The sequence below is a fragment of the Hemiscyllium ocellatum genome, chromosome 19 (genome assembly GCF_020745735.1).
Source record: "Hemiscyllium ocellatum isolate sHemOce1 chromosome 19, sHemOce1.pat.X.cur, whole genome shotgun sequence".
NCBI lineage: Eukaryota > Metazoa > Chordata > Chondrichthyes > Orectolobiformes > Hemiscylliidae > Hemiscyllium > Hemiscyllium ocellatum.
This window is the reverse complement of record NC_083419.1, coordinates 50,118,841-50,234,501: the sequence shown is the minus strand read 5'-3', so window position 1 is coordinate 50,234,501 and position 115,661 is coordinate 50,118,841. Positions and strand designations below refer to the sequence as shown.

General features: G+C 39.9%; 1 protein-coding gene across 3 annotated transcripts; it reads left to right on the top strand.

Moving 5' to 3' along the window:
• The first annotated feature begins 42,687 nt into the window (after nt 1-42,687).
• nup50 (nucleoporin 50) lies at nt 42,688-104,114 on the top strand. Of its 3 annotated transcripts, none has more exons than XM_060839454.1 (9): nt 42,688-42,878; nt 56,938-57,016; nt 59,816-59,866; nt 62,469-62,552; nt 78,937-79,120; nt 83,652-84,281; nt 91,522-91,603; nt 98,083-98,201; nt 103,053-104,114. In XM_060839454.1, exons 2-9 carry the CDS (start codon nt 56,948-56,950, stop codon nt 103,262-103,264), a joined length of 1,431 nt encoding a protein of 476 aa, XP_060695437.1. In that variant the 5' UTR covers nt 42,688-42,878; nt 56,938-56,947; the 3' UTR covers nt 103,265-104,114. The 3 variants fall into 3 exon arrangements, with proteins under 3 accessions (XP_060695437.1, XP_060695439.1, XP_060695438.1); XM_060839455.1 differs by lacking the exon at nt 42,688-42,878 and adding an exon at nt 52,970-53,053; XM_060839456.1 differs by lacking the exon at nt 59,816-59,866.
• The last annotated feature ends 11,547 nt before the right edge of the window (nt 104,115-115,661 follow it).

Here is a 115,661-nt window from a genome sequence, read left to right as displayed (position 1 = left end):
CAAGTTGTTGGAGGGAATCCTGAGGGACAGGATGTACATGTATTTGGAAAGGCAAGGACTGATTAGGGATAGTCAACATGACTTTGTGCGTGGGAAATCATGTCTCACAAACTTGATTGAGTTTTTTGATGAAGAAACAAAGAAGATTGATGAGGGCAGAGCAGTAGATATGATCTATATGGATTTCAGTAAGGCGTTCGACAAGGTTCCCCATGGGAGACTGATTAGCAAGGCTAGATCTCATGGAATACAGGGAGAACTAGCCACTTAGATACGGAACTGGCTCAAAGGTAGAAGACAGAGGGTGGTGGTGGAGGGTTGTTTTTCAGACTGGAGGCCTGTGACCAGTGGAGTGCACAAGGATCGGTGCTGGGCCCTCTACTTTTTGTCATTTATATAAATGATTTGGATGCGAGCATAAGAGGTACAGTTAGTAAGTTTGCAGATGACACCAAAATTGGAGGTGTAATGGACAGCGAAGAGGGTTACCTCAGATTACAACAGGATCTTGACCATATGGGCCAATGGGCTGAGAAGTGGCAGATGGAGTTTAATTCAGATAAATGCGAGGTGCTGCATTTAGGGAAAGCAAATCTTAGCAGGACTTATACACTTAATGGTAAGGTCCTAAGGAGTGTTGCTGAACAAAGAGACCTTGGAGTGCAGGTTCACAGCTCCTTGAAAGTGGAGTCGCAGGTAGATAGGCTAGTGAAGAAGGTGTTTAGTATGCTTTCCTTTATTGGTCAGAGTATTGAGTACAGGAGTTGGGAGGTCATGTTGCGGCTGTACAGGACATTGGTTAGGCCACTGTTGGAATATTGCGTGCAATTCTGGTCTCCTTCTTATTGGAAAGATGTTATGAAACTTGAAAGGGTTCAGAAAAGATTTACAAGGATGTTGCCAGGGTTGGAGGATTTGAGCTACAGGGATAGGCTGAACAGGCTGGGGCTGTTTTACCTTGAGCATCGGAGGCTGAGGGGTGACCTTATAGAGATTTACAAAATTATGAGGGGCATGGATAGGATAAATAGGCAAAGTCTTTTCCCTGGGGTCGGGGAGTCCAGATCTAGAGGGCATAGGTTTAGGGTGAGAGGGGAAATATATAAAAGAGACCTATGGGGCAACTCTTTCATGCAGAGGGTGGTACGTTTATGGAATGAGCTGCCAGAGGAAGTGGTGGAGGCTGGTACAATTGCAACATTTAAGAGGCATTTGGATGGGTATATGAATAGGAAGAGTTTGGAGGGATATGGGCCGGGTGCTGGCAGGTGGGACTAGGTTGGGTTGGGATATCTGGTCGGCATGGACGGGTTGGACCGAAGGGTCTGTTTCCATGCTGTACATGTCTATGACTCTATTATAATCTCTTACTTCTCAAAATGCTCCAAACTATAGAATAATTTTTTTTTTATAAATTTACCAATGTGCCAATGATGTTTCCTTGGGATTAATCAGTTACAGGTGAAATAATTAAATCTGTGATATCAATGAGCGTGGGAAATCTTATGTCCCACTGGAATGATTTATGAGAGAAATGCCTTATTTAAATTATTCTTTGTAGGATATCTTACAGTAATTGTTCCAAGGCTTGAGTTAAGTTGCCAGCTGACCATTATTAATCGGAAATCAAAGCACCAAAGGATTCATTTCAGTGTCCAGATTCTGTATAAATACCCTGATCACTTAACTGATTCTGACCAGTTTGACTGGTATTAAGTAAACTTGCAAGTAACAATTATAAACGCAAACAAAAGTTTGTTGCAAACTATGTGTAGAACCGCTGGGGATGGGGGACGTATTAAATGAGTTTTTCCATCAGTGTTTACTTTGCAAAAGGAGATGGAAGACATAGAACATGGGGAAATAGATAGCAACATCTTGAAAAATGTCCATATTACAGAAGAGGAGGTGCTAGTTGGCTTAAAATGCATAAAGGTGAATACATCTCCGGAACCTGGTCAGGTGTACCTTAAACCTCTGTGGTAAGCTAGGAAATGATTACTGAGCTATTTGTATCATTGATAGCCACAGGTAAATTACAGAAGATTAGAGGTTGGCTAACATGGTGCCACTATTTAAGAAAGGTGCTAAGGAAAAGCCAGGGAACTATCAACTGGTGAGCCTGACATCGGTATTGGATAAGTTGTTGAAGGGGTCCTGAGGGACAGGATTTATGTGTATTTGGAAAGGCAGGGACTGATTAGGGATAAGATTAGAATAGTGCTGGAAAAGCACAGCGGGTCAGGCAGCATCCAATGAGCAGGAAAATCGACATTTCGGGCAAAAGCCCTTCATCAGGAATCATGATTAGGGATAGTCAACATGGCCTTTTGCATGGGAAATCGTGTCTCACTGACTTGATTGAGTTTTTTGAAGACGTAATGAAGAGGATTGATGAGAGCAGAGCGGTGGACATGGTCTGTATAGACTTCAGGTGAAAGTGAGGACTGCAAATGCTGGAAGTTAGAGTCAAGAGTATGGTGCTGGAAAAGCACAGCAGATCAGGCTGCATCCGAGGAGCAGGAAAATCGATGTTTTGGGCAAAAGCCTGAAATGTCGATTTTCCTGCTCCTCACGTGCTGCTTGACCTGCCATGCTTTTCCAGCGCCCTACACTCGACTCTTTTTAGACTTCAGTAAGGTGTTCAGCAAGGTTACTCATGGTAGACTAGGTTAGCAAAGTTAGATCACATGGAATATAGTGAGAACTAGCCATTTGGATACAGAACTGGCTCAAAGGTAGAAGGCAGAAGGGTGGTGTGAATCCTAGTCCAGCTTTCTCTAAAGGTAAACTTGCAGGTTGGGTCAGTAATTAGGAAGGCAAATACAATGTTGTTATTCACCTTGAAAGTTCTAAAATATAAAAGCAGGGATGTACCTATGCGGCTTTAAAAGGCTCTAATCAGACCACATTTAAAGTATTTTGAGCAATTTTGGACCCCATACTGCACAGAGGATGTATTGCACCTAGAGGGGGTCCATAGGAGATTCACAAGAATGATCCCATGAATGAAAGACTTAATATATGAGGAACATTTGAGAACTCTGGGATTATACTCAATGGAGTTTAGAAGGATGAGGGGGGATCTAATTGAAATTAACAGAATATTGAATGGCCCGGACAGAGTGGATGTTGGAAAGATGTTTCCATTGGTAGGAGAGACGAAGGGTACAGCTTTCAAGTAACGGGAAGACCCTTCAGAATGGAGATAAGGAGAAACTTCTTCAGCCAGAGAGTGGTAAATCTGGAGAATTCATTGCCACAGAAGACTGTGGAGGCAAGGTCATTGAGTATATTTAAAAGAGAAATAGATAGGGTCTTGATTGTCAAGGGGATCAAAGGTTATGGGCGAAAGCAGGAAAATAAGGTTGAAAAACCTATCAGCCATGATTGAATGGCAGTGCAGACTCAATGGACTGAATGGCTAATTTCTGCTCCTACGTTTTATGATCTTATGGTGGTGGAGGGTTGTTTTTTAGACTGGAGGCCTGCGAACAGAGGTGTGCCACAAGGATCGAGGAATGAGCTGCCAGAGGAAATAGTAGACACTGGTACAATTACAACATTTAAAAGGCATCTGGATAGGTATATGAATAGGAAGGGGTTTAGAGGGAGATGGGCCAAGTGCTGGCAAATGAGACTAGTTTAGATTAGAATATGTTTGGCATGGACTAGTTGGACCAAAGGGTTTGTTTCCGTGCTGTACATCTCTCTGACTGTAAAAGATGATGATGACTTACAGGTTTTCACTTCTTTCTTTTCTACCTGTCTCCAAGTTTCTCCCTTCTGTGGGTGTGCTGGTTCATACTAGTGTAAGAGTGAAAATGCTTTTGGTAACTTAAGCCAAATTTCTTTTTTTTCACATCTAGGCTGAGAATTAAACTTTACTGGACAAAAGGAGGGTACCATTGTTGAATTTGATCCTGTCCTCATTCAACAAAAAGTAGTAGAAATATTCCCTCAAAATGCATGATTTAATGTTAAGGCACATGATATTAAAATTACAATCACAATACAATATGAAGTTATTTAAAGGAACAGTATACAATAATGAGTGTTTGCCCTTCTTAAAATCACCATATTTAAGATACCACAGATTAGGAAGTTTTGTTAACTATTAGGTGTATAGTGACTGCAGGATGACTGACAGACTTGTAAATTTTCCAGGTGGATTCAAATGATTATCATGTCAAGGAATGTGAGATGATACGTTTTTAAAAAACAGAACAGGAAGAGGACAAATTCATGGAAATTATAAAACTAAAAAGAGAAGGAAGACATGGAGATCATAAGTACAATTCTTTTAGGAGTGGAAGGACATGTTTGTAAAGATGATATAAATTGGGGTCTAAAGCCCAAAGGCAAATGAATACCTTAAAATTATAGATATTAATGTTTGACTTTATTTACAATATTCAAAATAATGAAGAAGACGCAGAAAAGAACTTCCAGAAATCATAAAAGTTTTAATTATGTGAAAAGTATGGTGAATGTTAAAATACAAAAAGCAGGGAGGTCTGAAGTGCTTTGATACATTAGCTGAGTGGTAATATCTCATTGGTGCTGAGTCAATGATGAGAGAGTACACATTTTAGAGTGCCCAAGATATGGAGACAGAGGAGGAAACTCAGTCATTAGAACAGTTTAAAACTGTTGAGATGGCTTTGGACAAACTGTCAGTGCTTAAAGTTGATAAGGTTTTATATGAGATCTTACTGAATGAGATATGTCCAAGGATGTTGAAAGAAAGGACAGTGGAAATGGCAGAGTTACTGACAATCATCTTTCAATCTTCCTTTGATTTAAGGTGGTGCAAACATTATACACTCATTCAACATAGAGTTAAAAAATAGGCCCAGTAATTACATCTGAGTAAGTTTAACTTTAACGTTGGGGAAACTTCTAGAAAATAATTATTTGGGATAGAATTAATAATCACACAGAAAACTGTGGGTTAACTTGGAAGAGTCACCATGGATTTATTAAGATAAGATCATGTCAATCTAATTTGCTTACATTTTTTAAATAAGTAAAAGAGAGGATTGAGGAAGGTAATGATGTTGATGTGATATACATGATTAGATTAGATTTGATTAGATTCCCTACAGTGTGGAAACAGGCCCTTCGGCCCAACCAGTCCACACCGACCCTCTGAAGACCCATTTCCCTCTGAATGATGCACCTAACACTATGGGCAACTTAGCATGGCCAATTCACCTGACCTACACATCTTTGGACTGTAGGAGGAAACTGGAGCACGTGGAGGGACCCACCCATACATGAGGAGAATGCGCAAATTCCACCCAGACAGTTGCCTGAGAGTGGAATCAAACCTCGGACGCTGGTGCTAACCACTAAGCCACCGTGCCATCCATGGATTTCTAAAAGGTGTTCAATACAGTGCCACATGACAAAGTTGTGAAGCCAGTGATAGATCACAGAATAAAAGGGACAGTAGCAACATAGATGCAAAGTTGGCTGGGATAGGAAACAAAGAGCAAGAGGGTTTTTCTAGGGAAAGATGCTACCCAAGGAGAGGTATTAGGATGTTGGCATTTCCTGATACATAGTTAATGTAGGCTTAAGTGTACAGAGCAGAATTTCAAAATTTTGGAAGGATTGTAAACTGTGAGAAGGACTCCAGAAAGATGATAATGGAGAGAGCAGATGAGTGGCAGTTGACTTTTAATAGGGGGAAGTGTGAGGTGATAATCTTTGGAATAAAGAACATGGAGACATAGTATAAAAGACTAGGTACCATTCTAAGGGGTATGCCGAAGCAAGGAGACCTGTCTGTGCACATATCTCATTACTGTGGCAGGACAGTTAGAAAGTGCCGTTAATAAAGCATACTGATTTCCGAGTTTCATTACAAGAGCAGGGAAGTTGTAAGATACTGCTTAGATTTCAGCTGGACTATTCTGTACAGTTCAGGGCATCATACTTCTGGAAAGATGTGAAGACATTGGAGATAATGGTTTACAAGAATGGTTTCAGGGATGAGAAATTTAGTTATGAGGATAGATTGGAGAAGTTATGACAGTTCTCCTTGGGTAGAAGGTGGCTAAGGTGAGATTTTACATAAGTTTTCAAAACCACGAGGAGTTTGAACAGGGAGAAACTGTTCCTATATACAAAAGGATCAAGAAGCAGATATAAAAGAAGCTAATGTGAGCTGAGTGAGTGGACTGGGTTTGGAATACACTGCCTCATGTGTGGTGGAGTCAGGTCCAATTGAGGTATTCAAGAGGGCATTGAATGATTATTTACATCAAAACAATGCATAGCATTATGGAGAAAGGGCTGGAGTTTAGCACTTAGCCAAAATGCTCAGAGAGCCAATGTACCGTAACAATTCTGTGATCGCTTTTTAAAATTATAGAAGGTGAAATTTAATGCCTATGATGGAAGCTGTTCCATTCTACAGTAAGGATTTGAGCTGCCTTGACTATGCCAATATTGATAAATGGAATGAGGAGAATCGGTAGTCTTTGGGGTTGGCAGCAATGTGGAAGATCCAGGTTTCTGGAAAGACTGAGCCGGGGGCTTCAAGGCATTTTGCACAATGGACTGACAAAATTTACCTGAGGAAAATGTGCCTCACCTACTTCTGTTCTAATGTACCATTCTAGTTTGTTCATGACCATTAGGGCTTTCTTGACTTTAAAATAGATATCAAGGTTAAAAAGTGTTACTTGCAGACATCCCACCCTTCTAGTGACAAAAACTGGTATGAATGATAGGTGGCACATCCTGTGTTTCGGGAGATGTGATCTGACTGACTGTTCAGGAGGAGTGATGCTGTGATGGGTTTGCCAACAGTTGGAGATCGTAAGTGAGAAAGTAAGCCAAGAACCACTGCACTCATCTTCCTCGTGCCTCCAAATCCCACTTCACCCACAGTCCTGAACAATTCTTCATCTTTCAGGCCTGCCCAAGATCTGAAGCTGGAACTGGCAACCTTTTGGAAAGTTCTCAGGATGATCACAGAAAGATTAAACTGTACTTTCATGCATGAGAGCAAATGCAAGTACACTTTTACATTTCAATGAAACCTGGGGAAAGAAGGTGGAAGCATTAAAACAAGTGGGGCAAATTAAGACAAAACTCTAACAGAGGTTGGACATCAGATTACATTTAAAATGATTTTCAATAGAAATTGGGCAATTTCGCCGATCCTAAAATACATGATTGCAAATCTTTTACATGTCTATATGTTATATATTTGCAACATTTAGATATATTTATAGCAAGCTGAAAAGAAAAAAATAGAGACACTGGGAGAAATCCACTGATGCTGTTGCTCACTGAGAAATGATACAAATCATAATACTCAGAATTCACAGATGTGGTTGAGAGGCTTTAATAAGGGAAACACTTTCACTGATTGGTGAGTTGGTAACTAGAGGCCATCAATTAGGAACAAAGCAAGAGGTTAGGAGAGTATTTTTCTTTATATAGACAGCTGTTAGGAAATGGAATATTTACCAGCAAGGTTTGTGAAAGCAATAGCCAAATTACCTTTTGAAAGGAACATGTTGAAAAATGCAGAAAGAAACAGGGCAGGAAAATGAGGCTAAGTACACAGCTCTTTCAGAGAGCAGGCATTGTTGCAATGAGCTGGAAAATTCAATCACTCTATAACTACTATGATACAAGGGGGAAAATAATCTAGTTAATGTCTCAGCCTCAGACAGGCTTAAATTTTAAAGTGAAACTTCTTAATTAAGGTATTTGAAGGCAGAAAAGACAATTTAATGGATAAATCTAATGATATTATTAAATATGTAATGGATGACCTCGGACCCCAGATTGAACTCCATCTGCCAGTTTTGCCCAATTTTTTAACTTATCAATGTCTTTGTGAAAGATTCTGCTCCCTTTCAGACAATTTACTGTGCCACTTTGTAGTCAGTTCCAACATTCCTGTAAACTGCACCAGGGAGAAACCTGAAAGTCTCTGCACGGGCTAGGCACAGGTTCACATGAATCTGCAGCTGTGAAGCATACTACAGTTGCTAAGGAGAACAACAGTAACTGGAAGATCAGGGGAACAATTCCAGTAAAACACAGCTGGGAAGGGGGTTGCCTATGGGCAGGAGCACCCTGATTTCAGAGTGGGGAGTGGCATGCGTGGGCAGTGAATGATGGATTTTAGAGAGTTTTGAGAAGATTTGTAGCTCAGATTGAGAATCTGAATGTAGGTTTGCTCGCTGAGCTGGAAGGTTCATTTTCAGACATTTCGTCACCATACTGTCATTTACGAAATACCTTGCAAGAACTGTAATAAACACTACATTGGACAAACAGCAGAAAACTAGCCACCAGATGCATAAACATCAACTACTCACAAAACTACATGACTCACTCTCACTAGTATCCTCACATATGGATGAGGAAGGACACCACTTCGACTGGGACAACACATCCATCCTAGGACAATCCAAACAGAGACACACACAAGAATTCCTAGAAGCATGGCATTCCAACCAGATCTCTATCAACAAACACATTGACTTATATCCCATTTACCACCCCCGAGAAAAAGAACAGGAAATGACACCACTATAGGAAATGACGTCACCACAGAAAATGACATCACCAACCCAAGGAAACTCAAACATATAAATAGAAAGTGGGCTACATCACTAGTGCTTCATTCGAAGGCTCACTGAAGATGTTACCTAGTATGGTGACCAAACGTCTGAAAATGAACTTTCCAGCTCAGCAAGCAAACCTACATCCAGTGAATGATGGAATCTGGCATTATCCCATTGATGGCTAAGTGGATGAAGTGTGCAGCTGTTGGCATGTGGTACTAAGAAGGGGATGTGGATGTTTAGGACCTCCCAGACATGTTCAGGCAGTGGCTGAGGAGTCTTCACCGTTGCCTTTCATCACACTGGAAATTAAAAGTGAGCAATGGTGAAGAAAATGGTTGTGACCACACTTCGAGTTAGAGAGACTTCACTTTGAGTGGAGGGGGGTGAGCTGTAGCACCCACTGATGTTCGGGCTTTAGGTAAGGGCATTGTACACAGACCCACAAACTGATTATGATGAACTGCAGGATCTCTATTCCACCCAACCCTCGTGTTGCACCTCATTGCCATATTGCTTAGAAAACTCATTTTGGTACATGCTTGATACAGAGGCTGTTCAGGAGGGGAGCCAAAGGTGTCACCATGACCCGATGCTATTGTTACCTAGTATTTGGTCCAGCTATTCACAATATATACTAATGATTTAAATTAGTTACAAGTTTGCAGATGACACAAAGCTGAGTGGAAGCTGAATTTTGAGGAGATTACAAAGATGCTTCAGTTTGATTAGGACAAGTTGAATGAGTAGGCAAATGCATAGCAGATGGAGTAAAATGTGGATAAATGTGAGCTTATCTACTTCAGTAGTAAAAACAGGAAGGCATATTATTTTCTAAGTGGCGATAGTTTGAAAAAGAGGAATGTTCAATGAGACCTGGGTGTCCTTGTGCACCATTCGTTAAAAGTAATCATGCAGGAGCAGGAGGAGGTAAAGAAGGTAGGTGGTATGTTTACCTTTAGTGAGACAATTGAAATACAGGAGCAGGGATGACTTTCGGCAATTGTACAAGGCCTTCATAAGAACCACACCTGGAATATTTTGTGCAGTTTTAGTCTCCTTATCTGAGAAAGGATGTTCTGGCTATGAACAGAGTACAACAAAGGTTTAACAGACTGATTCCTGGGATGGCAGGACTGATGTATGAAGAGAGATTGAATCTGTAGGACTATATTCTCAACAGTTTAGAAGAATGAGGGGTGTTTCATAGGAATCTATAAAATTATAACAAGATTAGGCAGAGTAATCACACGATGAATGTTCCCAATGACCAGGAATCCAGAGGCAAAGGCCACATTTTTAAAGGGATATGGTAGGTCATTTAATGTTGTGATGAGGGGACATTTCTTCACCCAGAGGGTGGTGAAGAGCCAAATTTTCAATGTTTCAATGTTTTCCATTTGCTTCCTTATAATACAGCAGGCTCTCAGCACAGACCTCCATCCATGAAAATTAAATGATTCCAGCTAGTGTAACAATGCATTTGGTTCTACATAGTGAGCTTTCAGAGCAACGCTCCTTCATTGCTGCACCTGATGAAGGAGCACCCCTCTGAAAGCTTGTGATTTCAAATAAATCTGTTGGACTACAACCTGGTGTCTTGTGATTTTTGACTTTGTCCACCCCAGTCCAACACCAGCACCTCCACATCATGCCACCAAAGTGATGTCAAATTTCCTTCTTCCTTGACTCCCTGTCACTACATCTTAGTGTTCTCCCTGATTTTACAGCTAGGGTGGAGGGAGCCTGCTTGATAGTGGAGCCTGTCAGTCCCAGAGGTTTGATCAGGCAATCCTGGGATCAACATTTCAAGGATGGGCTTCACCATGAATATTCAAGAGTCAGAGGGGACAGGCAGGGTGGAAGAGGACCTAGTCACCTCTGCAATGTCCTGACTGCAAACATCTGAGGGGGGCCATATGTGGTTCTGTATCTGTCTGTGTGCATCTTGGCACCACTCTGTCTCCTTGTGAGGACAGGGTATCTGCATCCTTTGAATCAATGGCTGGGGAAATGGGGTCCAGATGTTTGTGCCTTTCCAGGACTCTGAGGGTGCTGGGCTTGGCTCTCCATTCCAGCTGCCAACCTGGCACAGTAGCATGATATAGTTGCTGAACAATGAGGGTCATTGCATTCCAGATAACTGTCTGACATTACTGTTCCACCCTGTGCATGTGGATGAAGCCCCTGTTTTTTGACTCCACAGGGTCCTTTCCTGCCTGAGACTGAGCAGGTGCCTGATCTCCAGTATTCTTCCAAGTGCCAGCAGACTAAGGATTTTCTTCCTCAGCCTCTGCAGAGATGCCAAAGTGAGGTGCTCTCCAGGTTGTGGTCCCACACCCTGAAAGACAAATGTTTCCACCAATGTGACTGTATCTAGGTTGGTGATTGTGATTGAGACAGCCTTGCCAATGCTTCCTCTGAGGCCTTGGTACTCTCTTCTTCAGAGATATGTCTTCTGGGACTGTCAGGCATTTCTTTAGAGGTCTTGGAGATGTTGGCTATACCTGCTAAATATGCAGACTAAAAGCATCCATGCCATGGAAAACGTTTGCACACTTTCTCCTGAATCGGCTATTCCTTCAAGCTAAAGAAATCCAACCAAAGACATGGTGTGAGGTTAGACCTTCAATCTTTGTAGCCAATCAAAGAAAAATGTTGAAAACAATACCAGAAACTCTTCATTGCATTCGGCCATCACATCACAGCATTTGATTTAGTAAATTGCGGGACTCCAAGGATTGGTCTGCGAGATTTGGATGTCTAAGTGACTACATCTCAATCACACATGTGGTTCATGATGATCTGTCTGCAATTGAGAATATCTTGAGAATGTAATTTAAAAGAAGTTCTGGGATTTACATATCAAAGAACAGAAACCAGCATATCCAATTTTAAAAGATGAAAGATTTAATCTAAAATTGTTTCATGTATCACATCTCCATGACACTGGATCCTTTGGCTAGAAATTCTGTGACCATGACCTTATCCTCCACAACCACCTGATGAAGAAGCGGCACCCTGAAAGCTCGTACTTCCAAATAAACCTGTTGGACTATAACCTGGTGTTGTGTGTTTTTTTAACTTTGACCAGCATAGACATACATGCCCTAAAGTATGCTAACTACTATGATTTCATTGTCAAGTCAACACTAGTTTTGAGAGTCATTCTCGGTTTCTTCAATTCTATATCCCATGAAATCTGGCCTTGAGTGTTACCAAAATAAAACTCCTGTTCTCAACCTCGAACTGGTTCATCAAATATTCCTTATTCCACTTATGTTAAAGGAGAGACTCTGGAATATGTTGAGCACGTCTTGGCACCCAATCCTTCTTCAATATTGAGGAGATCCAACACTAGATCAGCTGCACAAAAGAATGGAACTGAGTGTTTCACAACACAAATCTCCACAGGTCAATAGAAGTCCTAGTGTTCAGAGCAGTGGTCATCATCATACTCCTGTACAGCAATATAATCTGAACTGTGCATCCGTTACACTTAACAGCATTAAAGAAATTCCACAAGTAATACTTCTGGCACATTCTCTAGATTCAATGGGAGGTAATTGAACAAACACCAGTCTTTCTTGGAGCCAGCTCAACAAGCTTTCAAATCTGAATTCAAATATAATACACTGGACACTGCTTCTCAATGACTGAAAAGAATCTCCTCAATGGGTCCTTTTCTCTCCACTCTCAAATGACCAGCACTCACAAAGCACATCAGCACTGACCTAAACAAATGAGAGGAGGATGCAACTAATTGTTCAAAATGGCAACAGCCAGTCTATCAAGTAGTATCATGTTTTGAATTCAATCATCTTAATGATGATGAAGAGTGATAGCAGAGAGGTAAGGAAAATAAGTAAATCTGCCAAACTGGATCAATCATACTACCTCTTGGAACATACTATGTGCCCAGTAATTTGTGTGTCTGGATCTGTTGAGGTCAGGTGAGGACCCATGTCAGAAACCTGAGATGTTAAGTAGATGTCATCCTTGAATGAAGGGCAGCTGACAGCAATAGATTTTAAATAGGAAAACCACAGTGTTGAAACTTGCATCATTCCACTAATTACAGTCTGCCAACTTACAAGTTTCCTATTTATGTCCATTCCCTACTTCCTGCCCTTTAGTAAATCCTATATGCATGCTAATATATTACCCAACTCCATGAGTCCTTATCATGGCTATTAACTATTTGTGAAGGACCTCATCAAATGATTTCTGGAAATCCAGGTGTAAGACATCAGTTTCTCTTCAGCTAACCTATTCAAAACGAAATAAGTTTGTTAAACATGATTTCCTTTTTGTGAAACCATGTTGCCTGTTCTAGCCATAAAACATTAAGGCTTTCTTAATAATAGGTGTCAGCATTTTCCCAATAATTAATATTAGAGTAACTGACCTGTTCTCTTTCTCCCCCTTTTTAAAAAAAGTATTGTTACATTTGCCAACTTCCAATGTGATAGGATTTTCTGAATCTAAGGAATTTTGGAAAACCACAGTGAGGACATTACCATCTCTGCAGTTATCTAAAACCCAAGGGTTTAGGCCATTAGATCCTGGAGACTTGTCTGATTTTAGTGCCTTCAGTTTTTCAAATAACCTTTCCCTGCTGATATTAATTACCATAATTTCCTCACTCTTTTTGGCACCGAGCTCAATTCACTCAATTTGTTCTGGATAGTATCAAGTTTCTTCAGTATTGTAGGACATACATTCACCCAAGCAAGCAGAGATTATTCCCTCACATTTTTTTACCTCAGAATTCCCAGATTCTAACCACCATATTTACAAGGCTCATACAGCTCTGATTTGGTCAGTGGTAATCCCAGGATGTTGACAGTTACCATTAACAAAAAACAAAATTGACCAATGTATATGATGTTTACATTTGCATATCCAAATTTGTAATAGAATTATCTATGTAAACTCATGATTTTGTAATTGCACATTCTGATCACTAGGTTGTGCTATGTACTTTTGCTCATAATTTACTGAATGCTTTCTGAAAAACTTCCATTGTCTTTTTATCTCAATGACATTTCTATATCCTAAAAAGAGTAATGATAAAATTTAATCATTATTTGCAAATTTTTGTCTGCTTTTATTTTGACATAACAATGTGTTAGTTTTTTTGCTTCATAATTTTATTTACAGAGTAGCTGAGAAAAGGGTAGGAAAGTAGAAGTAGCAAGCCATTTATTACATATAAAGTAGTAAATGAAATGCATATGAAACTTTTCCTAACCTAATATTGATACTGTGCCACTGCATGGTCTAGGAATACAATATGGAACTTTCTCAGTCATTGTAAATATATTCTAATTTGACTATGTTCCAGCCACTACAGATGATATTGAGTATTCATTCACCAATAGAAGGTTGATTTATTCTGAGATCACAAGTCATCTTTTCTGAAAAGTAACATGAGTTGAAAAGAGGAGAGAGTGATGGGAGCAGAAGGTCAGAAAAGGATTGGTAGGTTGAAGCAGAGAGAAGGGAGAGGAAAGTAAAAGGAACAGAAGGGAGGAAATGAAGGTCAGGGAAGGATGCGAAAGAACCAACTGAGGTGGAATACAGAAGGAGAAGATGAAAGGAGGGACAAAAAAGGGAAAAGAGTGACAGAGACAGGGATGATAGATAAAAGTAAAAAACAATGGGGTAAATGTATAGAGTTGGTGTCGAGAATGAGCTGGAGGTAAGGTGAAAAGAAGAAATTTTTACTAACAGATGTTTTGATGGGATAGAGAGCATATCAAGAAGATTTTTTTTATAATGGTGATAAAGTAGTAAGATTCCAAGCAATTAAAACTGCTGGTAGAGACATGATGGTGACAGAGATACAGTCCAGCAACATCACCTAACAGAATAATTTGTGAGGGCGGCATTTGGCAGACAAATTGATTTTTCTTTTGGTAGTGCAGGGCTCAAAAAGCTAGAAAAGGGCACTCAGATATCCAGGCACAGCCTCCTCTTCTGGTGCAGTGATGGTAACTTTAAACCAGGTATGACAATGAAAAGCTTGGCTGGATAATCACAAAGGAACAATCAAACTTAATCTGATGGACAAAGGTCATTTGCTGAGAGAAAAAAAATGTTGATTTCTAAAGGGAAATGTAAGATTAAAATCTAGAAGGACTAAAAAAACTTAAGTACAGCATTAGAAGTCAATTAAGGTAGTGATTTAGACCACAAAAGAAGACACTACTAATCAAAAGTATAATCCAATAATCTGAACATTAAATTGTAGGTAGATGGAAATCAAGATTTTTAATGAAAGATAGACAGTTAGCCTTTGACCTAATGCTACCAAATTCTTTATATTAAATCCTTATCACAACATCTGCAAATATAATAGGTGCTACTTAAAATGTTGAAATCCAACAAAGTACAGTAGTTTAAAATATAAAAGATTATAATTTTTGGTTTCCCCTCATCAGTAGCTATTTTTGGTTCATTTGTACCTTTGCCTATCTGAGTTACTGCTGAGAACCAACATTTCTTTTCATTTGTCATTAATTTTTTGTCCTTCCAGTGGATAATTGATGGAAGGCAATGGCCTAGTGGTTTTATTGCTATTAATCCAGAAACTCAGCTAACGTTCTGAGGACCAGGTTCAAATCCCACTATAGTAAATGGTGGAATTTGAATTCAATAAAGAATCTATATTTAAGGTTCTAATGATGACGATGAATTCACTGTCGATTGTCAGCCAGACCGATGTGGTTCACTAATGTCCTTTGGTGAAGGAAATCTATCATCCTTACCTGGTCTGGCCTACATGTGGCTCCAGATCCACAGTAATGTGGTCTTTACTGCCATTTGGACAATTAGGGAATAAATGTTGGCCAAGCCAGAGACCCCACATCCTGTGAGTGCATAGCTAAAGCAGTGCTATTATTCAACAGTTTCACATGTCTCTAAATGACAAAGCTCTGATGGGACAGAATAGGATGGGAACGTAAGGAAGATCAGATGCAAGTTAAACAAGTATTGAATTATGGCTGTATGGGTGATTAAAAATTCCAAAACAAGGTGGAAATCAGAAAGAATGCCAAAAAAGCACAAAATTTGAAGATGCCAGGAAAACTAAAAATTGAAGTAAGTATCAAAAGATGGTTGGATGGACGAAGGATTGAAAGCAAGTTTGTGCATAGTGATCACAGGCCAAGTAGATTATATGATGAAACAAGCTTGTTGAATAAAAATTATGTTGACTGAAAATTTTTAGCTTCTATCTAGGATTATAAAGGCCTTGAGAACAAAGAATTAATTATAACAGAATGATTTCATTGTATTTACAGTGCAGAATTGGTCCATGGCACAATTTATGCTCTGCACCACATCCCCCAACCCTATTTCATCTCAGTCCGTCATTAAATCCTCTTATTTCTTTCTGCTTTCATGTGCTTAACTACCTTAAAATCTTTTTAAAATGCATCCATGCCTTTTGCTCAACTACTCTCCATGATAGACATTTCCACATTTTCAATACTTTCTGGGTAAATGACGCTTTTACGTGAACTCCTGGTCTAGTCTTGCCACAATGGAAACATCTGCTCTATAAGTAGTTTATCAACCTTTTTAATAAACTTTCATAAATAGATAACCTCTTTAGTCTTTCATGACCACTTTAGTTTCCCAATTATTATTTCATTCTAATAAATCATTTGTGCACCTTCTCTAGTGACCCTTAATCTATTATAATATGGAGACCAGAACTGTCCCTAGTAGTCCAATGTGGGCTAATCAAAATGCAACTTTCGTTCTATTTCCCACACTCATTTGTTCCTGGCATTGCTGCATTAATTGTACAAATGGAGTTGGGTTCACTACGCCATCTTGGAGTGCATCATCAATAGAATCACATGTTATTTCCTTACTGATTCAATGCTACTTTGGAACAGATAATAGTGTAAACTAAGTAAGAGATCAGCTCAAAAAGTGCATTGAAATGTTGATATCTGACCAATATAGTATACGTCTTGAATGAATTCAAGGAAATATCACATTAATAAACAAATTTGAAAAGGAGCAGAAAAAACAAATGAGGACAGAAACCAATTTTATTTTCCTGGGAAATAAGATGCGAGTGGAAAATCCACAATGAAATCAACAATATATCTATTTCCCAAAAAGATAACAAATTGTACAGCTAAAACAAAACAGAAAAACATGAGATGGTGAGAAGCTTGTAAATGATCAACAAATATTGAAGGTAATACTTGAATCCCTAGTAAAATGAGGATGAAAACTAAAGTAAATCCCAAATTTGTATGGAGACAGTTATGCTGCTGGTGTGCCCAAGCCAGGACTTCTACCTGCCAATATTGCCCATCATTGTCTCATCATCAGGTGATACCAGAGTCAAAGAATGTGGTGCTGGAAAAGCACAGCAGTCAGGCAGCATCCGAGGAGCAGGAGAATCGACGTTTCGAGCATTAGCCCTTCATCAGGAATGCCCTTTCCTGATGAAGGGCTTATGCCCAAAATGTCGATTTTCCTGCTCCTCGGATGCTGCCTGACTACAATGCTTTTCCAGCACCACACTCTTCGACTGTGATCTCTAGCAATGCAGTCCTCACTTTTTCCCTTTAGGTGATATAAGCAGATCTAGGGGAGACATTCCAGAAATGCTAGCCTTAATCTAATTCAAAAGTTCCATCCAGAAGAATCGTGCGCAATGCAGGTCCAGGTATAAATGTTGATTCATTCACATATACTAGCTCTCATCATGTCTATTCACAACCCTGTCTCCATATCCTTGGCGAAAAGCAACCTCCACTCCATTCCCACAGAAGTCTTCCTGCCCAGAACCATCCAGCCACTCAATCACGTTCCTTTCTGTTTTGCCACTCCAAAACTTTATCCCCCCCTTAAATAACTGCCAGATCTTAATAACCTGCATGGCACACATTTTCCTGCATGCTGATCAGCAAGCGTCTGCATGTCTTTACAGTTTAGTTACTAAATGCAAGTGGGAGGAGATAAAGAAAATGGGAAGAAAAAGCCACTGATGTCATCAGCTAACCATTCCTATTGCCTCACCTTCTCCACCTTACCAGTTTTATATGGAAGAAACAACATCAGCTACATTATGTAGAACTGAACTTTCTATTATTTATTAGCTTTAAGAAGCTATATTTCCACTTGTAAGATTCTAGATTATTTTCTTTTGTAACTTGAGACATAAGTGTTATAAAATACAGGTGGATATATGCTTGAAAATTCCATAAAAATCTTGTGTGGGGAAAATATTTCACTTTGAATATGACATAAACACACAATAGTCAATCTGAGACATCACAATCAGTGATAAAAGGATGATAGGTGCAGCATATTAAATAGGGTCAATGGTGTACAGGATGTAGAATATAGAACAGTACAGCACAGGAACAGGTTCTTTGGCCCACCATGTCCATGCTAGCCATGGTGCCATTCTAAACTAATCTCATCTGTCTGCACATTATCCATATCCCTCTATTCTCTGCCTGTTCATGTCAGTCTAAATGCTTCTTAAATGTTGCTATTATATATGCTTCCATCACCTTCACTGGCAATATGTTTCAGGCACCTATGATCCTCTGCGTAAAACAACCTGCCTCACATGTCTCCTTTTAACTTTCCCCTTTGCATCTTAAACCTATGCCCTCTATTATTTGATGTTGTCATCCTATGTACATCTCTCAATTTTATATACTTTATATATTTTATATCAGATCATTCCTTAGATTCCAAAGTTGTAGCAAAAGCAATCCAAGTTTATCCAGTTTCAACTTACAGCTAATACAGTCCTAACCAGATAACATCCTGGTTTGCAGCTCCACCCCCCCCAAAGTCTCCACAGATTTCCTACAGGAGAAAGTGAGGACTGAAAATGCTGGAGATCAGAGTTGAGACTGTGGTGCTGAAAAAGCACAGCATATCAGGCAGCATCTGAGGAGCAGGAGAATTGACATTTCGGGCATAAGCCCTTCATCATTCCTGAATGTTGCCCGAAATGTTAATTCTCCTGTTCCTTGGATGCTGCCTGACCTGTTGTGTTTTTCCAGTGCCATACTTTTGGACATCTTACCTATATTGTGGAAATCAGAGCTGCATGCGTTACTTCAAATATGGCCTAACTAAAGTTTTTTTTCAGCTGCAACATGACTTGCAACTTTTATACTCAATGGCCTGACTGATGAAAGCAAGCATGCCATATGCCTTCTCTACCACCTACCCACTCTTTGTGCCACTTTCAGGGAGCTATGGACCTGCACCCTAAAATTCCTCTGTATATCAACACTCCTCAAGGTCCTGCCATTTATTGTATACTTTTCATTTACATTTGATCTCCAAAAACGCATCAGCTCATGCTTGTACTATTTCTCTGCCCAATTTCCAACTAATCTATATCATGCTGTATTCTTTGAAATCTTTCCTCACTTTCTACAACTCCACCAATTTTGGTGTTGTCTGCAAGCTTACTAATCAGCCTAGCAACAGATGAACAATAAATGCTGAAAATGCCCACATCCCACTCGTGAAATTAAAAAAGCCAGACCACATATATTTTCATCTAAATCATTTATGTATATATATATTATAACCAACAGAGGTCCCAGCACTGATCCTTAGAAACTCTACTATTTATAGATCTCCAGTCAGAAAAACACCCCTCCACAATTACCCTTTGTCTTTTATGACCAAGTCAATTCCGTATCCAATCTACCAACTCACAGTGGATTCCATATTACTTAATCTTCTGGACCTGTCTACTCTGTGGGACCTTGTCAACTATTTTAATAAAGAAACAATATTGGCTATTTTCCAATCTACTGGAACTTCACCTGTGGCTAAAGAGTATACAATCTAATTCCTCCCCTTCCTGACAAATACTATTGTAATTAGCTTCCCCCCAATTTAGCACTTTCACCTGAGCACAGTCAAACCCTTTACCATAACTGTCTTAAAACGTATGGAATTTTGATCTTTGCAAACAGCCAGTAATAGAAATACAACAACACTACACCCATATTAATATTAAAGAGATAACAAAACACAGAAAAAAATGCATAAATATATTTGAAACAAAATTTAAAATGATTATCATGCACAGATGTAGAATTTATAACAAAACATATGAATCACACCTCAAATAATATTGCAACAGTCCTAGACCAAGATACAATTAGTCCATTTAATTATTATATGACTATAAACAATATTGTATCCACACATACAAAAATATAGAGTCAGTTATATCCCAAGTGTTAACTGAACAAATAATGTGAAAAACTGATCATTCAATATTTTTTTGTAAATAGATGTAAAGTATGAAAGTCAATGGAGGTGGAACCAATCATTTGGCAAAAGTTACCAAGGAAAGAGGTAATGGTAAAGATTGGTGAAGGCATTTTATTTATTTATTTATTCATTTTGTAGGATGTGGGCATGACTGGCTGGCCAGCCTTTATTGCCCATCCCTGGATGCCCTTGAGAAGGTGGTGGTGAGCTGCCTTTTTGAACCACTGTAGTCTGCCTGCTGTAGGTTGACCCACAATAGCAGTTCAATTTCATCATCATCTTCCTGTCGCAGTACAGCTCTAACTCCAATATTGCGAGCATCGATTGCACCTTTGAAGGATTTCAAAAGATTTGGTGTAGCTAAAACTGGTGCCGTGGTTAATACTGCTTTTAAATTCTCAAATGCCTCTTGGCATTGTTCTGTCCACTAAAATGTTGTGTTCTTCTTTAGTAAATCTGTTAGCAGTGCCATCATGATGCTGAAGTTTGGAACAAACTTCCAGCAGAATCTGCTTAGTTCCAAAAATCAAAGCACCTCTTTCTTTGAGGATATTTGTGGAAATTCCCCAATGGCCTTCGTCTTGGCGTTCCTAGGGGTCAACCTTCCATGACCGATGTTATATCCCAAGAACATCACCTCTGCCTTCACAAATTCTGTTTCCTTTAAGTTTATTACCAGTTTTGCTTCTCGTAATCGTTCAAATGTGATCTTTCCATGACTCACTAAATATCACTAAATCATCCAGATAAACTGCACAATTTGTTAACCCGGCCACAACTCTGTTCACGAGTCTTTGGAATGTTACATTCTTCATTCCAAAGGGCATCACTTTGAATTGATATCACCCACGCAGAAACATCTTTCGCTTTCTCTGATAAAGGTACCTGTAGTACCTGATAAAGCCACGCAGTAAGTCCAACTTTGTGATGTAAGTGGCTTGACCAACTTTCTCTATACAGTCCTCCAATCTTGGTATTGGATAGGAGTCCAGTTTTGTTATGGTGTTGATCTTCCGATAGTCTACATGAAATCGTTGGGTCCCATCAGGTTTGGGAACTAAGACAATCGGCTAACTCCACTCACTCTGACTCGATTCGATAATATCTTCATTGACTTCATCCACTTCCTTCTGGACCTGTGTGGCTTTGAGAGGATTAGTCCGGAGGGTTGTTGTTTTATCAGAACAGCATTCCCTACTTCCACCTCATGCACAATGGTATTAGTCCTCCCCATCTTATTCTTGTGTATGTCCTCATATTGCTGCAACAAAGCTTTCAAGTTGGGTTCTTTGCTCCTGAGACAGATAGCTCACTAACCTATCCCACTCCTCATGGATTTCCTGATTATTTAACATATTTTGAGGCACATCAAACTCCATGATATCTGGATTTGATACCTCACGCTGCAGGGCAGTAACTAACACCTATTTCTACAGCTCTCAGTCTCTATCATAGTAGTTTTTCAACATATTCACATGACATACACAATACAGTTTTTTCCTATCTGGCATCTTTACCAGATAAACTACCTGACTCAACTTTTTCTCAATTTGATAGGGACCATTAAACCTGGCTTTGAAGGGATCTCCTACCATTGGCAACAATACTAATGCGTCATCCCCACAGGCAAACATCTGAATTTTAGAGTTTTTATCTTCCACCTGCTTCATTCTATGGTGTGCCCTCCTCAAGTGCTATTTAACTAATTCACACACTCGATTTAATCTCTCCCTCACCTCCGATACATAATCCAAATGTGAGATCTCCTATCAATTTTTCTTTAATTAATTTCAAAGGTCCTCTCTCTTCATGTCTGAAAATTAACTCATAGGGAGTAAACTGAGTCGACTCGTTTGGGGCATCTCTAATGGTAAACAATACGAATGGGATACCTTCATCCCAATCATTCGGGTAATCCTGACAGTATGTTCTTAATGTTTAGTGATGGAGAGGGATAATCGTGTGCCGCAGGGCAAGAGCTATAGCTGGGGGCAGGGAAATTATGATGCAGTGAGGCATGACTTAGGATGTGTGGATTGGAAAAACAGGCTTCAAGAGAAGAACACTAATGAGATGTGGGGAGTGTTCAAGGAGCAGCTACTGCGTGTCCTCGATAGGTATGTACCAGTCAGGCATGGTGTAAAGGGCCTTGTGAGGCAGCCGTGGTTTAGTAAGGAATTGGAGTCCCTTGTGAAAGGGAAGAAGGCGGCATATGTAAAGATGAGGCGTGAAGGTTCAGTAGGGGCGATTGAGAGTTATAAGGTAGCCAGGAAGGAGCTAAAGAGGGAGTTAAGAAAAGCGAGAAGGGGACATGAAAAGTCTTTAGCTGGTAGGATTAGGGAAAACCCAAAGGCTTTCTATAGGTATGTCAAGAATAAAAGGATGACTAGGGTAGGTATCGGTCCAGTCAAGGATAGTAGTGGGAAGTTGTGTGTGGAGGCGGAGGAGATTGGAGAGACATTAAATCAGTACTTTTCATCAGTATTCACTCAGGAACAGGACACTGTTGCTGATGTGAATATGGAATCACAAATAATTAGAATGGATGCCCTGGAAATATGCAGGGAAGAGGTTTTGGGAATATTGGAAAGGATGAATATAGATAAGTCTCCTGGGCCTGATGGCATTTACCCCAGGATCCTATGGGAAGCTAGGGAGGAGATAGCAGAGCCATTGGCCTGGATTTTTATGTCATCGTTGTCAACAGGAATAGTACCAGAGGACTGGAGGATAGCCAATGTGGTCCCATTGTTCAAGAAAGGGAGTAGGGATAGCCCTAGCAACTATAGGCCAGTGAGTCTGACTTCAGTGGTGGGCAAAGTCTTGGAGAGAATGGTAAGGGATAAGATTTATGAACATCTGGGTAGGAATAACGTGATCAGGGATAGCCAGCATGGTTTTGTGAAGGGCAGGTCGTGCCTCACAAACCTTATTGAGTTCTTTGAGAAGGTGACCAAGGAAGTGGATGAGGGTAAAGCAGTAGATGTTGTGTATATGGATTTTAGTAAGGCGTTCGATAAGGTTCCCCATGGTAGGCTAATGCTAAAACTTCGGAGGTATGGCATTGAGGATACATTAGAGGTTTGGATTAGGAATTGGCTGGCTGGAAGGAGACAGAGGGTAGTAGTTGATGGATTATGTTCATCTTGGAGCGCAGTTACTAGCGGTGTACCACAAGGATCTGTTTTGGGACCATTGCTTTTTGTTATCTTTATAAATGATCTAGAGGAAGGACTTGAAAGCTGGGTAAGCAAGTTTGCGGATGACACAAAAGTCGGTGGAGTTGTGGATAGTGAGGAAGGAAGTGGTAGGTTACAGCGGGATATAGATAAGTTGCAGAGCTGGGCGGAAATGTGGCAAATGGAATTCAATGTAGCTAAGTGCGAAGTCGTTCACTTTGGTAGGAATAACAAGATGATGGATTACTGGGCTAATGGTAGGCTACTTGGTAGTGTGGATGAGCAGAGGGATCTTGGTGTCCATGTACACAGATCTCTGAAAGTTGCCACCCAGGTAAATAGTGCTGTGAGGAAGGCATATGGTGTACTGGGCTTTATTGGCAGAGGAATTGAGTTCCGGAGTCCTGAGGTCATGTTGCAGTTGTATAAGACTCTGGTGCGGCCTCATCTGGAGTATTGTGTGCAGTTCTGGTCGCCATACTATAGGAAGGATGTGGAAGCTTTAGAACGAGTGCAGAGGAGGTTTACCAGGATGTTGCCTGGAATGGTAGGAAAATCTTATGAGGAAAGGCTGAGGCACTTGGGGCTGTTCTCATTGGAGAAGAGAAGGTTTAGGGGAGATCTGATAGAAGTGTATAAGATGATTAGGGGTTTAGATAGGGTAGATACTAAGAACCTTTTACCGCTAATGGAGTCAGGTGTTACTAGGGGACATAGCTTTAAATTAAGGGGTGGTAGGTATAGGACAGATGTTAGGGGTAGATTCTTCACACAGCGGGTTGTGAGTTCATGGAATGCCCTGCCCGTATCAGTGGTGAACTCTCCTTCTTTATGGTCATTTAAGCGGGCATTGGATAGGCATTTGGAAGTTATTGGGCTAGTATAGGTTAGGTAGGATTCGGTCGGCGCAACATCGAGGGCCGAAGGGCCTGTACTGCGCTGTATCCTTCTATGTTCTATGTTCTATGTTCTATGTGGTCTTCAAGGTCTGATGCTACCTTTCTAAAGCTCCCTGGGATTCAAGATGATATGCACTTTACTTAAAGTGCTGTATACCTAAGCTATCCATGACTTTCTTAAACAGCCTAGCAGTAAAATTATAATCTTGGTCTGACTGAATCTCTCTGAGTAGCCCATCCCATGTAAAAAAAGCAACCAACTCCTTCACCACCTTTTTGCTTTGATACTCCGTAATGGAATAGCCTCCGGAAATCTGGTAGACATATCCATTATGGTTAGCAAATACTAGTTCCAACTTTTAGATTTAGGGAGGGGAATCTGCACAATCAATCATAACCTGTGTGAAGGTTCTTTGAATGCAAGAATTAGCAACAAAGGTACTGGTTTTATTACTGCCTATGGCTTACCTACCATTTGGCATATATGACATGTATGGCAAAATTTAACCACATCCTTGTGCAGTCCAGGGCAATAGAAATGCTTTTGTACCTTAGCCTGATTTTTCCTCACACCTAGGTGACCTCCTACTGGTAGTTCATGTGCTACCCATTATACTTCCTGTCTGTATGCTACTGGCACCACAATCTGGTGCACTTCTGCCCATTTCCCCTCTACCGTGGTCTCCATTTTTGTCTTACAATTCTATCTTTAAGATAATAACCCTCAGGAATATATTCTAATTCCTTTCTGAGTATGCATCAATATACATATCATTTATTTCTCATCTTTCTCATTTATTTCTCATTAGCCTTTGTGCATTTTGGGAAAACAAATCTTAGCAGGACTTATACACTTAATGGTAAGGTCCTAGGGAGTGTTGCTAATCAAAGAGACCTTGGAGTACAGGTTCATAGTTCCTTGAAAGTGGAGTTGCAGGTAGATAGGATAGTGAAGAAGGCATTTGGTATGCTTTCCTTTATTGGTCAGAGTATTGAGTATAAGAGTTGGGAGGTCATGTGCGGCTGAACAGGACATTGGTTAGGCCACTGTTGGAATATTGCGTGCAGTTATGGTCTCCTTCCTATCGGAAAGATGTTGTGAAACTTGAAAGGGTTCAGAAAAGATTTACAAGATTGTGCCAGGGTTGGAGGATTTGAGCTATAGGGAGAGGCTGAACAGGCTGGGGCTGTTTTCCCTGGAGAGTCGGAGGCTGAGGGGTGACCTTATAGAGGTTTACAAAATTATGAGGGACATAGATAGGATAAATAGGCAAAGTTTTTTCCCTGGGGTCGGGGAGTCCAGAACCAGAGGGCATAGGTTTAGGTTGAGAGAGGAAAGATATAAAAGAGTCCTACAGGGCAATTTTTTCACTCAGAGGGTGGTACATGTATGGAATGAGCTGCCAGAGGAAGTGGTGGAGGCTGGTACAATTGCAACATTTAAGAGGCATTTGGATGGGTATATGAATAGGAAGGGTTTGGAGGGATATTGGCCAGGTGCTGGCAGGTAGGACTGGATTGGGTTGGGATATCTGGTCAGCATTGTCGGGTTGGACAGAAGGGTCTGTTTCCATGCTGTACATCTCTGACTCTATGACTAAACACTTCTGACTGACCCTCTGCCTGTGCAGGTTTTTCCTGCACCATTACATTTAACAGGGTGTCTGCTAAATGAACTTCAACCCTTTGTCTTTCTTTTTAGTGTTTGCTTCTTGCTGTGACTCATGATAGTGGCACCTTTTTACTAGACAGCCTGGAAAAATTCCAGGGTATTTTTTCTTTTAACTCCTCAACTCCCTGATCTTCCTTTGATTGCCCACACCAAGGTGAGTCACTCCCACCTTGGATCCTGCTAAATCATTCCCAAGAAGAAACTGTATTCCTGGAACTGACACTCTGTCAATCACCCACACTGTTACTTCCCCAGTCTTGATTTGGCTCTCCAACCTGATTTTACACAGGGAAACACTTAACTTCTGTCCATCTATTTCACAAATTACCACTCTCTCGGGCAACATGTCAGGAAGAGTGCAAATATGTTCATCTCTTACTATGAGATCCAGTATCTCTCAAAATTATACCATGTTTCCCTTCTCCCCCATTCTTCCTGAGTAAACTTTACCCGCAGAGGTGAAGTCTTGAAAGAGATCGGGCATTAACTAAATGCCCAGCCCCTGCCTAAGCTTTGCAATCTCCTGCAACTCCTTGACTTTTGTTGGGATTTCCTTTACAACTTTCGTTAATCCCACTATCTTAGCCTCTTTTATCACATTTTTTTCCCACAGTGCCTTTCTCTAACGAACAGCATTGTGACTTTACATGTCCCACCTTAGCACAGTGGAAAAACCTGAAGCCTTTCACCTCCTTTACACCCTCTTGGGCTTCTTTTTTCACCTGTGGTAAACTATTACCAGTGTGCTCTACTCTTTGGTTTGTAATGAAGGATCTCTCCTTCTCCCAATTTCTATCCCTCTTTGCCTTATGCTCCAATGATATTCCTCTGCCATCTCTGCCACTCTTCTGAATTCTTGAACTTTCTGTATCAACTCTGGAAGTGAGTTTTTAAACCCCTCCAGCAGAATAATCTCTCTTAAAGCCTCAAAAGTCTTAAATATTTTTAAGGCCCACACCCATCTATCAAAATTACTGTGTTTAATTCTTTTGAACTCAACATAAGTCTGACCTGATTCCTTCTTTGTGTTTCTGGACTGCTGTATATATGCTTCTGGTACCAATTTATAGGCACTCAAAAAAGCTTTTTTGGCATCTGCATAATCTCTTGACCCCAAGTGACAGTGCTGCAAATATGTCACTCGCTCTGCTTACCAGCTTAGTCTGAAATAGCATTACGCACAAGTTCTCTGGACATTCCATCTGCCAAGCCAATTTTTCAAATGAAATAAAGAAGGCTTTGACATCTTTCTCATCAAAATGCGGCAATGTTTTAACATAGTTGTATAGATCACTATCTTCTCTCTTCATCTCGATCTGTTAACTTGACTTTCCTGTCTAAGTTGCAACTTCTGAAGTTCAAATTCTCTCTCTCTTTCTTTTCCTTCTCTCTCTCTCTTTCTCTCTCTCTCTCTCTCTCTGTTTCTCTCTCTTCTAACATGGCTCTTTTTTCCCTTTCTTTCTCTTCTAACTCCATTTGCCTCAATTGCATTATAGGTTTTTCTAACTCTACTGCACTTGTCTGTTTCTCTGATATACCTAGGTGCTTGATCAACTCCATTACAATTTCAGCTTTCCTTTTGTCCCTAGTTAAACCCAATTCTAACTTATTTGTGAACTCTAGAAGTATGTCCTTCCTCTGTCTTTATAAACTTTCTTGGCAAATATGGGAAGCATCTTCAAACCACAGAACCTCTTTTGCAACATTAAGAGCCATTTCTCTCACTTTTAATTTAACCAACCACAAGCAACTAAAGTTAAACAATTTTTTTTCAGCTAGTTTTATTTAAAGATCTAATTATTTATTTAAGGACACTAATTGGTAAGTTTAAATCTGCTGGGATCTTTCATACCCCAAATCTGTTCAAATCTGTCCAAATCTCAAACTGAATCTGTCTAAATCTGTCCAAATTCTGGATAATCCCTCAAATTGTTACGACACAGTGGTGAACCCTTCTGTAATTAAAGCAAACACCTAGAAAAGCTCACCTCGCCTCATAATTTGTTAAAATATGAGTGACAGAGAACTCCCAAATTCCATTGTTTAAAGAAAATAATATCAATTTATTTTTTAACTCTAAAAGTGAATCTTAAACAACAACTCTAAGCCCCCCCTTTCCCTTAATTGCTTATTACCTGCTCCAACTCTACAACAATATGCTGTTCCAATAAGACATTTATTAAAATTACATCAACTTAATTTCAAAACCACACAACCGCTGTTGTCTTCTATGACTTCACTCTTCCGACTACTGAATTCCCTGGGTCGTCTTCTTCCTTTTTTCCTGCAAGTATGTTTCATATCAAAAGGTACCGTTGTTAGAGAGTGATTCATAATTTCTTGGATTGGTAGATTTAGCCTCCCTACAGTCTGGAAACAGACTATTTGGCCCAACAAGTCCACACCAACCTTCCGAAGAGTATCGCACCCAGACCCATTCCCCTACCCTGTTACTTTTACACTTCTCCTGACTAATGCACCAAATGGAAACATCCTTGAACACTATGGGCAATATGGCATGGCCAAATCATCTAACCTGCACATCTTTGGATGGTGAGAGGAAACCAGAACACCCGGAGGAAATTCACACAGGCACAGGGAGAATGTGCAAACTCCACACAGACAGTCACCCGAGGCTGGAATTGAACCCAGATTCCCAGCACTGTGAGACAGCAGTGCAAACCACTGAGCCACCATGCCACCCCTTAATGGTCTTGATGGCAGTTGCTTTCTCTCCAATTTTCAAAATGCCTGCATTTTTATATCACCACCATGGAATCATCTCATTGGTTCGATGTTGGCAAAGCAATAAACTCAAACTTGATTGGATTTTCATATCCTAGCCACAATTTAAACTCATTGGTTAAATTCAAATTGTTGTCAAAACAGCAACCAAAACTCAGGTATCAATTTCATAGCCAAATGTTACATATTTTGAGTACACTCTGAGACTGCCACCTAATAATATACACAGGGGCTTGTAATTTCTCAGTTCAGAACTGCATTCACTCTGTCTTAAAGGTTCAGTACATGCCTTCAACTTCATTACACTATAACAGTTTCCCATAGCGCAGTTTTCTCTTGCACAAGGTCACAGAGGAACACAACAGTTGCATTATAGCATAACCTGTATTATTCATCAATGTCCTGTGATGTTATGCTTAGGAGCTCAAGACTAAGTACAGTTTTGAGATGTGGGATAGTTAGTGGATAGGCAAGAACCGAGAAGAGGCTGCGGAAGGACAAAGGGAATCAAGCAGGAAGTGAGTTAGCTAAAGAACAAGGTTAAAGATAGGGAGAGTGATGAAATTGGGAGAGGAAAAGAACAATGAGAAAAGAAGGACATGGAAGGCATAGATAATGAGGATGATACATTATGGTTTAGGAAGTGGGAAGGCTAGGAAAGGAGACATAGAGAGCAAGGAAAGAAATAGCTAGGAAACATGTTTAACAGGTAGATGGGTAGACAACGGGAAAACTCTGATTTATTTGGAAATTATGTATCTCAGAGTGGTGATGTGCATAGTCATAGAGTCATTCAGCACAGAAACAGACCCTTCAGTCCAACCAGTCTATGCCAAATATAATACCAAACTAAATTAGTCGCACCTGCCTGCTCCTAGCCCATATCCCTCCAAACATTTCCTAATTATTTATCTATCCAAATGTCTTAAACACTGTAATTGTATCTGCATCCGTCACTTCCTCAGGAAGTTCATTCCATACGTGAACCAGCCTCTATGTAAAAGATTTGCCTCATGTCTTTTTAAACATTTCTCTCCTATCCCCTTAAACATATGCCCCCTAGTCTTGAAAGTCCCCATCTTAGGAAAAAGACAACTATCATCAACTCTATCTATACCTCATTATTTTATAAATTTCTATCATCTATTAACTGTCATATTTAAATGATCAAAGTATTGCTTAAGGAGGGAGAGGATAGAGTGTTGGGGGATGGTGGAGACAGGTAAAAGTTGGCAAAGGACTGGCCTAGATTTGTAAATTAATGTTCATTGGAGGGGAAGGGAAATTGACATAAAATTGATTCAAAGATGATCAATGAACTCTCATTGGCACTCCTCCCAAGTTGAATCAAATGGTTAAAATGATGGGAAAAATTTGTTTTTCCTTCTTTGTCTCAATTCTTCTGTTGACGTAATGCTAATCCATGACTTTATTACTTCTAGGTGATTATGAACTTTATAGTTTCAAAGTTTGACATATTTTCTTTTGAGGCAGAACCAAACAAACAGAAATTGAAACAGGAAACTACGGAAGGGAAAGACTCTCTGTGTTTCTAAGGAAACAAAAATTGAAACTGAGATTTGAAAATCCAAAATTCTGAGGAGACTGAAACTGATGGAGTCCTTACAAAGGGATGCAAAGCCAATTGAGCTTATAAGCTCAAGTAGCAGCTGATGAGTCCAAAGGCACAGTACATACATGCTGAAGAAGACAGGCCAGATCCAAAAGCTGAGGATAAGTTGCTGCCACTGTTTCTGTTACTGGTGGATATGTAGGTGTTTAAAGAGGTTTTGTTGCTGTGTACCATTTTGACGAAGACTGTGTCTATAAAACATTTTTTCCTTATGAACTGCTGGTGTCTGGTAATCAGTTTACATCCTGGAAGAAGTTGATTTTTTTTCATAAGGAAGAAAGATTTTTGAAGAACTTTGATTTTTAAGAGATATATATATTGTTTGCATTGCAGAGCCAATTTGAAAAAGCTGTGTTAGTTGAATCTGCAAGGGGGAATATATAAATTATGGTTTATAATTGAATACAATGTACCTGTCAATTCAAGTTTGACTTATGGTGATTCTGGATTGTAAGTTTTGTTGATAAGGATGGAAGTGAGGACTGCAGATGTTGGAGATTAGAGTCGAGAGTGTGGTGCTGGAAAAGCACAGCAGGTCAGGCAGCATCAAGGAACAGGAAAATCGATGTTTCGGGCCAAAGCCCTTCATCAGGAAGGACTGAAACGTCGATTTTCCTGCTCCTTGGGTATTGTTGATAAGTTTAGGTAATATTTAGCATTTGATCTGTATCGTCAGAAGTCTTACATATTTAAATTAGTCATAGAGTCCTCGAGTCCTATAGCACAGAGATAGGTCTTTTTGCCCAAACTAGTCCATGCTGACCAAAATGTCTATCAACGTGAACCCCATTTCCCTGCACTTGGTCCATATCCTTCTCAACCTTTCCTATCCATGTATTTGTCCAATTGTCTTTTAAATGTTGTTAATGTACCCGCACCAACCACATCCGCTGGCAGCTCATTCCATATGCATGCCATGCTCTGTGTAAAAGGATTGCCCCTCAGGTTCCCTTTTATTCTCTCCCCTCTAATCTTAACCTGATGACCTCTAGTCCTTAATTCCCCAACACTGGGAAAAAGACTGTGTGCATTCACCCTATGCATGCCTCTCATGAGGTTCCCCCCTACACTATAAAGAAAAAGGTCCTAGTTTGTCCAACCTCTCCCTATAGCTCAGACTATTGAGTCCAGGCAACATCCTTGCAAATTTCTACTACAATGTTTTCAGTTTAATAACATTCTTCCTATAACAAGGTGACCAAAACTGAACACTATACTCCAAGTGTTGCCTCACCAAAGTCCTGCACAACTGCAACATAACTTCCCAACGTCTATAATCAATGCCCTGACTGATGAAGGCCAGTATGCTAAAAGCCTTCTTCACTACCCTGTCTAGTTCAGAGAACTGTGAACCTGAACTCCAAGATCCCTCTGTTCTACTACACTCCTTAAATGTTTACCGTTCACCATGAAACTCCGACCTTGATTTGACTTTCCAAATTGTGGAGTCTTATGGCTTTATTATTTCAATAAATATTTGGGATTTTGCATTTTAACAAAATTACTGTTCTTTATTGAGATCTTAGTAAAGTTCACTTTTCTTTGGATTCAGACTGATACAGACCATAAGACATAGGAGCAGAAATTAGGCCATCCAGTTTGCTCTACTATTCAAGCATGGCTGATAAGTTTCTCAACCACATTCTACTGCTTTCTCCGTAATCCCTCATCTCCTTGATACTCAAGAACCTATCTATCTCAGTCTTAAATATACTCAATGACCTGGTCTCCACAGCCTTCTGTGGCAATGAATTTCATAGATTCACCACTCTCTGGCTGAAGATGTTTCTCCTTATCTCCATTTACTAAAAATCTTCACTTTAGTCTAAGGCTTTGCCCTAGGGTCCTAGTTTCTACAGGTACTCGGATTTGCTAAAATTAAGGCTAAAAAGATTTCACAGCAGATTTACAGTACTTACTAAGAAGTAGGTTGATTTTGTAATTGCTAAAACTTTTCTGGAGATAGAATACTTGTCCTCGGGTGATTTGCAACAGCTTGCAAAGTTTGGGTTATTAGCAGAAAGTTCAGAGTTATGGGTTAGAAGCAACAACTAAAATGGCAGAAATGTCCAAAGGAATAACATAAAGACAATAGCATTTTGTATTAGAAGGAAAGCTTGACACAAGTAGAATTCAGACAGAAGATAGCTTGCAAATGAAACAGATTCAAATAGAAAAAACAAAGGCAGTTACTTGAGTCAGAAAGAATAAAGAAAAGAAAAGCATGAGCTTGAAAGAAAAAATTGCAATAACTTGAACGCACAAAAAGAGGAATGCAAAGGCTTGAAGTTGAACTCCAGAAAGAGAGGTTATCAAACAAAGAAATAGACAGAGAGAAAGAAGCAATACAGTATGAACTGTCTAAAGAAAAGCTTAGGTTCTGTGTTGAAGGGGGAGTCGTAGTTCAGATGATGAGTCAAGTTCTATAACAAAATAAGGAAATAAATTAATAGAAATTGCTGGAAAAGTCCAGCAGGTCTGGTAACATCTGCTCAGGATGCTGAGGAAGGGTCACTTGACCCGAAACATTAACTCTGATTTCTCTCCACAGATGCTGCCAGACCTGTTGAGCTTATCCAGCAATTTCTGTTTTTGTTTCTGATTTGCAGCATCGGCAGTTTTCGGTTTTGAAACAAATTAGTATTTAGAGAGATGCTGGAACAGTTCAATTATTGATGGTGGCTAATGATATAATGTGACTTTTAAATGGTTTGGTGAAAGAACGGGTAATAATGTGAGATTCATGACAGCTATAAACCTGTTTCATTGTATTAAACTAATTGATGAAGTATCTAAGTAAATTGAGTTATTCTTCTAGGGAGTATTTTTAGCTTATTTACTGAAGGGATAGAATTTATACGAGATAATGATTTGGCAGATTTTAGAACATTAACATCTCTGAGTGTGTCAGTTGAGTTGAGAGAAACTGAGATTTTGAAGGAGTAGAATCTGTTGATAGGAGGATAATTCAGCTATGTGCCATATATGTACACTGAAACAGGAGGCTAGTCAACCAATCAGTATTCTCCAAGCAGTAAAAAAAAGGAATGAATACACTTAACAATGATGACTCAGAGACTGAACGTGCTCACATAGAACCCCCAGATTAGGATTACATGAGTGTCTGTGCATTTTTGTACTATAGACAGCACACAGTTCAACATTATTGGAATGAAAGCTTTTGGAAAATTTTCCTGGATAGTGTTCAGTAAATTACATCATGATTATGAGAGTTGGATAAGGAACATGCCACCAGACTTCCTTAGATTGAGATTAACACAGAAAGAAAAAATAAGCAGAATGTGAAGGTTTTTTAAATGAATTTGTGCAAGTTGAGTGTTACTGGCAAGAGTTGTTTGAATAGCTATTTTTCATTTCCTCATGGGATGTGGGTATCGCTGGCTGGCCAGCATTAACTTACCGTCCCCATCTGCCCTTCTTGTTTGGTACAGAGTATAAACACCTTTACATTTTCCAAGATGTCCATGTCCAACAAATGTATCAGTGCACTGCTACCCCATGGAATGTATTAGACGTTACATTGTGTTGGGATCCATTATTAAGGTTAGGTAGTGTAAGAAACTTTATTGTTAGGTAGTGCTCACGTAAGGTAGTATTAGCAAGTCTGGAACTTGTTAGCTTCACTAGACAACAGTAAGCCATTATGTTACACTAAGAACAGACTGAAAAGCTGATGGCATAGCCTGAAGAGGCCCCAGGGAGGGTGAGAGATAACAGGACATTGGAGCCGTGTCTAAATGCACGTAGCTCAAACTGAGGTAATAGAATGTTATCAGGTGAGAACCAATGACATACTAAAATTCTGCATTTTACCAAATAAGGATGTAACTCTGGAATGTGAGAGAACAAAAGGATAGACAAATTAAAAAATAGTCAGAACGCGCCTTCTCCAGTGAGCTAGACACCTCACTGTACTGTGTACGATTCTCTCTCATTAAACCTGTTTATACTTTTAATCAGACCCGGTGTCTCTCTCCTCCAAACGAACACGGGGACAGAAGATCTGTTTCAACAATTGGTAGTTCAGATTTTTCTTTGGAGTTCATATGTCAGGTGAAATCCAGGCCTACTCAACCAGTTAGATAACATGACATGATGATTACAGCCTTACTACAGTATATTAATGTCAACACTTACATTAACCTTAAACTTTGCAAAATAAAAAAAAAATCAGGTTTAATTTCTATGGATGAGTTTTTTTTTAACCTGTTACTGCCAGCTTAATACTAAGCATGAGATAGACCACTGCATTATAATTCAACATGTGGGGCTCATGTGATGTACTGATAGTGACACTAACCTTGGGCCATGAGACCAATGTTTAAGTTGCACATGCTCCACAACTGTACCATAATGTCCCCGAACAGATTGTTTAGAATATATATCAGTATTTACTGTGGAAAAGGACATGGAATATATAGAATGTAGGGAAATAGATGGTGACATTTTGAAAAATGTCCATATTACAGAGGAGGAAGTGCTGGATGTCTTGAAACGCATAAAGATAGATAAATACCCAGGACCTGATCAGGTGTACCCTAGAACTCTGTGGAAAGCTAGGGAAGTGATTTCTGGGCCCCTTGCTGAGATAGTTGTATCATCGATAGTCACAGGTGAGGTGCTGGAATACTGGAGGTTGGCTAACATGGTGCCACTGTTTAAGAAAGGTGGTAAGGACAAGCCAGGGAATTATAGACCAGTGAGCCTGATATTGGTGGTGGGCAAATTGTTGGAAGGAATCCTGAGGGACAGGATGTACACGTATTTGGAAAGGCATAGCTTTGTGCGTGGGAAATCATGTCTCACAAACTTGATTGAGATTTTCAAAGAAGTAACAAAGAATTAATGAGGGCAGAGCAGTGGATGTGATCTATATGGACTTCAGTAAGACATTCGACAAAGTTCCCCATGGGAGACTGATTAGCAAGGTTAGATCTCACAGAATACAGGGAGAACTAGCTATTTGGATACAGAACTGGCTCAAAGATAGAAGACAGAAGGTGGTTGTGGAGGGTTGTTTTTCAGAATGGAGGCCTGTGACCAGTGGAGTGCCACAAGGATCGATGCTGGGTCTTCTACTTTTCGTTATTTATGATTTGGATGCGAGCATAAGAGGTACAGTTAGTATGTTTGCAGATGACACCAAATTGGAGGTGTAGTGGACAGCGAAGAAGGTTACCTCAGATTACAACGGGATCTTGACCAGATGGGCCTATGGGCCGAGAAGTGGCAGATGGAGTTTAACTCAGATAAATGTGAGGTGCTGCATTTTGGGAAAGCAAATCTTAGCAGGACTTATACACTTAATGTTAAGGTCCTAGGGAGTGTTGCTGAACAAAGAGATCTTGGAGTGCAGGTTCATAGCTCCTTGAAAGTGGAATCACAGGTAGATAGGATAGTGAAGAAGGCGGCTGGTATGCTTTCCTTTATTGGTCAGAGTATTGAGTACAGGAGTTGGGAGGTCATGTTGCGGCTGTACAGGACATTGGTTAGAGTGGTGCTAGAAAAGCACAGCAGGTCAGGTAGCATCTGAGGAGCAGGAAAATTGATGTTTTGGGCAAAAGCCCTTCATCAGGAATAGAGGCAGGAAGCCTCCAGGGTGGAGAGATAAATGGCAGGGGTGGGAGGCGGGGGGGCAGGGGGAGCTGGGGCAAAGGTAGCAGGGAGTACAATAGGTGAATGGGGGTGGGGATGGAGGTGATAAGTCAGAGGGGAGGGTGGAGCAGATAGGTGGGAAGGGAGATTGGCAGGTAGGACAGGTCATGGGGGCAGTGCTGAGCTGGAAGGTTGGAACTGGGGTAAGTTGGGGGGAGGGGAAATGAAGTAACCGATGAAGTCCACATTGATGCCCTAGAGTTGAAGTGTTCCAAGGCGGAAGATGAGGCATTCTTCCTCCAGGCGTTGGGTGGTGAGGGAGTGGCGGTGAAGAAGGCCCAGGACTTGCATGACATTGGCAGAGTGGGAGGGGGAGTTGAAATGTTCGGCCACGGGGCGGTGTGGTTGATTGGTGCAGGTGTCCCAGAGACGTTCCCTGAAGTGCTCTGCGAGTAGGCGTCCATCTCCCCAATGTAGAGGAGACTGCATCGGGAGCAATGGATACAATAAATGACATTGGTGGATGTGTAGATGAAACTTTGATGGATGTGGAAGGCTCCTTTGGGGCCTTGGATGGTGGTGACAGAGGAAGTGTGGGAACAGGTTTTGTAATTCCTGCAGTGGCAGGGAAGGTGCCAGGACAGGAGGGTGGTTTGTTGGGGTCGTGGACCTGACCAGATAGTCATGGAGGAACGGTCTTTGCGGAAAGCAGAAAGGGGCGGGGTGGGAAATATATCTCTGGTGGTGGGATCCATTTGGAGGTGACGGAAATGTCAGCAGATGATATGGTTAATGCGAAGGTTGGCAGGGTGGACCCCTATTCTTGATGAAGGGCTTTTGCCCGAAACGTTGATTTTCCTGCTCCTCGGATGCTGCCTGACCTGCTGTGCTTTTCCAGCACCACTCTAATCTAGCAGCTGCAGTCTTCACTTTTGCCCAGGACATTGGTTAGGCCACTGTTGGAATATAGCATGCAATTCTGGTCTCCTTCCTAACAGAAAGATGTTGTGAAACTTGAAAAAGTTCAGAAAAGATTTACAAGGATGTTGCCAGAGTTGGAGGATTTGAGCTATAGGAAGAGGCTGAACAGGCTGGGGCTGTTTTCCCTGGAGCGTCAGAGGCTGAGGGGTGACCTTATAGAGGTTTATAAAATTATGAAGGGCACGGATATGATAAAGAGACAAAGTACGATGGTCTCTGTTTCTGATATTGTCATGGACAGACACATCTACAGCAGGCAGATTGCTGAGCATTACATCAAATATGCTTTTCCTCTTGTGGAGTGTGTCTCTACCTGCTGTAGACCAAGTTAGCAGATGTGACCTTTATGGCTTGACCAGCTTCATCAGCAGTTGTGTTCCTAAACCTGATTTGTGATAGACATTGAAATTCCCTACCCAGAGTACATCCTGCAACCTTGCCACCCTCAGTGCTTCCCCCAAGTGGTGTTCAACATTAAGAAGCACTGATTCGTCATCTGAAAAAGGCAAAGGAATGTGTTACTGGTGGTCAGCAGGAGATCCCTTGCCCATATCTTACCTACACCCTGAGATTTTATGGGATCCAGATTCAATGATGTAAACTTTGAGAGTAACTCCCTCCCAACTCTATACTACAGTGTTACCACTTCCACTGATTCGAGTATGTAATGCAAATGGCAGCTAAGTAAGATATTCCAGCAGGAACTCCTCTGCTCCGCCTGTTCTTTTTCTGCTTTCCTCCCTCTGTTTTGCCCACGAATGGAGGAGCGAGCAAATCCCAGAGGTGAATCCTAGAGCAGCAGACAGCAGATGGAAACAGTCCTAGAGCGATAGCTGGAGCAGAAGAAGCAGACCAGGAGCAGCTGCTGGTGGGATGATGCAGTCCTGGACAAGTAGCCGGTGAGGGGAAGCAATCCCAGAACAGTAGCTGGTGGGGAGAAACTGTCCCAGATCAGCATGAGGAAGTAGTCCCACCCAAAGGCTGGCGAGGGGAAGTAGTCCTGGAGAAAAGGGTAAGCTGAGAACCAGTGCAGACTGGACTGAAGGCTTGGAATGGAGCAGAGACCATTGTTGGACTGGAGGTTGGGGTCAGGCACAGGAAGTCAACCACATATGGAAGCCCCATGCTCAGCTACTGTAATGTAATGTTTATTTGAATTTTTTTATCTGACTGTAATTTCAATCCCTTAACTATGTCTTATTTCTAACTTATTCTTTAATTGCTGCAATTACTTTTCTTTGTACCTAAGATGGTGTCATACGAGGCACATTGTAAAAGTTCTCAGTGTACTCCTGTACATCTGTACTTTAGTACATGTGACAATAAAGGATATTCTATTTTATTTTATTCTATTCTATCTGTTCTGCCACTGGGATAGGATATATCAAATGAGAAACATTACTGTGATCTAATAAATCTTTTTGAGTGGTGTAAGATCATGGAATACTGATATGGATACCATACTTCTAGACTGTGTCTTTAGTTTGACAAACTGGTAACAATCATTATTGTTTCTCATTTGGCAGAGATCATACAAAGCACAGGAAAACTGACTGAGAAAACCTCACACAACTTAAATTCAAACTTGTTTTGCTCTTGTTCTATTTCTCCCTTGATTTGTTGGTTTGGTCTTGTTCCTTCAAGTTGCATCAATATGATTTCACACTTGATTTTTGTTGTATACTAGAAGTTAAATGATCTTAAACAAAGTACAGATATACAATTTCTTATTAAAGTTTTATTTCCACCAACCATACACCACAAAATCTTCCAAACTTCGAGCTGACTTATTTGTATACATGTGAATATATATTGAATACATATTTTTTAAACAGCCTATTTAGACAAGTTATGACACACCCATCTTAAAGCCAGAACTTCTAGCCCAAAGGTAAGGACACTTCCAGTCCACCACAAGAGCCACTATATCCATTCAAATACTTATTTGCAAAAGCAATACTAACTAAGTAAAAATCAAATGCCCTTTGGTTACTGAACCTGAAAAAGAAAACTGGAGGATCAAATGAAAATGTAGTTGGTGAGGGAACTAATGCACCATAGCCCCACATGGCCCCTAAAAGCTGCGAACGTGCGATGTGCTCCCTCTGTAAGATCACCTGGGTGTGCAGGTAACTACACAACACACAGGCAGTCAGGAATTATGACCCCCTTCATGGTCTGGACCTATTAATGTTTATTTTAGTCAGGCTAAGGAGCAAACCCATGAGAAGATCCTCTGATTTGCATCCCACCCCAACCCTGGCATGGGTATCCAAATACCAGGAGCATGGGGCTGAAGTGCAACTGGAAATTCGACAGAGACACTTAAAAAACCACAACCAACCTACTCATTGCCTATAGGCTCCACAGCTTCACAAAAAAACACAGCTAACATGAGCCTATAGTTCCATGAGCGATGTGCAACACCCTCCACACCAGTTCACTAATGGAAAGTTGGGCAACTGTGACATAGAGAGCTCCACAACAAAGACTTCCGCTATTGTTGGAAAGAATGTCAAGGCACATTGGGACAGATGTAAGTGAAGAAGTGAAGGGGTGTGCAGCAGCAGCAGTAGCCCATAGAAAAACCCTTTCTATGCCAAGCACAGAGGGAATTTCTGTGAGGTGGCTCAGGTTATGGAGTGGGGGACCCCAGTTGAACTCCTGAAATTCAAGGCCAATGTGAAATTCCCTCCACTCAGAGGTATGCTCAAATGAAATCCTTGCATACAACTTTGTCTCCTCAAGACTGCTCATGCTGTTGGGGCCAAGCACCACTGTTTTAAGGCTGCAGATGTCATTGACCACAAGCAGGATGTTCACCATCCACTTTGTTCTTATTTAAAGATCAGTTCAATGACAAAATTGGAGTTACAGGAAATGTGAAAATTCAGAGTTATGTCTATTTTAAAGTTGTAATTTATCTCTATTGACACATACATGGACTTTATGTGTATAAATACTAAATATGTAATCCACAATGGAATCTTGACAGTCTGCCAAGTATTTGGTTTAGAATATAGACCAGGAAAAGGTCATTCAGCCCATTGAGCATCCTTTGTAATTTAACTGGATCATGGCTGATCATCTAGCTCAATGCCACATTCCTTGATATCTGAAAATCCTTTGATGTAATTCACATCCAGAAATATATCTATTTCTGTCTTGAGCAAATATTTACCAACCCCTGAGTGAGCAAATTCCTCCCCATCGCAGTCTTAAGTGACCTTGTAAGACTTTTTGAAAGTTTCAGTGAGACTACTTATTTAGATTAGATTAGATTACTTACAGTGTGAAAACAAGCCCTTCGGCCAACAAGTCCACACCGATTCACCGAAACGCAACCCACCCAGATCCATTCCCCTACATTTACCCCTGCCCCTAACACTACGGGCAATTTAGCATGGCCAATTCACCTAATCTGCACGTTTTTAGACTGTGGGAGGAAACACACGTAGACACAGGGAGAATGTGCAAACTCCACACAATCAGTCGCCTGAGGCGGGAATTGAACCCAGGTCTCTGGCGCGTGAGGCAGCAGTGCTAACCACTGTACCACCGTGTCACCCACAATTGTTATTCTTATTGTTCAAAACTTTATAGAATACATGCCTCGATTCCTCAATCTCTCCTCATTAGAAAGCCCCATCATCCCTGTGATTAGACTGGTGAAAACCCCTTTAAACTCACTCTATGGTATGTTTATCCTTCCTTAGGGAGAGTTGTTGTGCAGTGGTAGCATCTCAACTTCTTAGTCTGAAGGCCTGGGTTCAGTTCCCACATGTTCCAGAGTTGTGTCATAACAGGTCACAACACATGGACAAAATAAAACTAAAAGAACTGTGGATACTGTGAATCAGAAACGAAAAACAGAAAAAGCTCAGTAGGTCTGGCAGCATCTGTGGAGATAAATCAGAGCAAACGGTTCAGGTCGAGTGACCCTTCCACATCGATTTAAGTTAAAAATCACACAACACCAGGTTATAGTCCAACAGGTTTATTTGAAAGCACTAACTTTTGGAGCACTTCTCCTTCATCAGGTGATTGTGGAGTATAACATCATAAGGCAGAATTTAAAGCAAAAGTTTACAGTGTAATGTAACTGAAATTATATATTGTAAAATACCTGGATTGCTTGTTAAGTCTCTCATCTTTTAGAATGAACATGCTGGTTTCAGTTCTTTCATATGTAAATTACAGAACTTTTTAAAAGTTACATTCTCAAGGGAACTTTAACAATTGGTGTCTTGAGAGCCCAGATAAGGTATGAGGTGCCCTGTGTCAGACTGTCTGTGCCACAATGTTCAGATTGATTCTAATCTAAAAAATGGATTTACAAAATCTTACATGGATTCATGCAGTTATTGAGCAAAATAAAATGTAATCCTGCAAGTACAAATTCACCAAACAAACTTATGTGTGTGTGTGTGTGTGTGTGCGCGCAAATGGGTATGTGTGTGTGAGAGGGGTGTTATGAGTGCCTGTGAGAGAGTGTGTATGTGTGTGAGTGTGAGTGTAAAGGGGTATAAGTCTATGAGAGGGTGCATGTGTGCGTGAGAGTGTATATGCGAGCGTATGAGAGAGCTTGTATATGAGAGAGGGGCTGTGTGAGTGTATGGGTTTGCAGGAGTGTGTGTAGGAGTATCTATGTGTCTGTCTGTCTGTGAGTGTGCATGTGTGCATGTAGTGCAGTGGGGTCACCTGAAATGTGACATGAACCCAAGGTCCCGGTTGAGGCCATCCCCATGGGTACTGAACTTGGCTATCAGCCTCTACTCGACCACTTTGCGTTGTTGCCTGTCCAAAATCTGCCTTGGAGGACGATTACCCAAAGGTCCGAGGTCAAATGTCCCGGACCACTGAAGTGTTCTCCCACTGGGAGTGGCCAAGCAGAGCTTGATAGCCAAGTTCGGTGCCCATGGAGATTGCCTTAACCGGGCCTTGACTTCATGTCACACTAGAGGTGACCCCACTGCACTACACACACTCACAGATACTCTGACACACATACAGACACACACACACATTCCTACAGATCCATACATTCATGCACACCCTCTCTCACACACAAGCTCTCTCTCACACGCTCACATGTACCCTCTCACAGATTTATACCCCATTACACTTACACTCACACACATACCCTATATTCTCTCAGACACTCATAACCCCTCCACTCACCCACACATGCGCACAAACTCACACACACATATAAGCTTGTAGGGGTGAATTTATACTTGCAGAATTACATTACATTTTGCTCAAAAACTGCCTGAACCCATGCAATATTCTGTAAATCTGTTTTTTAGATTAGAATCAATCTGAACATAGTGGCACAGACAGTCTCACACAGGGCACCGCACACCTTAAGTGCATTATCTGAGCTGACATGACACCAATTGTTAAAGTTCACTTGAGAATGTAACATTAAAAAAACTCTGCAATTTACATATGAAAGAACTGAAACCAACATGTTCATTCTAAAAGATGAGACACTTAAACAATCTAGGTCTTTTACAATATATAATTTCAGTTACATCACACTGTAAATCTTTGCTATAAATTTATATACTCTGATCTTATACTCCCCAACCACCTGACGAAGGAGCAGCGCTCCGAAAGCTAGTCTTTCCAAATAAACCTGTTGGACTATAACCTGGTGTTGCGTGATTTTTTAACTTTGTACACCCCAGTCCAACACCGACGTCCCAAATCAGATTGATTAAAATAGCTATTTTTCCTTAGGAAATTAAACTATACGCAACACTCCAGGTGTAGTCTCACCAAGGTTCTATAGAATTGCAGCAAGAATTACATGTGCCAGTTTCTATAAAACTTGGTTAAGAGATTCTGTCCATTAAACTGAGCACAATTGAACATTCCCAGTGTTCACCAGTAGACTTCTAGTGGAGAGGTAAAAACAACGACTGCAGATGCTGGAAACCAGATTCTGGATTAGTGGTGCTGGAAGAGCACAGCAGTTCAGGGAGCATCCAAGGAGCTGTTCCAGTGCAGAGGGTTGCCCTGAGTCCTGGTGTCACTGGTCCTGTGGAGGGAGCATGCGCACGGCCCACCCTCCGGCACAAAATGGCGGAACGGGAGCACAACTGAAAGCGCGAGAAGGGGCTGAGGGAAAGGAGTGTGGAGCCACACAATACAAGCATCCGGCATTTAATAGGGAAAATCAGCTTCTAACCTCCAAAAGGGCCTTACCGGGACAGAGTGATCGCTAAGGGCAACATCACCTATCGCAGCCAGGTGAGCCGAGCTTCTCCTGCATGCTCGCACTGAGATTCAAATGGGAGCCGTTGGTTTGCGCCGCTCCAGGGGCGAAAGGAAAATGTGGCGGGTATGTTGGATGAAATGCAGTCATGTAAGGGCGGCAGTACGCTTATATTTTGGAGCTTGGCTTCTTTTGTGGATGCACATGCTGACGGGCATATTTTTGAATTAAAAAGGTAACCGACATTTGATCGCGGCCTGGCCTCGCTCTGCGGGGTTGATGGTTTGGTCTCCCCTTGGTTTTTTTTCCCCCCCATGATCAGAGCCATTTTCCACGCCCGTTTCCTCAGGGCCGTGAACCCGAGGAGGGTGCTGGACGGTTTGAATTAGGTGGCCGCCGGTGGTGATTGAGCGGTGGTAGCCGCTCGGTTTTTAAAACGCACATTCATCTTGTGGCAGCAGCGAGTGGAACAAACTTGCTTGATGGCAGTCCCGCCTTCAGCGCCGGCCGCCTGCTGATTGGTCAGTCCCTTGTCAATCAAAGCCGGCTGCCCGATGTCATGTTAGGTTGCGCGTCTTGCCCTGGCCTCATCCCTGTTCACCCAGGTTGAGGGCGTCTGTTACACAACCCCCCCCCCCCAATGCGGGAGGCATTAAAATTATTGTTCAAACCCTTTTTTCTTTTAATGCAGACAGACTGTTATTTTTTCTTAAAATCAAAATGTTTTAAGTTAAATACCCTGCAGTCAATAAGGAAGTGATCTCCCGCCCGTCGGTATGTCCCAGGGAGTTCTCCAGGTTCCCAGTGGTGGGGACAGAAAAACGTAACCTTGTTTGGCGATACAGAGAGGAGAGGCCCATTGTGCAATTTGGTAAATTTACATCCGAATACACGAGTTTTTAGAGAATTTCACAGTGCCTGAGTTTATACATTGTCCAACACACCAAACCCGGAAGTTCGCAGATTTGATCTTTTGAGTTATCAGAAAAGTATGGAGAGAGAGCAAGCTAATGCTTCGAATCTAATGATTCTTGTTTCGAGTCCTGATGATTCTTCATCAGACTCTAATTGTTAGCTTGCTCTCCTTTCATGGATGCTGCCCGATCTGCTGTGATCTCCAGCCTTTTTTTTTCGTTTTCAGTACAAATTCCAGCATCTGCAGTAATGCCCTCGTATCAGAGTAGTATCTTCAAATCATCATGGAGTAAAATCGTCCATGATGTGACTTTTGTGCTGCACACGTATCCTAAATTATCTTCTTTCTCACTTCTGTTATTTAGCTGTGAAGTAATTTGGCGAGTTATTTTTGTGGGAGGTTATGACATTCTTTTCTAAGAACTTTCTTTACTGATATTTGAGCATTGCTAGTAGACAGGCAGGAGGCTGGAAGAACACAGCAAGCCGGGCAGCGTCAGGAGTTGGAGAAGTCAATGTTTTAGGTATAACCTTTCTTCAGATTACACCTTCTGATGCTGCCTGGCTTGCTGTGTTCTTCTGGCCTGCTGTGTTCTTCTGGCCTATTGCTTTTGTACTTTAGGTTCCAGAACCTACAGTTTTTTTTTGTCTCACAATGTTCAAGTGCAGACTAATGAGTGACAATGCTAAAAATGTGTTGCTGGAAAAGCGCAGCAGGTCAGGCAGCATCCAAGGAACAGGAAATTCGACGTTTCGGGCATAAGCCCTTCATCAGGAATGACAATGCATCCATCCTAGGACAGTAATGACAACAATAATGAGTGACAATGGCAACCTCATGTTTTTTGTGTGTAGAACAAGTGTGGACAATTTTTCAGGTAAATGTTATCTGTAGCTGCCAGATATTTAGTATGCAGCTGTTCAGGTATAAAGATGTACAGCACGGAAACAGACCCTTTGGTCCAACTCGTCCATGCCGACCAGATATCCTAACCTAATCTAGTCCCACTTGCCAGCACTTGGCCCATATCCCTCTGAACTCTTCCTATTCCTATACCCATCCAGATGCCTTTTTAAATGCTGTAATTTTACCAGCCTCCACTATCCCTCTGGCAGCTCATTCCATATATGCACCACCCTCTGCATGAAAACGTTGCCCCTGAGGTCCCTTCTAGGTTGTTCTCCTATGCCCTCTAGTTCTGGACTTCCCCGCCCTAGGGAAAATGCTTTGTCTATTTATCCTATCCATGCCCTCCTAGTTTTATAAGCCTCTCTAAGTCATCCCTTGGCCTCTGATGCTCCAGGGAAAATGGCCCCAGCCTATCCAAACTCTCCCTATAGCTCAAATCCTCACTGGTGGTATGGCTCACTTTTTAAAAATTTGTTTAGGTTTCCTTGGGTTGGTAATTTCCTGTGGTGATGCCATATCCTGTTCTTTTTCTCAGAGAGTGGTAAATGGGATCCAAGTCAATATGTTTGTGATAGAGTTCCAGTTGGGATGCCATGCTTCTAGGAATTCTCACACATGTCTTTATTTGGCCTGTCCTAGGATGGATGCATTGTCCCAGTTGAAGTGGTGTACTTCCTCATCTGTATGTAAAGATATTGGTGAGAGTGGGTCATGTCTTTTTGTGGCTAGTTGATGTTCATATATCTTGGTTGCTAGTTTTCTGCCTGTTTGTCCAATGCAGTGTTTGTTACAGTTCTTGCAAGGTATTTTGTAAATGACATTAGTTTTACTTGTTGTCTGTATTGGTCATTCAATCTAAACACATAAATAAAAAGCAGACCATCCGGAGTGCTTCGTCCGGAGGCTAACTGATGATGTTACCTGTTGCGGTGATAAAATGTCTGAAAACGAACCTTCCAGCTCAGCGAGCAAACCTACATCCAGAACCTCCACCTGAGCTACAAATTTTCTCAAAACGTGCTCCGCCAACCCTGGCAACATCCTTAGTAAATCTTTTTTCGGACCCTTTCAAGTTTTTCAACATTCCAGTCGGAAGGAGACCAGAATTGCATGCAACTTTCTAAAAGTGGTCTAACTAATGTCCTGTACAGCCTCCACATGACCTCCCAACACCTAAACTCAATGTTCAGACCAAGAAAGGAAAGCATACTTAATGCCTTTTTCACTATCCCATCTATTTATGACTCTACTTTCAAGGAATTATGAACCTGCACACCAAGGTCTCTTTTTGTTCAGCAGCACTCCCCAAGACCTTACCATTAAGTGTATAAGTCCTGCTCTGATTTGCTTTTCCAAAATGCAGTTCCTCTCATTTTATCTAAATTAACTTCTATCTGCCACTCCTTAGCCCATTGGCCCATCTAATCAAGATTCTGTTGTACTCCTGAGGTAATCTTCTTTGTTGACCACTGAAAAGTAGTGGACACAGCACCGATCCTTGCAGCACTCCACTGGTCAAAGGCCTCCAAGTCTGAAAAGCAACCCTCCATACCACCCTTTTGTCTTCTACCTTCTAGCCAGTTCTGTATCCCGATGGCTAGTTCTACTTTTATTCCATGAGATCTAATTTTGCTAGCCAGTCTCCCAGTAGGAACCTTGTCAAATGTCTTACTGAAGTCCATGTGGATCATGTTCACTGCTCTGCCCTCATCAATTCTCTTTTGAGGTTTGTGAAGAAACCTCAATCAATATTCTTGTGTGTGATGTTGGAAATGCAGAAGCTTTTTGATGGTTTCCTTCCTGCTGTAGTTTGTTTATTTAATTTATTGAGGTATAATATTTGCAAGGTCAGGGTGAATTGCATTGGAGAGCAGTGTAAGCTTATTTGCTTATCTTTGCAATCTAGGTGGTTTTAGTTCAGCGGTTTATGTAGTTGAATGTTCTGACGTAGTTATTAAAGTCAAATCATACTACTTGGCTCTGAATGATTCCCAGTTTGTTTACAAGGTGGGCTTAATAGGGGTCCCAGACTGTTGCTGTTAGCCAGTTTGGAACATACTAAGCCTTGTATGTAGCAATGTAGTGTCTTTATTGTCTTTTGTCTTTTGGTTAGATTTCTCTTTAAAAAATTCCAAGGATTTTGTTTGTGTTACTCACAGCACTTGGTTCATTTGGTATATTGGCCTCACTGAGGGAGGACAGAAAGGCGCACGTTTATTTGATGGATGCAAGGTTGACAACCCATTGTTGTCTGCACCTTTTTATTGCATGTTTGTGGCATTTTGAGATACCTGTAAGTTGTTTATTTAATATCTAAGTCATTCTGCAGCTATATTTGGTCTTCCAGTCCACACTGGGATGGTGCATGAAGCAGTCATCTGTACACAGCCTGACGTTTGGAGTTGAGATGAATGTTCTATCCTATGCTCTTTGTTTAGACCAGAGCGACAGTTCCCACGGTGCTATGCAGTGTAATTGATATTGAATTTAATGCTTTCCCATCAGCACGCTGAATTTTCTTCATTAACCAAATTTCTATCCACTCGAGATGTTCACTTATTCTGTAACTGGTTGGCTTTGACTGGTAGGATATTACATGAAGCCATTAAGAACTCCCTGATGTACCAGTTTTTGGTTGGCTTATTGTTCACTATCATTTCCAAGTGTTCTCTGGTAGAACTGTGTTCGATTTAAGAAAAATGGTGATCAATTGGCCTCCTTCTGAATTTGATTTTTGTGTTTACATCAATCTTATTTTAATTTAGGCTATATTTAACGTTTTGGCAAATGAATTTGAAAAGGCATTATTGTACATCGACTGTTATGGATACAGGTGGTTGTCATTTGGAATAATTGAACAACGCAAGTAATGTTACTGCCTTCAGTCACCTCCTCCTTAAAGTTCACATTTTTAATAGTTGATTTTCAGAGTGAAGGATAATATACGGCAGTATTCCCCAGATGTATTTCTTCACGTAGTTAAATAATGAAACCAGGCACAATTTTATTTTCACAGTACTTTGAGATTTTGTGTAGAAATGTCATAGACAAGGACATTCACAGGCTTGTGAAAAGGGCAGACAGGTAGCAAATGGAAATTTTAATGTAAAGAAATATGAAGTGATGCATTCTGGTAGGAAGGATAAGGAGGCAATGGATGAAAGAGCCATGGGTTTGGGTGACAAATGTACAGAAATTATTGATGCTGACAGGGCTAGTTGAGACAATGCCAAATAAAGCATGCAGAATCCTGGATTTTGTGTAGAGGCATAGAGTAGGAAAACAAGTTATAATGAATTTGTATAATACACTGGCTTTACTTCACCAGGATTACTAAGTAATTCTAGTGCACACCTTTTGGAAAAGTTAGTAGAGTATTTAGGAAGATGCAAGAAAGATTTAAAGTACTGTTTCTTGAGATGAGGGATATAGTTATTTGTTGAAGGAGAAGTTGTTCTGTTTTGAGAATAACTAACATTTTAGAGCAGCTCAGGATCATGAGCTGTCACCCAAAGCAGGTCGAAGGAAATAGTTCCCTTTGCAGGAAGGGCTGAAAATTTTGACAATAAATTTGAGGTGTTTGGTAAAAGACAGCTTGAAAGAATATTTATTTCCTCTTCATACAACAATTTAGTAGGATCTGAAATGCATTGCTGAGGGGGTGGTGGCAGCAGATTACATCATAATTTTCAAAAGTGAATGAGAAAAGCACCTGAGGATGAAAAAATATGCAAGGTTACCAGGAATTGATAGTTGAGTGGGACCAGCTGTCTCATTGTTACAGTGAGAGAACATGACAGATGAGGCAAATAGCTGCCCTCTATCCTGTAAATGCTTCATGATTTGATGAAGTAACACTCTTCCTTGCTGACAGTTACAGCTAAACAGTCACATAAAGCAGGAAAGACCATGCAACATAAAACAATTAGAGCCTTGTGGCTTGAATTGCTACCATGTGTTGTAAATACATTTATGTGCAATATTCACAAATTGAGTTTATAAAGAGGGGTTAGCATGGATAAGCAAGAGCTGCTTCCCTTGGTAGAGAAGTCTGTAACCATAGCAAATTGATTTAATTGATCGAAGGATTACAGGAAAGTTGAGGAAATATTTGTGGGTCTGGAACTCAGTGCCTGAAAGGGGTTGACAAAAACCTTTATTTAATAGCAATATATACATGGAACATTGCAGTGCAGTACAGGTCCTTTGCTCTATATGTTTCACTGCCCTGTGAAACCAATCCGAACTCCATCTAACCATTCCATTCTCGTCCGTATGCCTATCCAATGACCACCTAAATGCCCATAAGATTGGCAAGTCTACAACTGTTGCAGGTAGGGCGTTCCATGCTCCTACTACTCTCTGAAAATGATATCTGTCCTCAATTTGAAGCTATGCCCCCTCATGTTAGCCATCACCATCCTAGAAAAAAAGCTCTCGCTGTCCACCTGATCTAACCTTCTGATTATCTTGTGTGTCTCAATCTTCTTCTCTCTCTCGAAAACCACCTTCAGTCCCTCGACCGTTCCTCGTAAGACCTTCCTTCCCTCCATACCCAGGCAACATCCTAGTAAATCTCCTCTGAACCCTTTCCAAAGCTTCCACATCCTTCCTATAATGCGGTGACCAGAACTGCACACAATAGTCCAAGTGCAGCCACCCAGCATGACCGCATTGTTCCAAAAATCGATCCCTCTACCAATAAAAGCCAACACACTGTATGCCTTCTTAACAGCTCTATCGACCTGGGTGGCAACATTGAGGGATCTATATACATGGGCACCGAGATCTCTCTGCTCATCTACACTGCCAAGAATCTTACCATTTGCTCAGTACTCTGCATTTCTGTTACTCCTTCCAAAGTGAATCACCTCACACTTTTCTGCATTAAACTCTCATTTGCCACCTCTCAGCCCAGCTCTGCAGTTTATATGTATTAGAATTAGAATCAGTTTGGAAACAGGCCCTTTGGCCCAAAAGTCCACACCGACCCGCTGAAGAGTATCTTACCCAGACCGATTCCCTATCCTACATATTTATCCTGACTAATGCACCTAACCTATACGTTCTTGAATACTATGGGCAATTTAGCATAGCCAATTCACCTAACCTACACATCTTTTGAATTGTGTGAGGAAACTGGAAGAAACCCATGCAGACATGGGGAGAATGTGCAAATTCCATACAGACAGTTGTCCGAGGCTGGAATCGAACATGGATCCTGGGGGCTGTGTGGCAGCAGTGCTCACCACTGAGCCACCGAGCCACCTCCCATCTCTGTCCCTTTGTAACCTATAACCTCCTTTGTCAGTAACCACAACTGTACTGACCTTAAGCGTCAGCCACAAATTTACTAACCCATCCTTCTTAACCTCATCCAAAACAGATCCTTGCAGTACCCTGCTAGTAACTGAAGGCCAGGATAAACATTTTCCATCAACCACCACCCTCGTGTCGTCTTTCAGCTCACCAATTTCTGATCCAAACTGCTAAATCACCCTCCATCCCATGCCTCTGTATTTTGTGAAGTAGTCTACCATGGGGAATCTTATCAAACGCCTTACTGAAATCCATATATGCCACATCAACTGCTTTACCCTCATCCACCTGTTTGGTCACCTTCTCAAAGAACTCAATAAGGTTTGTGAGGCATGTCTACCTTTCACAAAACTGTGCTGACTATCCCTAATCAATGTATTCCTATCGAGGTGATTATAAATGTTATTGCTTATAACCTTTTCAAACACTTTACCCACGACTGGTCTATAATTACCAGGGCTGTCTCTACTCCGTTTCTTAAACTAGAGAACACCATTTGCTGTCCTCCAGTCTTCTGGCATTTGTGTTGTAGACAATGATGACACAAAGATTAAAGCCAAAAGCTTGGCAATCTCCTCCCTGGCTTCCCAGAGAATTCTAAGATAAGTCCCATCCGGCCCAGAGGATTTATCTATTTTCACTCTTTCCAGAATTTCTAACACCACCTCCTTATGAATCTCAACCCTATCTACTCGACAACATTATCATTTTCTAGTGTGAATACAGATGAAAAATATTCATTACATGCTTCCCCTATCTCCTGAGTCCATGCACAACTTTCCACTACTGTCCTTGCTTGGCCCTATCTTACTCTAGCCATATTCTATTCCTTGTATACCTATAGAAAGCTTGAGGGTTTTCCCAATCCTATCCACCAACAACCTTTCATGTCCACTCCTCGGTCATGTTAGCTCTTTCTTTAGGTCTTTCATGGCAACCTTGTAATTCACAATTGCCCTAACTGAGCCTTTACATCCCATACTAACATAAGTCTTCTTCCTCCTCTTGACAAGAGATTCAACTTCCTCAGTAAACCATGGCTCCTGCACTTAACAACTTCCTCCCTGTCTGACAGGTGCATACTTATCAAGGACATGCAGTAGCTGTTCGTTGAATAAGTTCCACATTTCTATTGTGCCCACCCCCTGCAGTTTTCTTTCCCATCCTAAATCTTGTCTAATCACATTGTAGTTGTCTTTTCCCCAGCTGTAGCTCTTCCCCTCCAGTGTATACCTATCCCTTTCGTTTGTTAAAGTAAACATAATCATATTGTGGTCACTATCACCAAAGTGCTCACCTACCTCCAATCTAACACCTGGCTGGGTTCATTACCCGGTATCAAATCTAATGTGGCCTTGCCCCTTGTTGGCCTGTCTGCATACTATGTCAGAAAACCCTCCTGCACACAGTGGACAAAAACTGACCCATCTAAAGTACTTGAACGATGGTATTCCCAGTCAATATTGAAGACCCCCATAACAGCTACCCTGTCGCTCTCGCTCCTACAGAGAATCATCTTTGCTATCCTTTTCCTCTAAATCTCTGGATGTATTCGGAGGCCAATAAAAACCTCCCAACAGGGTGACCTCTCCTTTCGTGTTTCTAATGTCAGCCTGTTACTATCTCAGTTGACAAGTCCTCAAATGTCCTTTCTGCAGCCATAATGCTGTCTTTGACTAACAATACCACCTTCTTCTCCTCTTCTTCTTTGCCCCCCCACCCCCCCAGAAAAAAAAACACCATCTTCTCTGTTCTTACTGAAAAATCTAAATCCTGAAACATGTAACAACCATTCCTGTCCCTGCTCTACCCATGTCTCTGAAAGGGCCACAACACTGCATTCCCAGGTACAGATCAAAGGGGGACTAACTTGTCTGTGACAGTCAAATGTGCTCCGAGATTGCTGTTTCTTTCATTTCATTATTGAAATAAAATTTTTGCATGGGATGTGTCCTTTGTTGGCCCGTCCACCATTTATCACCTAATCCCTAATTGCTCATGCGGTAGTTCAGAGTCAGCCACATGGCTGTGGGTCTCGAGCTGCATGTTGGATACAGGTAGGTAAGGGTGCCAGATGCCCTTCCCTACAGGGCAGTTGTGAACCAGGTAGATTTTAATGATAGTCAGTGGTTACATTGTTACCGTGAGGCTCACTTTTAATTTTGGATTTCTTGAATTCAGATTTCACTATTTGCTATGGTGGGATTTGAACCTAATTTCCCCAGAAAATGTCCTTTTAGTTTTTTTCATAAGTTTAAAAGTTGAATGCTTGTAAACTTTCTTTCCCTTGACAAGTTTATGATGCACTTTAGAATAAGTAAATAGGATAGAATGAATTTAATCCGCTCCACTGTCTTGCATTGTAACTAAAGCACATGCAGTTGTTATGTCAAATAATGTTCATTCTTTGTGCAGCAATTGTAAACTAAAAGTACCCAATTATGGCAGGGTATGCAAGCAATGCTTGTGTTGTTCACCGGCAATCTGATTCCATAATTAAATAATTTGCGTGAAGCATACTTAAAATAGTGCCGTTCTTTGTAAAAGATAGTAATTTATGGTTTCTAAACAAAATATAGAGAGGTCTTTCAGAATTTATATTGATGTATTCTAGCTTTTGAATTATTGCAGCGCCAGTATGTAAAGAATAATGCTCGTCAAATGATTGTGAGGCAACAATCTATTTTTAAGAATGATGTCATAAACTGCAAGAACAAATCCTGTGTGGTTAATAAAGTTACCTGAACTCAAGATTTAACTGGGCTCGTGTTTTTTTTTTCAAGCTTGCTTCTTTCTCCAAGCTGGTTCAAAGCACTAATTGCCATATAAATGAGAATCATTGGAACAACTTCTTCCATAATGAACACTCTTGGCAAATCTCTGGGTGAAAGATAAGAACCAAACTGATGGAATGGGATCCCCTTTGAGAGGCACTCATCTATAAAACGAAGGTTATTCATTGAATTTAATTTCTCACAATTAAATTCATTCTTCCATATGTGTAAATCAGGAGAACTGAATCATATGCCTGGAAGGCCCATCTTTTGTGTAAGGGGATTTATAAAGGTAAGTATTATTTTTATCCTCTGAACTGGATTCCCCACATTTTATTAGTTCTCTCTGTTCAAATTGTGTTGGCTTAAAGTATGCTGAGTCCTATTTCTAATGACTTTATATAGTAATGCGCATTACAAGGTCACATTAGCTTGTGGAATACTATTCTTTTATGATTCTGCATTTAGCCTTATGGATGAATTGGTTGACGCATTGTTGAAACATTTTTGTGTTTGTAATCAAAGGTAAAATCCAGCAAATTTTGACCTGATGAAAATCATCTTTTGATGTAAGCAACTTGCAAAACTTTTATTTGGTAATGTATCTTTAAATGGTTTATAGTCCAGCTCTTCCCTAACTGCACATATTGCCTCCCTTAGGAGAATGGGGTCAGGTTTCCTTGAGTGCATGGAATTGACGGTCTCAGCAACTGTGTTTTTACATAATCTGTTGAATGTAATGATGTACCTTTTTTTGAGAAGCTTTATTTGGGATGGTGGGGAGAAAACAAAACATTAAGCCCCAAGGGTCACAGGTAGGTTTTGAGGAACATCTAGGCAAACGTGAGTACTGCAAATGCTGGAGATTAGAGCCAGGAGTGTGATGCTGGAAAAGCACAGCCAGTCAGACAATATCCGAGGAGCAGGAAAATCGGCATTTTGGGCAAAAGCCCTTCATCTGGAACATCTGTGGTTCACTTTTCAATCTATAGAAGGTGGATAGGGAATTCCAGGCTGAAGGCCATGGCTGACAATGATGGTAGCAGGCATTTGGTTGGGGGAGGTGGGTGCACACAACAAAATCCGTGAGAGCAAAAGACAAACATTTTCAAATGTTTGAACTCTGGGAAGGTTCTATCTTTTTCCCACCATAAACTCTATCAAATCAGTTCTTCTCACAACCAATACCATAGTAAACTGATCATTTGGCCATTCATTGTTGGCGTTGTGTGCAAGCATTACCATTTTGCGGTCTTAGTATGAGAGCAGTGTGTGATGGGTGCCAGGCGTAGTGCAAGAATGAGCTCAAGTTAATTATTAGTGAAGAAATCTCTATATTAACATGAGGTTCACTGTTAAAATAAATACTAATTTTGTTAATTGTTGCCATCTCAGCTCTTCCATTGAAAGTGCTATCATTTAAAAATTGATGTGTTTGAAAGTCCCTGGACTTCAATTTAAAATCTCAGCTAGCCTTTGTGTAAAATATTAAAGCGTATTGTCTTGTTGGAGATGCTATCTTTAGAATATCTGCCCTGTTTGCCATGTGACTGTCTGAAAGATCTGTTTGACACTGGTAGGATAACAGTGCATTCTCCAGTGCCCTGATCAATATTCTTCTCACAACTAATACCATAGTAAACTGATCATTTGGCCATTCATTGTTGGCCTTGTGTGGGAATAAATTAGCTGCTTTTTGCTTAGATAAGCATTTACAGTTCAAAGGTATTACATTAGCTATATAATATTTATTACATAGATGCATTGCTATCCTACCCTTTCCCAATTTTTTTTTGTGCTGCTGTCACTCCCAACTTTTACTGTTCTTGTCCACATTAACACTAGCATGTGATGCCACAAGCTGCATCACATCTTACATCTTTGACCTGTTGTATGAAACCCTCATTCTTCTTGATCATTTTCAGGTTCTATCTTTTCCCACCATAAACTCTATCAAATCACAGTTCTTTAGACTCCAGCCAATCCCAGAAATACTGATAGCAAATGAGCAAGTTTTGGTTTTGAAATTATAATTTTGTTCATGGAGGTGAACATATCAACTTAATTTACACATCATAATGTTCCAGAATCAGAAGGAAATTTTTTTTTAATAACTTCAATTGAGAAAACACCCATTTCTATTAGTACTTATAATACTTCTGGAGTAGAAATGAACTTGTAACTTTCTGACATAAATCAAAGTTTAATTTATTGTTTTCTGAGGTAGATCCTAATTAAAACTCCATGGAGTAAAAGGGAGCAATTGACAAAACTCAAAAGATAATTGACCCTTGCAGTTTCCAAGAAACTGTAAACAAATTGTGAGATTGAGATTTGGAAATCAAAACACTGGAAAACTGAGCCTGTTAAAAGATATAAAGGGTAATAGAGTCGTAGAGATATTCAGCATGGATGTGGACCCTTCGTTCCAACGCGTCTATATCGACCAGCTATTCTAAATTTATCTAATCCCGTTTGCCAGCATTTGGCCCATATCCCTCCTAAACCCTTCCTATTCATATCCCCGTCCAATTGCCTTTTAAATGTTGTTGTAATTCTACCAGCCTCCCATACTTCCTCTGGCAGCTCATTCCATACACACACCATCCTTTGTGTGGAAAAAGTTACCTCTTGGGTCCTCTTCACATCTTTTCCCCTCTCTCGCTAAACCTATGCCCTCTAGTTTTGGACTCCCTGATACTGGGAAGAAGACCTTTGTCTATTTACTCTATCCATTCCCTTCATGATTTTGTATGAACCTCTGTAAAGTTCAGCCCCTCCCAAGAGCCCAAACCTTCCAATCCTGGCAGTATACTTGTAGCTCTGGATGTAGGTTTGATCACTGAGCTGGAGGGTTCATTTTCAGATGTTTCATCACCCTACTAGGTGACATCTTCAGTGAGCCTCTGGACGAAGCCACTTAAATCTTTCCTGAACCCTTTTCAAGCTTCACAACGTCCTTCCTATAGCAGGGAGACCAGAATTGCACACTGGTTAGGCCACTTTTGGAATACGATGTACTATACAGCTGCAACATGACCTCTCAACTTCTCGATGCACTGACCAATAAAGACAAGCATACCAAACCCCACCTTCACTATCCTATCAACCTGTGACTCTGCTTTCAAGGAACTATGAACCTGCACTCCGAGGTCCCTTTGTTCAGCAACACTCCCTAGGACCTTACCATTAAGTGTATAAGTATGCTCTGATTTGCCTTTCCAAAATGCAGCACCTCACATTTATTTAAATTAAACTGCATCTGGCACTCCTTAGCCCATTGACCCATCTGATCAAGATCTCATTGTACCCTGAAGTAACCTTCTTCACTGTCCACTGCACCTCCAATTTTGGTGTCATCTGCAAACTTGCCATACTTCCTATGTTCATATCTGAATTGTTTATATAAATGACAAAGAAGTGGTTCCAGCACTGATCCTTGTGGTAACTGATGTTCACAGGCCTCCAGTTTGAAAAGCAACCCTCCACCACCATCCTGTCTCCTACCTTCAAGCCAGTTGTTTATCCAAATAGTTAATTCGTCCTCTATTCCATGTACTCTAATCATGTGTCTATTCAAGCTGTGCAGTAGCAGTTGATGAATTCAGTGCAGTGCAAGCAAGCTCAATAAGATGATAATGACAAGAGGTTAAATTCAGAAGCTAAGAATAAGTTGGAGCAGCCTTTTGTGTTTCTCAAACATTAATAGGTCTACATCATCCAAGACTGAGTTAACTGTTTTCTACAGATGTACTGTTTGTGATTGTTTCAGTGGAACTCTGGTTAGGATTAGCTTCTGGAAAAATACGTGCTGAAATTCCTTGAGGAAGACAGATAGCAGACACACAAAGTCACAAACTAAGTTGCAATTTATAGTTTATATTGAGCTATAATTTACCTGTTTATCCTAATACAGTAACATGCAGAATTAATATTCTGTGTTGATTTTGTTGATTCCTGCATATTTCTGTTTTAAATAATGGAACCTTGTGACTTCATTCTTTTACTAAAGAACTGGAATCTTGTATTTTAAAAGTTGCTGGACTGTAACAATATGAACTGTATTTTTCTTGTCTCAGCTTTTGTCAATGACATAATGAATAACTTTATTTTTGTTGAATTTAGACTAGTAATCCAACTAAATGGTAAGGTTATTCTTTTCAATTTTTTTTTCAGTAACACCAAAATGGCAAAGAGGACCGCAGACAAGGAACTAACTGACCGAAATTGGGATCAGGAAGAAGAATCTGAAGAGGTTTGTACCATTTCTGTGAATGATGAATGCTGCCAAATTGGCATATTAGTGTATATGGTTTTCTGGATTAGGGGATGGGTTGAAGACAATTTTACATGTTGTTTAAGGAATTAATCTATTCAATTTGATTTAGGGCAAGCATCAACTATCAGAAAGCTACTTGGACAGAGAGAATGAAAGTGAATGGGGATGTTTTAATCGTGCAAATAAACACCTCATATTATATACTCCAATGTTGAATAAGTATGTCAAATGAATACTTTTTATTTTCACTTTGATGTTGGGATAGAGTAGAATCCCTACAGTATAGAAAAAGGCCAAATGAGTCTGCACCGATCTGCCAAGGAATATCCCACCCATACCCAGTACTGCAGCTGTGCAAGAAGGCAGCTCCACCACCAACTTCTCAAGGCTAACTAGGGACTGAATAAATATGAAGTCCCTATCCCCCAAGTGAAGTTTTAGTGAACTTTTGAAAATTTTTTAAAAAAAAATCTTTTATCAGAGATATTTGGTGGAAGTTTAGAGCAGAGACACTTTTAACTATAGGTTGCATACCATTTCAAAATATCATGTTAAAGTAGTGGTATTGTTGGAACGTACTAGCTGCAAGTAACAACATATTTCATGAGACCATAACAGTAGAGGCTGCTTTTAAGCTTATGTGAAGTAGAAGTCTGAAGTTGAACAGTACCAGACTGTACTTTAATGTTAGGTTTGATACTTGAGCGAAACATTGGAACTATGCAGCAGGTCAGAAAGTATCTGTAGAGAGAGAAACTTAGCTAATGTTTGAAGTTGGTGTTTTGATGAAATGGCAGGTGACAATGTCTAATTTAAAAAGTAATTAACTCAATCTTGGCTCAGTTTCTCTTTTTATTGATGCCATCTGTGCTACTGAGTAGTTTCAGCATTGTTTTGTGGGGCTTCTTTGTCAAGATGTGTACAGAATTGAGGGACATAGGTTAGATTGGAATACAGGTCATTCCACTATAACTTGCATTTCCTTAATGCAAATTCGTTGTAGTGCGATTGACACATTGAGGACATTGTTTCTAAAGTGTGAACTTTTGTTGGCTGTAATGTAATTACATCGTCAACACTTTAAGCACTGTTTCTAAAGAACAATTTTTTTATAATGTAAGGTTGCACAAGAAGGCAACCAGTGTTATGGAACAACTATCTGTAATCTCTTCCCTTGGTAGAAGGATCAATAACCTGGTGGCATAGATTTAAGATAAAAGGGAGGTGATTTAGAGGGGATTTGAGGAAGATATATTTATCATTCAGAAGGTGGTAGATATCTGGAACTTGCTGCCTGAGTGTGCTAGAAGTAAGAATCATTACAACATTTTTAAGTATTTTTCAATTATCACTTGAAATGACACAGCATACATAGCTATGTGCTGGAAGATGGGCCTAGGGTAAATAGGTGCTTGAAGACTGGTATGGTCACAGTAGCTTGAAGAACTTCTCTCAATGCTGTGAGACCCTGTGGTAAGCCCAATTTTACGATTCCTACTACTACAGTAAATATAACATTGTAGAAACTCCTCATTATTCACTTTTTTAAAAATAAAGCTGTGCTTGACTGGAATGCTCCATTTTTATTCTGCATTGTTGCTTGATTTGCTTTTCATGCTGTTCCATTTGATAACTTAAGTTTTTCACTGGGCTAAAATGATTCAGGTCCAGTAGGTTCTTCAGGCTATTAAACTGAAATACTGCACTAATTTCATATCCAAGGTGGATCCATTTATCCCTCCTCCATGCAGCCTTAATTCATTCTCTCAGCCATATTCAGTTCTCCGAGGAAGTTCTAGAGTGCAACTAAAGTACAATAGTCTCAGCTCAGGTTGGGCAAAGCTGTATAGCTACAATGTTGCACAACATCCAGAAGAGAGAAATCCAGAACTAACCTATAAATATCCTGGTTCCTTTTTTTTTAACGAGTTGGTGGCAGATCATGCTGTGGTTATTGTATTATGATGGTGTTTTCCTTTCATTTTAGTGTTTATTTGCAAGGCTAAGGCAGGGTAAAGGCTGGAATATGGGAGAGCTTGCATTAAATCAGCAGGACCCACTAATTTGTGTTGCGCTCTCTCTGCTGTATCTGTTTTTGGTGGTGATTTAAGCACATGCACACCAAAACCATTGAAACAAAATGGTATGTTACATACTTTCCTGCCAGTATCCTGGACTACATTTGGCAAAAAGAAGGTACCACTGACCCCATTTGGACATCCCCCAACTTTTTTAAAACCTACTTTCCTTCTGATTTGAATAATTCAGTGTTTTTGGCTTATAATACAGGCAATAACACATCCAATCTCCTTGCAGCACGATCTCAAGGCAACAATATATTCATGACCTAATCTAATTAAAGCTTAGAATCATAGAATCTCTACATTGCAGAAGTGGGTCATTTGGCTTATTGAATCCATACTAACCTTTTGAAGAGCATCCCACCCAGACTAACACTCCTGCTTCCACCTCCTATCACAACCTTGTATTTCCCATGCCTATCCACCTAACCTACACATCTTTGGACTGTGGGAGGAAACTGGAGCACCCACAAACCCATGCAGACACTGAGAGAATGTGCAAAGTCCACACAGTCACCCAAGGCTGGAATTAAACATGGATCCCTGGTGCGGTGAGGTAGCAATGCTGACACTGACTCACTGTGCCACCCCCAACTTGAGATAAATATTTGGTCAGGTTAAAAGTGATATGAATAAGAAATTAGCTAAAGGATAGCAAACAGTTGCAGTGAATAACTTTTTTTTTGTTTTGAAGGGAAACAGGAGGGTTCTTCAGAGGTCAATTATGAAGAACACTGCCTTGCATGTAAGTTGAACTTTTGAGGTTGTGCCTTACACATCCAGAGTTTGCAGGGGACGACAACCAGGAAGTAGTATAAATAAATAACTTGGGGACTTTGTTCATTTAGATCCCCAAGTTTGCAGGGTACATTTGAAGCCTGTGATTAATTTGGGCGTACAGATTTGAGCTTCAAAAGGCAAAGTATGGAATGCAAAAACAAGAAAGCTATGATGGACTTCTATTAAACCCTGGGCTAGCCTCAGCGGGAGCATTTTTACTTTCTTTTTCCATACGCTCTGAGTATTGCCTAACCTTGAGAAGGAAATAGCAAGTCATTATCTAGAACTGCTGCAGACAACCTGTGTAGGTACACTCATGCTGCTATGAAAGGAAAGTCTTTGATAGCAGCTTAATTCTATGCATAGTCAGTATAGTGTGGCTTGAAGGGAAACTTGCAGGTGGTGACATTTCTAAGTGTCTCTTGTCTTCTGCTTTTGTTAGGTAATGGAAATCAGGGATATGAAAAGTGCTGTCAAAGGAGGCTTGGTCGGTTGCTGCGAAGCATCTTAAAAATGGTTAACATTGCTGCCATTGTTTCCTAGTAGTGGGAAAATGAAAGCTTAAGGTGGTTGAAGGGATAACATTAAGCAGGTGTCTTTTTCTCCTAGATGATGTTGACTGACTTGTGGTGTTGTAGCTGTACTCCTCCAAGCCCATGTGCATGTGTCCTTTCACAGTCCAACCATGAGATGTTTCTTCATTGTGTAAATATTTTAATATTCTCCACGGAGTAGAAAGGTGAAAAGGAGTTATTTATTGAAGTGTTCAAAATAACGAGCATGGCAGAAAGTAATAAAAATCAAGTGAAAACAAAATATTCTGGATGATAGAAATCTAAAATAAAAACAAATTGCTGGGGAAGCTCAGAAGGTCTGGCAGCATCTGTTCAAGCAGAAACAGCATGTTTTGAGTCAGATCACTCATCAGAACTTAGCTGAAGTCATGCTGGATTCAAAACATTAATATGTTTCTTGCAGCATAGATGCTGCCAGATGTGCTGAGTTTCTCCAGCTTTTTCTGGGGATAAAGCCTTTCACCACTGGGAGCAATTTATCTTTTTAAAATCTAAAAGAGACCATAGGAAAAGTAAGTGTGGGCATTCTGAAGAATGTAGCCTGAAAGAATAGTGGAGGCAGATCAGGTGGGACTTTTCAAAAGGAATTGCATAAATTGTTGAGGGGAAGAACTTTTTTTGACAATAAGTAAAAGAGGGGCCTCAATTATTTTTTCCCATCTTCCAGAAGAAATAGTTTTAATTGAAAGACGACAATTTTGGGGGTGGCACAGTGGCTCAGTGGTGAGCACAGCACCAGGGTCCCCGGTTCAATTCCAGCCTTGGGCGACTTTGGAGTTTGCACATCCTCCCCATGTCTGTGTGGGTTTCCTCCCACAGTCAAAGATGTGTAAGTCAGCTGAATTGGCCATGCTAAATTGTCTATGGTGTTGGGTGCATTAGTCAGAATGGGTCTGGGTGGGCTACTCTTCGGAGGGTCGGTGTGGACTTGTTGGGCCGAAGGGCCTGTTTCCACGCTGTAGAGAGTCTAGAATCTAATCAAAACTTCATTTTGACACTAGAATGTCAGCCTAATAAGATATGTTGGTTGAAGGCAAGGCAAATTCAGGTCTTGATAACTATCATCCTGACAGAAATGGGACTTGCGTCTTGATGGGCACATTTCTGATGAGCAATGGTGGGGCAAAGGTCTGTTGGAACTACATTGTGCCACTCTTGATTGTCATTGTGGGTGTCCTTATACCAAGGACTCAAGTGTGTTGAGCATAGCAGGTCAGGCAGCATCCAAGGGGCAGGAGAATTGACATTTTGGGCAGATGCCCTTCATCAGGAATTATTCTTGATGAAGGCTTACGCCCAAACTGTTGTTTCTCCTGCACTCGGATGCTGCCTGACCTGTGCTTTTCCAGCAGCGCACACTCAACTCTGATCTCCAGCATCTGCAGTCCTCACTTTCTCCGAGTTGGTCTAAGGCAAAATCAATGACTACAGTAGTTGAAGAAGGCAGCAAGCTATCATCTTCTCCAGGGCAATTAGGGATGGCAATAAATGGCTGGCTAGCAGTGCCATGAACAAATAAACACTTGGGTGTTGTTTTAATCTGCTTAGAATCTTGTTCTTAGAGAGCTATAAATACCACTTTCCAATACTTTTCAGTGTGATGTGAGCACCGAACAGCTGAAGAACTTTTTTTTTACAGCATTATATTATCCTTCCAGTATTTTGAATGAACACTTGTAAAGTGCCTTTATTATTATTGTGTAGAATAGCTTTGGCCAAGTAGATAATAGCAATATCCCACACATTGAGGGATGAGAATTGCCAATTTTGGTGTTGCTCATGAAAGATTATGTTGGAAAAGCCCAGAGAATTCCTTATTCTTCTTGGGGGTCAAAAATCTTTTTGAACCCAGAATCTCAAGATACCAGGTGAGGATGCAGCTGCGTCGTTCTGATATTTTATTGCATTTCAATTCTTTCTCTTACTGTGGGCAATACACTGAGATTATTGGTTAACATCTACTTGTAGCAGGTGCATCTTTTTGCTTTCTAGGCAGGTACTTTCTCGGTTGCAAGTGAAGATGTGCTGAAAAACAGAGCTATCAAAAAAGCAAAACGCAGAAATGTTCTTACTGAGGTAAGTCACTTAATTACTTTTTAAATATTAAAGTGCATTATGTGAAGTTTTTCACTTCTTCCAGACAAAATATAATTGAAGCACTCTCCCAGCTTGGCTTTCTTCCTGTTCGGGATTTGAAGATATTGAGCCAGTCCCCATCTCTGTGGATCAGGCACACAGCAAGTTAAAATTCAATGCCAAAATATATCAATGTGAGCAGGGTATTCCCAAATGAAAATATCCTTGAGTTCTGTCATAGAGTCATAGAGATGTACAGCATGGCAACAGACCCTTCAGTCCAACCAGTCCATGCCGACCAGATATCCCAACCCAATCTAGTCCCATCTGCCAGCACCCGGCCCATATCCCTCCAAACCCTTCCTATTCATAAACCCATCAAAATGCTTCTTAAATGGTGCAATTGTACCATCCTCCACCACATCTTCTGGCAGCTCATTCCATACACGTACCACCCTTTGTGTGAAAAAGTTGCCCCTTAGGTCTCTTATATCTTTCCCCTCTCACCCTAAACCTATGCCCTCTAGTTCTGGACTCCCCGAACCCAGGGAAAAGACTTTGCCTATTTACTCTATCCATGCCCCTTATAATTTTGTAAACCTCTATAAGGTCACCCCTCAGCCTCCAACATTCCAGGGAAAACAGCCCCAGCCTGTTCAGCCTCTCCCTATAGCTCAGATCCTCTAATCCTGGCAACATCCTTGTAAATCTTTTCTGAACCCTTTCAAGTTTCACAACATCTTTCCGATAGGAAGGAGACCAGAATTGCATGCAATATTCCAACAGTGGCCTAACCAGTGTCCTGTACAGCCGCAACGTGACCTCCCAACTCCTGTACTCAATACTCTGACCAATAAAGGAAAGCATATCAAATGCCTTCTTCTCTATCCTACCTACCTGCAACTCCACTTTCAAGCATCTATGAACCTGCACTCCAAGATCTCTTTGTTCAGCAACACTCCTGAGGACCTTACCATTAAATGTATAAGTCCTGCTAAGATTTGCTTTCCCAAAATGCAGCACCTCGCATTTATCTGAATTAAACTCCATCTGCCACTTCTCAGCCCATTGGTCCATCTGGTCCAGATCCTGTTGTAATATGAGGTAACCCTCTTCGCTGTCCACTACACCTTCAATTTTGGTGTCATCTGCAAACTTACTAACTGTACCTCTTATGCTCGCATCCAAGTCATTTATGTAAATGACAAAAACTAGAGGACCCAGCACTGATCCTTGTGGCACTCCACTGGTCACAGGCCTCCAGTCTGAAAAACAACCCTCCACCACCACCCTCTGTCTTCTACCTTTTGAGCCAGTTCTATATCCAAATGGTCAGTACTCCCTGTATTCCATGAGACCTAACCTTGCTAATCAGTCTCCCATGGGGAACATTGTCAAATGCCTTACTGAAGTCCATATAGATCACATTTAGATTAGATTAGATTACTTACAGTGTGGAAACAGGCCCTTCGGCCCAACAAGTCCACACCGACCCACCGAAGCGCAACCCACCCATACCCCTACATTTACTCCTTACCTAACACTACGGGCAATTTAGCATGGCCAATTCACCTGACTCGCACATCTTTGGACTGTGGGAGGAAACCAGAGCACCTGGAGGAAACCCACGCAGACACGGGGAGAACGTGCAAACTCCACACAGTCAGTTGCCTGAGTGGGAATTGAACCCGGGTCTCAGGCGCTGTGAGGCAGCAGTGCTAACCACTGCATCTACTGCTTGTCCTCATCAATCTTTGTTACTACTTCAAAAAACTCAATCAAGTTTGTGAGACATGACTTCCCACGCACAAAGCCATGTTGACTATCCCTAATCAGTCCTTACCTTTCCAAATACATGTACATCCTGTCCCTCAGGATTCCCTCCAACAACTTGCCCACCACTGAGGTCAGGCTCACCAGTCTATAGTTCCCTGGCTTGTCTTTACAGCCCTTCTTTAAAAGTGGCACCACGTTTGCCAACCTCCAGTCTTCCACCACCTCACCTGTGACTATCGCTGATACAAATATCTTAGCAAGAGGCCCAGCAATTGCTTCCCACAGAGTTGTCAGGTACACCTGATCAGGTCCTGGGGATTTATCCACTTTTAACCATTTCAAGACATCCAGCACTTCCTCCTCTGTAATCTGAACATTTTGCAAGATGTCACCATCTATTTTCCTACAGTCTATATCTTCTATATCCTTTTCCACAGTAAATACTGATGCAAAATATTCATTTAGTATCTCCCCCATTTTCTGAGGCTCCACACAAAGGCTGCCTTGCTGATCTTTGAGGGGCGCTATTCTCTCCCTAGTTACCCATTTGTCCTTTAATATATTTGTAAAAACCCTTTGGAATCTCCTTACTTATAGTTGCCAAAGCTATCTCATGTCCCCATTTTGCCCTCCTGATTTTCCCTCTTAAGTATACTCCTACTTTCTTTATACTCCTCTAAGGACTCACTCGATCTATCCTGTCTATACCTGACATATGCTTCCTTCCTGTCCTTAACCAAACCCTCAATTTCTTTAGTCATCCAGCATTCCCTATACCTACCAGCTTTACCTTTCACTCTTACAAGAATATACTTTCTCTGGATTCTTATCTCATTTCTGAAGGCTTCCCATTTTCCAGCCGTCCCTTTACCTGTGAACATCTGCCTCCAATCAGCTTTCAAAAGTTCTTGCCTAATACTGTCAAAATTGGCCAAACTCCAATTTAGAACTTCAGCTTTTAGATCTGGTCTTTCCTTTTCCATCACTATTTTAAAACGCATAGAATTATGGTCTCTGGCCCCAAAGTGCTCCCCCATTGACACCTCGGTCACCTGCCCTGCCTTATTTCCCCAAGAGTAGGTCAAGTTTTGCACCTTCTCTGGTAGATACATCCACATACTGAATCAGAAGATTGTCTTGTACACACTTAAGAAATTCCTTGCCATCTAAACCTTTAACACTATATGGCAGTCTCAGTTGATGTTTGGAAAGTTAAAATCCCCTACCATGACTACCCTATTATTCTTACAGATAACTGAGTTCTCCTTACAAGTTTGTTTCTCAATTTCCCTCCAATTATTGGGGGGTCTATAATACAATCCCAATAATGTGATCAGCCCTTTCTCATTTCTCAGTTCCACCCAAATAACTTCCCTGGATGTATTTCCAGGAATACTCTCCCTCAGCACAGCTGTAATGCTATTCCTTATCAAAAATGCCACTCCCCCTCCTCTCTTGCCTCCCTTTATATCCTTCCTGTAGCATTTGTATCCTGGAACATTAAGCTGCCAGTCCCTGAGCCCATCCCTGAGTCATGTTTCTTTAATTGCTATGATATCCCAGTCCAATGTTCCTTTCCATGCCCTGAGTTCATCTACTTTCCCTATTTGGCCCCTTGCATTGAAATAAATGCAGTTTAATTTATTAGTCCTACCTTCTCCCTGCCTATCCTGACTGCGTTTGTTTGACTCACACTTCTTCTGTTCTCAGCTGTACCCGTCTCCGATCGATCTCTTTGCTCACTATCTCCCTGGGTCCCACCCCCAACCTTACTAGTTTAAATCCTCCCAAGCAGTTCTAGCAAATTTCCCTGCCAGTATATTAGTCTCCTTCCAATTTAGGTGCAATCCGTCCTTCTTGTACAGGTCACTTCTACCCCAAAAGAGATTTCAATCATCCAAAAATGTGAATTCTTCTCCCATACACCAGCTCCTCAGCCATGCATTCATCTGGTCTATCCTCCTATTCCTGCCCTCAATAGCTCGTAGCACTGGGAATAATCCAGATATTACTACCCTTGAGGATCTTTTTAAAATTCTACCTAACTCTCTGCAATCTCCCTTCAGAATCTCAACCTTTTCCCTTCCAATGTCATTGGTTCCAATGTGGACAATGACCTCCTGCTGGCCCCTCTTCCCCCATGAGAACATTCTGCACCCTTTCTGAGACATCCTTGATCCTGGCACCAGGGAAACAACACACCATTCTGCTTTTTCTCTGCTGGCCACAGAAACATCTGTCTGTACCTCTGACGACAGAATCCCCTAACACAATTGATCTTTTGGAAGCCGACGTACCCCTCTGTTGCAATAGAGCCAGTCTCAACACCAGAATCTTGGCTGTTCGGGCTCCATTCCCCTGAGAATCCATCACCCCCTACATTTTCCAAAACAGCATACCTGTTTGGAATGGGTATATCCACAAAGACTCCTGCACTAGCTGCCTACCTCTCTCACTCTTCCTGGAGTTAACCCATCTATGTGACTATATCTGAGACTTTTCCCCCCTTCCTGTAACTGCCATCCATCGCATACTGTTGCTATTGCAAATTCCTCATCGCTTCTATCTGTCTCTCCAACCGATCTGATCAGATTCTCATCCAACAGCATTCATGGCAGATATATTCCACAGTAACCCTTAAACTCTCTTTAAACTCCCACATCTGACAAGAAGTACATATAACTGCAAAGGCCATTTTTGCTCTTTCACAATCTACAGACCCAGAAAATAACACCATCTTATTCCTCTTAAAAATACTGCCCCAGGTTAAATTAATAGCTATGGCTTATATTTTAAGTTTTAATCAAGAGACTGATCTCCAAAAACACACAATTGAGAAAGAATCCACTATACTGACTACTCCAGCCTTTCTCTTGGACAGACTTAAAACAACAGTTAACTTACCTGATTCTGTGCTGTGAACTTCGCCCAACAGTTGTCAATTTAATAGCGTCATAGTTCCAGTGATGTGATGTTTTCACTTTTTGCAACATGGATTTTCTCAATAGACAATCAATTTATTATCCAAAGTTGTAATGGAGAGTCTACAGTGAAGTACTCCTTCTATCCATACCTTCCAAAAGCCAATGAAAATTGTCGTGTTTGTCTAATAGTGACTTTCAAAAACTGAAGTACTATTATTTTTATCTTTGCTTCACATTTAAATCAATATTGTTGTCTGCTCATTTTCATGGTAATGAATCCTTTTAGCCAGTAGTTAGTATGGTTAAGGAATGTTGCCGACTTGCTTTTTATAAGTTTGATGTGTGAAAATGAAAACTTCCTCCATTTTTGAGTCCTGGAGAGAACTAAATCCGAACTAGGGAAGAGTTTTCATAACAGATACTTACTTGCGTTTATTTTGAGACATGTATATTTCCATCGGATGATTATCAAAAATGTAATTTTAGAAAGGGCAAGAATGGTTGTTATATTTTAAGGTATTAAAGCTCAAGTTAGATTATGAAACTACAATGAAGATTTTCTATTGATTTAACTTGAGGCTTATATTTTTGTTACCCATCCTACTTTGATTGTAATTCTATGTAGTTCGGGAATATTTGTTTTAAATTGGCTTGCTTCTTTTCTCTGGTTTGATTTAGTGTAAGATTTTTGTTAAGGACTTTTTTTTCGCTCATATCTGTTGCCCTTTGAAACATTGGCTTTATTTTGGCATTGTATGTTGATGGAATCAAATTAAGTATAGAAGGGACCCAACAGGTAGCTTTTGTGTTTCTGTGCTGGCAGGCCCCTGTTGTTCACTTCTGCACCAGAACCTGTCTGTGACAAAATAATTAAGCCATTAGTCCTGATTTCCAACGGGGACAGCTAGTGGTAAAAGAGATGTTTGACTGAATGCCACTGGCAAAGTTTGGCCACGCACGCACACACCCGAGCTGACAAGTCAACATTGTAGGGACCCTGTGTAACATGGCAAAATCCAAAAAAGATCAACTTTACTAGAGGAATGTTGGCAAAGATCACATGATTCTTTGTGACAATCTCAAAGCATGCAAAGATAATCTGTTGTCTTTCTTAGCTGTTCTGCATTACAGTTCAAGGGATTGCCATGTAGAATGCCCTAGACTGTCTTTGTCTTTCAGTTATTTCTAACCTGGGTGTCTGAGCAAATAACATGGGGAAATTGTAGCAGTGCAACAAAGATTCCTTGCAGCCTTGTATTGCAGATGTGGGTGGCTATATCGTGCACATTGGGAGCAAACCTGGGAATCTTAGGGTGATTTGAAAATGTGGATTGCTGCTGCCTCTTCTCTTTGAGATTTGTCTCCCTGTGCATTATGCAATGTTATTCCCAGGAAAAATAGATTTTAATTCAGCCGGCATGTTCTGTGTAGTTGAGGGAAAACACAGCAAGCAGCAGTGAGGACATTATCAAAACAAAGTATCTAAGTATCAAATAGTGAGAAAATAATAATGTTGGAAGGGCAAAGGTCTATCAAATTAATGAGGTATTAGTTTTAGAGGGTCTATTTGCCAGCCATGAAAACTTATTTAGTATTCCTTTTATCAACCACTGGCAGTTCCAAGTTTGTTCACAGCAATATAATTTAGGTTTATAAATCAGAGTTCTAAAGCACGCGTATTAAACCTTGAAAAAGTAATGTAGTCTTATTTAAATTTTTAAGAATTATTTAGACTTTAAAACATTACATTAAGCTGTTAACACTATGAAAAAAAAATGTAGGTGCCTCAAGGGAAAGTTGTTAAACGTCTTTGATCCATCCTCTGTAATTATCCCAGGAGATTTGTATAGGTTAAAAAAAAGTACCATGCTTTCCCATGAGACTTGGGGTGTTTTATGATATTCAAAGAAATTAAATTTCAATTTGTTGTGAACCTATCTCTTGTTGCACTTGCCCTTTCAAAAATTTAATGGTTTGAATCTTGATGTTAGCATTCTTGTGATTAAAGCAGTACAGGCCATTCCTTATGAAAAACTACTGCATACTATCTTGGTCCATTCTGAATTGATTTATTTAGCATTGGAATAACTAGCATTTGAAGCTTCTTTTAAATACCTGTGGGACATGTGATGTAGCTGCTACTTTAATAAGAGCTTTTCTCTGGTTTGATTTGAGTAGGTAGTGTAAAGAAAGGCAGCTGGACAAACAGAAGCAAGTCCATGCTGGTTCTCTGTCTCTGTCTTTCTCTCTCTCTCTCTCTCTCTTTTTTTTTCCTTTTTTTTCTTTTTTTTTCTCTCTCTCTTTCTCTCTCTCTTTCTCTCTCTCTTTCTCTCTCTCTCTCTCTTTCTCTCTCTCTCTTTCTCTCTCTCTTTCTCTCTCTCTTTCTCTCTTCTCTTTTTTTCATCCTTCCTTCCTTTCTATCCTTCCTTCCCTTCTATCCTGTGTTTGCTTTTACCTTTTTGTGCCAAGGGGTGTTTATGGGGATTGTAGCAAGTATTTGGAACAGCATCATTGAGTTGGGATAGCCTGGGTTTTTGGATAGGATAAGTTGTTTGGTTTTCTGCTCTGTGTTTCATTCAGTGATCTTGTAAATAAATTCTGCTTTTAAAACTAATGTCATAGTGTTAAGTGGAGAGGAATTTGTGTGCACAAGAAAACTTTCTGTTTCCGTATGTGGATGTACCTACTGCAGAAGGTACAAAATGTATACTTGGGAAATAAGTGATGTGCATGTTGATGTGCATCTATCCTGGTAGCTAGTTTTCTGCCTGTTTGTCCAATGTAGTGTGTTGTTACAATTCTTGCAAGGTATTTTGTAAATGACATTTTAGTTTTGTTTTTCATCACAGGAAGTGATGTCACCAACCCAAGGTAACCTAACCACATAAAGGAAAAATGGGCCTTCCCACCAGTGCTTCACTGGAGGCTCACTGATGTTGCCTAGTATGGTGATGAACTGTCTGAAAATAAACTTTCCACTTCAGTGAGCAAATTTACATCTAGTGATGGCAAATGATAGACCATATCTAAAAGTTGAAGTTCTAAATTGGAGAAAGACTAATTTTGACAGTATTAGGCAAGAACTTTCAAAAGCTGATTGGGCGCAGATGTTCACAAGTAAAGGGATGGCTGGAAATTGGAAAGCCTTCAGAAATGAGATAACGAGAGTCTAGAGGGCAGTATATTGCCGTTAGGGTGAAAGGAAAGGCTGGTAGGTGTAGGGCATGCTGAATGACTAGAGAAATTGACAGCAGAGTCGACGTTTTTGGCATAAGCCCTTCTTCAGGAATGAGGAAAGTGTGTCCAGCAGGCTAAGATAAAAGGTAGGGAGGAGGGACTAGGGGGAGGGGCGTTGGAAATGCGATAGGTGGAAGAGGGTCAAGGTGAGGGTGGAGAGGTCAGGAAGAAGATAGCAGGTTAGGAAGGCGGTGCTGAGTTCGAGGGTTTCCCCCCACCTCGTCTCAGTCAAATCCCTCGAACTCAGACCTGCCTTCCTAACCTGCAATCTTCTTCCTGACCTCTCCGCCCCCACCCCCACTCCGGCCTATCACCCTCACCTTAACCTCCTTCCACCTATCGCATTTCCAACGCCCCTCCCCCAAGTTCCTCCTCCCTACCTTTTTATCTTAGCCTGCTGGACGCACTTTCCTCATTCCTGAAGAAGGGCTCATGCCCGAAACGTCGACACTCCTGCTCCTTGGATGCTGCCTGACCTGCTGCACTTTTCCAGCAACACACTTTCAGCTCTGATCTCCAGCATCTGCAGTCCTCACTTTCTCCTAGAGAAATTGACATTTTTATTTAAAGAAAAGAAGACAGCGTATGTCACACATAAACAAGAGAGATCGAGTGAATCCTTAGAGTATAAAGGCTGTAAATCTATCTTGGAGGGAAGATTCTCGATTACCCTATCTACTTTGGCAGATAGGGTTAACGAGAATCCAAAGGGTTTTTATAAATACATTTTAAGGACAAAAAGGTAACTGAGGGGCCCTGTTCTCTCCCTCAAGATCAGCAAAGCAGCCTATGTGTGGAGCCACTGGAAGTGGGGAGATCCTAAATGAGTATTTTGCATTAGTGCGAACTGTGGAGAAGGACATGGCAGATATCGAATGTTTGAAATAGATGGTGACATCTTGAAAAATGTCCATATTACAGACAAGGTGGTGCTGGATGTCTTGAAACATATATAAACAAGGATAAATCTCCAGGACCTGATCAGGTATACACTAGCACTCTGTGCGAAGCTAGAGAAGTGATTGCTGAGCCCCTTGCTGAGATAATTGTCATCAGTAGTCACCGGTAAGGTGCTGGAAGACTGGAGGATGGCTAACATGGCACCATTATTTAAGAAAGGTGGTACAGAAAAGCCAGGGAACTGTAGACCACTCAGCTTGACATCAGTGGTGGTCAAGTTGTTGGAGGGAATCCTGAGGGACAGGGTGTACATCTATTTGGAAAGGCAAGAGCTGATAGTCAACATGGCTTTGTGTGTGGGAAATCATATCTCTCAAACCTGATTGGATGTTTTGAGGAAGTAACAAAGAGGATTGATGAGGGCAGAACGTAGATGTGATCGATATGGACTTCAGTAAGGCATTTGACAAGGTTCCTCATGGGAGCCTGATGAGCAAGGTTAGATCTCATGGAATACAGGGAGAACTAGCCATTTGGATATAACTAGCTCAAAGGTAGAAGACAAGAGGGTGATGGTGGAAATGCTGCCAGGGTTGGAGGAGTGGTTGAATAGGCCGGGGCTGTTTTCCCTGGAGCATCTGAGGCTGAGGAGTGACCTGGGAGGTTTATAAAATCATGAGGGGCAAGGATAGGGTAAATAGACAAGGTCTTTTCCCTGGGATGGATGAGTTCAGATCTAGAGGGTATAGGTTTAGGATGAAAGGGGAAAGAAATAAAAGGGTCCTAAGGGACGACTTTTTCATGCAGAGGGTTACGTGTGAATGAAATTGGCTGCCAGAGGAAGTGGTGGAGGCTGGTACAATTGCAACATTTCATATACCCATCCAGATGCCTTTTAAATAGGAAGGGGTTAGAGGGATACGGGCCAAATGCTAGCAAATAGGACTCTATTAGGTTAGGATATTTGGTTGGAATGGACAAGTTGGACCGAAGGGTCTGTTTCCTTGCTGTATGACTCTTTCTTTAAGTTGTTTGACCAGCTGACTTTCTCCTGGAATACCCACTTTACACCTGCTGAAAACAACTAGCAACGTTAGGGTCTGAGCTACCTTCAGATGTTTTGAGGGGCCTGGCCTGGTGCATAATAAACCTTTCTGGAATGGGAGGAACTTGAACTTATTCACTTCCATTGAAATTTGAGTACCGAAAAATATACATCCACAGAGTGCTCATGTGTATAACCTTTCAAAGTATGCACATTAAACTATAGGATCTTTTATCTTAGCCTGCTGGACAGACCTTTTATCTTAGCCTGCTGGACACACTTCCCTCATTCCTGATGATGGGCTTATGCCCGAAACGTCGAATTTCCTGTTCCTTGGATTCTGCCTGACCTGCTGCGCTTTTCCAGCAACACATTTTCAGCACATTAAACTATAACCTAGTAGATTTGCTGATGCAAAGGATATGTGTCCAGCATACAACTTTCTAATTTTTTTTTGTCAGTCACTTGTGTTGCAATTGAACCCAGATTATGTCTAGTATTTTTTTCAATTGAATGCTCATTGTTGGCGTAGCACTTGCAATCAAGCATTAACTTAAACTCTTGTGTTAACTGGCACTGTCTTATTTTGGTTGTTAATTCTGCCCAGTTGCTGTTTCTAACTCTTGCATTCTTTCCTTTATCGATGTAAGAGGTTAAACTCATTCACCTTATTCTGTTTACCGCTTTTGAACACTTTTTTTTCCACCATTTTGTTCCTTTTAGTTCTTATGCAATAACATGACCCTAGAGATCTGCCAGTAAAGATTACAGTTTATAGTTTTCTAAGAATGAATGAATTTCTCAGCAGAGTGAGCAATCCCAAATTCATTTGTAAGCATGTGTTTATCAGCAAACCCTAATTTTGCACTTTGATGATTAAGTTGTACTCATTGCTGTTTTTCATGTCGTTACTTGGCTTAGACTAGTGAGTCTTACATTATCATCTAGTTAGATCACACTTTTTTTTTCTCAGTTTCTATGTCTGATGTCAATTTTTATCGAAGTCAGTCAGTTGTGCTTAGCTTTTGGGTGGCAAGCTCAGTTGCTGGATGGCTGGTTTGCAGTGCAGTGTAATGCCAACAGCATGAGTTCAATTCCCACAGTGGCTGAGGTTACTGTAAAGGTCCAGCTTTCTCAACCTCGCCTGAGGCATGGTGACCCTCTGGTTAAACCCCACCAGTTGTCCCATATCCAATGAGAGAGCAGCCCTGTGGCCCTCTGGGACAATGACAACTCTGTCTTGCCTATAATTACAGCATCAAGGTCCATTTCACTTTGATTTCTTGGATTCTTCAATGTCATGAATTTACATCTGCTTTATAAATTTTTCAATGAAACTTTAAAAACACTTCAAAAATAGTCTTTCCTCCAACACCAGAAACATTGCATTCCTCCAAAGAGGAATGGGATTGTCTGTAGAAATTCCCCATACAATTTAAAATTGTAGTTGCCTCATTCAAGTAATACCATTGAGAGATTTGGTGTTGATTTGTCCAACACTGGCACTTCCACGTTATGACTGAAAGTAAGCATTGGTTTACCTTCTTTACAATGAAAGGAATTTCAACACTATCTTAACATTTTCAGTTCCCTGTTATATTAGTGTCAGCTGAGTCTTATTATTATTATAATACAACTGCAGCAAGGTTGTGCTCAGTCTTTTTTTTCAGCCTGCAATTGTTAGGTTGCCTGCTTTTATGGCTATTCTTCAAACCAGACATTCCGTCTTTTGATTAGCAGACTGATGCTGGAATCTAGAAACTCTCTCTTTTACTGGCCTCTAGTTACACCTCTTTGGTGTCTCCTCACTGTTTGAATAACTTTAAGGTCCTGTTAAGTTGGGACGAGGATTCTGAAGGCCCTATTTTGAAACAGAGCAGGAGAGATGTTCTGGCCAATATTCATCACTCAAATTCGCAAATTGCTTGTTCACAAAGGAACGATGCTGGCATTTCATGCATTATACAAGAAACTTTCTGAATTGCTAATTCATCTCTTGTAACATTGCCTGTGATCTGGAAGCTCCATTGCCACTTTTGTGCCCTTTAAAAGCTTAAAGCAGTTCAGTGTTATTGCCATCTGCTGCATTCTGTCTTCTGCCATGCCAGTGATTGAGTGTTGCTGTTGTCACATGTCCTGAAAATACCAATATACTTTTTTTTTATTAGGAACATTTTTAGAATGATTGAAATAATGCAGCATTTCTAAAACATGAATGAGTATAAGATTACTTCAAATGCAAATGGTGATTTGTGATTTTTTTTTGTTTAATGAAGGCATTAAGAAATAATGTCTTTCAATTTGCAGCTAAAATTTAAAACTTAAATTCTGTTAAATGATTCACTACCAATTAATTTCTGCAGTGGATATTTGAATCCAATTTTATGACGGTGTTTATGCCGTTATTGGTGAATAGTTCAAAAGCTTAGTGAATGTATTACGTGATTTTGTTTTATTGGCGCTTTAAGATTACGTTTCACAGTTGTAATTCCAATTCTGTGAAAGCTGACAATTAATAGCCTTTAATAAATACTACATTAGTTGATCTCCTGTGACACTGGATGTCTCAAGTTTAATAATATGAGCATGCCTCCACTCTCTCAAGTGTCTGATTTTTTTTTCTCTGGTTTGTCTAATTCTCTGCCTGTGGTCCTGGCTTCTGTCCCCACTTGTTTTAACTTCCTTTCTTCTGTAGACTGGCATACGCGCTATTTTTCGGTCAACATTTAGGTTGGAGATTCTCAGCATTTTTACAGATTAAGGAATTCTTCTGGAATGCATCCTTGTTCTAGTCACTTTTTTTCCTTTCTCATTATCCATTTCCTTTCCTCCTACCCCCTTCAATCATTACCCTATTCTTTCCCTGTTCGAAGATGAATAATTTGAGTATTCTTTGAGCGAGTCAGCAAGGTGTATAAAGGGGAGCCTGTACTTGCTGTGCTGTTGGTTTTCCAAAAAGCCTTGGATAGAATGGAATGACCAGAAGTCGCTACACAGCGTGCATTTGTGGTGTAGATTGTATAATCTTGGCATTTAGTAAAAGATTGGTCATCTTAGAGGAAACATTGAATAGGGGCAAATGGATTTTTTTGAAGAGATGGAAAGCTGATGACTGTTCCTGTGCATATGGTTGGTTAGACGGTGGGTCGCTTCCAAACCTTGCCATGTGGTCTAGGACATGCATTCCATGTAGCCAAGCTGCCCTGACATGCGTTAATTTTACAGACTATTTATCATAAACAAGAGACTAGAAAGTAAAAATGATCGCTTCCTACTCGCTAGTCACACCTATGCTGATGTCACATTTTGATCTCCATGTGTTCTGGTCCTTTTGGCTGCTTCCTAGTTCCATCTTTCATGTCTATGATGTAGATACTGAAATACTACTTAATTTTTGTTTTCTTCCTGGAAGTGTAACCTTTTCAGCATGTTTCTCTTTACTTCTCGTGTTACCTCTTAACAACTGTTCTGCAATGAACCCCTTGAGACATTTCTACATCAACAGTCTATATTAATGGAAATTTTGTTAGTTCCTACAATATCTGTTACTAAAACCTACAAACAATTTAGGAACCTCTCCATTAATAGTACGAACAATGTGAATTTTTGTAACTAATTGGTTGCATGATACATGAGTCTCTAATTATTCAAAAAATACAAGCTATACTTGAACAATGCAAAAGTGTGTTAATTTTAATAATTTAATGTTGACTTCAGGTGGAGTTTCAAGCATTTCTGCGCATAAAGTTCAAGTGCAGATTTTTTTTATCGGTATTTTAATTGAAAATTTAACATGTTTTATAAGGTTTTTTTACTAAAAATACATAAATATTACAAGTACAAAACAATGCAATTCAAAACAGTACAAAACTAAACCCAAATAATAAAAAAAATCCCCAACCCACCCTCCTATACGAATGTATAAACATATATAGAGAAGTATAAAATATTTTGGAAAAAAGACCTAAACTAGCTATTTAATTAACTAACTAACGAAATAAATAAATAGTAATAACTCAGTCCGGCCAAACAAACACTCGTACATTCACAGTTCCTCCTCCCTGGATATTGGACTCGTGAAACACAATCGTTATGGCTATATAAAAGCCCTTGTTAGTGTGGTAGATAAATCTGTGTCCAGGTATTTCAAAAAGGGTTGCCATGTCTTGTAAAAATTCTCAGTTTTGTGGTGTACCATATTTGTGAGAAAATCCAGGGAATATGCTCCATAACAATCTTCTGCCAACCCGACAGGCCTGGGGGTTTTTGGATATCCAGCATCCAAGGAACAGGAAATTCGACGTTTCGGGCATAAGCCCTTCCTGATGAAGGGCTTATGCCAGAAACGTCGAATTTCATGTTCCTTGGATGCTGCCTGACCTGCTGCGCTTTTCCAGCAACACATTTTCAGCTCTGATCTCCAGCATCTGCAGTCCTCACTTTCTCCTCGAGGGTTTTGGATATCCAACCTAGCAAGATATTCTTCCTTGCAGAGAGCGTAAGAATATTGAAAAGTATTTTTTTCTTATGCGCGTCTGCAAGAAATACAATGGGTAGGCTCAAAAGGAGAGAAATAGGGTCCTTCTCCACCCCTAGCTTTTAAAAGTTTACAAATTTAAAAAAAAACAAATTATAAATATTGATATACAATTAAATCTTAAATAAATAATAGCCAAAATCTGTCAAACAAAAGGAGATACCGAAAAGACAAAAAAGGACAAAACTCAACTAACTACTAATCTAACCTACAGCTAACCAGCATGTATGATTAAATCGCTTACATTACTCAAGAAAAGAAAACACAACGGATAACACAAAATTGACTAGTAAAGTACATGCTCGGAATGTGTTAACATCCGATCGTAACAAACCGTATTCATGCGGGATTCCTCTCCCAAGGGGTCCCAGACCAGCCAGGTTCGTTGTCTCAATTGGATAAAAGCCCTTGATAGAATGGCCAAAATATCTGTATCTGAGTAATTCTAGAAGGGCAACCATATTTTATAGAATAATTCAGTTTTTTGGTGCACCATGTTTGTAAGGAAGTCAAGGGGAATATATTCCATGATTATTCTGTGCCAATTCGAAAGTCCAGGAGGGCCCTCAGCCACCCAGTTTACCAAAATATTTTTCCTTGCACAGAAAGAGAATGGAAAATAATCTCTTCCCATGCACATCTAGGGAAGGCAAGCTCAAAGCCCAAAAGGAGAGATACTGGATCCACTCTAATTTCTGTTCCCAAGATTTCTGTCAGGGCATTTGCTACTTTAGTCCAATATTTACAGATCTTATGACAAGTCCATAAGCGGTGTACAAGAGTGCCTACCTCTGTTTTACATTTGGGACACATTGGAGATGCTCCTGCCTTAAATTTTGCCAATCAGTCCGGTGCTATAAGGGCCCTGTGAAGTATCTTCAACTGAATGGCCTGAGTTCTGTTGCAGATGGAGATTTTTCTGGCATTTTCCCAAATGTCATTCCACATTTCTATGGAGATTTCCAGCCCCAAATCCTGATCCCATGTTTTAAGCAGATTGTCCATATCTTCCAATACTTTATCATGTAATACATGATGATAGAGTGCTGACCGAAGGTACCCCCATTGGCCATAACACTCTATGTTCTCTGTCTGATTTATAAAGACTATCTAATAGCGTAGTTGTCTTCTGTATGTAATCTCAAATTTGGAAGTATCGAAAGAGATCACCATTAGGTAATTCACGTTTCTGATGCAGCTGTTCAAAAGACATCAGGACCTCTTCCTTAAACAGATCCCTTAAACAGGAGATACCTCAGGATCTCCACAGTTTGAATGTGGCATCTGTAAGTCCCGGTTGAAACCCCCATGCTCCCACTATTGGAGCATAGGGGGATGCTGTGAATTGTCCTCATTTTGCCGCATTATATTCCAAGCTTTAATTGTATTTAGTATTATAGGGTTTTTACAGTGTTCCGTAATGATTTTCCTCTTGTCTGAAAATAAGAGTCTAATAAGTGAGCATTTTACTTGAGAAGCCCCAATGTCCAGCCAGATTGATTGCGGGTCAGACAAGACCCAATCGGCTATGTAGCTTAATAGGGAACTTAACTGGTATTTCCTAAAGTCTAGAAAATCCAGTCCTCCCCTTGCCTGTGGACGCTGTGGTTTCCTCAGCTTAATGAGGGCCCATTTCTGATTCCAGATGAAGGAACCCAGCCAGCCATATAATTTGCGTAGCGCCAACCTCGGCAGCCTCACCGGAAGCATTCTCATAGGATATAGGAGATGGGACAGGACATTCATTTTAATTAGTGCTATTCTGCCTAACCAGGAAATTGGAAGGGCTCCCTCCTGCCTTATCCTTTCCAGTAAATGCACAAAGTTAGCATGTATAGCTGGCCAAATACTGGGGTGTTAAAAATGCCTAAATATAAGAAACCCAAGTGCAGATTTTAATAAGTTATTGGTGAAGTTTGGTATGTTGGATGGCATGCTAACATTTGTTCTTTTAAAATGGGTCAGACTGATGGTGGTGGAGTTTTCAAAGGATTCTCTGGTCTTACTTCAACTGGAAATACTGGTTTTGGAGGATTTGGAAATGGTTCTGGTTTCAAGCCTCTGCAAGGATTATCCAATGGAAGCACTCCATCGTCATCCTCTTCAACATCTGTCCTTAGTTGTGCTACTGATGTAAATGATGCAGTGGGTAAGTAAGCAAATGCCTTTTAACTGCTGAATCCATTTATTTTTCAGCAAAGATACTTTTCCACCCCACTTAATACTGGCAGTGTTGAAAAGTTGGGCAGTAAATCCTTCAATGTGGCATAATTTGCTTTTAAATTGTTTTTATATTGGGTCTGAGCTGATGAATTTTTAATGAATTGTTTTCTGTTCATAGTTTCTGCAGAATAATACTTACTACAACTTGAAAACAAGTTGTTCAAATTGCATTTAGATATTTTGTTTCCACATTCTTTTGTATGCTTGTTTCTTCATTCACTATCTAATTTTGAATGTTTAAATTGTTTCTGCCTGAGCTGTGAACCCTAAAAGTTAAATCTGTCTTCAAATCTGTATTAAGAAGATTCTCTCGGTCTCTTACAATATTAAATTTATCATTTCTCCTTCACCTAGGAATTTTTATATTGTTTTCATCTATTCTAGTTAAAATTATGGAAACATTAGACATTACTGTATAATCACACATGAATCTCCAACTGCCTCTAGAATTACGTTATGGGTGTACCGACACCAAATAGACTTTAGCAGTTCAGGAAGGCAGCTCACCACTTCTTGAGTGCAACTCTGGATGAGCAATAAATGCCGTGCCACGAGCACTGACATTTCATGAAAGAATAATGAAAATAGCACTTTTCACTTGAAGATTTTCTTATTTTTATCTCCTTCCACCAGACATTGTAGTAAATCTGTAAAACTCTATTGATCTTTTTTAAAGCAGACTTGGCAATGTCAGATGATTTATTTTAATGTTGTGTAAACTTCTAAGTCTGTCTGTTCTCCTACAGGACAGTGTATTCTAATTCAGCGTATAATTACACTCACTCCCAACATGAAAATAGACCCTTCGGTCCAACTGGTTCACGCTGACCAGGTTTCGAAAATTGAACTACTCTTATCTGCTTGCATTTGGTCCAGATCCCTCTAAACTATTCCTATTCATGTATCTGTCCAAAAGTATTTTAAACGTTGTAACTGTACTTGCATCTACCATGTACTCCTGGTAGTTCATTCTATATACGTGCCACCCATTGAGTGAACATTTACCCCTCGGGTACAATTTAAATCTTTCCCCTCTTACCTTAAAACTGTGCCCTCTAGTTTTGAATTTCCTTACCGTGAGGAAAAGACCTTTTGCTATTCACCTTATCTGTGCCCCTCAGGATTTTATAAATCTATATAGGATCATCCCTCAAACTCCTACTTTCCAGGGAAAAAGTCCCAACTTATCCAACCTCCCCTTAAACCCAACACCCCCCAGTCCCAAAAACATGCTTAAATCTTTTCTGCACTCTTTCCAATTTAATAAGTGTTCCCATAGCAAGGTGACCAGAACTGTACACAGTATTCCAAAAGTGGCCTCACCAGTGCCCTGAACAATTACAACATAACATCTCCAACCCTACACTCAATGGTCTGAACAATGAAGGCAAGTGTGCCAAATGCCACCTTCACTCTCCTACTTGTTGATACAACGTTCAAGAAACAATGTACCTGAATCCCTAGGTCTCTGTTTGAGTGGTATTGTTTATTTTTACTGCAAATCACGTTTTGTGATGAAAGGAAGAGTATCATTTTGAAATGGGACATATGGGTGCTGGTTACTTATGTGAAGATTTTGTTTTTTCTTAAAAGTCAGTGGGTCCTCTTGGAACACTGATCTAACTCCCAACAATTGTCAGAAAACTAGTGACTACAGACCTAGGCTTACAATAGGCAATGCTTCTTTTAAGACCATTAGTTTTGTTTAGAGTTCCTAACAATGCATGACAATTTTTAATTCTATTCCGAAAATACCAGCGTTGAATTCAAAAATGAGCTTAGTTTATCTCAGAACCACTTGCCTCAGCAGAAAAGATTTATTTGGTCTGCTTTCCAAACCAAGTTTTTGGTTTGAAATTTATTAGGACTGAAAAGGTTTAGGCGCTCAGATTTGCAAAAACTGGTTCAAGCCAGTTAACTGGAAAGGACTCATTGGCTCCACAGTCCATGACGAAGAAACTGTAGGAGTCAGTTGAGATGGGTGCCTCACTGAAATATTTACAGCACTTTTCAGCCAGAAGTGCCGAGTAGATAATCCATCACTACCTCCTCCCAGTTGTTACCAGAATTACAGATATCTGCTTTTAGCCAATTTGATTCAGTCCATGTGATATCAAGAAATGGTTGGCTGCTCTAGATACTGCAAAGGCATTTGGGCCCTGACAACATTCTGGTGATAGTACTGAAGACTTGTGCTCCAGAACTTGTCACTTCCCTAGCTAAATTGTTCTAGTATAATTTTACAACACTGGCTTCTCCCTGACAATATAGAAAATTGCCTTGCTATATCCTGTGTACATAGCAAGACAAATCCTAATCTGCCAATTACTACCCCATTAGTCTACTCTTGATTTGACACTAACTTGATTGTCTGGTTTAGAGTGGTGCTGGAAAAGCACAGCAGACCAGGCGGCATCCAAGGAATAGGAAAATCGATGTTTTGGGTAAAAGCCCTTCACTCCTGATGAAGGGCTTTTGCCCGAAATGTCGATTTTTCCTGCTCCTTAGATGTTGCCTGACCTGCTGTGCTTTTCCAGCACCACTCTAATCTAGACTCTGATCTGCAGTCCTCACTCTTGCCTGATGGAGGTTGTCATCAACTGTGCTATCAATAGCACCTGCTGAGCAATAACTCAATCAGTGACACCCAGTTTGGGTTCTGCCAGGGCCACTCGACTCCTGACCTCATTCCAGCCTTTGTTCAAAAGTGGACAAAAGAACTGAATTTGAGAGGTTAGGTGAGCATGACGGCCCTTGACATCAAGGCTGCTTTTGACCTACTGTGGTATCAAGGGCTATTAGGGCAAACTCGCTGCTGATTGGAGCCATATCTGGCACATGTGAAGATGGTTATGTCTGTTGGAGATCAATTATCTCAAATCCAGACATTCTCTGGAAGAGTTTTTCTCAGGATGGGGCCGAGGTCCAACCATCTTCAACTGCTTCATCAGTGACCATCTCTGTCATGAGGTTAGATGTCGGGATATTCACGGATGACTGCATCATGTTCAACATGTTTTGTCATTCCTCCGATACTAAAGCAGACCGTATTCAAATGCAGCATGACCCAGACAGTATCTAGGTTTAGGGCTAACAAGTGACAAATAACATTTGTGCCCCACGCATGCCAGACACTGACCATCTCCAATAAGAAATCGTCTAATCGCAGGCCCTTGACATTCACTGGATCCCCCCACTGTGAACATCCAGGGGGTTACCTTAAACCAGAAACTCAGCTGTACTCGCCAGATAAACCCAGTGACTAAAAAAAGCAGGTCAGGGGCTAGGAATATTGTGACGTGTAACTGTGTCCTAACTGTCCAAAGCCTGTCCACCATCTACATGGCACAAGTCAGGAGTGTGATGGAATACCCCTCACTTACCTGGGTCAGTGCAGCTCCAAGAACAATCTAGAAGTTTGGCACCATCTAGGACAAAGAAGCCTGCTTGGTTGACACCACATCCATAAACATCCGACTCTCTTCTCCACCAACACTGCTGCAAGTATCTATAAGATGCACTGCAGAAATTACAAAGAGCCTTAGACTGCATCTTCCAAACCCATGACCACTTCCACCTAGAAGGGCGAGGATAGCAAATACGTGGAAACACCACCCACCTGCAAGTTCTCGAAGCTGCTCATCATTCTGACTTTCAAATCTGTCACCATTCCTTGGGTCAAAAAGGCAATGTGGCTCAATCTGCAACATACGGACTGCGGTGGATTAGGAAGATAGCTCACCACCCCCTTCTGAAGGGTACTTGGAGATAAGCAATAAATTCCTACATCCCACGAACGAATATATCTTTTTTAAAAAAGGATGTGATTTGTCTCAAATCGTCTCAACCCCCTTGCTTTGTAACTGTGGTGGAAAGTGGCTTGAAACTGTTTTATCGTTTGGTAGAATTTAAAACTAATTTTTCTAGGTTTAGTTTGTTTATTTTTCTTGGAGATCTGCAGGCTCTTGAATATGTTTCAGAGACATTTAAAAATTAAACAAAACCTATCAAATCAGGCATCATTCGAAGATCTGACTTTGTCCATGCCAAGTAGGTTTCCTGAACTGAATTAGTCCCATTTTCCTGCATTTGGCTCATTTCCCTCTAAATCTTTCCTATCCATGTACCGGTCCAAATGTCTTTTTAAATGTTGTAATTATACTCACCTCTACCACTTCCTGTGGCAGTTCATTTCATATTTGCACCACCCTCTGTGTGGAAAAAGTTTCCACTCGAGTCCCTTTTTTAAATCTTTCACCTCTCGCCTTAAACCTATACCCTCTAGTTTTGGACTCCATTACTGGGGGGGGGGCTGCCTGAGGACCTTTTTTTTTGCTGTTGTTTTTTTTAAAATAAGTGATAGGAAGTCTTGATCTATGAAGACTTGGAGACCTTAGAATAGTGCAATAATCTATTTTATTTCACAATCTAATTAAGCATTTAATTTTATCTTGTAGGTTCTTTTCTGTCTAATGGTCCTCCTTCAAATCCCTTGGCGAAAGGTGAAATAGGTACAAAAGCAAATGGTGTTAATCAACTTAACACTCGGAGTAAAACTGGCTGTAACGAATACAACAAACAACTCACAGCACTAAATTGTTCAGTCCGGGATTGGATCACCAAACATGTCAATGAGAATCCGCTATGTGATTTGACCCCAATCTTCAGGGACTACGAGAAGCATTTGACGAGCATTGAGCAGAAATATGGTAGCAGCTCTGATAGTGGGTCAGAGAGTGACACAAGCAGCAAGAGGCCAGAAACGCAGTCTATTAACACATTTGGTGTTTCTAAAACATCAGCAGGGACAACCCCACCACCCATCTTTTCATCTGTTAAAAGCAATGATATTATTCCACTCACTTCAGAAATGAAACCTGAGACTACGATAGGAAATAGTGGAAACAGCAGCTTCCTCTTCGGGAAAACAGGGGAAAAACCACCTTTATCTGGCTTTTCTTTCAGTAGTGGAACCTCAGGCTCATTATTTGGAAAAGATCTAAACCAAGAAAAGTCCGGAGCTCCAACATTTTCCTTCACCGCATCTGTAGCAAAACCAGAAGAAATGAATAGCAGTGAGCGCAAAGGTATTTAACTTTTTTTTTAAATAAACTGTTTATACTTACAAATTCAGTAGTCCTGGTCTTAAAGTAGTCAGGTATAATAATAACAACTATATTGTCAATAGCCATGAAGTGTACTCTGTTGTTTCTTTTCTCTTATCCACACATCATTTAAAGAAATGGCTAGATTAAAGTGTTTGCAAATTTTAATCTTGCGTATAAGTTTTATAACAGGAACATCAGCCTTTTTTGCGTGAGGTGCACAATTCAATTTTATTCTGAGGGAACAATTGAGCAAATTTCCGAAAGATGAGGCATTATAAATTAATCTTGCTGGTATCCAAACAGTGTTTTATGAACGATGTCCAAACAGAAGATTTGGCTTTCTTGCTTGTCAAAATATTGAACCTCTGATTTAATGGCATTGTAGTAGTAGCACCATAGTGCTAGGTAATTCATTAAACTACCAGCATTGCTGAAACAATTGTCTATCACACAATTAAGTTACCTCCCATTTGCCTGTACCTCCACAATCCAGCATTGTAGCTTTTTGGGGACAGATCAGAACAACATCTCCCCAAAGCATACACTGAGACTCTGGAATTCTCTCCCTAAATCCCTCTACCTCTTAAGGCAGCACATCTGTGATAATCAGGAAAAATAGGTAAATGGTAACAGGAATCCAAATGGTGATTAAATTTCATTGTGCAAATGCATTAAAATAACTTTGTTAATAACGACAGCAACTACTATTCCCGACCACCCACTGCATTAGTCAATAGTTTAACAACTTTACATTCAGGTTTTAAAGACGTGAACAAAAAAAACTAGATTGTTGTTACATGTTGAAATCAGTCAGTGAAAATATAAGTGCAAGAAAGGCATAAGCGTATGTTAGTGGTTGATAGTGGATGCGATGGGATGTAACAATAAAACTCTACATAAAGCAGAAAATATTTAGTCCAAGGTGAAGTTCAACAGTAAGTAACAAGTGTGCTTTAAGTTGACAAGTCTCACTGCCTTATTACAATTGCAAATCCCAGCCCAAGGTAAATGCCACTGAACAGAGCAAAGTCTGTAATATTAATACTAACCTGAATTTAAGATTGCATGCTGTGTCATCATTTTGTGGTACTTTCAGTACTTTTCCAAACATTCCATTATACAGAAAAACACCTTCAAGTGGCACCGTGTGATGACCCAACAGGACAATTCTTTTATCGGGCAATTTTGTGTCTTGTAGTTACCTCAGTAAAAATATGCTGTTTTTTGCATTAGTACTGTTTTTCCACATACTTTTCCACTTTATTTCAGTTACTTGCTGTCATGTCCAAATAATCTCTTGATGGTCTAGTTTGAAGGTATTTTTCAATTCAACCTATACAGTATCCAGTTATCACCTGTGTTTTCTTTCAAACCAGTGTCCTGACAGCTTTAGCTAAAATCTTAACATATTGAAATATTTTGTGCAATGGATGAATTACTCATTTTATAAACTGAGCCCAAAAACATGCAAATATAGTAATGTTACCCATATACACACAATTGAGCTTTGTTAGCAGGAAAAATACATGTTGCTTTGTGATTAAATACTAATCATTTTAAAATTAAAACTAGCTCATTTCTCAAATGCCTCCTGTCAGTCTATAGACCAAAATACTATAGATTCGACAGATCTGAAATACTCTGTGGAGAGAGAAAAACAGTCAAAGTTTCAGGTACCCAATCTTCTTTTAGTTCTGCCACATGGCTTCTCAAGGCTGAATCTCTCTGTATAAGTGCTGCTAGACAAGCTGAGCACTTCCAAAATTTCCCACATCCGTTGGGCAAAAGTAATCCAATTTTTCTAATTGTTCAAAAAACAGTTTGACGACTTGAGTCTCATTCCCTTCAGGAGGAAACCCAGTAGCAGATGCCAGAATCCCAAAAAGTTATGGCATGAGTGTAATAACCAACATGATAAGCAATCTATTGATGACTTCAAAAATTGTGTAATTTAATAAAACTACCAGCAGAGCTAATATAACCATTTTTACCTTTTCACTTAAATGTGATAGAGACAGACTAGACTCTCAAGTTCTGATCACAAGGAAAAGGGAAAGCAAGCTCGAACTAAGGCATTGGGTTTAGCTGACACAAACCTTGTGTTCACCTCTGGAATTCATATGAAAATGGAGGTCAGAAGCAGGGTGCTTTTCATTCAGGATTGTTTTCTTTTCTCAGCCTGATGTGGGGTGTGTCCCCTGGCAAAAATGGGGCAGAAACAGTCTGACTGAAGGAACAGCTCCTTGCAGAGCTTTCCTCTTCTGTCACTGTTAGACCTTTTTTATTTGCTTCTTAAGGTCAACCAGAACAGCTCCAGAGTTGTTAGGAATGGTCTGAGTGTTGGTCTTCCCTGGAATAATGTGCCAGAAGCTTGGAAAAAAGCCGAAGACGTGGGTTAGAATTCTGTTATTGAATTTGAATTGCACAATCTGCAATAAAGGTCTAACATTAAAAGCTAGCCTAACAAGGGCCAGGAATCCATTTTTGATTGAATCAAAAACTCATCTGATTCCCTAATGTCCTTTTTTTTTAAGAGTCTGGTCCACGTGTATTTTGATGTCCTTGTGTTTTGACTGAACTTTGCATCAATCACTTGAGGTGTCAGCTCTGAAATTCACTTTCTTTACAATCTTGGTCCAAACATGCACTAAAGAGCTGAACTATGGTAGGATAACTGCACTTGACATGAAGGTAACATTTGACCATATGTTGCATCAAGAAGCTGCAAGAAAAGCTGAATTGGTAAGAACTGGTGTGTAGGTGGACCTACCCTTCAAGTCATCCTTAGCGTAAAGGTTGTGGTTGACAGAGGTAAATTATCTCCATCACAGGACATCTCTGCAGGAGTTCCTTAGGGCAGCGTTCTGGGCCCAAACATATTCAGCTGTTTGGTTAAACACCTCCCTTTGTCATAAAGTCAGAAGTGCATACTCCGCATCATCCCCATTCCAAAATTGATACAACATATGCCCATATACAACATGGCCTCAACATCCTTTGGAGATGGAACGGTGGCTAGCACTGCTGCCTCACAGCGCCAGGGGACCTGGGTTCAATTCCCACTTCAGGCAACTGTCTGTATTGAGTTTACACATTCTGCGTGGGTTTTCTCTCTGTGCTCTGGTTTCCTCCCAAAATCCAAAGATGGGTATATGAATAGGAAGGGTTTGGAGGGATAAGGGTGGGTGCTGGCAGGTGAGATTAGATTGGGTTGGGATATCTGGCCAGCATAGACTGGTTGGACCGAGGGGTCTGTTTCCATGCTGTACATCTCTCTGACTCTGTCCCTCTGTGCAGATCAGATGAATTGGCCATGCTAAATTGCCCATAGTGTTAAGTGTATTAGTCAGAGGTGAAAAGAGTTTAGGGGAATGGGTCAGGGTGGGTTACTCTTCTGAGGGCCTGTGTAGACTTGCTGGACTGAAGGGCCTTGTTTGCATACTTGTAGGGAATCTATTTTAATCTAATCCATAATGTTGCACTTAGGTGCCAAGCAATGATTACCTTCAACAGGAGTGAATCTAACCATCTTCCCTTGACATTGCATTGCTGCAATGGAAACCTCCCCTACCCAACAACCAAGGGAGTTGCTAGTGATCAGAAACTGATTGGATAGATGAGTGAACTATGAACCATTGAGTCCAGCATTGGTGGTAGGAATGTATTGGAGAAGATGGTGAAAGAGAAAATTAATTTCCATTTGAAGAGGCAAGGTTTGATCAGGGATAGTCAGCATGGCTTTGGCAGAGGGAGGTCCTGCCTGACGAATCTGGAGGAATTTTGAGGAGGTGACCTAGTATTTGGATGGGGTAAGGCAATTGATATATTTTTGTTTCAGCAAGGCCTTTGGCAAGGTCCCATATGGGGAAACTGATTAAAGACAGTAAAAATTCATGGGATCCAGGGTTATTTGGCAAGTTGGATCAAAAAATTGGGTCCTGAAAGTCATGGGTTTGAGGTTAAAACTGAATTTATCTATCCTAAAGTGCAACGCAAATAGGGTGAGTTTAAATGTGGAGTGCTTTTGCTGAAAATGGCAAGCAATGGGAAGTGATGTTTTGTAGTGATATGTTCTGAGACTACAAGCCACTTACACTTGAATGCCACAATTGAAGACGCAATTTCAACAGTTAATATAGCAGAAGATTGGCCGAAGTGCAAGAAGACATTAATAAACTTGCAGTGTGGTTATGTAATTGGCATGCTGATCTCATTATAGATAAGTGAGAGTTTTTATACATTTTGGAAAAATAAGGAACCAACTTACTAAGAGAATTCCAGGAGAATCTGGAGGTACACATTCACACACCATTTAAAAGTAGCAATGCAGACTAATAAGGCTGGAAAGAGCGAATTAAGTACTACGGATTATATCTACAGCAATCAAATTTGAAAGCAGAGATATTGGGGGTTAAATATCTTTGGAACTTTGATTCGATCACTTTTTGTTTACTGTATCATTTTGGTCTCCATATAAAATGCTATAGAGGACCTGGAGAAGACACCATAAAGACTGAAGCATGCCAGATCCAATTGTACCTAATAAGCAAAGATTGAACAGGCTGGAAACCTTTCCTTTAGGAGTGGGTTCAATCCTTATTAATCTACTAGTTTGCTACCCACCGATCCATGTACTCAGTCAGCCCCAAATCCCATTTTACTCCTTTGGCCCATTCTCGTGACTTTTGTTATCCAAGGGATGTCCGTGCTATTGTCCCTGGTGGATAACTAGGACTAAGTGTAGTCGAAGGGCAGATATGGGTAAGTACGTTAAGATTGGGTAGGCACGGAGAGAAATGTTTCCACTGTGGAGAGGCAGTGCAAGGATCCATAAATATAAGCAAGTGACTAATACGTTGATTTTGAAGTTAGAATTGTGAGCATGTAGAAAATGCTACAATAGTGTATTTGAAGTGAATGCTATAAATTTAAAGCAGAGTTAGATGAATATGTAAGTTAAAAAGATAATGTTATGGTTTCTGATGAGAGAGTGGGAGGAAGGTCATGTAAAGTATTAACATACCCTGTTACACCAAATGGCCATTTGTTTACTGAACATTTGTGGTTTATTTTTGCAGGAAAATTCTACATTGAAGCAGTCAACAGTATGGCTGGCACAAGTTGGGAAAATGTTTCCCAATGTATTTGTGCAGTGCATTTTGGCCATATATTCTTGATGACAGGTTATATATTGGGAATGCAATTTACTGCAAAAATCTTGCAAATGCTCAGGCATTGTACCTTCTGATGTGTGTGTGTTTGTTTTTTTTTAAAAACGCTCATGTCAATGTCAAATTTTAAGACATGGAGTTTAAATTTAGTTGAATTAAAATTAGTTTGCAGCAGTGGATTTACAAACTGCCACATAAGCACATAAATAGGAGCATGAATAAACCAGTTGACCCATCCACTTGTGCTCTGTCATTCTGTATGATCATGATCTTTGGTGTTGACTCCATTTTCATGTCTGTTTCCCTTATTCACTGTTTCAGGTAATCAAAGTATCTAGGCAAAAGGTGAGGACTGCAGGTGTTGGAAAAGCTCAGCAGGTCAGGCAGCATCAGCGGAGCAGGAAAATTGACATTTTGGGCAAAAGCCCTTCACCAGGAATGAAGGCAGGGAGCCTCTGGGGTGGAGAGATAAATGGGAGGGAGTGGGGCTGGGGAGAAGGTAGCAAAGAGTACAATGGGTGGATGCAAGTGGGGATGAAGGTGATGGGTCAGAAGAGGGTGGAGTGGGTAGGTGGGAAGGAGAATTGGCAGGGAGGACAAGTCATGAGGATGGTGCTGAGCTGGAAGGTTGGATCTGGGGTAAGGTGGGAGGGAGGGGAAATGAGGAAACTAATGAAGTCTCCAATCTAGTCTCTCTGAAGCAGTGAATCTATCCATTTCCATTTTAATTATGTTCAGTGATGGACAACTACACCATCTGGATACAGAGTTCCAAAGATTTATAGCCCTTTTGAGTGAAGAAGTTTCTCTGACTCATTTCTAAATGATCTGTCCCTTTATCATGAGGATGTTCACCATGACGGAGATTCTCTAGTCTGGAAAGGAAGCTTCAGTGTCTCCCTTTTCAGAATCTTGTATATTTTCAACAAGAAAGCTCCTCTCATTCTAAACCTGTAGTATTACTAATTGGAGCAATAACTTCATGGCTAATATGTTACCCTTCTTTGCCCTTACTGCTTCGGTCTCTTTACTATCACCAGTTTAATTTCACACTTCCAAGAATGTTGCATTTTTATGTTAAACCATGAACAAAAATTACAAGTTTAAAGTTAACCATGTAAGCTTGGTGATCAGCCCCAATCTCTTTGTTTTCACTCTATCTTGAAGTGGTGGATATCTGTCCACGTTTAAACATTATACATTTAACTGTTTAGTCTGGTCGAACAAAGGGAATGGGTGAGTTGTCTGACAGATTGACCAGCTCTGAAGAGGCATAGCATATGGTGGGTTCAGGTCTGATGGTAGAATGGGAAAGCTGTGGGAAGTATGGAGTGGCAAGGGGGAGGTTAATGGGTGGACTGTGACAGGGTCTGGGTATGGTGAAGTTCTGCAGGGTGGGGATGATGTACAGATGAGTTCAATTGAATAGTTAAACTTTTTTTATTACACAGGAGAAGTTAGATACTTTAAGTACTTTTTTTTAAAAAAAATACTTTTGTAGGGTTCTAGGCATAAAGACATTGCTCAGAGGAAAATAAATTTCTCAGGCAATTCCTTTTTGAATCTGCTACCGTGGAGATTATGCGCAGTCCTGATTCTCCCACCTTGCTCAGTAAAATACAAACAAATCTTTTGAGCAATAGGCAGTAAATGCTGTCATTTCCAGTGATCCCATATCCAAGATGTGATTTTTTCTTTTAAATCACCATATTGCTAATTTAATTAGTAAAGAAAGCCACATCTTGCCCACATCCAGACGTGGCACACATTACTCCTGATGGAGTCCATTTTATAACTTTGCTTTTCGGGTTGTGGTGAGAATGCATTTAGACTTTTAATCTCCATTTATTATCAGGCAGCAAAACTGAATTGCAAAACCAGTAAGAGTGTGACATGACAATCCAGTAATCATGTAGTTATCTCGTTAGACAGACAGACAGACCATTTGGTTTGTTATCCCAGTAGCAATCTATTTAGTTAGTTTTCTTCCACAGCTTTTGTGTTGTAACATCTTCCTGTTCTAAACTTAGTTTTTTTTTCAATTGTAGATGAAAAAGATGAAGAGAATGAAGAACCTCCCAAGCCAGTTGTGACTGAAGTCAAAGAAGAGGATGCAATCTTTTCCAAGAAGTATGTCATTTTATTCTGAAACAAATGTCAATTTATTTACTACACTCTGTTTTTGTTCCTGATACCTATTTCATTTGTCTTTCGTGACTAGTACGGAAGTAATTTTCTGGAATTTAATTTAGAGCTTAACTTTTTCAATTGGTCCTGCTCCAAATAAAACATTGAGTTGCCTATGTCGTGCCAGACCATACAGCTGCTTTCTCATTAGAGAGAACCAGTTGGTGATGGTTTGAAAGAGAGTCGCCAAACCTCTGGGGCAAGAGGTTAAGAAGGACAATCCTTCATGGTAACCTCAGCTGGTGTGGGAGTTGAACCCACCCCATTAGTGTCACTCTATCATAAATTAGCCATCCGACTAACTGAGTGAAATGACTGCGCCTCCTCCCCATTCAATAGGATCATGACTGATCTGACACTCCTCACTTCACTTCCTTACCCTTCCCCATTACCTTTTTGATTTCATCTACTGATCAAGAATCTATCTCAACCTTTAAATATACAGAACAACCTTGTTATCCGAATGTCAGTTATCCTAATTTTGGATTATCCAAACAAGAAATCGAAGTCATGTAAAACATCATCCGTAATCTGAACAAAATATTCCCTACCTGTCTTGTTCAGAAAACCAAGGTTGTTCTGTACACAAGAACTCTGTCCTCACCGCTCTCTGGCAAGGCATTCCACATACACTAAACCCTCTGAGAAAAGAAATTCTTCCTCATTTCAGCCTTAAGTGGTAACCCTAATTCTGAGTCTATGCCCTCTGGTCTTAAATTGTTTGAAGAGGGCAAACATCCTCTTAGCATTTACTGTCAAACCCCTTAAGGGGATATGTTTTAGTGTGATCATTCCTCATTTTTTCGAAACTCCAGTGAGGAGAGACCCAACCCGCTTAATCTTTGCTCATAAGAAATTCCCTCCATATCAGAGATCACCCCTAATGAACCTTCTCTGAACTGCCTCCAGTGAAATAATATATTTTGTAAATAAGCGGATCAAAACTGCTCACAGTACTTCAGATGTGATCTCATCTGCTCCTTACAATTGCAGTAAGACGTCCCTACTCTTAAACTTCCAATGCCTTGAAATAAGAGCCAATATTCCATTTGCCTTCCTGATTTATTTGCTGCACCAGTGTGTTAGCTTTGTTTTGTACACCAGTACCTCCAAGTCCCTTTTGTGTTCCAGCTTCCTGCAGTGTTTCTCTTTTGTTCTCCCTTCTAAAATGAATAACTTCACACTTTCACCTAATATTCCAATTACTAATTGCCCGCTTCACCTATCAATATCTCTCAACTGTTTGTCTTCTCATTGTAACTTGCCTTTTCCCAATTTTGTGGTGTCAGCAAATTTAACTACAGCAAATTTGCTTCCTTACATTTTATGTATTTAAATTTGAAAAGGCACAGGAGTAGACACATTGTGACCAAGCATCTGGAGAGAAATTAGGGTGAAAAGTGTGTTATTTTCAAATCTTCCTTGGATGCAGGGGTCATACCAGAGGGACAGGAGAGTTACAAACATTTATTGTTATGCTGCACTGGAAATCAAGCTATTTCTGGAGTCACCAGAAAAGTTAAAAGAATTTTAAAAAGTACACGCTTATTCCATAATTAACCTAACTTTCAGATGCCAGGTAGCAGAAGGCATGGACTAGGTTTTGTACATAACTATTTGTTCAAATAGACTCCAGCAACAAGTAAACAATTATGAACCGCCAGCATATTATTTCACAAGTTAAAACTCTAGCCACTTTTTATAAAGTATGAGGCACAGACTGCAAGAGCAAGGAGCTGATGTTAAATTTGTACAAGACACTCGTTGTACTCAACACTGCAGCTGATGTCTAGTTGTGGGCATCTCATTATAGGAAAGATGCAAATACATTGCAAACGGTTACTAGAATAGTCCTAGATTTGAGAAACATCAGCTATGAGGTTAGATTGAATAAGTTGGGACTGACCACCTAGAAAAGGAGACAACTGAGAGAAGATCAGATTGAGCTTTTTAAACTCATGAGCAGCCTGGGATGAATCTGTTTCCATTTGTAAAAGAAGCTCAAACAAAAGGACATTGTTCTAACAGTTTGTAATCTTGGCAGGACTTGTACACCTTTAATGGTAAGGTCCTAGGAATGTTGCTGAACAAAGACTTTGAAGTGCAGGTTCGTAGCTCCTTGAAAGTAGAGTCGCAGGTAGGTAGTGAAGAAGGCGTTTGGTATGCTTTCCTTTATTGGTCAGAGTATTGAGTACAGGAGTTGGGAGATCATGTTGTGGCTGTACAGGACATTGGTTAGGTCACTTTTGGAATATTATGTGCAGTTCTGGTCTCCTTCTTATCAGAAGGATGTTGTGAAACTTGAAAGGGTTCAGAAAAGATTTACAAGAATGTTGCTAGGGTTGGGGGATTTGAGGTATAGGGAGAGGTTGAAAAGCTAGGGCTGTTTTCCCTGGAGCGCCAGAGGCTGAGGGGTGACTTTTTATAGTGGTTTATAAAATTGAGAGGCATGAATAGGGGAAATAGACAAGATCTTTTCCTTGTGGGGGAGTCCAGATCTAGAGAGCACAGGTTTAGGGTGAGAGAGGAAAGATATAAAAGAGACCTAAGGGATAACTTTTTCATGTAGAGGGTGGTGTGTTTGGAATGGGCTAGTAGAATTGCAACATTTTAAAAGGTATCTGGACGGGTATATGAATACGAAGAGTTTAGAGGGTAATGGGCCGGGTGCTGGCAGGTGGGACTAGATTGGGTTAGGGTATCTGGTCAGCGTGGGCGAGTTGGACCAAAGGGCCTGCTTCCCTGTGGTATATCTCTATGACTATATGCAGACGAAGCAAGGGTGATGAGAAGGAAAGACTTTTCCACACAGCAAAAGTGTTGAATACACTGACTGCCTAAACGAAATTTACATTCAGCAAGAATTGGTTGGCTTTCTTTTGGATAATTCCAGTGTGCAGGGATATAGGGAAAAGGCATTAGAAAATAGAGCTGATACAGGCAGGATGGGCTGAATGGCCTTCTTCCGAACTATTATAATTCTGTCAGTTACCCTTTTTTTTTAAATACATGTTATATGCGTACATGTGAAAATGAGTATTAGGGAAAGTCTATGAAAGCATTCAGTGTTCCCTGTCTGCAGCAATTGCTGAGATCTTTTTGCTGATTGGAATGTTGTTTCTATCTCTCTTCTCTAGATACTTTAACTACTTTGCAGGTGGCATAGGGTGTCTGGTTCATACTTGTAATGGTCTCTGTTGTATTAATATAAAGTCACCACTTGCAGCAACTGGCAAGGGAAAGTAAATAGACTATCTTCAGGGGTGTAGGTTTGCTCGCTGAGCTGTAGGTTTGATATCCAGACATTTCAATACCTGGCTAGGTAACATCAGTGGCGACCTCCAAGTGAAGTGGAGCTGTTGTTTCCTGCTTTCTATTTATCTGTTTGTCCTGGATGGGGTTCCTGGGGTTTGTGGTCATGTCATTTCCTGCTTGAACAAGAAATGACATCACCACAAACCCCAGGAACCCCATCCAGGACAAACCTATAAATAGAAAGCAGGAGACAACAGCTTTGCTTCATTTGGTGGTCGCCACTGATGATGTTATCTAGCCAGGTAATGAAACGTCTGGATATCAAACCTACAACTCAGCGAGCAAACCTACACCCTAAACCTCAACCTGAGCTACAAACCTTGCAGACTATCTTCAGGCTTCTGATTTTTTTCTTCTCTCTGCAGAACAAAACAGCACATTCTTTAAAGTTTTTGTAGTGGTTTCTCACTGAAGTATTCACATGTCTAGCTATCTGTGAGTTGATCACATAGTTATTTGCAGACAGAAGACTTCTCTCATCACTGGTCACTGGTCCACAGACCAGTCAATCAGCTGCATTTTATAAACCCTTTTTGCTGCAGCTCCTCTGCAAACTTTACTTCCACAACTGCATGAACAAGCAGGTGTATAAACACTACTTACAATGAGTGCCTGCTAACTTACCTTTTGTAAAAAGAAAAGTACAGAAATCCTCCAACCTTTCTTCGTATTTATTAGAACCGATCTTTTCCTATTGTAGTCCACAGTAAAATACAGAAAAATAAAAATGTATACTGTTCACACTATGCTTGATGAAAAAAAGGTGATAAGGTCAGCCTACAACTATAGGCCAATCAGTTTAACCTAGATAGAGGATATTTTTAAAATGATGATACAGAACTAAATTAATAGTTCCTTGGTTTCAGTGAGGCAAAGCAGTATGAACTTTAGGCCAAATCACATTTAACTAACTTGCTTGAGTTTGAGTTGACAAAGGGTCGGTGTGGTGTACATGAACTTCAAAAAGGCACTTGATTAAAGTTCAACAAACCAGGCCTGTCAGCAAAGTTAGAATTCAGAATTAAAAGTGGTAGCAGCATGAAATCAGAATTTGTCTGAGGGATAGAAATAGATTAGAGCTAAGTTTTTTGGGGGTTAGGGGAAGGTTTATAGTAAAATTCTCTGGAGGTCAGTGCTGAGACTACATTGTTCTGCTATGTGGATTAATAATCTGGGCTGTGGTTTACAGGGGGTACAATTTTCAAAGTTGCATTTAGAAGTTTTGTGAACTGTGAGCAGGATGCTACTTAAAATTCATAAGTTTATCAATTTGGTGGAATAGTCAAACAATTGACAGACTAAGTTTAATGTCAGGCAGTATGAAATGATGGGAGGAAGGTGTAGAGACAATTTTGTTTCTTTAAAGGATACGCTACCAAAAGAAGTAAAAACAAAAGTATAGAGGCCCTATGTACACTAATTGAAGGCAACAGGACAGATTGAGACAGTGTTTGCAAAAAGTACAAGAAGTCCTGAGCTTCATACGTAGGGGCACAGACAACTAGGGAAAGGACTTTTTGATTATACTGGTTTGGACTAAACTAGAGCATTGATTCCAGTTCTGGGCAGTTTAGGAAAGATGTAAAGGCATTTTTGAGAGTGCAGAAAAGATACAGGAGAATCATTCCATGTGAGTTATGTGGAGAAACTAAAAAAAACTGGACCTTTTTACCTTGGAGATGGTAAAGTTGAGAAGAAATTTGATAGATATTCAGAGTTATGAGGCAGTAGAATAAAGGAGGAGAAAATGTTTGCCTTGGTGAAAGGATCAATAAATACGGTACAGATTTAAGGTAATGGTAAAAGGAACAGTGCTGTTGTGAGAAGTACCTTTTATAGACCAGATATGGTTCTGATCAGAATGCATTGCTTTAAGTATGTTGGAGGCCCTTCTGATCCTGGTACGCAAAAGAGAATTGGATCATTATTGTATAGTACAAAGGCAAAATGACATGAGGTGAATTGCTCTTGTTGAGAACCATATTGATGTGACGAATCACATAGCCATCTGGATTTTTTAAAATACCTCCACGTGCTTCCTCTGCTCCATAAGTGAGTGAGGGGTTATCCGTTTTTGACCAAGAAAAACAGTCCAGGGTACTTCCTAAATGGTATGAAGTTCATGATGGGGAGGCTTCAGGTACATCGACTTTTTTTTTTAAAATGTCATGAACAGGTATGGAAAATAATCAAGAAAGCTACTGGAATGCTGGCCTTTATATCTAGAGGACTGGGGAACAAGGCTGCAGAAGTTATGCTGCAATTATACAAAACAAGGATATACTGGCCTTGAAGGGAGGACAATGTAAGATTACAGGAATGTTATTTATAACCCCCAAGGTCCAGATATGAGGAGACATTTACACAAAATAGGAGTGATCTGATCACCGTCTTCAGAATGTTAACAGGAAAAGACTGGAATGGTAAAGGGAAATTATTTCCCAGTTTGGGGGTTTGAGCACTTGAGAATAGTCTGAGAGTTAAGACCAGACCAATTGGGAGTGATGTTCGGAAGCACTTTTACACAGAGCGTGCTTTGAATTGTCTTCCACAAATGACAGGAGATGACAGGAAACCGTTATTTTTTTAAATCTATGATACATTCTTTATCAAAGTTATTAAAAGATAGGGCCAAAGGCAAGTATATGGAATGAGGCAACAGATCTCATTGAATGGTGGAACAGATTTGAGGGACTGAATGACCTCCTGTTCCTACAGTTGAGACCTACATCCAGAGGTTGGCTAAGTATGATTCTCTTGATTCTCCTTACTGACTGCTACATTCTCTCGGGTCCTTTACTTTCAGGACCTCTGAATTTTTTCTTCAAAACTGGCTTCTGAAAGGCTAAGAGACTAGTTTTTCATATGTTATCCCTCCGGATAGTTCTTGTTGACTTTGCACTCAGTTCTTTAATTTACCTGTTGGACCGATTTTCCTCTTAAGCTGTCTACATACATCTCTATTATTAGAAATACAGCTTCTTGTAGAAGCCAATTCTGTTGCAAGTTAATAAATATAGAATTGGGTCAATGACAAGTGGAATTGCTATTCTGTGCAAGTTTTTTTTAGTATAAGTTTACTATTATATTTTTAACATTTTATGCAGGTGTAAACTGTTCTACAAGAAAGATGGGGATTTCAAGGAGAAGGGAATTGGTACAATCCATTTGAAACCTGTGACAGATCAAAAGATCCAGTTGTTGGTGCGAGCAGATACAAATCTTGGTAAGTAGATTAACATGTATATTTCACATCATCTTTAATGTAACAAATAGGTTATATTGCTGCTGTACTTTATTGACTAATAACCAACTTTAAAAGTGGTGAGTATTCTCTAGAGTAAGGCAATCAGTGGGATTGAGTCCAATTGACTGTACCAGGTTATTTAGGCTAGCAGAATAGGGTAGGCATGTAGCAGAGGCGACTTTTCATATGGATTATATTTATTTTGGCAGAAGCAACATGGATAATCTGTATAAACTAAAGAATATGCAGGGTCAGAGTGATCTAGGTTTCATGTTCATAATCTGTTGAAGGTGACAGGTCATATCGACAGAGCAAGCAAAGAACATACAGAATCTTGAACTTCATGCTAAAGGTATTTAAATACAGATTGGAATAGAATGGTCATCCTGAAGATGTCTAATTAGGCTGCAACTAAGGTATTCCATCCAGTTTGGTAATGACATTTCGTGGAGGAATTTTGAGAAGACAGAAGAGATTTACAGGAGTGGCAATTTCAGATACAAGCTGAAAAGTTGGCTTTCTCTGTGGAGCCAAAAAGGGGAAACTTGGATATGTGCAAGGTTTGGGGAAGAGAGGACATTCCATGGTGCTAGCTGTTGCACAGTAAGCTTAAAGACTCTGTTTGCATGTTATTGGATGATTGAGCAAATAGTTAATGTGGTATTGTGGGTGGGCGAGGCAAGTGGTCAGGTCCAGTTAGGGTGTAAGGAATAGCTGTATCGGGGACGAGGAGGAAGACTGGCAGAGAGAAACTTTGTTCTGGCATTACCCAGGATTAGACTAGGTTTTCGGTTTGAATATTTTTCTCAGGAACTATTTGGGTAATTACACTGTTTGACATCTACAAGTCCAATTCCTTCTGAGATGTTTGCAGAAGGTAATCGATGGCAGTGGGGTCATTAATTAAAAGCTTAAACTTCCCAGGCAATTTCCACAGAGGTCAGCAAAGCAGAGCTTCCACAGTATCCTGATGCACATATCAGTCTTGCATCGAGCCTTCAGTGATCTGAGTACTTAAACATTTGAGCCAGAAGCAAGGAAGAGAGAAAATGCAGGTGCTAATTTAAAATGAGGTCATTGCTTATGAGATGTTCCATCAATAAATGCTTTGTTTAATTTTTTTTTCATGCAATGGCCAACATTTTTATTTGTACAACTTTCTATTAGCTATTAGAATTAAAAAATTCAGAATCCAGTGTGTGTTGTCCAGTGGAGAATTGGATATTTGAGTTTGAGATTTCGAAGAAAATTATGGACAGGCTGTAGGTTTGTTTTCAGACGTTTCGTCACTGTGCTAGGTAACATCAGTGAGCCTCTGGTGAACCGCTGATGTTCTGTCCCACTTTCTGTTTATGCACCTTTTGTCTGTTAAGGGTGGGGGGGGGAATCTCATTTCCTGCTTTTTTTTTGAGGTTGGTAAATCGTTGTGTTTATTGTTGGAGTTCCAATTGAATGCCAGGCCTATAGGAATTCCCATGCATGTCACTATTTGGCCAGTCCTAGGATGGATTTATTGGTCCAGTCGGACTGGTGTAATTCTTCATCTGTATGTAGGGATGCTAGTGATAGTGGTTCATGTCTATTGGTGGCGAGTTGGTGCTCGTGTATTCTGGTGGCTAGTTTTCTGCCTGTCTGTCCAACGTAGTGTTTGTTACAGTCCTTGCATGGTATTTCATAAATGACATTTGTTTTGCTGGTTATTAATACAGGATACTTTTAGGTTCAACAGTAGCTTTTTCAGTCTGTTGGTAGGTTTGGGCACTAACATGATGCCAAGGGATCGAAGTAGCCTGGTTGTCATTTCCAAAATGTCCCTGTATGGTAGTGTGGCTACAGTTTCTGGGCATGTTGTCTCTACTTGTTTGGGTTTGTTGCTTAAACAGAGGACTGTGTTTATCAGGTACCCATTGTTCTTGAATACACTGCATAGTTATTTTTCTTCTGCCGCTCGTAATTTCTTGGTGCTGCAGTGTGTTGTGGCCCATTTTAAATAATGTCCTGATGCAGCTCCGTTTGTGGGTGTTGGGATGATTGCTTCTGTAGTTAAGTATCTGGTTTGTATATGTTGCCATCCTGTAGACGCTGGTCTGTACTTCCCCATTTAACTGTTTGTTCCACTGTGACATCTAGGAAGAGGAGTCTGTTGTTCTCTTTTGTGAAATTTTATGCCAGTAAGGAGGAGGATGATGTAGGTGGCATCCACATAGTGGACCCAAAGTTTGGGTTGGATCATGGAAAGGGCAGTTTGTTCAAGTCTCTGCATTACTGCTTTTGCTAAGAACCTGATATTGGTGATCCTATGGCTGCTGCATTGATTTGTTTGTAGGTGTTGTCATCGAAGATGAATTGGGTAGCAAGGCACAAGTCTACTAGCTTGAGCATATCGGATCCAACACACCCGACTTCTATGGATTACCTAAGGTACACAAACTGGGAGTCTCACTCCTTGTCACACCGACATACAGACTAGCAAAGGAACTCCACTGAAGTACCTAGTAGAAGACTCATGCCACTCTGTCCACTCCACCCAAGAATCCCTGACCATCTTCAAAGACACCAAGATAGAAGAGGAAGAAATAATGGTCTCTTCTGATGTAATAGCCGTATTTACATCAATTAACATCAGTCTGGCCAAAGAAACACTGAATGTACTACTATACAAACCAAGGACACCAACACCAGACAGCATCAACTTCATCAGCAGGGACAACATGCTCAATCTAGTAGACTTGTGCCTCACTACCCACTTCACATTCAATGACGAGAACTACAAAGAAATCAACGGAACGTTTTATAGGATCACCAGTATCTGGTTTCCTAGCAGAAGCAGTAATGTAGAGACTTGAACGAACTGCCCTCCCCATGATCCAACACAAACTTTGGGTCCACTTCATGGCTGACATGTTTTGTCATCACAAAAATAGAACAAATTAGAGGAAACCTACAACATCAACATCCTTACTGGAATAACTTTCTCAAGAGGAGAACAACAGCAGACTCCCCTTCCTAGGTGTCACAGTGGAATAAACAGTTAATGGAGAACTACAGACCAGTGCCTACAAGAAATCAACACGTACAGACCATACTTAACTACAGAAACAATCATGCCAATACCCACAAACTGAGCTGCATTAGGACATTATTTAAATAGGCCCCAACACACTGCAGCACCCAGGAACTAAGAGCAGCTGAAGAAAAATACTTACACAATGTATTCAAGAACAGCTGGTACCCAATAAACACACAAATCCAAACATGTAGACACAACATGCTCAGAAACTGTAGCCACACTACCACACGTCAAAGTCATCTCTGAGATGAGTACCAGACTACTCCGACCCCTTGGCATCATGGTAGCGCACAAACCTACCAACACACTGAAACAGGTACTGATGAACCTAAAGGACCCTGTACCAACAACCAGCAAAACAAATGTCATTTACAAAATACCCTGCAAGGACTGCAACAAACACTGCATCGGACTGATGGGCAGAAAACTAGCCACCAGAATACACAAGCACCAACTAGCCATCAAAAGACAGTCATAGAGATGTACAGCACGGAAACAGAACCTTCCGTCTAACACATCCATGGCGACCAGATATCTAAATCTAATCCCACCTGCCAGCACCCGGCCCATATCCCTCCCAGTCCTTCCTATTCATACACCCATCCAGATGCCTTTTAAATGTTGCAATTGTATTCTCTTCCAACACTTCCTCTGGCAGCTCATTCATGCAGAGGGTGGTACATGTATGGAAAAAGTTGACCCACAATCAGTAGTATCCTTATACACAAATGAAGAAGGATGCCACTCCAACTCGGACAACCGATCCACCCAGCACAGGCTATACAGAGATGCACAGGGGAGTTCCTAGAGGCCTGGAATTCAAACCGGAATTCCATCCATAAACACACCAATTTGGACCCCACTTACCAACCTCTGACAAAAAGAACCAAAAATGATATCACCCACCTTAACAGACCAAGACACGCAAATAGAAAGTCGGATAGAACACTAGCGCTTCACTGGAGGCTCACTGATGATGTTACCTAGCGTGGTGAATGAAACTTCTGAGAACAAACCTCAACCTAAGCTACAAATCTTCTCAAAAATCACACAATCGTAGATATTCAACCAATAGTACATGTACAAATCTGATGACCTGTGGTTGTTTTGGGCTGGGATACAATTTGACTTCAGTCTTGCTGAGTGAGGGAAATTTTTAAACCGTTTCTTTATAAACTCTGAAAGATTACAGATTATAAAGGGAAGGGAGATAAATGGAGGTTAGCAATCCCCATTAATCAATAGGTCATAATCAGAGAACTTACCATTTCAGAGGCTATTTGAATTTATCAAGCAGTAATGGTAGAATCTGTAACTACTTTTTAAAAGGGAAGTAGGTACACATTTTTAAAAAGAGAAACACTGTTTTGCAGGAGTGGTTCAGCAGCATGGTGGCTCAGTACTTAGCACTGCTGCCTCAGCGCCAGAGACCCAGGTTTGATTCCAGCCTCAGGCGACTGCGCAAACTCTACACAGACATTCTCCCAGTCTCTGCGTGGATTTCCTCCAAGTGCTTTGGTTTCCTCCCACAGTCCAAAGATGTGCAGGTTAGGTGAATTGGCCATGCTAAATTGCCCATAGTATTAGGTGCATTAGTCAGAGGGAAATGGGTCTGGGTGGGTTGCTCTTGGGTGGGTCGGTGTGGACTTGTTGGGCCGATGGGCCTGTTTCCACACTGTAGGGAATAATTCTTTTTTTAAATGGGAAAGGAGTAGTAAAGTTCTATAATTTAATACCTTGACATTTTTTCTGTTGATCAGGAAATATTTTACTGAACATTATGCTTCATCCGTCACTGCCTTGTTCAAGGACAGGAAAGAACAATATCCTTATTGTTTGCATTCCCAACCCTCCCATTGATGAGAAGAATCCTGACACTGCTGTTCCCATTTTGATCCGTGTGAAAACCACTGAAGATGCAGATGAGCTCCACAAAATTATAACTGAGAAAAAACTTGCACATCAAGTGTAATTCTGGCTTAATTTAGTGTTTATAAAGAGTTTTTGCCAAGTTGCTGCTAGGGTGGTTTTCTTTTCTTTTAATAAAATTAGTGATTGGGTGAAAGTGTTGGTTAGGCAGATTGCACTTCATTACATTCATCCTAATTTGGATATGGTTAGACATGGTCCTTTTTTTGTATATGTACTGAAGTTGCTTTCTGCATATGGTTGTCACCTAATTTGATATTCTTAACAACATTGTTAACTCTATTTTATACCTAAAATTTGATTAAATGGGGCCAGCATATTCTTTCACCTTTTCAATCCTGGACATGAAAGAATTTACATGTGAACATGGAGATCAGAAATTTTACGACTTACGTCTAACATTCAGTCTTGTTAAACAGTTTTCCAGATTCCTGTGTGGGGCTACATGCAGCAGCAATGTTTGAGGCTGTTCCAATGATTGTAGTATAATAGAAATTCTCTTTTTTTTAAAATTCCTACCTCACTTAACCCCTCAAAAGCCAATTGAGAGTATTTTTCACAAAGTGAGAAAATGAGACTTGTACCAGATGTGATAGAATACATAGAACTCGGGAGAACTTGGAAACTAAAATGAGCAATAAAGGGTGGAAATCAAGCAAAACAAATCAGCCAAAAAAAATTGATCTGGATTAAAAACGCTCCTCAAGGGAGGAAAAAAGGGAATGACCAGTGCACAGAATAAAACATAACCAGATTGTGTTTTTTAAAAAACCACAAAGTTGGATCTTTTGTCATTTTTTCCAAGGTCTCTTGTGCTGTCCATTTTAGCTACGTGTAAACCACATATTCATTTCATGTCATTAAAATTGTAATAAAAAATTACATTGAATCTACTGATTTGTTGAGCTTTTTTCTGTACTTAGCATCTTCTATATAGTTTCACTTCAAAAAATGTTTCCACATAATTGCAAATCTACGTCATAACTTGAATTTGGTTTCTGCTAATGCACTGGTAATGTTATGCAATGTAATCTCCCTCAAACAATGGCATTACTTAATTTGCTCTGCTCAGCTTTGCTTATTTTATGCATGTATACTGTATTTCATTAAGTAAAATCACGTTTTCTCAAATTCCTCTTGTCATTAGATGTATCTATTTTAATGGAACTTACAATGTAATTTTATTTTTACATGTCTTCATTTACATGTGTCTTTCAATGTGGTTCTGAAGGTTATTTAAAATTGCTGGATCTTTTGAGTTACATGTTTCAGATTTGAATTTTAAAACATGAACATGGTCTGTATTTGTCTTAATTGGTGTTAACTTGAAAGCCAATAACAAGCAAATATTAATCTAATCTAATAATTGAACTTGGAGTAATTTGAGGTTTTGGCTTTACCTTGAGTAGTATTTGACTGTGAATACACCGTGTATAAGTTAGTTACTGAGCTATTTATCTTAAATCCTAAATGTCAAAGTTTAGAGCTGGATATGGAGCCGCAGTACTGATCATAGAGCTGTTTGGTTCATGTTAATTGTGGTAACCCTTTCCTCAGCAATGTGGATTTAAGCAGTTGCCTTTGATTTAAGTAATTCTTGAATTATGTACTCTCGTCAGTTTTAGCTTTTTAAAAATATGATCATTAGAATGGTTAAAGCACGGGATAGATCATTCAGTTTGTTACCTCTGTCATTTCTGGTTCTCTTTCAATTTGCACTTCTGACCTCTGGTGCTTAACAGTTCCACTATAGAGTCCTAGAGATGTACAGCATGGAAACAGACCTTTCTTATGCCCTCTAGATCTGGACACCCCCAACCCCAGAAAAAGACTTTGTCTATTTTTCCTGTCCATGCCCTTCATGATTTTATAAATCTCGTTAAGGTCACCCCTCCGCCTCCGACGCTTCAGGGCCAACAGACCCAGCCTATTTAACCTCTTCCTATAGTGCAAATCCTCCAACCATGGCAATATCCTTCTAAGTCTTTTCTGAACCCTTTTCAAGTTTCCTGACCTCCTTCCAATAGGAGGGAGACCAGAATTACATGCAATATTCCAAAAGTTGCCTAACCAATGTCCTGTACAACCGCAACATAACCTTGCAATTTCTATACTCTATACTCGGCCAGTGGGAACAGTTTCTTTCTTACTACTCTATCCAGATCCTTCACAACATTGAACACCTTATATTAAAGTCTCCGTTCAATTTTGCCTTCTCTAAGGAGAGCAATCACTTTATTTCCAAAATATTCTTGTAACTGAAGTGCCTCATCCCTGGATCCAATCTTGTAATCATTTTCTCCACTTCTCTGAATATCTGAAACGCCCTTCCTAAAGTATGGTGTCCAAGATTGGACACTATGCTTTGATTTGAAGCTGAGCCAGTGTTTTGTATAGTTTGTTGATTAATCATGAACAATTTACAATTTTGTTTTCTGTGAAAGCACTAGACCATCCTGTGATGTGTACCTCATCAAATGGTCATGAAATGGGTCACAAATATGTTTAAATAGGAGTCTAGAAAATAACTTCATTTTAATCAGTTTTTAAAAACCCACACCCTATCACTGATTATTGACCAGAAGACATCGGACGAGTAGGCTAATCATCCATTTTGCATCTGCTCTATTATTCAGTGAGAACATGACTGATTGATTTGATTGATAATCCTGAATTTTACAGTCTTGTCTTTTCCCCCCACCCACCTACCCTTATTCCCTTGATGCTTAAGAATCTTCCAACTTTGAATACACTTAATGACCTAGCCTCAAAGGAATTTGTCATCTTCTTTAAATGTACATTCCCTTATTGAGGTTAAGCTGTCTGGTTCTGGACTTCCCCACAAGGAGAAACATATTTTTCCCCATCTACCCTGTCAGGTTCCCTAAGACTCTTACATGTTTCTGTAAGGTTGTCTCTTTGTAAATTCCAAAGAGTGCATGCTCAACTGATCCTCCTAAGGCTGCCTCTCCACACTTGAAATCCATCCAGTAAACATTTTCTGGACTGCATCCTATGCCATCATATCTTAGATAAGAAGTCGAAAATGGTTCGCAGTATTCTAGCAGTGGTCTGACCAGCATTTCAACAAAAGGTTTTAGTTTTAGCAAAACCTGCCTACTTTTATTCCATTCCTTTTTGAAATAAAGACCAATATTCCAATTACCATCCCTTTTATCCATTGAACTTCGAGCTAGCTTTCTGTGACTCGTGGCAATGGACTTCCAAATCCCTCTATCCAAGCTTTCTGCAGTTTTTCTCCATTTAAATAATCGCTCCTTTATTCTTCCTGATAAAATACTTTACTTTTCTTCCCCACATTTATATTCTATCTGCCAAGTTTTTACCCAGTTGCTTAACCTGTGTTTCTCTGTAGACACTGTCATCCTTGCTGCTTGCCTTTCTACCTATTTTGTGTCCTCTGCAAATTTGGTCATTCAAGTAATTAGTTGTCACATTATAAATAATTGTGGCTCCTGCACTGTTTCCTGTGGCACTACTAATTACAGGTTGCTATCCTGAAAATGCTTGGTTTTTCCCAACTCTGTCATCTATTCATTAGCTAACCCACTATTCGTGGGAATATGCCACCTTCAAGAATATTGATTCTTGTTAAGTAGCCCAATGTATGGTAGTAAGTGCCTTCTGAAAATCCAAATCTCTTACATCCACTGCTTTTTATATAGCCTGCTTGTTACATCCTCAAAGCTCACTCTAATAAATCTGTCAGATGTGAATTATCCTTCAAGCAGAGTCAGCATGGCTTCATGACTATATGTATTTCTGAATGCTCTGTTATGACATCCTTCATATCAGAACCTTACCTACTTTCAATGATCGGCATTAAGCTCACTGGCCTACAGTTATCTTTTTGTCTCTTTCCCTTTTTTAAAAAGGGGTTACATTGACATTTTTCCAATTCTCATGGTACTTTTTCAGATTCCAAGGATTGCTGATACCAATACAACCACTGTCCTCTGTAGCTACATCTTTTAATATCCCTTCAACTCGCAGGGTCTTATTGGTCTTTAGCCCCAATAGTTTCCCTTGTACTTTTTCTCAAGTGGAGCTTATTGTACTTATTTGTTCTCTTTTTGCCCTTGGCTTATTTAGTATATTTGGAATGTTTTTAATATCTTCTAATGTGAAAACTGACACAAAGCATTTACTGAACCTCTCTCTCATTTCCTGGTTTGCCCATTTATTAGTTCCCCAGTCTCATTCTCTCAGGGGCCTATGTCCAGTTCACTGTCCAATTTTATTTTCTCCCTCTTTTTAAAACCTTCCTATTTGTCTGGCTCACAACTAATCTTTACCATATTTTTGTTTTCCAATTTGATGCTATCCTTAACTTCCCTAGTGAATCACGCTGAGCTATATTAAAAATTGCACATGTGAATCTCATTTGTTCTCCACATCACATTTTTATTTTGTATAGCTTTTATACTCCAAACCTAGGAGAAAGTGAGGACTGTTGATGCTGGAGATGAGAGCTTAAAAATGTATTGCTGGAAAAGCGCAGCAGAACTCCAAACCTAATTAACAGTTAAGTAACAAAGAGGCTTAACATTAAAGTTATGCATCAAAATGATTAAATTGTGCTTTAAAAGCACTCTTTTTTTTTATTTCTCAAAGTTGTAATTGTTGCCAAAAATAAGTTTGATTTGACAAGTGCCGCATGGAACATTGGTAAGAACAATAAAGATAATGTTTTAATAGTGAATTTAAAATTTTCTAAAGGATCAAAGTGGTATATCAGTACTGATACTTCCTAAAGGAAGCAATGGTAGTTAATTAAACACTTTTGGCACTGGGGTTCATTTCTAGAGTGATGGATTTGAAAAGCAGAGATGTGTTGAACTTGTATAGAATGAGTAAACTAATTTGAGTATGGTGCACCATTATGGCCTTTTATAAAGGGATTTAGAAATACTGGAGACTGTGTGCAAAAGAAACTTCATGGAGAGTGTACTTTTGTTAGATTGTGCTGTTTCCCTAGATAAGTGAAGGCTAATGTTGGTCTAAGGTGCCTCTTTGTGGAAGTTTTTAATGGGGTAAATGTGGGAAGTTGATTTGCATTTGAGGGAACCCAAATCTAATTGCCATAAGTATAAGACAGTCACCAATCAATAAGCAATGTAGGGAAAAGTTTGTCCAGAGTGGTAAGACAGTAAGTTGTAGTGTGGATGAATATTGAAAGTAAGCATCCGGATGGTTGGAGGCCTTTTTGTGTTGGAATCTTTATGTACTGTAATTCATTGTAACCCAATTGATTGGCATGATTAAAATAGGTCTGAAATATGGTTATTGTTGGAACTGTTTTGCTTATTGTGCTTCATGGAAACAAATGACGCCAGATCATTTTTACTTTTTTAAGAGTTCCCTAGAGAGTAATTAATCAACTTCATCGTCTTGTATGGCTTTGAAAAATACTAGGAGATAGCGAGGACTGCAAATGCTGGGAGCCAGAGTTGACAAAGTATGGTGCTGGAAAAGGCACAGCAGGTCAGGTGACATCTGAAGAGCCTGATGACTGTTTATGCCTGAAGCATTGACTCTCTTGCTCCTCAGATGCTGCTTGACCTGCTGTGCTTTTGCCAGTGCCACACTTTATCGACTTTGAAAAATACTATTTTTTTTAAACTATTGGCTCCACCTATTACCAGAATCCTACCCAATTTTCAGTTTAAAAATAATCCTTGTTTTGTAAATGTGCAATAGTTTTTGCAGTTTTACTTGGTGACTGATAATTCAATGCATCAGTCAGTGCCTCAGGAATTCCAAAACTAATATCTAAGCCAATTTTCTCCAAGTTGATTTGGTTTCCTTTGATTCATTGATAAAGTATGACTCCTAGAATATAGGAAAAATGCATAACCTTCGGACTTTGCACATGAACCTTGTCATATTTAATATTGTCTTCTGAAATCTTCATTTATATACATGAAATAAAACTGGTTCCAACCTGTAATGTAACTTCTAAAATTCATTTCCGGCTACAAGACTACTTTGTGGCTGATTATGTTTGAAACAGTGCAGGTTGTAATTTGTTAACTAATCAGCCATTTTGAAGTTTAATCTGTTGAGTTTGTTTTTAGAATTTGTGATTGGTTTTAACTTTAGATTTTTTCAGAAATGTACTGTTCATATTCATGTGTGCAACAATCAAGCTGATCAGTTCTGAATGCAGTTAGGTTGATTGTCGGCATTGTCGTTTTTACAGATGTTTGCACCTTAATGCATTGAAAGCCAAGAATCTGATTAAAATACTCCAATAAGAGTTTATTTAGAAAGTATTTGATATGCAGTGATCCTGTTAAGAGGCAATGATCCTCTATATTGATATTTAATAAGCTTATTTCAAATTAAACATGAAGATGTTTGATTGTACAAGTCAAAAGCTTCTGTGTTACCATGTCTGGAGGAACGCCATAAGCTAAATTGAAAGCGCGCACATTTTACCAGCATGTAGGAAAATGGGCAAATTATTGGAAGAAACCTCTTTAATCACAATGCCTTGTTGAGTCTGGGGATGTCACTGATTTTTATTTTTAAATGTGAAGAAGTTCTAAAACCTGCTATTCCACTGGACAAATCAAAAATATCTTTGCTATTAGCTGTATTTCCCTTTATTGATTTCACACATCCCTCTAAATATACTAAAGCAGCTACAAATAATGCATTTTGGTTTACATTTTTGACATGGGTGCTTTCAGATTAGGGTAATAAGCTTTTAATTTATTGTAGTGAGCATTAGAGGGTTTTTTTACATATTCATTAAAATCCATAATGTGTGGAAATGGATCATTCTATTTTTTTTCTTGCACCCTTTTTAAATGGACCTAAATTGGCTTAATCCCTTTGACCTTGTCGTGCCCAGTGTGCATGAGGATAACTCAGTCATTGATTAGGAAAGCATCAAAAATAACCATGATTCAAAATGAGTGCAAAACAAAATAATAAAGAAATTTTTATTTAGTATTATACAGCAACACCCAGATACATATTCCTCTTGATTAGAATTTGCTTTTCTGTAAAATATAGATCATACTTAGGATTTTTGCTTTAAGTAAACATTCCACTTTAAATGGCAGATTTTGTTTTGCTGAGAAACTTAGATGTTTTAGTGATTGGAATGGTGGCAGTTTTAAAAATATTTTATTTAATGTTGGGAAAATGTTATTAACAACATATTTTGAGTGAGGTTTTTATGGCTGGAATGTTATGAAAAATGGTTTATACAATTCAAAATTCTAAATATTGTTTACTTGAATGTGTCCTTTGTGTGAAGTACCAAAATGCAATACTTCTGGTAATAGTGTGCAATACCATATTCACAAGATGTTTCTTAAAAAATATTTTAAAACATGAAAATCTTTTAATTTTTCAGTAAATGTCCAATTATTTCAAAAGATACCAATCTTGTTTAATTTCTGGCACAAATCTTTACATCTGTCTAAGCCAATTCACTGATTTTGTTTTGTTTTTGTTGCATTTCTGGACAAAATACATAACTAGCTGATACAGAATGGACTCTGTTGTATTGTTATGCAATTGCACTCTGCCTTTTAAAGATTGTGGAATTAATATTTCTGTTCTGTATTGTCTAATAAAACGATTCTGTTGTCTTAAGTTTTGAAAAACAGTGTTGTGATATTCTAGCTGTCTTGCTTTTTTTAAATGAAATTCTATGTCCTTTATTTTCTTAAAGCATTTGGCTTTTTAATTTTTAATCTACGTATCAGCTTTATTTGATACGTGGAAATGCACATTTTGGTGTGGGTCAGTTTAATATCATTTAGAATTAATTTGACAACTTAAGTGCTTATGTTAACCTAATTCTATTGACAATCTGGTCATTTTATCTAAAAATATTATCCTTTTCGTTAATGTAATGTGATCTTTTTCTATTAAAACATCCCACCCCTTTCCAGATTATTTGGGAAAAATAGGCTTGACTAGAAAGAAAACATCATTATTTAAGTCATTTGAATGAACTTTTTCAATTTGTCTGAAAATGTGGGTCTTCCCATCTGAGCATGTAGCATATTAATATCACAACCACCACTGTGAGATTTGTTGGCTTTGTGCTTCCCACTAACATAATCTATAATTTCCAGCGTGTTGTTCAATTTCGGAATATCAAATAAAATCTGGCTAAAGATTTGAAAAAATGTACATCATTAGGCATTTGCATGAATAAAATGTTTTTTTCTGTGATATTACTCTTTCAAGAGTGGGTTGTTTTATTGTAATTTTTGAATAAAACTGTAATGACATGTAGCACTGACATCCCAAGATGCTTCCTAGGAACATTAAACAACAAAGTATAACACTAAGCACATTGGTTAGGCCACTTGTGGAATATTGGGTGCATTTCTGGTCTCCCTTCTATTGGAAGGATGTTGTGAAATGTGAAAGGGTTCAGAAAAGATTTACGAGAATGTTGCCAAGGTTGGAGGATTTGAGCTATCCGTAGAGGCTGAATGCATTGCGGCTATTTCCCTAGGGCGTCAGAGGCAGAGTTGACCTTTATAGAGTTTTTATAAAACCATGAGGGGTGTGGATAGGGTAAATGGACAAAGTATTTTCCCTGAGATGGGGGAGACCAGAACTAGAGGGCTTTGGTTTAAGGTGAGGGGAAAGATTTAAAAGAGACTTAAGGGGCAACTTTTTCATGCAGAGGGTGGTGCGTGTATGAAATGAGCTGCCAGAGGAAGTGATGGAGACTTGGTACAATTACAACATTTAAAAGGCACCTGGTTGGGTATATGAGTAGGAAGGGTTTAGAGGGATATGGACCAGGTGCTGGCAAATTGGACTAGATTAGGTTAGGATATTGGGTCGCATGGACTAGTTGGACCCGAAGGGTCTGTTTCTGCGCTGTAAATCTCCCTGATTTAAGCGGTATTAGATCATTTGGCTGGATGGCTGCTTAGTGATGCCAGTAGAATGGGTTCATTTCCCATACTGGCTGAGATTACCATGAAGAAGCCTCCCTCTCAACCTCTCCCCTCACCTGAGGCGTGATGAACCTCTGGTTAAACCACTACCAATCCTCTTTTCTCTAATGAGAGAACTAATATCTGGTAAGGCAATAGCAACTTTTATTAGATTGGATGATCAAAACCTTAGCCAACAAGGTGTTAAGGTGTCCTTTTTTTAAAAAAAAATTATACAAAAGCGAATGTGCTAGAGAAGGTGCTAGAACTTGGAGCCAAGGAAATAGTGTGGTGACCAACAATTAAAATTCAGGATTTTCAAGAGGACAGAATTAGAGATATGAAGGTTGTGGGAGTTGAGTAGGTTGCAGAAACAATGTTATAGGTTGCCACTTGTTATTACCTTTCCCTTCGATCATTTAATTCTCTCCTGTTAGATTACTGAATGAGGGAATAATAAAATTATTTATCAAGTTTCATCGCCTGTCCTAAAAATGCATTTGTCAAAGTTGAGATTTTAGGTATTTGATGGTTTTGCCTATTCTTGATGGCTTTTTTGAAAATTCACTATTTATGCTATTGGCTTCTATCATCTTTACAAGTAGTGCATTATACCCCCACCAGTCCCCATCACTAAATGAAAGAATTTTTCCATTTGCCTTTGAATTTTGTTTTGCCTTTAATTTTTATATATAACCAGCTGTCATCTTCTTTTTGCTCCTGAAATTGTGTGGAGATAGGAATAGTCCATACAGCCCCTCGAGTCTGTTCTACCATTCGATGAGATCATGGCTGATTTTTGGATTAACTCCATATTATTGTCTTGAAATAAATTTTTTATTAAGCAGAAGTTTTAATTTCTATCTTAAACTAATACTTGATCCAGCATCAACTGCTCTTTGTGAAAGGCAATTCCAAATATCTTACCACTGTTTGTATAGAAATTCTTCCTAATGTTTCTTCTGAATGGGATGGCCCTAATTTCTAGACTATGCCCCATAGTTCTTGAATCCCCAACAATGTTTTCACTACTATCTTTAGCTTCTGTCCTATTTCCTATTAATATCTTAAGGGGTGATCTGATCAAAGAATTTAAATCTTCTCCATTCAGTAGATTTTACGGTCAAAGTCGCAAAATTGCTTATAGTATATTAGGATTGTTACAACTCTGATGCAAGGATTCAACAGGTAACTAAATCCTTCTACACTATAAATCTTAGCTGAAATTGAATGTTTTATTTAATCAATTAATTTAATAAACAAATTTGGCCTTAAACAAATGGCCAATCTGGTACTAAAATACTATTCAGAATTAAACAATTCCCTTAATCACAAAAATTCACTTAACGGCTTTCCAGAGGTATTATGGGTAGGAAATAACTGGAATAAATAATAATACTCTAGTGGATCTAAACTAAAAGGGTGGAATGATTTAATTGCTCATAGTTCATTTGGTTTCCTGTTGATGAAATCAAGTTACTATCAACCATAGAGCAGTGGAAGACTCTGATTTGGTGAAAGGCCAGTTAGGATTGATTTAGCAATTCAGCATAATTTATGTAGTGATCAGAGATCACGTTTATTTAAAGGTGCTCTATTAACATTTTCAAATGTCTGAAGGATTTCTAACACTTGATGCTCCCACATTGTAGCATAATATCTTCTCATTGATGAAAGAGCATTAAGGAAATTAGTACAATTCCCATGGACAGGGTTCTAACATGGTGAAAGGCAACAAGACTGGGTAAACCTGTGTAGCTTGTCATTGTAGGTAACAGCTACAAGAAACAATCACACAAAAAGTGATGAAATAGCAACACGTACATAAACATAAGCTTGTATTTGCAATAGTGTTACCTGTGCCACTTGCATGCACTCAGAAGCCTTGGTTTTTGATCCCCACTCAATGTGAAGAACAGTTCCTAGCTGGCATAGTGCTTTAAATATGCCACCAGCAATCCTGGAAGAGTCTGGTAGTGGTGAGTACTTCTATCTTTGAGTACACAATAATGTCCTTTGGGCACATAGAGGCATTGTGAATCTATAATGACACAAGCAATGGAGAATTGTGTGAGAAACCTCAAGTTCATGGAGAGAAATCCTCTATGGAAACTCCCTGAAATTGACACTTAACTCAGTTTTGGTCAAATTCAGCTCATGTTTTCTGCAGAAGGCACAGTTCAGTTATGTCACTTATTTCCATCCTGTCTTGATCCCTCTCCCATTGCTCCATTCCTGCTTCTATGTCTTCTGTAAATCACTGCTTTCAAGAATCTTATTACAATTCTGGCCTCAGCTTTCAACTTGTACACTCCTTTTTGCACAGGAAATCAGTTCAGTACCTTTTTTTCTTATACCTTTTAGATACTTTTCAGAGTAAACTTCCTACGGACATGGGACTGGGTTGAACCTTCTGTTGTTATCTTTCTTACTCCATTCTTAATTTTCGTGCATATCTTAATTTTTGCAAAGTATTAATTGGGGCATGCTGATACCTTTTTTATTTTTTTGTTCAACTTTAATGGGATTTTAGTTGCTGGCTTGACCAGTATTTGTTGACTATTCTTGTCCTTGAGAAGATGATATAACATATGTTTCATTATCTTCCATTTCCTTTTGGTCCTGGGATACCAAATGAAAAAATAAACTCCTTACGAAGACAATTGTAGACATCTCAACTCCTCCAAGAAATTCAGGAAGCGCACATTCACAACCAGTATTATCACACTTCCTACTTGCACTATACTGAATAAGCACTGGTCATCCATTGAGTTGCGCACACATGTATTTTGAGAGCATGACTTTTAATCGTTAAATGTTATCACAACACTGCTTATCAATACCAATAAACAAACCACTTCCTAGAAATTTTGTGGCATTAAAATGTGATCCATTTTCTAGAGGATGGGAAAACTTTGCACCTCCGGGCATCTAGAATAAGAGTATCAGAATATTTTTTTTAAACAATCACAACAATGATCATAAACTAGGATTTTTCACAATTACAAATTGAAGTTATACTACATATTACTTTGTACCTAACTCAAGGAGATCCAAGCTTGTTATGGTATCCCATTTATGACGCTTTTTATTTTCTGTACTCAAATGCTGAAATTGTGATTGATACTAACAGCCTAGGCCATAGAATGCACTCAGTGAGGTTCAGAAAATTCTTCACGCTGTGAAGAAAGCTATATGCAGCTAAATATAATGTCATGAAAGTAGACTTTGGTAAATATGAGCAGGTGTCTTGACATAAATTTAGGCAATTAAACTCTGGCAACGGGGAAAGCATTGGAAATCTTGGGCATAAACAATCAGACTGACTTGAAGTGAATTGGCTAACCAAACAGATTGCTTAGAAATAAACAAAGATATTTTCCTTAGATTCCTCATCGCTTTTTGATTCCATGTGTCCACTTTATTGTTGATCCAACACTATCTATATTTGTCATAAAGTTGAATACATTATGCTTGTGACTGTACTGTGGAAATATG

Bases quoted from the DNA above. Each gene is read 5' to 3' on its own strand.
- nup50 (XM_060839454.1), top strand. From the start codon at position 56,948: ATGGCAAAGAGGACCGCAGACAAGGAACTAACTGACCGAAATTGGGAT. The intron at 59,867-62,468 runs GTAAGTTGAACT...TTTGCTTTCTAG, and splicing joins TGAAGAACACTGCCTTGCAT to GCAGGTACTTTCTCGGTTGC. The intron at 79,121-83,651 runs GTAAGTAAGCAA...TTTATCTTGTAG, and splicing joins TGATGTAAATGATGCAGTGG to GTTCTTTTCTGTCTAATGGT.